At 33.4% G+C, this 144179-nt stretch overlaps 40 non-coding genes across 40 annotated transcripts; all 40 read left to right on the forward strand.

Annotated features, from left to right (window-relative positions):
* Positions 1–1279: 1279 nt before the first annotated feature.
* Positions 1280–1351, forward strand: TRNAE-UUC (transfer RNA glutamic acid (anticodon UUC)). Its single transcript has one exon. It is a non-coding gene; the product is annotated as a tRNA-Glu (tRNA).
* Positions 1352–3410: 2059 nt separating this feature from the next.
* TRNAE-UUC (transfer RNA glutamic acid (anticodon UUC)) lies at positions 3411–3482 on the forward strand. The gene has a single exon. It is a non-coding gene; the product is annotated as a tRNA-Glu (tRNA).
* A 6426-nt stretch (positions 3483–9908) lies between these two features.
* Positions 9909–9980, forward strand: TRNAE-UUC (transfer RNA glutamic acid (anticodon UUC)). The gene has a single exon. It is a non-coding gene; the product is annotated as a tRNA-Glu (tRNA).
* Positions 9981–10765: 785 nt separating this feature from the next.
* On the forward strand, positions 10766–10837 carry TRNAE-UUC (transfer RNA glutamic acid (anticodon UUC)). Its single transcript has one exon. It is a non-coding gene; the product is annotated as a tRNA-Glu (tRNA).
* A 3445-nt stretch (positions 10838–14282) lies between these two features.
* Positions 14283–14354, forward strand: TRNAE-UUC (transfer RNA glutamic acid (anticodon UUC)). The gene has a single exon. It is a non-coding gene; the product is annotated as a tRNA-Glu (tRNA).
* Positions 14355–19609: 5255 nt separating this feature from the next.
* On the forward strand, positions 19610–19681 carry TRNAE-UUC (transfer RNA glutamic acid (anticodon UUC)). Its single transcript has one exon. It is a non-coding gene; the product is annotated as a tRNA-Glu (tRNA).
* Positions 19682–21510: 1829 nt separating this feature from the next.
* TRNAE-UUC (transfer RNA glutamic acid (anticodon UUC)) lies at positions 21511–21582 on the forward strand. Its single transcript has one exon. It is a non-coding gene; the product is annotated as a tRNA-Glu (tRNA).
* Positions 21583–22460: 878 nt separating this feature from the next.
* TRNAE-UUC (transfer RNA glutamic acid (anticodon UUC)) lies at positions 22461–22532 on the forward strand. Its single transcript has one exon. It is a non-coding gene; the product is annotated as a tRNA-Glu (tRNA).
* Positions 22533–24363: 1831 nt separating this feature from the next.
* On the forward strand, positions 24364–24435 carry TRNAE-UUC (transfer RNA glutamic acid (anticodon UUC)). The gene has a single exon. It is a non-coding gene; the product is annotated as a tRNA-Glu (tRNA).
* A 1829-nt stretch (positions 24436–26264) lies between these two features.
* TRNAE-UUC (transfer RNA glutamic acid (anticodon UUC)) lies at positions 26265–26336 on the forward strand. Its single transcript has one exon. It is a non-coding gene; the product is annotated as a tRNA-Glu (tRNA).
* An 880-nt stretch (positions 26337–27216) lies between these two features.
* Positions 27217–27288, forward strand: TRNAE-UUC (transfer RNA glutamic acid (anticodon UUC)). The gene has a single exon. It is a non-coding gene; the product is annotated as a tRNA-Glu (tRNA).
* Positions 27289–28167: 879 nt separating this feature from the next.
* TRNAE-UUC (transfer RNA glutamic acid (anticodon UUC)) lies at positions 28168–28239 on the forward strand. Its single transcript has one exon. It is a non-coding gene; the product is annotated as a tRNA-Glu (tRNA).
* Positions 28240–29119: 880 nt separating this feature from the next.
* TRNAE-UUC (transfer RNA glutamic acid (anticodon UUC)) lies at positions 29120–29191 on the forward strand. The gene has a single exon. It is a non-coding gene; the product is annotated as a tRNA-Glu (tRNA).
* Positions 29192–30739: 1548 nt separating this feature from the next.
* TRNAE-UUC (transfer RNA glutamic acid (anticodon UUC)) lies at positions 30740–30811 on the forward strand. Its single transcript has one exon. It is a non-coding gene; the product is annotated as a tRNA-Glu (tRNA).
* A 986-nt stretch (positions 30812–31797) lies between these two features.
* Positions 31798–31869, forward strand: TRNAE-UUC (transfer RNA glutamic acid (anticodon UUC)). Its single transcript has one exon. It is a non-coding gene; the product is annotated as a tRNA-Glu (tRNA).
* Positions 31870–32758: 889 nt separating this feature from the next.
* Positions 32759–32830, forward strand: TRNAE-UUC (transfer RNA glutamic acid (anticodon UUC)). The gene has a single exon. It is a non-coding gene; the product is annotated as a tRNA-Glu (tRNA).
* A 512-nt stretch (positions 32831–33342) lies between these two features.
* Positions 33343–33416, forward strand: TRNAE-UUC (transfer RNA glutamic acid (anticodon UUC)). The gene has a single exon. It is a non-coding gene; the product is annotated as a tRNA-Glu (tRNA).
* A 1548-nt stretch (positions 33417–34964) lies between these two features.
* Positions 34965–35036, forward strand: TRNAE-UUC (transfer RNA glutamic acid (anticodon UUC)). The gene has a single exon. It is a non-coding gene; the product is annotated as a tRNA-Glu (tRNA).
* A 1941-nt stretch (positions 35037–36977) lies between these two features.
* On the forward strand, positions 36978–37049 carry TRNAE-UUC (transfer RNA glutamic acid (anticodon UUC)). The gene has a single exon. It is a non-coding gene; the product is annotated as a tRNA-Glu (tRNA).
* A 1339-nt stretch (positions 37050–38388) lies between these two features.
* TRNAE-UUC (transfer RNA glutamic acid (anticodon UUC)) lies at positions 38389–38460 on the forward strand. Its single transcript has one exon. It is a non-coding gene; the product is annotated as a tRNA-Glu (tRNA).
* A 1789-nt stretch (positions 38461–40249) lies between these two features.
* On the forward strand, positions 40250–40321 carry TRNAE-UUC (transfer RNA glutamic acid (anticodon UUC)). Its single transcript has one exon. It is a non-coding gene; the product is annotated as a tRNA-Glu (tRNA).
* Positions 40322–42110: 1789 nt separating this feature from the next.
* Positions 42111–42182, forward strand: TRNAE-UUC (transfer RNA glutamic acid (anticodon UUC)). Its single transcript has one exon. It is a non-coding gene; the product is annotated as a tRNA-Glu (tRNA).
* A 1788-nt stretch (positions 42183–43970) lies between these two features.
* Positions 43971–44042, forward strand: TRNAE-UUC (transfer RNA glutamic acid (anticodon UUC)). Its single transcript has one exon. It is a non-coding gene; the product is annotated as a tRNA-Glu (tRNA).
* Positions 44043–45824: 1782 nt separating this feature from the next.
* TRNAE-UUC (transfer RNA glutamic acid (anticodon UUC)) lies at positions 45825–45896 on the forward strand. The gene has a single exon. It is a non-coding gene; the product is annotated as a tRNA-Glu (tRNA).
* Positions 45897–50449: 4553 nt separating this feature from the next.
* Positions 50450–50521, forward strand: TRNAE-UUC (transfer RNA glutamic acid (anticodon UUC)). Its single transcript has one exon. It is a non-coding gene; the product is annotated as a tRNA-Glu (tRNA).
* A 4111-nt stretch (positions 50522–54632) lies between these two features.
* TRNAE-UUC (transfer RNA glutamic acid (anticodon UUC)) lies at positions 54633–54704 on the forward strand. The gene has a single exon. It is a non-coding gene; the product is annotated as a tRNA-Glu (tRNA).
* A 4105-nt stretch (positions 54705–58809) lies between these two features.
* TRNAE-UUC (transfer RNA glutamic acid (anticodon UUC)) lies at positions 58810–58881 on the forward strand. The gene has a single exon. It is a non-coding gene; the product is annotated as a tRNA-Glu (tRNA).
* A 3632-nt stretch (positions 58882–62513) lies between these two features.
* On the forward strand, positions 62514–62585 carry TRNAE-UUC (transfer RNA glutamic acid (anticodon UUC)). Its single transcript has one exon. It is a non-coding gene; the product is annotated as a tRNA-Glu (tRNA).
* Positions 62586–64370: 1785 nt separating this feature from the next.
* On the forward strand, positions 64371–64442 carry TRNAE-UUC (transfer RNA glutamic acid (anticodon UUC)). Its single transcript has one exon. It is a non-coding gene; the product is annotated as a tRNA-Glu (tRNA).
* A 1338-nt stretch (positions 64443–65780) lies between these two features.
* TRNAE-UUC (transfer RNA glutamic acid (anticodon UUC)) lies at positions 65781–65852 on the forward strand. The gene has a single exon. It is a non-coding gene; the product is annotated as a tRNA-Glu (tRNA).
* A 1786-nt stretch (positions 65853–67638) lies between these two features.
* TRNAE-UUC (transfer RNA glutamic acid (anticodon UUC)) lies at positions 67639–67710 on the forward strand. The gene has a single exon. It is a non-coding gene; the product is annotated as a tRNA-Glu (tRNA).
* Positions 67711–69497: 1787 nt separating this feature from the next.
* Positions 69498–69569, forward strand: TRNAE-UUC (transfer RNA glutamic acid (anticodon UUC)). The gene has a single exon. It is a non-coding gene; the product is annotated as a tRNA-Glu (tRNA).
* A 1785-nt stretch (positions 69570–71354) lies between these two features.
* TRNAE-UUC (transfer RNA glutamic acid (anticodon UUC)) lies at positions 71355–71426 on the forward strand. Its single transcript has one exon. It is a non-coding gene; the product is annotated as a tRNA-Glu (tRNA).
* Positions 71427–72764: 1338 nt separating this feature from the next.
* On the forward strand, positions 72765–72836 carry TRNAE-UUC (transfer RNA glutamic acid (anticodon UUC)). Its single transcript has one exon. It is a non-coding gene; the product is annotated as a tRNA-Glu (tRNA).
* Positions 72837–74495: 1659 nt separating this feature from the next.
* TRNAE-UUC (transfer RNA glutamic acid (anticodon UUC)) lies at positions 74496–74567 on the forward strand. Its single transcript has one exon. It is a non-coding gene; the product is annotated as a tRNA-Glu (tRNA).
* A 1789-nt stretch (positions 74568–76356) lies between these two features.
* On the forward strand, positions 76357–76428 carry TRNAE-UUC (transfer RNA glutamic acid (anticodon UUC)). Its single transcript has one exon. It is a non-coding gene; the product is annotated as a tRNA-Glu (tRNA).
* Positions 76429–79344: 2916 nt separating this feature from the next.
* TRNAE-UUC (transfer RNA glutamic acid (anticodon UUC)) lies at positions 79345–79416 on the forward strand. Its single transcript has one exon. It is a non-coding gene; the product is annotated as a tRNA-Glu (tRNA).
* Positions 79417–107710: 28294 nt separating this feature from the next.
* Positions 107711–107782, forward strand: TRNAE-UUC (transfer RNA glutamic acid (anticodon UUC)). Its single transcript has one exon. It is a non-coding gene; the product is annotated as a tRNA-Glu (tRNA).
* A 14563-nt stretch (positions 107783–122345) lies between these two features.
* TRNAE-UUC (transfer RNA glutamic acid (anticodon UUC)) lies at positions 122346–122417 on the forward strand. The gene has a single exon. It is a non-coding gene; the product is annotated as a tRNA-Glu (tRNA).
* Positions 122418–141685: 19268 nt separating this feature from the next.
* TRNAE-UUC (transfer RNA glutamic acid (anticodon UUC)) lies at positions 141686–141757 on the forward strand. Its single transcript has one exon. It is a non-coding gene; the product is annotated as a tRNA-Glu (tRNA).
* The last annotated feature ends 2422 nt before the right edge of the window (positions 141758–144179 follow it).

The raw sequence follows: 144179 nt of genomic DNA on the forward strand, positions 1-144179 counted from the left end.
TCAACTTAATTGTATCTCTTTTGAGGCTGTTGAGTCTATCACAAAGGCAAGAGATAATGACGCATTATAAACTAAAAGAAATACTCCAGTGTCCTCCAGCGGCTAGGAGATATAGGTTTCACCCAAAAGACCCACTTTTTTAAATATAATTTCACCATATCCATAAGTTAATTTTTGAAAGTTAATTTTATCAGCATATGCGAAAGTCATGTTAATTATATCGCTTTTCAGGTTGTGGAGTTTTTCACGAAGGTAAAAGATAATGAAGAAATCAATTTACACAAATTATTGATGTACTGTAAAGTAAAAAAAACACTCCATTGTCGTCCAGCGTTTAGGATATCTGACTTTCGCCCAGGTGACCCGGGTTCAATTCCCGACAATGGAACATTTTATATATAATACCACCATATCCGGAAGTTAACTTCAGAAAGTTAATTTTATTGGCATGTGGTATAGTCATCTTAAATGTATCGCTTTTGAGGTTGTGGAGTCTATCACAAAGGCAAAAGATAATGAAGAAATCAATTTAGATAAATCATTGATACATTGTACACTAAAAGAAATACTCCAGTGTCCTCCAACGGTTAGGATATCTAGCTTTCACCTAGGAGACTCACATTTTTTTATATAATTTTACTATATCCATAAGTTAATTTCTGAAATTCAAATTTATCAGCATGTTGAAAAGTCATGTTAACCATATCGCTTTTGAGGTTGTGGAGTCTTTCACGAATGCAAAAGATAATGAAGAAATCAATTTAGACAAATTATTGATGCATTGTAAATTAAAACTAATACTCTATTGTCGTCTAGCTGTCAGGATATCAGGCGTCACCGAAGACCTGGGTTCGATTCCCGACAATGGAACATTTTTTATATAATACCACCATATCCGAAAAGTTAAACTTTAGAAAGTTAATTTTATGGAATAGTCAACTTAATTGTATCGCTTTTGAGGTTATGGAGTCTATCACAAAGACAACAAATAATGAAGAAATCAGTTTAGAAAATTCATTGATGCATTGTAAAATAAAAGTAATACCCCAGTGTCCTCCAACGGTTAGGATATATAGCTTTCACCTAGAAGACCCACTTTTTAAAATATAATTTCACCATATCCATAGGTTAATTTCCTGAAAGTTAATTTAATCAGCATATGCGAAAGTCAAGTTAATTATATCACTTTTGAGGTTGTGGAGTCTTTCACTAAAGCAAAAGATAATGAAGAAATTAATTTAGACAAATTATTGATGCATTTTAAATTAAAAATAAATTCTCCATTGTCGTCCAGCGGTTAGGATATCTGGCTTTCACCCAGGAGACCCGGGTTCAATTCCCGACAATGGAATATTTTATATATAATACCACCATTGGCATGTGGTATACGCATCTTAAATGTATCATTTTTGAGGTTGTGGAGTCTATCACAAAGGCAAAAGATAATGAAGAAATCAATTTAAAAAAATTATTGATGCATTGTAAACTAAAAGAAATATTCCAATGTCCTCCTGCGATTAGGATATCTAGCTTTCAACCAGGAGACCCACATTTTTTATATAATTTCACCGGCATGTACAAAGTAATACTCCAATGTTCTCCTGCGGTTAGGATATCTAGCTTTCAATCAGGAGACCCACATTTTTTATATAATTTCACCGGCATGTAAGAAAGTTAACTTAATTGTATCGCTTTTGAGGTTGTGGAGTCTATCACAAAGGCAAAAGATAAATAAGAAATCAATTTAGATAAATTATTGATACATTGTAAACTAAAAGAAATACTCCAGTGTCCTCCAACGGTTAGGACATATAGCTTTCACCTAGGAGACTCACATTTTTTATATAATTTCACTATATCTATAAGTTAATTTCTAAAATTTAATTTTATCGGCATGTTGGAAAGTCAAGTTAACCATATCGCTTTTGAGGTTGTGGAGTCTTTCACGAAGGCAAAAATATAATGAAGAAATCAATTTAGAGAAATTAATAATGCATTATAAATTAAAACTAACACTTCATTGTCGTCCATCTGCAAGGATATCTGGCATCCCCGAAGACCCGGGTTCGATTCCCGACAATGGAACATTTTTTATATAATACCACCATATCCGAAAGTTAAACTTCAGAAAGTTAATTTTATGGAATAGTCAACTTAATTGTATCTCTTTTGAGGCTGTTGAGTCTATCACAAAGGCAAGAGATAATGACGCATTATAAACTAAAAGAAATACTCCAGTGTCCTCCAGCGGCTAGGAGATATAGGTTTCACCCAAAAGACCCACTTTTTTAAATATAATTTCACCATATCCATAAGTTAATTTTATCAGCATATGCGAAAGTCATGTTAATTATATCGCTTTTCAGGTTGTGGAGTTTTTCACGAAGGTAAAAGATAATGAAGAAATCAATTTACACAAATTATTGATGTACTGTAAAGTAAAAAAAACACTCCATTGTCGTCCAGCGTTTAGGATATCTGACTTTCGCCCAGGTGACCCGGGTTCAATTCCCGACAATGGAACATTTTATATATAATACCACCATATCCGGAAGTTAACTTCAGAAAGTTAATTTTATTGGCATGTGGTATAGTCATCTTAAATGTATCGCTTTTGAGGTTGTGGAGTCTATCACAAAGGCAAAAGATAATGAAGAAATCAATTTAGATAAATCATTGATACATTGTACACTAAAAGAAATACTCCAGTGTCCTCCAACGGTTAGGATATCTAGCTTTCACCTAGGAGACTCACATTTTTTTATATAATTTTACTATATCCATAAGTTAATTTCTGAAATTCAAATTTATCAGCATGTTGAAAAGTCATGTTAACCATATCGCTTTTGAGGTTGTGGAGTCTTTCACGAATGCAAAAGATAATGAAGAAATCAATTTAGACAATATTGATGCATTGTAAATTAAAACTAATACTCTATTGTCGTCTAGCTGTCAGGATATCAGGCGTCACCGAAGACCTGGGTTCGATTCCCGACAATGGAACATTTTTATATAATACCACCATATCCGAAAAGTTAAACTTTAGAAAGTTAATTTTATGGAATAGTCAACTTAATTGTATCGCTTTTGAGGTTATGGAGTCTATCACAAAGACAACAAATAATGAAGAAATCAGTTTAGAAAATTCATTGATGCATTGTAAAATAAAAGTAATACCCCAGTGTCCTCCAACGGTTAGGATATATAGCTTTCACCTAGAAGACCCACTTTTTAAAATATAATTTCACCATATCCATAGGTTAATTTCTGAAAGTTAATTTAATCAGCATATGCGAAAGTCAAGTTAATTATATCACTTTTGAGGTTGTGGAGTCTTTCACTAAAGCAAAAGATAATGAAGAAATTAATTTAGACAAATTATTGATGCATTTTAAATTAAAAATAAATTCTCCATTGTCGTCCAGCGGTTAGGATATCTGGCTTTCACCCAGGAGACCCGGGTTCAATTCCCGACAATGGAACGTTTTATATATAATACCACCATTGGCATGTGGTATACGCATCTTAAATGTATCATTTTTGAGGTTGTGGAGTCTATCACAAAGGCAAAAGATAATGAAGAAATCAATTTAAAAAAATTATTGATGCATTGTAAACTAAAAGAAATATTCCAATGTCCTCCTGCGATTAGGATATCTAGCTTTCAACCAGGAGACCCACATTTTTTATATAATTTCACCGGCATGTACAAAGTAATACTCCAATGTTCTCCTGCGGTTAGGATATCTAGCTTTCAATCAGGAGACCCACATTTTTTATATAATTTCACCGGCATGTAAGAAAGTTAACTTAATTGTATCGCTTTTGAGGTTGTGGAGTCTATCACAAAGGCAAAAGATAAAGAAGAAATCAATTTAGATAAATTATTGATACATTGTAAACTAAAAGAAATACTCCAGTGTCCTCCAACGGTTAGGACATATAGCTTTCACCTAGGAGACTCACATTTTTTATATAATTTCACTATATCTATAAGTTAATTTCTAAAATTTAATTTTATCTGCATGTTGGAAAGTCAAGTTAACCATATCGCTTTTGAGGTTGTGGAGTCTTTCACGAAGGCAAAATATAATGAAGAAATCAATTTAGAGAAATTAATAATGCATTATAAATTAAAACTAACACTTCATTGTCGTCCATCTGCAAGGATATCTGGCATCCCCGAAGACCCGGGTTCGATTCCCGACAATGGAACATTTTTTATATAATACCACCATATCCGAAAGTTAAACTTCAGAAAGTTAATTTTATGGAATAGTCAACTTAATTGTATCTCTTTTGAGGCTGTTGAGTCTATCACAAAGGCAAGAGATAATGACGCATTATAAACTAAAAGAAATACTCCAGTGTCCTCCAGCGGTTAGGATATATAGCTTTCACCCAGAAGACCCACTTTTTTAAATATAATTTCACAATATCCATAAGTTAATTTTTGAAAGATAATTTTATCAGCATATGCGTATGTCATGTTAATTATATCGCTTTTGAGGTTGTGAAGTTTTTCACGAAGGCAAAAGATAATGAAGAAATCAATTTAGACAAATTATTGATGCACTGTAAATTAAAAAAAACACTCCATTGTCGTCCAGCGTTTAGGATATCTGGCTTTCGCCCAGGTGACCCGGGTTCAATTCCCCATAATGGAACATTTTATATATAATACCACCATATCCGGAAGTTAACTTCAGAAAGTTAATTTTATTGGCATGTGGTATAGTCATCTTAAATGTATCGCTTTTGAGGTTGTGGAGTCTATCACAAAGGCAAAAGATAATGAAGAAATCAATTTAGATAAATCATTGATACATTGTAAACTAAAAGAAATACTCCAGTGTCCTCCAACGGTTAGGATATCTAGCTTTCACCCAGGAGACTCACATTTTTTTATATAATTCCGCCGGCATGTGGGAAAGTTTACTTAATTGTATCGCTTTTGAGGTTGTGGAGTCTATCACAAAGGCAAAAGATACTGAAGAAATCAATTTAAAAAAATTATTGATGCATTGTAAACTAAAAGAAATTATCCAATGTCCTCCAGCGGTTAGGATATCTAGCTTTCAAACAGGAGACCCGCATTTTTTATATAATTTCACCGGCATGTGGGAAAGTTAACTTAATTGTATTGCCTTTGAGGTTGTGGAGTCTATCACAAAGGCAAAAGATAATGAAGAAATCAATTTAGATAAATCATTGATACATTGTAAACTAAAAGATATACTCCAGTGTCCTCCAACGGTTAGGATATCTAGCTTTCACCTAGGAGACTCACATTTTTTTATATAATTTCCCTATATCCATAAGTTAATTTCTGAAATTCAAGTTTATCACCATGTTGGAAAGTCATGTTAACCATATCGCTTTTGAGGTTGTGGAGTCTTTCACGAAGGCAAATGATAATTAAGAAATCAATTTAGGCAAATTATTGATGCATTGTAAATTAAAACTAATACTCCATTGTCGTCTAGCTGTCAGGATATCAGGCGTCACCGAAGACCCGGGTTCGAGTCCCGACAATGGAATTTTTTTTATATAATACCACCATATCCGAAAGTTAAACTTCAGAAAGTTAATTTTATGGAATAGTCAACTTAATTGTATCGCTTTTGAGGCTGTGGAGTCTATCACAAAGACAAGAGATTATGAAGAAATCAATTTAGCAAATTCATTGATGCATTGTAAATTAAAAGTAATACTCCAGTGTCCTCCAACGGTTAGGATATATAGCTTTCACTTAGAAGACCCACTTTTTAAAATATAATTTCACCATATCCATAGGTTAATTTCTGAAAGTTAATTTTATCAGCATATGCGAAAGTCAAGTTAATTATATCACTTTTGAGGTTGTGGAGTCTTTCACGAAAGCAAAAGATAATGAAGAAATTAACTTAGACAAATTATTGATGCATTGTAAATTAAAAATAAATTCTCCATTGTCGTCCAGCGGTTAGGATGTTTGGCTTTCACCGGGGAGACCCGGGTTCAATTCCGGCAATGGAACATTTTATATATAATACCACCATTGGCGGTGGTATACGCATCTTGAATGTATCGCTTTTGAGGTTGTGGAGTCTATCACAAAGGCAAGAGATAATGACGCATTATAAACTAAAAGAAATACTCTAGTGTCCTCCCGCGATTAGGATATATAGCTTTCACCCAGAAGACCCACTTAATTATATCGCTTTTGAGGTTGTGGAGTGTTTCATGATGGCAAAAGATAATGAAGAAATCAATTTAGACAAATTATTGATGCACTGTAAAGTAAAAATAACACTCCATTGTCGTCCAACGTTTAGGATATCTGGCTTTCGCCCAGGTGACCCGGGTTCAATTCCCGACAATGGAACATTTTATATATAATACCACCATATCTTGAAGTTAACTTCAAAAAGTTAATTTTATTGGCATGTGGTATAGGCATCTCAAAAGTATCGCTTTTGAGGTTGTGGAGTCTATCACAAAGGCAAAAGATAATGAAGAAATCAATTTAAAATTTTTTTGATGCTTTGTAAACTAAAAGAAATACTCCAATGTCCTCTAGCGGTTAGGATATCTAGCTTTCAACCAGGAAACCCACATTTTTTGTATAATTTCACCGGCATGTGGGAAAGTTAACTTAATTGTATCGCTTTTGAGGTTGTGGAGTCTATCACAAAGGCAAAAGATAATGAAGAAATGAATTTAAAAAAATTATTGATGCATTGTAAACTAAAAGAAATACTCCAATGTCCTCTAGCGCTTAGGATATCTAGCTTTCAACCAGGAGACCCCAATTTTTTATATAATTTCACCGGCATGTGGGAAAGTTAACTTAATTGTATCGCTTTTGAGGTTGTGGAGTCTATCACAAAGGCAAAAGATAATGAAGAAATCAAGTTAGATTAATCATTGATACATTGTAAACTAAAAGAAATACTTCAATGTCCTCCAACGGTTAGGATATCTAGCTTTCACCTAGGAGACTCACATTTTTTATATAATTTCACTATATCTATCAGTTAATTTCTATAATTTAATTTTATCGGCATGTTGGAAAATCAAGTAAACCATATCTCTTTTGAGGTTGTGGAGTCTTTTACGAAGGCAAAAGATAATGAAGAAATCAATTTAGAGAAATTATTAATGCATTGTAAATTAAAATTAATACTCCATTGTGGGCCATCTGCAAGGATATCTGGCGTCCCCGAAGACCCGGGTTCGATTCCCGACAATGGAACATTTCTTATATAATACCACCATATCTGAAAGTTAAACTTCATAAAGTTAATTTTATGGAATAGTAAACTTAATTGTATCGCTTTTGAGGCTGTGGAGTCTATCACAAAGACAAGAGATAATGACGCATCATAAACTAAAAGAAACACTCCAGTGTCCTCCAGCGGTTAGGATATATAGCTTTCACCCAGAAGACCCACTTTTTTAAATATAATTTCACCATATCCATAAGTTAATTTTTGAAAGTTAATTTTATCAGCATATGCGAAAGTCATGTTAATTATATCGCTTTTGAGGTTGTGGAGTTTTTCACGAAGGCAAAAGATAATGAAGAAATCAATTTAGACAAATTATTGATGCACTGTAAAGTAAAAAAAACCCTCCATTGTCGTCCAGCATTTAGGATATCGGGCTTTCGCCCAGGTGACCCGGGTTCAATTCCCAACAATGGAACATTTTATATATAATACCACCATATCTGGAAGTTAACTTCAAAAAGTTAATTTTATTGGCATGTGGTATAGTCATCTTAAATGTATCGCTTTTGAGGTTGTGGAGTCTATCACAAAGACAAAAGATAATGAAGAAATCAATTTAAAAAAATTATTGATGCTTTGTAAACTAAAAGAAATACTCCAATGTCCTCCTGCGGGTAGGATATCTAGCTTTCACCCACGAGACCCACATTTTTTGTATAATTTCACCGGCATGTGGGAAAGTTAACTTAATTCTATCGCTTTTGAGGTTGTGGAGTCTATCACAAAGGCAAAAGATAATGAAGAAATCAATTTAAAAAAACTTATTGATGCATTGTAAACTAGAAGAAATACTCCAATGTCCACCAGCGGTTAGGATATCTAGCTTTCAACCAGGAGACCCACATTTTTTTATATAATTTCACCGGCATGTGGGAAAGTTAACTCAATTGTATCGCTTTTGAGGTTGTGCAGTCTATCACAAAGGCAAAAGATAATGAAGAAATTAATATAGATAAATCATTGATACATTGTAAACTAACAGAAATACTCCAGTGTCCTCCAACGGTTAGGATATCTAGCTTCACCTAGGAGACTCACATTTTTTTATATAATTTCACTATATCTATAAGTTAATTTCTAAAATTTAATTTTACTGGCATGTTGGAAAATCAAGTTAACAATATCGCTTTTGAGGTTGTGGAGTCTTTCACGAAGGCAAAAGATAATGAAGAAATCAATTTAGAGAAATTATTAATGCATTGTAGATTAAAACTAATACTCCATTGTCGTCCATCTGCAAGGATATCTGGCATCCCCGAAGACCCGGCAGGGTTCGATTCCCGACAATGGAACATTTTTTATATAATACCACCATATCCGAAAGTTAAACTTCAGAAAGTTAATTTTATGGAATAGTCAACTTAATTGTATCGCTTTTGAGGTTGTTGAGTTTATCACAAAGGCAAGAGATAATGATGCATTATAAACTAAAAGAAATACTCTAGTGTCTTCCAGCGGTTAGGATATATAGCTTTCACCCAGAAGACCCACTTTTTTAAATATAATTTCACCATATCCATAAGTTAATTTTTGAAAGTTAATTTTATCAGCATATGCGAAAGTCATGTTAATTATATCACTTTTGAGGTTGTGGAGTTTTTCACGAAGGAAAAAGATAATGAAGAAATAAATTTAGACAAATTATTGATGCACTGTAAAGTAAAAAAAACACTCCATTGTCGTCCGGCGTTTAGGATATCTGGCTTTCGCCCAGGTGACCCGGGTTCAATTCCCGACAATGGAACATTTTATATATAATACCACCATTTCCGGAAGTTAACTTCAAAAAGTTAATTTTACTGGCATGTGGTATAGTCATCTTAAATGTATCGCTTTTGAGGTTGTGAAGTCTATCACAAAGCCAAAAGATAATGAAGAAATCAATTTAGATAAATCATTGATACATTGTAAACTAAAAGAAATACTCCAGTGTCCTCCAACGGTTAGGATATCTAGCTTTCACCTAGGAGACTCACATTTTTTTATATAATTTCACTATATCCATAACTTAATTTCTGAAATTTAATTTTATCAGCATGTTGAAAAGTCATGTTAACCATATCGCTTTTGAGGTTGTGGAGTCTTTCACGAAGGCAAAAGATAATGAAGAAATCAATTTAGACAAATTATTGATGCATTATAAATTAAAATTAATACTCCATTGTCGTCTAGCTGTCAGGATATCAGGCGTCCCCGAATACTTGGGTTCGATTCCCGACAATGGAACATTTTTTATATAATACCACCATATCCGAAAGTTAAACTTTAGTAAGTTAATTTTATGGAATAGTCAACTTAATTGTATCGCTTTTGAAGCTGTGGAGTCTATCACAAAGACAACAGATAATGACGAAATCAATTTAGAAAATTCATTGATGCATTGTAAACACAAAGTAATACTCCAGTGTCCTCCAAAGGTTAGGATATATAGCTTTCAACTAGAAGACCCAATTTTTCAAATATCAATTTCACCATATCCATAGGTTAATTTCTGAAAGTTAATTTTATCAGCATATGCGAAAGTCAAGTTAGTTATATCGCTTTTGAGGTTGTTGAGTCTTTCACGAAAGCAAAAGATAATGAAGAAATTAATTTAGACAAATTATTGATGCATTGTAAATTAAAAATAAATTCTCCATTGTCGTCCAGCGGTTAGGATATCTGGCTTTCACCCAGGAGACCCGGGTTCAATTCCCGGCAATGGAACATTTTTTATATAATACCACCATTGGCATGTGGTATATAATTTCACCGGCATGTGGGAAAGTGAACTTAATTGTATCGCTTGTGTCCTCCAACTGTTAGGATATTTAGCTTTCACCTAGGAGACTCACATTTTTTTATATAATCTCACAATATCCATAAGTTAATTTCTGAAATTTAATTTTATCAGCATGTTGGAAAGTCATGTTAACCATATCGCTTTTGAGGTTGTGGAGTCTTTCACGAAGGCAAAAGATAATGAAGAAATCAATTTAGGCAAATTATTGATGCATTGTAAATCAAAACTAATACTCCATTGTCGTCTAGCTGTCAGGATATCAGGCGTCCCCGAAGACCTGGGTTCGATTCCCGACAATGGAACATTTTTTATATAATACCACCATATCCGAAAGTTAAACTTTAGTAAGTTAATTTTATGGAATAGTCAACTTAATTGTATCGCTTTTGAGGCTGTGGAGTCTATCACAAAGACAACAGATAATGAAGAAATCAATTTAGAAAATTCATTGATGCATTGTAAACTAAAAGTAATACTCCAGTGTCCTCCAACGGTTAGGATATATAGCTTTCAACTAGAAGACCCACTTTTTCAAATATCATTTCACCATATCCATAGGTTAATTTCTGAAACTTAATTTTATCAGCATATGCGAAAGTCAAGTTAGTTATATCGCTTTTGATGTTGTGGAGTTTTTCACGAAAGCAAAAGATAATGAAGAAATTAATTTAGACAAATTATTGATGCATTGTAAATTAAAAATGAATTCTCCATTGTCGTCTAGCGGTTAGGATATCTGGCTTTCACCCAGGAGACCCGTGTTCAATTCCCGGCAATGGAACATTTTTTATATAATACCACCATTGGCATGCGGTATATAATTTCACCGGCATGTGGGAAAGTTACTTAATTGTATCGCTTTTGAGGTTGTGAAGTCTATCACAAAGGCAAAAGATAATGAAGAAATCAATTTAAATATATCATTGATACATTGTAAACTAAAAGAAATACTCCAGTGTCCTCCAACGGTTAGGATATCTAGCTTTCACCTAGGAGACTCACATTTTTTATATAATTTCACTATATCCATAAGTTAATTTCTGAAATTTAATTTTATCAGCATGTTGGAAAGTCATGTTAACCATATCGCTTTTGAGGTTGTGGAGTCTTTCACGAAGGCAAAAGATAATGAAGAAATCAATTTAGACAAATTATAGATGCATTGTAAATTAAAACTAATACTCCATTGTCGTCTAGCTGTCAGGATATCAGGCGTCCCCGAAGACCTGGGTTTGATTCCCGACAATGGAACATTTTTTATATAATACCACCATATCCGAAAGTTAAATTTAGTAAGTTAATTTTATGGAATAGTCAACTTAATTGTATCGCTTTTGAGGCTGTGGAGTCTATCACAAAGAGAGAAGATAATGACGAAATCAATTTAGAAAATTCATTGATGCATTGTAAACTAAAAGTAATACTCCAGTGTCCTCCAAAGGTTAGGATATATAGCTTTCAACTAGAAGACCCAATTTTTCAAATATCATTTCACCATATCCATAGGGTAATTTCTGAAAGTTTATTTTATCAGCATATGCGAAAGTCAAGTTAGTTATATCGCTTTTGAGGTTGTGGAGTCTTTCACGAAATTAAAAGATAATGAAGAAATTAATTTAGACAAATTATTGATGCAATGTAAATTAAAAATTAATTCTCCATTGTCGTCCAGCGGTTAGGATATCTGGCTTTCACCCAGGAGACCCGGGTACAATTCCCGACAATGGAACATTTTTTATATAATACCACCATTGGCATGTGGTATATAATTTCACCGGCATGTGGGAAAGTTAACTTAATTGTATCGCTTGTGTCCTCCAACTGTTAGGATATCTAGCTTTCACCTAGGAGACTCACATTTTTTTATATAGTTTCACAATATCCATAAGTTAATTACTGAAATTTAATTTTATCAGCATGTTGGAAAGTCATGTTAACCATATCGCTTTTGAGGTTGTGGAGTCTTTCACGAAGGCAAAAGATAATGAAGAAATCAATTTAGACAAATTATTGATGCATTGTAAATTAAAACTAATACTCCATTGTCGTCTAGCTGTCAGGATATCAGGCGTCCCCGAAGACCTGGGTTCGATTCCCGACAATGGAACATTTTTTATATAATACCACCATATCCGAAAGTTAAATTTAGTAAGTTAATTTTATGGAATAGTCAACTTAATTGTATCGCTTTTGAGGCTGTGGAGTCTATCATAAAGACAACAGATAATGACGAAATCAATTTAGAAAATTCATTGATGCATTGTAAACTAAAAGTAATACTCCAGTGTCCTCCAAAGGTTAGGATATATAGCTTTCAACTAGAAGACCCAATTTTTCAAATATCATTTCACCATATCCATAGGTTAATTTCTGAAAGTTTATTTTATCAGCATATGCGAAAGTCAAGTTAGTTATATCGCTTTTGAGGTTGTGGAGTCTTTCACGAAATCAAAAGATAATGAAGAAATTAATTTAGACAAATTATTGATGCATTGTAAATTAAAAAATAATTCTCCATTGTCGTCCAGCGGTTAGGATATCTGGCTTTCACCCATGGAGACCCGGGTACAATTCCCGGCAGTGGAACATTTTTTATATAATACCACCATTGGCATGTGGAATATAATTTCACCGGCATGTTGGAAAGTTAACTTAATTGTATCGCTTGTGTCCTCCAACGGTTAGGATATCTAGCTTTCACCTAGGAGACTCACATTTTTTTATATAATTTCACAATATCCATAAGTTAATTTCTGAAATTTAATTTTATCAGCATGTTGGAAAGTCATGTTAACCATATCGCTTTTGAGGTTGTGGAGTCTTTCACGAAGGCAAAAGATAATGAAGAAATCAATTTAGACAAATTATTGAGGCATTGTAAATTAAAACTAATACTCCATTGTCGTCTAGTTGTCAAGATATCAGGCGTCCCCGAAGACCTGGGTTCGATTCCCGACAATGGAACATTTTTTACATAATACCACCATATCCGAAAGTTAAATTTAGTAAGTTAATTTTATGGAATAGTCAACTTAATTGTATCGCTTTTGAGGCTGTGGAGTCTATCACAAAGACAACAGATAATGACGAAATCAATTTAGAAAATTCATTGATGCATTGTAAACTAAAAGTAATACTCCAGTGTCCTCCAAAGGTTAGGATATATAGCTTTCAACTAGAAGACCCAATTTTTCAAATATCATTTCACCATATCCATAGGTTAATTTCTGAAAGTTAATTTTATCAGCATATGCCAAAGTCAAGTTAGTTATATCGCTTTTGAGGTTGTGGAGTCTTTCACGATATCAAAAGATAATGAAGAAATTAATTTAGACAAATTATTGATGCATTGTAAATTAAAAATTAATTCTCCATTGTCGTCCAGCGGTTAGGATATCTCGCTTTCACCCAGGAGACCCGGGTACAATTCCTGGCAACGAAACATTTTTTATATAATACCACCATTGGCATGTGGTATATAATTTCACCGGCATGTGGGAAAGTTAACTTAATTGTATCGCTTGTGTCCTCCAACGGTTAGGATATCTAGCTTTCACCTAGGAGACTCACATTTTTTTATATAATTTCACAATATCCATAAGTTAATTTCTGAAATTTAATTTTATCAGCATGTTGGAAAGTCATGTTAACCATATCGCTTTTGAGGTTGTGGAGTCTTTCACGAAGGCAAAAGATAATGAAGAAATCAATTTAGACAAATTATTGATGCATTGTAAATTAAAACTAATACTCCATTGTCGTCTAGCTGTCAGGATATCAGGCGTCCCCGAAGACTTGGGTTCGATTCCCGACAATGGAACATTTTTATATAATACCACCATATCCGAAAGTTAAACTTTAGTAAGTTAATTTTATGGAATAGTCAACTTAATTGTATCGCTTTTGAGGCTGTGGAGTCTATCACAAAGACAACAGATAATGAAGAAATCAATTTAGAAAATTCATTGATGCATTGTAAACTAAAAGTAATACTCCGGTGTCCTCCAACGGTTAGGATATATAGCTTTCAACTAGAAGACCCACTTTTTAAAATATCATTTCACCATATCCATAGGTTAATTTCTGAAAGTTAATTTTATCAGCATATGCGAAAGTCAAGTTAGTTATATAGCTTTAGATGTTGTGGCGTTTTTCACGAAAGCAAAAGATAATGAAGAAATTAATTTAGACAAATTATTGATGCATTGTAAATTAAAAATAAATTCTCCATTGTCGTCCAGCGGTTAGGATATCTGGCTTTCACCCAGGAGACCCGGGTTTAATTCCCGGCAATGGAACATTTTTTATATAATACCACCATTGGCATGTGGTATATAATTTCACCGTCATGTGGGAAAGTTAACCTAATTGTATCGCTTTTGAGGTTGTGGAGTCTATCACAAAGGCAAAAGATAATGAAGAAATCAATTTAGATATATCATTGATACATTGTAAACTAAAAGAAATACTCTAGTGTCCTCCAACGGTTAGGATATCTAGCTTTCACCTAGGAGACTCACATTTTTTTATATAATTTCACTATATCCATAAGTTAATTTCTGAAATATAATTTTATCAGCATGTTGGAAAGTCATGTTAACCATATCGCTTTTGAGGTTGTGGAGTCTTTCATGAAGGCAAAAGATAATGAAGAAATCAATTTAGACAAATTATTGATGCATTGTAAATTAAAACTAATACTCCATTGTCGTCTAGCTGTCAGGATATCAGGCGTCCGCGAAGACCTGAGTTCGATTACCGACAATGGAACATTTTTTATATAATACCACCATATCCGAAAGTTAAATTTAGTAAGTTAATTTTATGGAATAGTCAACTTAATTGTATCGCTTTTGAGGCTGTGGAGTCTATCACAAAGACAACAGATAATGAAGAAATCAATTTAGAAAATTCATTGATGCATTGTAAACTAAAAGTAATACTCCGGTGTCCTCCAACGGTTAGGATATATAGCTTTCAACTAGAAGACCCACTTTTTAAAATATCATTTCACCATATCCATAGGTTAATTTCTGAAAGTTAATTCTATCAGCATATGCGAAAGTCAAGTTAGTTATATCGCTTTTGATGTTGTGGCGTTTTTCACGAAAGCAAAAGATAATGAAGAAATTAATTTAGACAAATTATTGATGCATTGTAAATTAAAAATAAATTCTCCATTGTCATCCAGCGGTTAGGATATCTGACTTTCACCGAGGAGACCTGGGTTCAATTCCCAGCAATGGAACATTTTTTATATAATACCACCATTGGCATGTGGTATATAATTTCACCGTCATGTTGGACAGTTAACTTAATTGAATCGCTTTTGAGGTTGTGGAGTCTATCACAAAGGCAAAAGATAATGAAGAAATCAATTTAGATATATCATTGATACATTGTAAACTAAAAGAAATTCTCCAGTGTCCTCCAACGGTTAGGATATCTAGCTTTCACCTAGGAGACGCACATTTTTTTATGTAATTTCACTATATCCATAAGTTAATTTCTGAAATTTAATTTTATCAGCATGTTGGAAAGTCATGTTAACCATATCGCTTTTGAGATTGTGCAGTCTTTCACGAAGGCAAAAGATAATGAAGAAATCAATTTAGACAAATTATTGATGCATTGTAAATTAAAACTAATACTCCATTGTCGTCTAGCTGTCAGGATATCAGGCGTCCCCGAAGACCTGGGTTCGATTCCCGACAATGGAACATTTTTTATATAATACCACCATATCCGAAAGTTAAAATTTAGTAAGTTAATTTTATGGAATAGTCAACTTAATTGTATCGCTTTTGAGGCTGTGGAGTCTATCACAAAGACAACAGATAATGAAGAAATCAATTTAGAAAATTCATTGATGCATTGTAAACTAAAAGTAATACTCCAGTGTCCTCCAACGGTTAGGATATATAGCTTTCAACTAGAAGACCCACTTTTTAAAATATCATTTCACCATATCCATAGGTTAATTTCTGAAACTTAATTTTATCAGCATATGCGAAAGTCAAGTTAGTTATATCGCTTTTGATGTTGTGGAGTTTTTCACGAAAGCAAAAGATAATGAAGAAATTAATTTAGACAAATTATTGATGCATTGTAAATTAAAAATGAATTCTCCATTGTCGTCCAGCGGTTAGGATATCTGGCTTTCACCCATGGAGACCCGGGTACAATTCCCGGCAATGGAACATTTTTTATATAATACCACCATTGGCATGTGGTATATAATTTCACCGGCATGTTGGAAAGTTAACTTAATTGTATCGCTTGTGTCCTCCAACGGTTAGGATATCTAGCTTTCACCTAGGAGACTCACATTTTTTTATATAATTTCACAATATCCATAAGTTAATTTATGAAATTTAATTTTATCAGCATGTTGGAAAGTCATGTTAACCATATCGCTTTTGAGGTTGTGGAGTCTTTCACGAAGGCAAAAGATAATGAAGAAATCAATTTAGACAAATTATTGATGCATTGTAAATTAAAACTAATACTCCATTGTCGTCTAGCTGTCAGGATATCAGGCGTCCCCGAAGACCTGGGTTCGATTCCCGACAATGGAACATTTTTTATATAATACCACCATATCCGAAAGTTAAATTTAGTAAGTTAATTTTATGGAATAGTCAACTTAATTGTATCGCTTTTGAGGCTGTGGAGTCTATCACAAAGACAACAGATAATGACGAAATCAATTTAGAAAATTCATTGATGCATTGTAAACTAAAAGTAATACTCCAGTGTCCTCCAAAGGTTAGGATATATAGCTTTCAACTAGAAGACCCAATTTTCAAATATCATTTCACCATATCCATAGGTTAATTTCTGAAAGTTAATTTTATCAGCATATGCGAAAGTCAAGTTAGTTATATCGCTTTTGAGGTTGTGGAGTCTTTCACGAAATCAAAAGATAATGAAGAAATTAATTTAGACAAATTATTGATGCATTGTAAATTAAAATTAATTCTCCATTGTCGTCCAGCGGTTAGGATATCTCGCTTTCACCCAGGAGACCCGGGTACAATTCCTGGCAACGAAACATTTTTTATATAATACCACCATTGGCATGTGGTATATAATTTCACCGGCATGTGGGAAAGTTAACTTAATTGTATCGCTTGTGTCCTCCAACGGTTAGGATATCTAGCTTTCACCTAGGAGACTCACATTTTTTTATATAATTTCACAATATCCATAAGTTAATTTCTGAAATTTAATTTTATCAGCATGTTGGAAAGTCATGTTAACCATATCGCTTTTGAGGTTGTGGAGTCTTTCACGAAGGAAAAAGATAATGAAGAAATCAATTTAGACAAATTATTGATGCATTGTAAATTAAAACTAATACTCCATTGTCGTCTAGCTGTCAGGATATCAGGCGTCCCCGAAGACTTGGGTTCGATTCCCGACAATGGAACATTTTTTATATAATACCACCATATCCGAAAGTTAAACTTTAGTAAGTTAATTTTATGGAATAGTCAACTTAATTATATCGCTTTTGAGGCTGTGGAGTCTATCACAAAGACAACAGATAATGAAGAAATCAATTTAGAAAATTCATTGATGCATTGTAAACTAAAAGTAATACTCCGGTGTCCTCCAACGGTTAGGATATATAGCTTTCAACTAGAAGACCCACTTTTTAAAATATCATTTCACCATATCCATAGGTTAATTTCTGAAAGTTAATTTTATCAGCATATGCGAAAGTCAAGTTAGTTATATCGCTTTTGATGTTGTGGAGTTTTTCACGAAAGCAAAAGATAATGAAGAAATTAATTTAGACAAATTATTGATGCATTGTAAATTAAAAATGAATTCTCCATTGTCGTCCAGCGGTTAGGATATCTGGCTTTCACCCATGGAGACCCGGGTACAATTCCCGGCAATGGAACATTTTTTATATAATACCACCATTGGCATGTGGTATATAATTTCACCGGCATGTTGGAAAGTTAACTTAATTGTATCGCTTGTGTCCTCCAACGGTTAGGATATCTAGCTTTCACCTAGGAGACTCACATTTTTTTATATAATTTCACAATATCCATAAGTTAATTTCTGAAATTTAATTTTATCAGCATGTTGGAAAGTCATGTTAACCATATCGCTTTTGAGGTTGTGGAGTCTTTCACGAAGGCAAAAGATAATGAAGAAATCAATTTAGACAAATTATTGATGCATTGTAAATTAAAACTAATACTCCATTGTCGTCTAGCTGTCAGGATATCAGGCGTCCCCGAAGACCTGGGTTCGATTCCCGACAATGGAACATTTTTTATATAATACCACCATATCCGAAAGTTAAATTTAGTAAGTTAATTTTATGGAATAGTCAACTTAATTGTATCGCTTTTGAGGCTGTGGAGTCTATCACAAAGACAACAGATAATGACGAAATCAATTTAGAAAATTCATTGATGCATTGTAAACTAAAAGTAATACTCCAGTGTCCTCCAAAGGTTAGGATATATAGCTTTCAACTAGAAGACCCAATTTTTCAAATATCATTTCACCATATCCATAGGTTAATTTCTGAAAGTTAATTTTATCAGCATATGCGAAAGTCAAGTTAGTTATATCGCTTTTGAGGTTGTGGAGTCTTTCACGAAATCAAAAGATAATGAAGAAATTAATTTAGACAAATTATTGATGCATTGTAAATTAAAAATTAATTCTCCATTGTCGTCCAGCGGTTAGGATATCTCGCTTTCACCCAGGAGACCCGGGTACAATTCCTGGCAACGAAACATTTTTTATATAATACCACCATTGGCATGTGGTATATAATTTCACCGGCATGTGGGAAAGTTAACTTAATTGTATCGCTTGTGTCCTCCAACGGTTAGGATATCTAGCTTTCACCTACGAGACTCACATTTTTTTATATAATTTCACAATATCCATAAGTTAATTTCTGAAATTTAATTTTATCAGCATGTTGGAAAGTCATGTTAACCATATCGCTTTTGAGGTTGTGGAGTCTTTCACGAAGGCAAAAGATAATGAAGAAATCAATTTAGACAAATTATTGATGCATTGTAAATTAAAACTAATACTCCATTGTCGTCTAGCTGTCAGGATATCAGGCGTCCCCGAAGACTTGGGTTCGATTCCCGACAATGGAACATTTTTTATATAATACCACCATATCCGAAAGTTAAACTTTAGTAAGTTAATTTTATGGAATAGTCAACTTAATTGTATCGCTTTTGAGGCTGTGGAGTCTATCACAAAGACAACAGATAATGAAGAAATCAATTTAGAAAATTCATTGATGCATTGTAAACTAAAAGTAATACTCCGGTGTCCTCCAACGGTTAGGATATATAGCTTTCAACTAGAAGACCCACTTTTTAAAATATCATTTCACCATATCCATAGGTTAATTTCTGAAAGTTAATTTTATCAGCATATGCGAAAGTCAAGTTTGTTATATAGCTTTAGATGTTGTGGCGTTTTTCACGAAAGCAAAAGATAATGAAGAAATTAATTTAGACAAATTATTGATGCATTGTAAATTAAAAATAAATTCTCCATTGTCGTCCAGCGGTTAGGATATCTGGCTTTCACCCAGGAGACCCGGGTTTAATTCCCGGCAATGGAACATTTTTTATATAATACCACCATTGGCATGTGGTATATAATTTCACCGTCATGTGGGAAAGTTAACTTAATTGTATCGCTTTTGAGGTTGTGGAGTCTATCACAAAGGCAAAAGATAATGAAGAAATCAATTTAGATATATCATTGATACATTGTAAACTAAAAGAAATACTCCAGTGTCCTCCAACGGTTAGGATATCTAGCTTTCACCTAGGAGACGCACATTTTTTTATATAATTTCACTATATCCATAAGTTAATTTCTGAAATTTAATTTTATCAGCATGTTGGAAAGTCATGTTAACCATATCGCTTTTGAGGTTGTGGAGTCTTTCACGAAGGCAAAAGATAATGAAGAAATCAATTTAGGCAAATTATTGATGCATTGTAAATTAAAACTAATACTCCATTGTCGTCTAGCTGTCAGGATATCAGGCGTCCCCGAAGACCTGGGTTCGATTCCCGACAATGGAACATTTTTTATATAATACCACCATATCCGAATGTTAAACTTTAGTAAGTTAATTTTATGGAATAGTCAACTTAATTGTATCGCTTTTGAGGCTGTGGAGTCTATCACAAAGACAACAGATAATGAAGAAATCAATTTAGAAAATTCATTGATGCATTGTAAACTAAAAGTAATACTCCAGTGTCCTCCAACGGTTAGGATATATAGCTTTCAAATAGAAGACCCACTTTTTAAAATATCATTTCACCATATCCATAGGTTAATTTCTGAAACTTAATTTTATCAGCATATGCGAAAGTCAAGTTAGTTATATCGCTTTTGATGTTGTGGAGTTTTTCACGAAAGCAAAAGATAATGAAGAAATTAATTTAGGCAAATTATTGATGCATTGTAAATTAAAAATGAATTCTCCATTGTCGTCCAACGGTTAGGATATCAGGCTTTCACCCAGGAGAACCGGGTTTAATTCCCGGCAATGGAACATTTTTTATATAATACCACCATTGGCATGTGTTATATAATTTCACCGACATGTGGGAAAGTTAACTTAATTGTATCGCTTTTGAGGTTGTGAAGTCTATCACAAAGGCAAAAGATAATGAAGAAATCAATTTAGATATATCATTGATACATTGTAAACTAAAAGAAATACTCCAGTGTCCTCCAACGGTTAGGATATCTAGCTTTCACCTAGGAGACTCACATTTTTTTATATAATTTCACTATATCCATAAGTTAATTTCTGAAATATAATTTTATCAGCATGTTGGAAAGTCATGTTAACCATATCGCTTTTGAGGTTGTGGAGTCTTTCATGAAGGCAAAAGATAATGAAGAAATCAATTTAGACAAATTATTGATGCATTGTAAATTAAAACTAATACTCCATTGTCGTCTAGCTGTCAGGATATCAGGCGTCCGCGAAGACCTGAGTTCGATTACCGACAATGGAACATTTTTTATATAATACCACCATATCCGAAAGTTAAATTTAGTAAGTTAACTTTATGGAATAGTCAACTTAATTGTATCGCTTTTGAGGCTGTGGAGTCTATCACAAAGACAACAGATAATGAAGAAATCAATTTAGAAAATTCATTGATGCATTGTAAACTAAAAGTAATACTCCGGTGTCCTCAAACGGTTAGGATATATAGCTTTCAACTAGAAGACCCACTTTTTAAAATATCATTTCACCATATCCATAGGTTAATTTCTGAAAGTTAATTCTATCAGCATATGCGAAAGTCAAGTTAGTTATATCGCTTTCGATGTTGTGGCGTTTTCCAAAAAAGCAAAAGATAATGAAGAAATTAATTTAGACAAATTATTGATGCATTGTAAATTAAAAATAAATTCTCCATTGTCGTCCAGCGGTTAGGATATCTGGCTTTCACCCAGGAGACTCGGGTTCAATTCCCGGCAATGGAACATTTTTTATATAATACCACCATTGGCATGTGGTATATAATTTCACCGTCATGTGGGAAAGTTAGCTTAATTGAATCGCTTTTGAGGTTGTGGAGTCTATCACAAAGGCAAAAGATAATGAAGAAATCAATTTAGATATATCATTGATACATTGTAAACTAAAAGAAATACTCCAGTGTCCTCCAACGGTTAGGATATCTAGCTTTCACCTAGGAGACGCACATTTTTTTATATAATTTCACTATATCCATAAGTTAATTTCTGAAATTTAATTTTATCAGCATGTTGGAAAGTCATGTTAACCATATCGCTTTTGAGGTTGTGGAGTCTTTCACAAAGGCAAAAGATAATGAAGAAATCAATTTAGACAAATTATTGATGCATTGTAAATTAAAACTAATACTCCATTCTCGTCTAGCTGTCAGGATATCAGGCGTCCCCGAAGACCTGGGTTCGATTCCCGATAATGGAACATTTTTTATATAATACCACCATATCCGAAAGTTAAACTTTAGTAAGTTAATTTTATGGAATAGTCAACTTAATTGTATCGCTTTTGAGGTTGTGGAGTCTATCACAAAGACAACAGATAATGAAGAAATCAATTTAGAAAATTCATTGATGCATTGTAAACTAAAAGTAATACTCCAGTGTCCTCCAACGGTTAGGATATATAGCTTTCAACTAGAAGACCCACTTTTTAAAATATCATTTCACCATATCCATAGGTTAATTTCTGAAACTTAATTTTATCAGCATATGCGAAAGTCAAGTTAGTTATATAGCTTTGATGTTGTGGAGTTTTTCACGAAAGCAAAAGATAATGAAGAAATTAATTTAGACAAATTATTGATGCATTGTAAACTGAAAATGAATTCTCCAGTGTGGTCCAGCGGTTAGGATATCTGGCTTTCACCCAGGAGACCCGGGTTCAATTCTCGGCAATGGAACATTTTTTATATAATACCACCATTGGCATGTGGTATATAAATTTCACCGGCATGTGGGAAAGTTAACTTAATTGTATCACTTTTGAGGTTGTGGAGTCTATCACAAAGGCAAAAGATAATGAAGAAATCAATTTAGATATATCATTGATACATTGTAAACTAAAAGAAATACTCCAGTGTCCTCCAACGGTTAGGATATCTAGCTTTCACCTAGGAGACGCACATTTTTTTATATAATTTCACTATATCCATAAGTTAATTTCTGAAATTTAATTTTATCAGCATGTTGGAAAGTCATGTTAACCATATCGCTTTTGAGGTTGTGGAGTCTTTCACGAAGGCAAAAGATAATGAAGAAATCAATTTAGACAAATTATTGATGCATTGTAAATTAAAACTAATACTCCATTGTCGTCTAGGTGTCAGGATATCAGGCGTCCCCGAAGACCTGGGTTCGATTCCCGACAATGGAACATTTTTTATATAATACCACCATATCCGAAAGTTAAACTTTAGTAAGTTAATTTTATGGAATAGTCAACTTAATTGTATCGCTTTTGAGGCTGTGGAGTCTATCACAAAGACAACAGATAATGAAGAAATCAATTTAGAAAATTCATTGATGCATTGTAAACTAAAAGTAATACTCCAGTGTCCTCCAACGGTTAAGATATATAGCTTTCAACTAGAAGACCCACTTTTTAAAATATCATTTTACCATATCCATAGGTTAATTTCTGAAACTTAATTTTATCAGCATATGCGAAAGTCAAGTTAGTTATATCGCTTTTGATGTTGTGGAGTTTTTCACGAAAGCAAAAGATAATGAAGAAATTAATTTAGACAAATTATTGATGCATTGTAAATTAAAAATGAATTCTCCATTGTCGTCCAGCGGTTAGGATATCTAGCTTTCACCCAGGAGACCCGGGTTCAATTCCCAGCAATGGAACATTTTTTATATAATACCACCATTGGCATGTGGTATATAATTTCACCGTCATGTGGGAAAGTTAACTTAATTGTATCGCTTTTGAGGTTGTGGAGTCTATCACAAAGGCAAAAGATAATAAAGAAATCAATTTAGATATATCATTGATACATTGTAAACTAAAAGAAATACTCCAGTGTCCTCCAACGGTTAGGATATCTAGCTTTCACCTAGGAGACGCGCATTTTTTTATATAATTTCACTATATCCATAAGTTAATTTCTGAAATTTAATTTTATCAGCATGTTGGAAAGTCATGTTAACCATATCGCTTTTGAGGTTGTGGAGTCTTTCACGAAGGCAAAAGATAATGAAGAAATCAATTTAGACAAATTATTGATGCATTGTAAATTAAAACTAATACTCCATTGTCGTCTAGGTGTCAGGATATCAGGCGTCCCCGAAGACCTGGGTTCGATTCCCGACAATGGAACATTTTTTATATAAAACCACCATATCCGAAAGTTAAACTTTAGTAAGTTAATTTTATGGAATAGTCAACTTAATTGTATCGCTTTTGAGGCTGTGGAGTCTATCACAAAGACAACAGATAATGAAGAAATCAATTTAGAAAATTCATTGATGCATTGTAAACTAAAAGTAATACTCCAGTGTCCTCCAACGGTTAAGATATATAGCTTTCAACTAGAAGACCCACTTTTTAAAATATCATTTTACCATATCCATAGGTTAATTTCTGAAACTTAATTTTATCAACATATGCGAAAGTCAAGTTAGTTATATCGCTTTTGATGTTGTGGAGTTTTTCACGAAAGCAAAAGATAATGAAGAAATTAATTTAGACAAATTATTGATGCATTGTAAATTAAAAATGAATTCTCCATTGTCGTCCAGCGGTTAGGATATCTGGCTTTCACCCAGGAGACCCGGGTTCAATTCCCAGCAATGGAACATTTTTTATATAATACCACCATTGGCATGTGGTATATAATTTCACCGTCATGTGGGAAAGTTAACTTAATTGTATCGCTTTTGAGGTTGTGGAGTCTATCACAAAGGCAAAAGATAATAAAGAAATCAATTTAGATATATCATTGATACATTGTTAACTAAAAGAAATACTCCAGTGTCCTCCAACGGTTAGGATATCTAGCTTTCACCTAGGAGACGCGCATTTTTTTATATAATTTCACTATATCCATAAGTTAATTTCTGAAATTTAATTTTATCAGCATGTTGGAAAGTCATGTTAACCATATCGCTTTTGAGGTTGTGGAGTCTTTCACGAAGGCAAAAGATAATGAAGAAATCAATTTAGACAAATTATTGATGCATTGTAAATTAAAACTAATACTCCATTGTCGTCTAGCTGTCAGGATATCAGGCGTCCCCGAAGACCTGGGTTCGATTCCCGACAATGGAACATTTTTTATATAATACCACCATATCCGAAAGTTAAATTTAGTAAGTTAATTTTATGGAATAGTCAACTTAATTGTATCGCTTTTGAGGCTGTGGAGTCTATCACAAAGACAACAGATAATGAAGAAATCAATTTAGCAAATTCATTGATGCATTGTAAACTAAAAGTAATACTCCGGTGTCCTCCAACGGTTAGGATATATAGCTTTCAACTAGAAGACCCACTTTTTAAAATATCATTTCACCATATCCATAGGTTAATTTCTGAAAGTTAATTCTATCAGCATATGCGAAAGTCAAGTTAGTTATATCGCTTTCGATGTTGTGGCGTTTTTCAAAAAAGCAAAAGATAATGAAGAAATTAATTTAGACAAATTATTGATGCATTGTAAATTAAAAATAAATTCTCCATTGTCGTCCAGCGGTTAGGATATCTGGCTTTCACCCAGGAGACGCGGGTTCAATTCTCGACAATGGAACATTTTTTATATAATACCACCATTGGCATGTGGTATATAATTTCACCGTCATGTGGGAAAGTTAGCTTAATTGAATCGCTTTTGAGGTTGTGGAGTCTATCACAAAGGCAAAAGATAATGAAGAAATCAATTTAGATATATCATTGATACATTGTAAACTAAAAGAAATACTCCAGTGTCCTCCAACGGTTAGGATATCTAGCTTTCACCTAGGAGACGCACATTTTTTTATATAATTTCACTATATCCATAAGTTAATTTCTGAAATTTAATTTTATCAGCATGTTGGAAAGTCATGTTAACCATATCGCTTTTGAGGTTGTGGAGTCTTTCACAAAGGCAAAAGATAATGAAGAAATCAATTTAGACAAATTATTGATGCATTGTAAATTAAAACTAATACTCCATTGTCGTCTAGCTGTCAGGATATCAGGCGTCCCCGAAGACCTGGGTTCGATTCCCGATAATGGAACATTTTTTATATAATACCACCATATCCGAAAGTTAAACTTTAGTAAGTTAATTTTATGGAATAGTCAACTTAATTGTATCGCTTTTGAGGCTGTGGAGTCTATCACAAAGACAACAGATAATGAAGAAATCAATTTAGAAAATTCATTGATGCATTGTAAACTAAAAGTAATACTCCAGTGTCCTCCAACGGTTAGGATATATAGCTTTCAACTAGAAGACCCACTTTTTAAAATATCATTTCACCATATCCATAGGTTAATTTCTGAAACTTAATTTTATCAGCATATGCGAAAGTCAAGTTAGTTATATAGCTTTTGATGTTGTGGAGTTTTTCACGAAAGCAAAAGATAATGAAGAAATTAATTTAGACAAATTATTGATGCATTGTAAACTGAAAATGAATTCTCGATTGTCGTCCAGCGGTTAGGATATCTGGCTTTCACCCAGGAGACCCGGGTTCAATTCCCGGCAATGGAACATTTTTTATATAATACCACCATTGGCATGTGGTATATAAATTTCACCGGCATGTGGGAAAGTTAACTTAATTGTATCACTTTTGAGGTTGTGGAGTCTATCACAAAGGCAAAAGATAATGAAGAAATCAATTTAGATATATCATTGATACATTGTAAACTAAAAGAAATACTCTAGTGTCCTCCAACGGTTAGGATATCTAGCTTTCACCTAGGAGACGCACATTTTTTTATATAATTTCACTATATCCATAAGTTAATTTCTGAAATTTAATTTTATCAGCATGTTGGAAAGTCATGTTAACCATATCGCTTTTGAGGTTGTGGAGTCTTTCACGAAGGCAAAAGATAATGAAGAAATCAATTTAGACAAATTATTGATGCATTGTAAATTAAAACTAATACTCCATTGTCGTCTAGCTGTCAGGATATCAGGCGTCCCCGAAGACCTGGGTTCGATTCCCGACAATGGAACATTTTTTATATAATACCACCATATCCGAAAGTTAAACTTTAGTAAGTTAATTTTATGGAATAGTCAACTTAATTGTATCGCTTTTGAGGCTGTGGAGTCTATCACAAAGACAACAGATAATGAAGAAATCAATTTAGAAAATTCATTGATGCATTGTAAACTAAAAGTAATACTCCAGTGTCCTCCAACGGTTAAGATATATAGCTTTCAACTAGAAGACCCACTTTTTAAAATATCATTTCACCATATCCATAGGTTAATTTCTGAAACTTAATTTTATCAGCATATGCGAAAGTCAAGTTAGTTATATCGCTTTTGATGTTGTGGAGTTTTTCACGAAAGCAAAAGATAATGAAGAAATTAATTTAGACAAATTATTGATGCATTGTAAATTAAAAATAAATTCTCCATTGTCGTCCAGCGGTTAGGATATCTGGCTTTCACCCAGGAGACCCGGGTTCAATTCCCGACAATGGAACATTTTTTATATAATACCACCATTGGCATGTGGTATATAATTTCACCGTCATGTGGGAAAGTTAGCTTAATTGAATCGCTTTTGAGGTTGTGGAGTCTATCACAAAGGCAAAAGATAATGAAGAAATCAATTTAGATATATCATTGATACATTGTAAACTAAAAGAAATACTCCAGTGTCCTCCAACGGTTAGGATATCTAGCTTTCACCTAGGAGACGCACATTTTTTTATATAATTTCACTATATCCATAAGTTAATTTCTGAAATTTAATTTTATCAGCATGTTGGAAAGTCATGTTAACCATATCGCTTTTGAGGTTGTGGAGTCTTTCACAAAGGCAAAAGATAATGAAGAAATCAATTTAGACAAATTATTGATGCATTGTAAATTAAAACTAATACTCCATTGTCGTCTAGCTGTCAGGATATCAGGCGTCCCCGAAGACCTGGGTTCGATTCCCGATAATGGAACATTTTTTATATAATACCACCATATCCGAAAGTTAAACTTTAGTAAGTTAATTTTATGGAATAGTCAACTTAATTGTATCGCTTTTGAGGCTGTGGAGTCTATCACAAAGACAACAGATAATGAAGAAATCAATTTAGAAAATTCATTGATGCATTGTAAACTAAAAGTAATACTCCAGTGTCCTCCAACGGTTAGGATATATAGCTTTCAATTAGAAGACCCACTTTTTAAAATATCATTTCACCATATCCATAGGTTAATTTCTGAAACTTAATTTTATCAGCATATGCGAAAGTCAAGTTAGTTATATAGCTTTTGATGTTGTGGAGTTTTTCACGAAAGCAAAAGATAATGAAGAAATTAATTTAGACAAATTATTGATGCATTGTAAATTGAAAATGAATTCTCCATTGTCGTCCAGCGGTTAGGATATCTGGCTTTCACCCAGGAGACCCGGGTTCAATTCCCGGCAATGGAACATTTTTTATATAATACCACCATTGGCATGTGGTATATAAATTTCACCGGCATGTGGGAAAGTTAACTTAATTGTATCACTTTTGAGGTTGTGGAGTCTATCACAAAGGCAAAAGATAGTGAAGAAATCAATTTAGATATATCATTGATACATTGTAAACTAAAAGAAATACTCCAGTGTCCTCCAACGGTTAGGATATTTAGCTTTCACCTAGGAGACGCACATTTTTTTATATAATTTCACTATATCCATAAGTTAATTTCTGAAATTTAATTCTATCAGCATGTTGGAAAGTCATGTTAACCATATCGCTTTTGAGGTTGTGGAGTCTTTCACGAAGGCAAAAGATAATGAAGAAATCAATTTAGACAAATTATTGATGCATTGTAAATTAAAACTAATACTCCATTGTCGTCTAGCTGTCAGGATATCAGGCGTCCCCGAAGACCTGGGTTCGATTCCCGACAATGGAACATTTTTTATATAATACCACCATATCCGAAAGTTAAACTTTAGTAAGTTAATTTTATGGAATAGTCAACTTAATTGTATCGCTTTTGAGGCTGTGGAGTCTATCACAAAGACAACAGATAATGAAGAAATCAATTTTGAAAATTCATTGATGCATTGTAAACTAAAAGTAATACTCCAGTGTCCTCCAACGGTTAAGATATATAGCTTTCAACTAGAAGACCCACTTTTTAAAATATCATTTCACCATATCCATAGGTTAATTTCTGAAACTTAATTTTATCAGCATATGCGAAAGTCAAGTTAGTTATATCGCTTTTGATGTTGTGGAGTTTTTCACGAAAGCAAAAGATAATGAAGAAATTAATTTAGACAAATTATTGATGCATTGTAAATTAAAAATGAATTCTCCATTGTCGTTCAGCGGTTAGGATATCTAGCTTTCACCCAGGAGACCCGGGTTCAATTCCCGGCAATGGAACATTTTTTATATAATACCACCATTGGCATGTGGTATATAATTTCACCAGCATGTGGGAAAGTTAACTTAATTGTATCGCTTTTGAGGTTGTGAAGTCTATCGAAATCAATTTAGATATATCATTGATACATTGTAAACTAAAAGAAATACTCCAGTGTCCTCCAACGGTTAGGATATCTAGCTTTCACCTAGGAGACTCACATTTTTTTATATAATTTCACTATATCCATAAGTTAATTTCTGAAATTTAATTTTATCAGCATGTTGGAAAGTCATGTTAACCATACCGCTTTTGAGGTTGTGGAGTCTTTCACGAAGGCAAAAGATAATGAAGAAATCAATTTAGACAAATTATTGATGCATTGTAAATTAAAACTAATACTCCATTGTCGTCTAGCTGTCAGGATATCAGGCGTCCACGAAGACCTGGGTTCGATTCCCGACAATGGAACATTTTTTATATAATACCACCATATCCGAAAGTTAAATTTAGTAAGTTAATTTTATGGAATAGTCAACTTAATTGTATCGCTTTTGAGGCTGTGGAGTCTATCACAAAGAGAACAGATAATGACGCATTATAAACTAAAAGAAATACTCCAGTGTCCTCGAGCGTTTAGGGTATATAGCTTTCACCCAGAAGACCCACTTTTTTAAATATAATTTCACCATATCCATAAGTTAATTTTTGAAAGTTAATTTTATCAGCATATGCGAAAGTCATGATAATTAGATCGCTTTTGAGGTTGTGGAGTTTTTCACGAAGGCAAAAGATTATGAAGAAATCAATTTAGACAAATTATTGATGCACTGTAAAGTAAAAAAAACACTCCATTGTCCTCCAGCGTTTAGGATATCTGGCTTTCGCCAAGGTGACTCGGGTTCAATTCCTGACAATGGAACATTTTATATATAATACCACCATATTCGGAAGTTAACTTCAGAAAGTTAATTTTATTGGCATGTGATATAGTCATCTTAAATGTATCGCTTTTGAGGTTGTGGAGTCTATCACAAAGGCAAAAGATAATGAAGAAATCAATTTAGATAAATCATTGACACATTGTAAACTAAAAGAAATACTCCAGTGTCCTCCAACGGTTAGGATATCTAGGTTTCACCTAGGAGACTCAAATATTTTTATATAATTTCACTATATCCATAAGTTAATTTCTGAAATTTAATTTTATCAGCATGTTGGAAAGTCATGTTAACCATATCGCTTTTGAGGTTGTGGAGTCTTTCACGAAGGCAAAAGATAATGAAGAAATCAATTTAGAAAATTCATTGATGCAATGTAAACTAAAAGTAATACTCTAGTGTCCTCCAACGGTTAGGATATATAGCTTTCACCTAGAAGACCCACTTTTTAAAATATAATTTCACCATATCCATAGGTTAATTTTTGAAAGTTAATTTTATCAGCATATGCGAAAGTCAAGTTAGTTATATCGCTTTTGAGGTTGTGGAGTCTTTCACGAAAGCAAAAGATAATGAAGAAATTAATTTAGACAAATTATTGATGCATTGTAAATTAAAAATAAATTCTCGATTGTCGTCCAGCGGTTAGGATATCTGGCTTTCACCCAGGAGACCCGGGTTTAATTCCCGGCAATAGAACATTTTATATATAATACCACCATTGGCATGTGGTATACGCATCTTAAATGTATAGTTTTTGAGGTTGTGGAGTCCATCAAAAAGGCAAAAGATAATGAAGAAATCAACTTAAAAAAATTATGGATGCATTGTAAACTAAAAGAAATACTCCAATGTCCTCCAGCGGTTAGGATATCTAGCTTTCAACCAGGAGACCCACATTTTTTATATAATTTCACCTAGGAGACTATCACAAAGGCAAAAGATAATGAAGAAATCAATTTAGATAAATCATTGATACATTGTAAACTAACAGAAATACTCCAGTGTCCTCCAACGGTTAGGTTATTTATCTTTCACCTAGGAGACTCACGTTTTTTATATAATTTCACTATATCTATAAGTTACTTTCTAAAATTTAATTTTATCGGCATGTTGGAAAGTCAAGTTAACAATATCGCTTTTGAGGTTGTGGAATCTTTCACGAAGGCAAAATATAATGAAGAAATCAATTTAGAGAAATTATTAATGCATCGTAAATTAAAACTAATACTTCATTGTCGTCCATTTGCAAGGATATCTGGCATCCGCGAAGACCCCGTAGGGTTCGATTCCCGACAATGGAACATTTTTTATATAATACCACCATATCCGAAAGTTAAACTTCAGAAAGTTAATTTTATGGAGTAGTCAACTTAATTCTATCGCTTTTGAGGCTGTTGAGTCTATCACAAAGGCAAGAGATAATGATGCATTATAAACTAAAAGAAATACTCCAGTGTCCTCCAGCGGTTCGGATATATAGCTTTCACCCAGAACACCCACTTTTTAAAATATAATTTCACCATATCCATAAGTTAATTTTTCAAAGTTAATTTTATCAGCATATGCGAAAGTCAAGTTAGTTATATAGCTTTTGATGTTGTGGCGTTTTTCACGAAAGCAAAAGATAATGAAGAAATTAATTTAGACAAATTATTGATGCATTGTAAATTAAAAATAAATTCTCCATTGTCGTCCAGCGGTTAGGATATCTGGCTTTCACCCAGGACACCCGGGTTTAATTCCCGGCAATGGAACATTTTTTATATAATACCACCATATTCGGAAGTTAACTTCAGAAAGTTAATTTTATTGGCATGTGGTATAGTCATCTTAAATGTATCGCTTTTGAGGTTGTGGATTCTATCACAAAGTCAAAAGATAATGAAGAAATCAATTTAGATAAATCATTGACACATTGTAAACTAAAAGAAATACTGCAGTGTCCTCCAACAGTTAGGATATCTAGGTTTCACCTAGGAGACTCAATTTTTTTTATATAATTTCACTATATCCATAAGTTAATTTCTGAAATTTACTTTTATCAGCATGTTGGAAAGTCATGTTAACCATATCGCTTTTGAGGTTGTGGAGTCTTTCACGAAGGCAAAAGATAATGAAGAAATCAATTTAGACAAATTATTGATGCATTGTAAATTAAAACTAATACTCTATTGTCGTCTAGCTGTCAGTATATCAGGCGTCCTCGAAGACCTGGGTTCGATTCCCGACAATGGAACATTTTTTATATAATACCACCATATCCGAATGTTAAACTTTAGTAAGTTAATTTTATGGAATAGTAAACTTAACTGTATCGCTTTTGAGGTTGTGGAGTCTGTCCCAAAGACAACAGATAATGAAGAAATCAATTTAGAAAATTCATTGATGCATTGTAAACTAAAAGTAATACTCCAGTGTCCTCCAACGGTTAGGATATATAGCTTTCACCTAGAAGACCCACTTTTTAAAATATAATTTCACCATATCCATAGGTTAATTTCTGAAAGTTAATTTTATCAGCATATGCGAAAGTCAAGTTAGTTATATCGCTTTTGAGGTTGTGGAATCTTTCACGAAAGCAAAAGATAATGAAGAAATTAATTTAGACAAATTATTGATGCATTGTAAATTAAAAATAAATTCTCCATTGTCGTCCAGCGGTTAGGATATCTGGCTTTCACCCAGGAGACCCGGGTTCAATTCTCGGCAATGGAACATTTTATATATAATACCACCATTGGCATGTCGTATACTCATCTTAAATGTATCGTTCTTGAGGTTGTAGAGTCTATCACAAATGCAAAAGATAATGAAGAAATCAAAGGATATCTAGCTTTCAACAAGGAGACCCATATTTTTTATATAATTTCACCGGCATGTGGGAAAGTTAACTTAAATGTTTCGCTTTTGAGATTGTGGAGTCTATCACAAAGGCAAAAGATAATGAAGAAATCAATTTAGATAAATCATTGACACATTGTAAACTAAAAGAAATAATCCAGTGTCCTCCAACGGTTAGGATATCTAGCTTTCACCTAGGAGACGCACATTTTTTATATAATTTCACTATATTTATTAGTTAATTTCTGAAATTTAATTTTATCGGCATGTTGGAAAGTTAAGTTAACCATATCGCTATTGAGGTTGTGGAGTCTTTCACGAAGGCAAAAGATAATGAAGAAATTAATTTAGACAAATTATTGATGCATTGTAAATTTAAAATGAATTCTCATTTGTCGTCCAGCGGTTAGGATATCTGGCTTTCACCCAGGAGACCCGGGTTCAATTCCCGGCAATGGAACATTTTTTATATAATACCACCATTGGCATGTGGTATATAATTTCACCAGCACGTGGGAAAGTTAACTTAATTGTATCGCTTTTGAGGTTGTGAAGTCTATCGAAATCAATTTAGATATATCATTGATACATTGTAAACTAAAAGAAATACTCCAGTGTCCTCCAACGGTTAGGATATCTAGCTTTCACCTAGGAGACTCACATTTTTTTATATAATTTCACTATATCCATAAGTTAATTTCTGAAATTTAATTTTAATAGCATGTTGGAAAGTCATGTTAACCATACCGCTTTTGAGGTTGTGGAGTCTTTCACGAAGGCAAAAGATAATGAAGAAATCAATTTAGACAAATTATTGATGCATTGTAAATTAAAACTAATACTCCATTGTCGTCTAGCTGCCAGGATATCAGGCGTTCACGAAGACCTGGGTTCGATTCCCGACAATGGAACATTTTTTATATAATACCACCATATCCGAAAGTTAAATTTAGTAAGTTAATTTTATGGAATAGTCAACTTAATTGTATCGCTTTTGAGGCTGTGGAGTCTATCACAAAGAGAACAGATAATGACGCATTATAAACTAAAAGAAACACTCCAGTGTCCTCGAGCGTTTAGGATATATAGCTTTCACCCAGAAGACCCACTTTTTTAAATATAATTTCACCATATCCATAAGTTAATTTTTGAAAGTTAATTTTATCAGCATATGCGAAAGTCAGGTTAATTAGATCGCTTTTGAGGTTGTGGAGTTTTTCACGAAGGCAAAAGATAATGAAGAAATCAATTTAGACAAATTATTGATGCACTGTAAAGTAAAAAAAACACTCCATTGTCGTCCAGCGTTTAGGATATCTGGCTTTCGCCAAGGTGACTCGGGTTCAATTCCCGACAATGGAACATTTTATATATAATACCACCATATTCGGAAGTTAACTTCAGAAAGTTAATTTTATTGGCATGTGGTATAGTCATCTTCAATGTATCGCTTTTGAGGTTGTGGAGTCTATCACAAAGGCAAAAGATAATGAAGAAATCAATTTAGATAAATCATTGACACATTGTAAATTAAAAGAAATACTCCAGTGTCCTCCAACGGTTAGGATATCTAGGTTTCACCTAAGAGACTCAAATATTTTTATATAATTTCACTATATCCATAAGTTAATTTCTGAAATTTAATTTTATCAGCATGTTGGAAAGTCATGTTAACCATATCGCTTTTGAGGTTGTGGAGTCTTTCACGAAGGCAAAAGATAATGAAGAAATCAATTTAGAAAATTCATTGATGCAATGTAAACTAAAAGTAATACTCTAGTGTCCTCCAACGGTTAGGATATATAGCTTTCACCTAGAAGACCCACTTTTTAAAATATAATTTCACCATATCCATAGGTTAATTTTTGAAAGTTAATTTTATCAGCATATGCGAAAGTCAAGTTAGTTATATCGCTTTTGAGGTTGTGGAGTCTTTCACGAAATCAAAAGATAATGAAGAAATTAATTTAGACAAATTATTGATGCATTGTAAATTAAAAATAAATTCTCGATTGTCGTCCAGCGGTTAGGATATCTGGCTTTCACCCAGGAGACCCGGGTTTAATTCCCGGCAATAGAACATTTTATATATAATACCACCATTGGCATGTGGTATACGCATCTTAAATGTATAGTTTTTGAGGTTGTGGAGTCCATCACAAAGGCAAAAGATAATGAAGAAATCAACTTAAAAAAATTATTGATGCATTGTAAACTAAAAGAAATACTCCAATGTCCTCCAGCGGTTAGGATATCTAGCTTTCAAACAGGAGACCCACATTTTTTATATAATTTCACCTAGGAGACTATCACAAAGGCAAAAGATAATGAAGAAATCAATTTAGATAAATCATTGATACATTGTAAACTAAAAGAAATACTCCAGTGTCCTCCAACGGTTAGGATATCTATCTTTCACCTAGGAGACTCACGTTTTTTATATAATTTCACTATATCTATAAGTTACTTTCTAAAATTTAATTTTATCGGCATGTTGGAAAGTCAAGTTAACCATATCGCTTTTGAGGTTGTGGAGTCTTTCACGAAGGTAAAATATAATGAAGAAATCAATTTAGAGAAATTAATAATGCATTATAAATTAAAACTAACACTCAATTGTCGTCCATCTGCAAGGATATCTAGCATCCCCGAAGACCCGGGTTCGATTCCCGACAATGGAACATTTTTTATATAATACCACCATATCCGAAAGTTAAACTTCCGAAAGTTAATTTTATGGAATATACAACTTAATTGTATCGCTTTTGAGGCTGTTGAGTCTATCACAAAGGCAAGAGATAATGACGCATTATAAACTAAAAGAAATACTCCAGTGTCCTCCAGCGGTTAGGATATATAGCTTTCACCCAAAAGACCCAATTTTTAATTATAATTTCACCATATCCATAAGTTAATTTTTGAAAGTTAATTTTATCAGCATATGCGAAAGTCATGTTAATTATATCGCTTTTGAGGTTGTGGAGTTTTTCACGAAGGCAAAAGATAATGAAGAAATCAATTTAGACAAATTATTGATGCACTGTAAAGTAAAAAAAACACTCCATTGTCGTTCAGCGTTTAGGATATCTGACTTTCGCCCAGGTGACCCGGGTTCAATTCCCGACAATGGAACATTTTATATATAATACCACCATATCCGGAAGTTAACTTCAGAAAGTTAATTTTATTGGCATGTGGTATAGTCATCTTAAATGTATCACTTTTGAGGTTGTGGAGTCTATCACAAAGGCAAAAGATAATGAAGAAATCAATTTAGTTAAATCATTGATACATTGTAAACTAAAAGAAATACTCCGGTGTCCTCCAACGGTTAGGATATCTAGCTTTCACCTAGCAGACTCACATTTTTTTATATAATTTCACTATATCCCTAAGTTAATTTCTGAAATTTACTTTTATCAGCATGTTGGAAAGTCATGTTAACCATATCGCTTTTGAGGTTGTGGAGTCTTTCACGAAGGCAAAAGATAATGAAGAAATCAATTTAGACAAATTATTGATGCATTGTAAATTAAAACTAATACTCCATTGTCGTCTAGCTGTCAGTATATCAGGCGTCCTCGAAGACCTGGGTTCGATTCCCGACAATGGAACATTTTTTATATAATACCACCATATCCGAATGTTAAACTTTAGTAGGTTAAATTTATGGAATAGTCAACTTAATTGTAGCGCTTTTGAGGTTGTGGAGTCTATCACAAAGACAACAAATAATGAAGAAATCAATTTACAAAATTCATTGATGCATCGTAAACTAAAAGTAATAATCCAGTGTCCTCCAACGGTTAGGATATATAGCTTTCACCTAAAAGACCCACTTTCTAAAATATAATTTCACCATATCCATAGGTTAATTTCTGAAAGTTAATTTTATCAGCATATGCGAAAGTCAAGTTAATTATATCACTTTTGAGGTTGTGGAGTCTTTCAAGAAAGCAAAAGATATTGAAGAAATTAATTTAGACAAATTATTGATGCATTGTAAATTAAAAATAAATTCTCCATTGTCGTCCAGCGGTTAGGATATCTGGCTTTCACCCAGGAGACCCGGGTTCGATTCCCGGCAATGGAACGTTTAATATATAATACCACCATCGGCATGTGGTATATGCATCTTAAATGTATCGTTTTTGAGGTTGTGGAGTCTATCACAAAGGCAAAAGATAATGAAGAAATCATTTTAGATAAATTATTGATACATTGTAAACTAAAAGAAATACTCCAGTGTCCTCCAACGGTTAGGATATCTAGCTTTCACCTACGAGACTCACATTTTTTTTTCATAATTTCACTATATCTATAAGTTAATTTCTAAAATTTATTTTTATCGGCATGTTGGGAAGTCAAGTTAACCATATCACTTTTGAGGTTGTGGAGTCTTTCACGAATGCAAAATATAATGAAGAAATCAATTTAGAGAAATTAATAATGCATTATAAATTAAAACTAACACTCCATTGTCGTCCAACTGCAAGGATATCTGGCATCCCCGAAGACCCGGGTTCGATTCCCGACAATGGAACATTTTATATATAATACCACCATATCCGGAAGTTAACTTCAGAAAGTTAATTTTATTGGCATGTGGTATAGTCATCTTAAATGTATCACTTTTGAGGTTGTGGAGTCTATCACAAAGGCAAAAGATAATGAAGAAATCAATTTAGATAAATCATTGATACATTGTAAACTAAAAGAAATACTCTGGTGTCCTCCAACGGTTAGGATATCTAGCTTTCACCTAGCAGACTCACATTTTTTTATATAATTTCACTATATCCATAAGTTAATTTCTGAAATTTACTTTTATCAGCATGTTGGAAAGTCATGTTAACCATATCGCTTTTGAGGTTGTGGAGTCTTTCACGAAGGCAAAAGATAATGAAGAAATCAATTTAGACAAATTATTGATGCATTGTAAATTAAAACTAATACTCTATTGTCGTCTAGCTGTCAGTATATCAGGCGTCCTCGAAGACCTGGGTTCGATTCCCGACAATGGAACATTTTTTATATAATACCACCATATCCGAATGTTAAACTTTAGTAGGTTAAATTTATGGAATAGTCAACTTAATTGTATCGCTTTTGAGGTTGTGGAGTCTATCACAAAGACAACAAATAATGAAGAAATCAATTTACAAAATTCATTGATGCATCGTAAACTAAAAGTAATACTCCAGTGTCCTCCAACGGTTAGGATATATAGCTTTCACCTAGAAGACCCACTTTCTAAAATATAATTTCACCATATCCATAGGTTAATTTCTGAAAGTTAATTTTATCAGCATATGCGAAAGTCAAGTTAATTATATCACTTTTGAGGTTGTGGAGTCTTTCAAGAAAGCAAAAGATATTGAAGAAATTAATTTAGACAAATTATTGATGCATTGTAAATTAAAAATAAATTCTCCATTGTCGTCCAGCGGTTAGGATATCTGGCTTTCACCCAGGAGACCCGGGTTCGATTCCCGGCAATGGAACATTTTATATATAATACCACCATCGGCATGTGGTATATGCATCTTAAATGTATCGTTTTTGAGCTTGTGGAGTCTATCACAAAGGCAAAAGATAATGAAGAAATCATTTTAGATAAATTATTGATACATTGTAAACTAAAAGAAATACTCCAGTGTCCTCCAATGGTTAGGATATCTAGCTTTCACCTAGGAGACTCACATTTTTTTTTCATAATTCCACTATATCTATAAGTTAATTTCTAAAATTTATTTTTATCGGCATGTTGGGAAGTCAAGTTAACCATATCACTTTTGAGGTTGTGGAGTCTTTCACGAATGCAAAATATAATGAAGAAATCAATTTAGAGAAATTAATAATGCATTATAAATTAAAACTAACACTCCATTGTCGTCCAACTGCAAGGATATCTGGCATCCCCGAAGACCCGGGTTCGATTCCCGACAATGGAACATTTTTTATATAATACCACCATATCCGAAAGTTAAACTTCCGAAAGTTAATTTTATGGAATAGTCAACTTAATTGTATCGCTTTTGAGGCTGTTGAGTCTATCACAAAGGCAAGAGATAATGACGCATTATAAACTAAAAGAAATACTCCAGTGTCCTCCAGCGGTTAGGATATATAGCTTTCACCCAGAAGACCCAATTTTAATTATAATTTCACCATATCCATAAGTTAATTTTTGAAAGTTAATTTTATCAGCATATGCGAAAGTCATGTTAATTATATCGCTTTTGAGGTTGTGGAGTTTTTCACGAAGGCAAAAGATAATGAAGAAATCAATTTAGACAAATTATTGATGCACTGTAAAGTAAAAAAAACACTCCATTGTCGTTCAGCGTTTAGGATATCTGACTTTCGCCCAGGTGACCCGGGTTCAATTCCCGACAATGGAACATTTTATATATAATACCACCATATTCGGAAGTTAACTTCAGAAAGTTAATTTTATTGGCATGTGGTATAGTCATCTTAAATGTATCACTTTTGAGGTTGTGGAGTCTATCACAAAGGCAAAAGATAATGAAGAAATCAATTTAGATAAATCATTGATACATTGTAAATTAAAAGAAATACTCTGGTGTCCTCCAACGGTTAGGATATCTAGCTTTCACCTAGCAGACTCACATTTTTTTTATATAATTTCACTATATCCATAAGTTAATTTCTGAAATTTAATTTTATCAGCATGTTGGAAAGTCATGTTAACCATATCGCTTTTGAGGTTGTGGAGTCTTTCACGAAGGCAAAAGATAATGAAGAAATCAATTTAGACAAATTATTGATGCATTGTAAATTAAAACTAATACTCCATTGTCGTCTAGCTGTCAGTATATCAGGCGTCCTCGAAGACCTGGGTTCGATTCCCGACAATGGAACATTTTTTATATAATACCACCATATCCGAATGTTAAACTTTAGTAGGTTAAATTTATGGAATAGTCAACTTAATTGTATCGCTTTTGAGGTTTGGAGTCTATCACAAAGACAACAAATAATGAAGAACTCAATTTACAAAATTCATTGATGCATTGTAAACTAAAAGTAATACTCCAGTGTCCTCCAACGGTTAGGATATATAGCTTTCACCTAGAAGACCCACTTTCTAAAATATAATTTCACCATATCCATAGGTTAATTTCTGAAAGTTAATTTTATCAGCATATGCGAAAGTCAAGTTAATTATATCACTTTTGAGGTTATGGAGTCTTTCAAGAAAGCAAAAGATATTGAAGAAATTAATTTAGACAAATTATTGATGCATTGTAAATTAAAAATAAATTCTCCATTGTCGTCCAGCGGTTAGGATATCTGGCTTTCACCCAGGAGACCCGGGTTCGATTCCCGGCAATGGAACATTTATATATAATACCACCATCGGCATGTGGTATATGCATCTTAAATGTATCGTTTTTGAGGTTGTGGAGTCTATCATAAAGGCAAAAGATAATGAAGAAATCATTTTAGATAAATTATTGATACATTGTAAACTAAAAGAAATACTCCAGTGTCCTCCAACGGTTAGGATATCTAGCTTTCACCTAGGAGACTCACATTTTTTTTCATAATTTCACTATATCTATAAGTTAATTTCTAAAATTTATTTTTATCGGCATGTTGGGAAGTCAAGTTAACCATATCACTTTTGAGGTTGTGGAGTCTTTCACGAATGCAAAATATAATGAAGAAATCAATTTAGAGAAATTAATAATGCATTATAAATTAAAACTAACACTCCATTGTCGTCCAACTGCAAGGATATCTGGCATCCCCGAAGACCCGGGTTCGATTCCCGACAATGGAACATTTTTTATATAATACCACCATATCCGAAAGTTAAACTTCCGAAAGTTAATTTTATGGAATAGTCAACTTAATTGTATCGCTTTTGAGGCTGTTGAGTCTATCACAAAGGCAAGAGATAATGACGCATTATAAACTAAAAGAAATACTCCAGTGTCCTCCAGCGGTTAGGATATATAGCTTTCACCCAGAAGACCCAATTTTTAATTATAATTTCACCATATCCATAAGTTAATTTTTGAAAGTTAATTTTATCAGCATATGCGAAAGTCATGTTAATTATATCGCTTTTGAGGTTGTGGAGTTTTTCACGAAGGCAAAAGATAATGAAGAAATCAATTTAGATAAATTATTGATGCACTGTAAAGTAAAAAAAACACTCCATTGTCGTTCAGCGTTTAGGATATCTGACTTTCGCCCAGGTGACCCGGGTTCAATTCCCGACAATGGAACATTTTATATATAATACCACCATATCCGGAAGTTAACTTCAGAAAGTTAATTTTATTGGCATGTGGTATAGTCATCTTAAAATATATCACTTTTGAGGTTGTGGAGTCTATCAGAAAGGCAAAAGATAATGAAAAAATCAATTTAGGTAAATCATTGATACATTGTAAACTAAAAGAAATACTCCGGTGTCCTCCAACGGTTAGGATATCTAGCTTTCACCTAGCAGACTCACATTTTTTTATATAATTTCACTATATCCCTAAGTTAATTTCTGAAATTTAATTTTATCAGCATGTTGGAAAGTCATGTTAACCATATCGCTTTTGAGGTTGTGGAGTCTTTCACGAAGGCAAAAGATAATGAAGAAATCAATTTAGACAAATTATTGATGCATTGTAAATTAAAACTAATACTCCATTGTCGTCTAGCTGTCAGTATATCAGGCGTCCTCGAAGACCTGGGTTCGATTCCCGACAATGGAACATTTTTTATATAATACCACCATATCCGAATGTTAAACTTTAGTAGGTTAAATTTATGGAATAGTCAACTTAATTGTATCGCTTTTGAGGTTGTGGAGTCTATCACAAAGACAACAAATAATGAAGAAATCAATTTACAAAATTCATTGATGCATTGTAAACTAAAAGTAATACTCCAGTGTCCTCCAACGGTTAGGATATATAGCTTTCACCTAGAAGACCCACTTTCTAAAATATAATTTCACCATATCCATAGGTTAATTTCTGAAAGTTAATTTTATCAGCATATGCGAAAGTCAAGTTAATTATATCACTTTTGAGGTTGTGGAGTCTTTCAAGAAAGCAAAAGATATTGAAGAAATTAATTTAGACAAATTATTGATGCATTGTAAATTAAAAATAAATTCTCCATTGTCGTCCAGCGGTTAGGATATCTGGCTTTCACCCAGGAGACCCGGGTTCGATTCCCGGCAATGGAACATTTTATATATAATACCACCATCGGCATGATGTAAATGCATCTTAAATGTATCGTTTTTGAGGTTGTGGAGTCTATCACAAAGGCAAAAGATAATGAAGAAATCATTTTAGATAAATTATTGATACATTGTAAACTAAAAGAAATACTCCAGTGTCCTCCAACGGTTAGGATATCTAGCTTTCACCTAGGAGACTCACATTTTTTTTCATAATTTCACTATATCTATAAGTTAATTTCTAAAATTTATTTTTATCGGCATGTTGGGAAGTCAAGTTAACCATATCACTTTTGAGGTTGTGGAGTCTTTCACGAATGCAAAATATAATGAAGAAATCAATTTAGAGAAATTAATAATGCATTATAAATTAAAACTAACACTCCATTGTCGTCCAACTGCAAGGATATCTGGCATCCCCGAAGACCCGGGTTCGATTCCCGACAATGGAACATTTTTTATATAATACCACCATATCCGAAAGTTAAACTTCCGAAAGTTAATTTTATGGAATAGTCAACTTAATTGTATCGCTTTTGAGGCTGTTGAGTCTATCACAAAGGCAAGAGATAATGACGCATTATAAACTAAAAGAAATACTCCAGTGTCCTCCAGCGGTTAGGATATATAGCTTTCACCCAGAAGACCCAATTTTTAATTATAATTTCACCATATCCATAAGTTAATTTTGAAAGTTAATTTTATCAGCATATGCGAAAGTCATGTTAATTATATCGCTTTTGAGGTTGTGGAGTTTTTCACGAAGGCAAAAGATAATGAAGAAATCAATTTAGACAAATTATTGATGCACTGTAAAGTAAAAAAAACACTCCATTGTCGTTCAGCGTTTAGGATATCTGACTTTCGCCCAGGTGACCCGGGTTCAATTCCCGACAATGGAACATTTTATATATAATACCACCATATCCGGAAGTTAACTTCAGAAAGTTAATTTTATTGGCATGTGGTATAGTCATCTTAAATGTATCACTTTTGAGGTTGTGGAGTCTATCACAAAGGCAAAAGATAATGAAGAAATCAATTTAGATAAATCATTGATACATTGTAAACTAAAAGAAATACTCCGGTGTCCTCCAACGGTTAGGATATCTAGCTTTCACCTAGCAGACTCACATTTTTTTATATAATTTCACTATATCCATAAGTTAATTTCTGAAATTTACTTTTATCAGCATGTTGGAAAGTCATGTTAACCATATCGCTTTTGAGGTTGTGGAGTCTTTCACGAAGGCAAAAGATAATGAAGAAATCAATTTAGACAAATTATTGATGCATTGTAAATTAAAACTAATACTCCATTGTCGTCTAGCTGTCAGTATATCAGGCGTCCTCGAAGACCTGGGTTCGATTCCCGACAATGGAACATTTTTTATATAATACCACCATATCCGAATGTTAAACTTTAGTAGGTTAAATTTATGGAATAGTCAACTTAATTGTATCGCTTTTGAGGTTGTGGAGTCTATCACAAAGACAACAATTAATGAAGAAATCAATTTACAAAATTCATTGATGCATTGTAAACTAAAAGTAATACTCCAGTGTCCTCCAACGGTTAGGATATATAGCTTTCACCTAGAAGACCCACTTTCTAAAATATAATTTCACCATATCCATAGGTTAATTTCTGAAAGTTAATTTTATCAGCATATGCGAAAGTCAAGTTAATTATATCACTTTTGAGGTTGTGGAGTCTTTCAAGAAAGCAAAAGATATTGAAGAAATTAATTTAGACAAATTATTGATGCATTGTAAATTAAAAATAAATTCTCCATTGTCGTCCAGCGGTTAGGATATCTGGCTTTCACCCAGGAGACCCGGGTTCGATTCCCGGCAATGGAACATTTTATATATAATACCACCATCGGCATGTGGTATATGCATCTTAAATGTATCGTTTTTGAGCTTGTGGAGTCTATCACAAAGGCAAAAGATAATGAAGAAATCATTTTAGATAAATTATTGATACATTGTAAACTAAAAGAAATACTCCAGTGTCCTCCAATGGTTAGGATATCTAGCTTTCACCTAGGAGACTCACATTTTTTTTCATAATTTCACTATATCTATAAGTTAATTTCTAAAATTTATTTTTATCGGCATGTTGGGAAGTCAAGTTAACCATATCACTTTTGAGGTTGTGGAGTCTTTCACGAATGCAAAATATAATGAAGAAATCAATTTAGAGAAATTAATAATGCATTATAAATTAAAACTAACACTCCATTGTCGTCCAACTGCAAGGATATCTGGCATCCCCGAAGACCCGGGTTCGATTCCCGACAATGGAACATTTTTTATATAATACCACCATATCCGAAAGTTAAACTTCCGAAAGTTAATTTTATGGAATAGTCAACTTAATTGTATCGCTTTTGAGGCTGTTGAGTCTATCACAAAGGCAAGAGATAATGACGCATTATAAACTAAAAGAAATACTCCAGTGTCCTCCAGCGGTTAGGATATATAGCTTTCACCCAGAAGACCCAATTTTTAATTATAATTTCACCATATCCATAAGTTAATTTTTGAAAGTTAATTTTATCAGCATATGCGAAAGTCATGTTAATTATATCGCTTTTGAGGTTGTGTTTTTTCACGAAGGCAAAAGATAATGAAGAAATCAATTTAGACAAATTATTGATGCACTGTAAAGTAAAAAAAACACTCCATTGTCGTTCAGCGTTTAGGATATCTGACTTTCGCCCAGGTGACCCGGTTCAATTCCCGACAATGGAACATTTTATATATAATACCACCATATCCGGAAGTTAACTTCAGAAAGTTAATTTTATTGGCATGTGGTATAGTCATCTTAAATGTATCACTTTTGAGGTTGTGGAGTCTATCACAAAGGCAAAAGATAATGAAGAAATCAATTTAGATAAATCATTGATACATTGTAAACTAAAAGAAATACTCCGGTGTCCTCCAACGGTTAGGATATCTAGCTTTCACCTAGCAGACTCACATTTTTTTATATAATTTCACTATATCCATAAGTTAATTTCTGAAATTTACTTTTATCAGCATGTTGGAAAGTCATGTTAACCATATCGCTTTTGAGGTTGTGGAGTCTTTCACGAAGGCAAAAGATAATGAAGAAATCAATTTAGACAAATTATTGATGCATTGTAAATTAAAACTAATACTCCATTGTCGTCTAGCTGTCAGTATATCAGGCGTCCTCGAAGACCTGGGTTCGATTCCCGACAATGGAACATTTTTTATATAATACCACCATATCCGAATGTTAAACTTTAGTAGGTTAAATTTATGGAATAGTCAACTTAATTGTATCGCTTTTGAGGTTGTGGAGTCTATCACAAAGACAACATTAATGAAGAAATCAATTTACAAATTCATTGATGCATTGTAAACTAAAAGTAATACTCCAGTGTCCTCCAACGGTTAGGATATATAGCTTTCACCTAGAAGACCCACTTTCTAAAATAATTTCACCATATCCATAGGTTAATTTCTGAAAGTTAATTTTATCAGCATATGCGAAAGTCAAGTTAATTATATCACTTTTGAGGTTGTGGAGTCTTTCAAGAAAGCAAAAGATATTGAAGAAATTAATTTAGACAAATTATTGATGCATTGTAAATTAAAAATAAATTCTCCATTGTCGTCCAGCGGTTAGGATATCTGGCTTTCACCCAGGAGACCCGGGTTCGATTCCCGGCAATGGAACATTTTATATATAATACCACCATCGGCATGTGGTATATGCATCTTAAATGTATCGTTTTTGAGGTTGTGGAGTCTATCATAAAGGCAAAAGATAATGAAGAAATCATTTTAGATAAATTATTGATACATTGTAAACTAAAAGAAATACTCCAGTGTCCTCCAACGGTTAGGATATCTAGCTTTCACCTAGGAGACCCATTTTTTTTCATAATTTCACTATATCTATAAGTTAATTTCTAAAATTTATTTTTATCGGCATGTTGGGAAGTCAAGTTAACCATATCACTTTTGAGGTTGTGGAGTCTTTCACGAATGCAAAATATAATGAAGAAATCAATTTAGAGATATTAAATAATGCATTATAAATTAAAACTAACACTCCATTGTCGTCCAACTGCAAGGATATCTGGCATCCCCGAAGACCCGGGTTCGATTCCCGACAATGGAACATTTTTTAGATAATACCACCATATCCGAAAGTTAAACTTCCGAAAGTTAATTTTATGGAATAGTCAACTTAATTGTATCGCTTTTGAGGCTGTTGAGTCTATCACAAAGGCAAGAGATAATGACGCATTATAAACTAAAAGAAATACTCCAGTGTCCTCCAGCGGTTAGGATATACAGCTTTCACCCAGAAGACCCAATTTTTAATTATAATTTCACCATATCCATAAGTTAATTTTTGAAAGTTAATTTTATCAGCATATGCGAAAGTCATGTTAATTATATCGCTTTTGAGGTTGTGGAGTTTTTCACGAAGGCAAAAGATAATGAAGAAATCAATTTAGACAAATTATTGATGCATTGTAAATTAAAACTAATACTCCATTGTCGTCTAGCTGTCAGTATATCAGGCGTCCTCGAAGACCTGGGTTCGATTCCCGACAATGGAACATTTTTTATATAATACCACCATATCCGAATGTTAAACTTTAGTAGGTTAATTTATGGAATAGTCAACTTAATTGTATCGCTTTTGAGGTTGTGGAGTCTATCACAAAGACAACAAATAATGAAGAAATCATTTACAAAATCATTGATGCATTGTAAACTAAAAGTAATACTCCAGTGTCCTCCAACGGTTAGGATATATAGCTTTCACCTAGAAGACCCACTTTCTAAAAATAATTTCACCATATCCATAGGTTAATTTCTGAAAGTTAATTTTATCAGCATATGCGAAAGTCAAGTTAATTATATCACTTTTGAGGTTGTGGAGTCTTTCAAGAAAGCAAAAGATATTGAAGAAATTAATTTAGACAAATTATTGATGCATTGTAAATTAAAATAAATTCTCCATTGTCGTCCAGCGGTTAGGATATCTGGCTTTCACCCAGGAGACCCGGGTTCGATTCCCGCAATGGAACATTTTATATATAATACCACCATCGGCATGTGGTATATGCATCTTAAATGTATCGTTTTTGAGGTTGTGGAGTCTATCACAAAGGCAAAAGATAATGAAGAAATCATTTTAGATAATTATTGATACATTGTAAACTAAAAGAAATACTCCAGTGTCCTCCAACGGTTAGGATATCTAGCTTTCACCTAGGAGACTCACATTTTTTTTCATAATTTCACTATATCTATAAGTTAATTTCTAAAATTTATTTTTATCGGCATGTTGGGAAGTCAAGTTAACCATATCACTTTTGAGGTTGTGGAGTCTTTCACGAATGCAAAATATAATGAAGAAATCAATTTAGAGATATTAATAATGCATTATAAATTAAAACTAACACTCCATTGTCGTCCAACTGCAAGGATATCTGGCATCCCCGAAGACCCGGTTCGATTCCCGACAATGGAACATTTTTTAGATAATACCACCATATCCGAAAGTTAAACTTCCGAAAGTTAATTTTATGGAATAGTCAACTTAATTGTATCGCTTTTGAGGCTGTTGAGTCTATCACAAAGGCAAGAGATAATGACGCATTATAAACTAAAAGAAATACTCCAGTGTCCTCCAGCGGTTAGGATATACAGCTTTCACCCAGAAGACCCATTTTTAATATAATTTCACCATATCCATAAGTTAATTTTTGAAAGTTAATTTTATCAGCATATGCGAAAGTCATGTTAATTATATCGCTTTTGAGGTTGTGGAGTTTTTCACGAAGGCAAAAGATAATGAAGAAATCAATTTAGACAAATTATTGATGCACTGTAAAGTAAAAAAACACTCCATTGTCGTTCAGCGTTTAGGATATCTGACTTTCGCCCAGGTGACCCGGGTTCAGTTCCCGACAATGGAACATTTTATATATAATACCACCATATCCGGAAGTTAACTTCAGAAAGTTAATTTTATTGGCATGTGGTATAGTCATCTTAATGTATCACTTTTGAGGTTGTGGAGTCTATCACAAAGGCAAAAGATAATGAAGAAATCAATTTAGATAAATCATTGATACATTGTAAACTAAAAGAAATACTCCGGTGTCCTCCAACGGTTAGGATATCTAGCTTTCACCTAGCAGACTCACATTTTTTTTATAATTTCACTATATCCATAAGTTAATTTCTGAAATTAATTTTATCAGCATGTTGGAAAGTCATGTTAACCATATCGCTTTTGAGGTTGTGGAGTCTTTCACGAAGGCAAAAGATAATGAAGAAATCAATTTAGACAAATTATTGATGCATTGTAAATTAAAACTAATACTCCATTGTCGTCTAGCTGTCAGTATATCAGGCGTCCTCGAAGACCTGGGTTCGATTCCCGACAATGGAACATTTTTTATATAATACCACCATATCCGAATGTTAAACTTTAGTAGGTTAAATTTATGGAATAGTCAACTTAATTGTATCGCTTTTGAGGTTGTGGAGTCTATCACAAAGACAACAATTAATGAAGAAATCAATTTACAAAATTCATTGATGCATTGTAAACTAAAAGTAATACTCCAGTGTCCTCCAACGGTTAGGATATATAGCTTTCACCTAGAAGACCCACTTTCTAAAATATAATTTCACCATATCCATAGGTTAATTTCTGAAAGTTAATTTTATCAGCATATGCGAAAGTCAAGTTAATTATATCACTTTTGAGGTTGTGGAGTCTTTCAAGAAAGCAAAGATATTGAAGAAATTAATTTAGACAAATTATTGATGCATTGTAAATTAAAAATAAATTCTCCATTGTCGTCCAGCGGTTAGGATATCTGGCTTTCACCCAGGAGACCCGGTTCGATTCCCGCAATGGAACTTTTATATATAATACCACCATCGGCATGTGGTATATGCATCTTAAATGTATCGTTTTTGAGGTTGTGGAGTCTATCATAAAGGCAAAAGATAATGAAGAAATCATTTTAGATAAATTATTGATACATTGTAAACTAAAAGAAATACTCCAGTGTCCTCCAACGGTTAGGATATCTAGCTTTCACCTAGGAGACTCACATTTTTTTTCATAATTTCACTATATCTATAAGTTAATTTCTAAAATTTATTTTTATCGGCATGTTGGGAAGTCAAGTTAACCATATCACTTTTGAGGTTGTGGAGTCTTTCACGAATGCAAAATATAATGAAGAAATCAATTTAGAGATATTAATAATGCATTATAAATTAAAACTAACACTCCATTGTCGTCCAACTGCAAGGATATCTGGCATCCCCGAAGACCCGGGTTCGATTCCCGACAATGGAACATTTTTTAGATAATACCACCATATCCGAAAGTTAAACTTCAGAAAGTTAATTTTATTGGCATGTGGTATAGTCATCTTAAATGTATCACTTTTGAGGTTGTGGAGTCTATCACAAAGGCAAAAGATAATGAAGAAATCAATTTAGATAAATCATTGATACATTGTAAACTAAAAGAAATACTCCGGTGTCCTCCAACGGTTAGGATATCTAGCTTTCACCTAGCAGACTCACATTTTTTTATATAATTTCACTATATCCATAAGTTAATTTCTGAAATTTAATTTTATCAGCATGTTGGAAAGTCATGTTAACCATATCGCTTTTGAGGTTGTGGAGTCTTTCACGAAGGCAAAAGATAATGAAGAAATCAATTTAGACAAATTATTGATGCATTGTAAATTAAAACTAATACTCCATTGTCGTCTAGCTGTCAGTATATCAGGCGTCCTCGAAGACCTGGGTTCGATTCCCGACAATGGAACATTTTTATATAATACCACCATATCCGAATGTTAAACTTTAGTAGGTTAAATTTATGGAATAGTCAACTTAATTGTATCGCTTTTGAGGTTGTGGAGTCTATCACAAAGACAACAATAATGAAGAAATCAATTTACAAAATTCATTGATGCATTGTAAACTAAAAGTAATACTCCAGTGTCCTCCAACGGTTAGGATATATAGCTTTCACCTAGAAGACCCACTTTCTAAATATAATTTCACCATATCCATAGGTTAATTTCTGAAAGTTATTTTATCAGCATATGCGAAAGTCAAGTTAATTATATCACTTTTGAGGTTGTGGAGTCTTTCAAGAAAGCAAAAGATATTGAAGAAATTAATTTAGACAAATTATTGATGCATTGTAAATTAAAAATAAATTCTCCATTGTCGTCCAGCGGTTAGGATATCTGGCTTTCACCCAGGAGACCCGGTTTCGATTCCCGGCAATGGAACATTTTATATATAATACCACCATCGGCATGTGGTATATGCATCTTAAATGTATCGTTTTTGAGGTTGTGGAGTCTATCTAAGGCAAAAGATAATGAAGAAATCATTTTAGATAAATTATTGATACATTGTAAACTAAAAGAAATACTCCCTTGTCCTCCAACGGTTAGGATATCTAGCTTTCACCTAGGAGACTCACATTTTTTTTCATAATTTCACTATATCTATAAGTTAATTTCTAAATTTATTTTTATCGGCATGTTGGGAAGTCAAGTTAACCATATCACTTTTGAGGTTGTGGAGTCTTTCACGAATGCAAAATATAATGAAGAAATCAATTTAGAGAAATTAATAATGCATTATAAATTAAAACTAACACTCCATTGTCGTCCAACTGCAAGGATATCTGGCATCCCCGAAGACCCGGTTTCGATTCCCGACAATGGAACATTTTTTATATAATACCACCATATCCGAAAGTTAAACTTCCGAAAGTTAATTTTATGGAATAGTCAACTTAATTGTATCGCTTTTGAGGCTGTTGAGTCTATCACAAAGGCAAGAGATAATGACGCATTATAAACTAAAAGAAATACTCCAGTGTCCTCCAGCGGTTAGGATATATAGCTTTCACCCAGAAGACCCAATTTTAATTATAATTTCACCATATCCATAAGTTAATTTTTGAAAGTTAATTTAATCAGCATATGCGAAAGTCATGTTAATTATATCGCTTTTGAGGTTGTGGAGTTTTTCACGAAGGCAAAAGATAATGAAGAAATCAATTTAGACAAATTATTGATGCACTGTAAAGTAAAAAAAACACTCCATTGTCGTTCAGCGTTTAGGATATCTGACTTTCGCCCAGGTGACCCGGGTTCAATTCCCGACAATGGAACATTTTATATATAATACCACCATATCGGAAGTTAACTTCAGAAAGTTAATTTTATTGGCATGTGGTATAGTCATCTTAAATGTATCACTTTTGAGGTTGTGGAGTCTATCACAAAGGCAAAAGATAATGAAGAAATCAATTTAGATAAATCATTGATACATTGTAAACTAAAAGAAATACTCCGGTGTCCTCCAACGGTTAGGATATCTAGCTTTCACCTAGCAGACTCACATTTTTATATAATTTCACTATATCCATAAGTTAATTTCTGAAATTTAATTTTATCAGCATGTTGGAAAGTCATGTTAACCATATCGCTTTTGAGGTTGTGGAGTCTTTCACGAAGGCAAAAGATAATGAAGAAATCAATTTAGACAAATTATTGATGCATTGTAAATTAAAACTAATACTCCATTGTCGTCTAGCTGTCAGTATATCAGGCGTCCTCGAAGACCTGGGTTCGATTCCCGACAATGGAACATTTTTTATATAATACCACCATATCCGAATGTTAACTTTAGTAGGTTAAATTTATGGAATAGTCAACTTAATTGTATCGCTTTTGAGGTTGTGGAGTCTATCACAAAGACAACAAATAATGAAGAAATCAATTTACAAAATTCATTGATGCATTGTAAACTAAAAGTAATACTCCAGTGTCCTCCAACGGTTAGGATATATAGCTTTCACCTAGAAGACCCACTTTTAAAATATAATTTCACCATATCCATAGGTTAATTTCTGAAAGTTAATTTTATCAGCATATGCGAAAGTCAAGTTAATTATATCACTTTTGAGGTTGTGGAGTCTTTCAAGAAAGCAAAAGATATTGAAGAAATTAATTTAGACAAATTATTGATGCATTGTAAATTAAAAATAATTCTCCATTGTCGTCCAGCGGTTAGGATATCTGGCTTTCACCAGGAGACCCGGGTTCGATTCCGGCAATGGAACGTTTTATATATAATACCACCATCGGCATGTGGTATATGCATCTTAAATGTATCGTTTTTGAGGTTGTGGAGTCTATCACAAAGGCAAAAGATAATGAAGAAATCATTTTAGATAAATTATTGATACATTGTAAACTAAAAGAAATACTCCAGTGTCCTCCAACGGTTAGGATATCTAGCTTTCATCTAGGAGACTCACATTTTTTTCATAATTTCACTATATCTATAAGTTAATTTCTAAATTTATTTTTATCGGCATGTTGGGAAGTCAAGTTAACCATATCACTTTTGAGGTTGTGGAGTCTTTCACGAATGCAAAATATAATGAAGAAATCAATTTAGAGAAATTAATAATGCATTATAAATTAAAACTAACACTTCATTGTCGTCCAACTGCAAGGATATCTGGCATCCCCGAGGACCCGGGTTCAATTCCCGACAATGGAACATTTTTTATATAATACCACCATATCCGAAAGTTAAACTTCAGAAAGTTAATTTTATTGGCATGTGGTTTAGTCATCTTAAATGTATCACTTTTGAGGTTGTGGAGTCTATCACAAAGGCAAAAGATAATGAAGAAATCAATTTAGATAAATCATTGATACATTGTAAACTAAAAGAAATACTCCAGTGTCCTCCAACGGTTAGGATATCTAGCTTTCACCTAGGAGACTCACATTTTTTTTCATAATTTCACTATATCTATAAGTTAATTTCTAAAATTTATTTTTATCGGCATGTTGGGAAGTCAAGTTAACCATATCACTTTTGAGGTTGTGGAGTCTTTCACGAATGCAAAATATAATGAAGAAATCAATTTAGAGAAATTAATAATGCATTATAAATTAAAACTAACACTCCATTGTCGTCCAACTGCAAGGATATCTGGCATCCCCGAAGACCCGGGTTCGATTCCCGACAATGGAACATTTTTTATATAATACCACCATATCCGAAAGTTAAACTTCCGAAAGTTAATTTTATGGAATAGTCAACTTAATTGTATCGCTTTTGAGGCTGTTGAGTCTATCACAAAGGCAAGAGATAATGACGCATTATAAACTAAAAGAAATACTCCAGTGTCCTCCAGCGGTTAGGATATATAGCTTTCACCAGAAGACCACATTTTAATTATAATTTCACCATATCCATAAGTTAATTTTTGAAAGTTAATTTTATCAGCATATGCGAAAGTCATGTTAATTATATCGCTTTTGAGGTTGTGGAGTTTTTCACGAAGGCAAAAGATAATGAAGAAATCAATTTAGACAAATTATTGATGCACTGTAAGTAAAAAAAACACTCCATTGTCGTTCAGCGTTTAGGATATCTGACTTTCGCCCAGGTGACCCGGGTTCAATTCCCGACAATGGAACATTTTATATATAATACCACCATATCCGAAAGTTAACTTCAGAAAGTTAATTTTATTGGCATGTGGTATAGTCATCTTAAATGTATCACTTTTGAGGTTGTGGAGTCTATCACAAAGGCAAAAGATAATGAAGAAATCAATTTAGATAAATCATTGATACATTGTAAACTAAAAGAAATACTCCGGTGTGCTCCAACGGTTAGGATATCTAGCTTTCACCTAGCAGACTCACATTTTTTTATATAATTTCACTATATCCATAAGTTAATTTCTGAAATTTAATTTATCAGCATGTTGGAAAGTCATGTTAACCATATCGCTTTTGAGGTTGTGGAGTCTTTCACGAAGGCAAAAGATAATGAAGAAATCAATTTAGACAAATTATTGATGCATTGTAAATTAAAACTAATACTCCATTGTCGTCTAGCTGTCAGTATATCAGGCGTCCTCGAAGACCTGGGTTCGATTCCCGACAATGGAACATTTTTATATAATACCACCATATCCGAATGTTAAACTTTAGTAGGTTAAATTTATGGAATAGTCAACTTAATTGTATCGCTTTTGAGGTTGTGGAGTCTATCACAAAGACAACAATAATGAAGAAATCAATTTACAAAATTCATTGATGCATTGTAAACTAAAAGTAATACTCCAGTGTCCTCCAACGGTTAGGATATATAGCTTTCACCTAGAAGACCCACTTTCTAAAATATAATTTCACCATATCCATAGGTTAATTTCTGAAAGTTAATTTTATCAGCATATGCGAAAGTCAAGTTAATTATATCACTTTTGAGGTTGTGGAGTCTTTCAAGAAAGCAAAAGATATTGAAGAAATAATTTAGACAAATTATTGATGCATTGTAAATTAAAATAAATTCTCCATTGTCGTCCAGCGGTTAGGATATCTGGCTTTCACCCAGGAGACCCGGGTTCGATTCCCGGCAATGGAACGTTTTATATATAATACCACCATCGGCATGTGGTATATTCATCTTAAATGTATCGTTTTTGAGGTTGTGGAGTCTATCACAAAGGCAAAAGATAATGAAGAAATCATTTTAGATAAATTATTGATACATTGTAAACTAAAGAAATACTCCAGTGTCCTCCAACGGTTAGGATATCTAGCTTTCACCTAGGAGACTCACATTTTTTTTCATAATTTCACTATATCTATAAGTTAATTTCTAAAATTTATTTTATCGGCATGTGGGGAAGTCAAGTTAACCATATCACTTTTGAGGTTGTGGAGTCTTTCACGAATGCAAAATATAATGAAGAAATCAATTTAGAGAAATTATAATGCATTATAAATTAAAACTAACACTCCATTGTCGTCCAACTGCAAGGATATCTGGCATCCCCGAGGACCCGGGTTCAATTCCCGACAATGGAACATTTTTTATATAATACCACCATATCCGAAAGTTAAACTTCAGAAAGTTAATTTATTGGCATGTGGTTTAGTCATCTAAATGTATCACTTTTGAGGTTGTGGAGTCTATCACAAAGGCAAAAGATAATGAAGAAATCAATTTAGATAAATCATTGATACATTGTAAACTAAAAGAAATACTCCAGTGTCCTCCAACGGTTAGGATATCTAGCTTTCACCTAGGAGACTCACATTTTTTTCATAATTTCACTATATCTATAAGTTAATTTCTAAAATTTATTTTTATCGGCATGTTGGGAAGTCAAGTTAACCATATCACTTTTGAGGTTGTGGAGTCTTTCACGAATGCAAAATATAATGAAGAAATCAATTTAGAGAAATTAAAATGCATTATAAATTAAAACTAACACTCCATTGTCGTCCAACTGCAAGGATATCTGGCATCCCCGAAGACCCGGGTTCGATTCCCGACAATGGAACATTTTTTATATAATACCACCATATCCGAAAGTTAAACTTCCGAAAGTTAATTTTATGGAATAGTCAACTTAATTGTATCGCTTTTGAGGCTGTTGAGTCTATCACAAAGGCAAGAGATAATGACGCATTATAAACTAAAAGAAATACTCTAGTGTCCTCCAGCGGTTAGGATATATAGCTTTCACCCAGAAGACCCAATTTTTAATTATAATTTCACCATATCCATAAGTTAATTTTTGAAAGTTAATTTTATCAGCATATGCGAAAGTCATGTTAATTATATCGCTTTTGAGGTTGTGGAGTTTTTCACGAAGGCAAAAGATAATGAAGAAATCAATTTAGACAAATTATTGATGCATTGTAAATTAAAACTAATACTCCATTGTCGTCTAGCTGTCAGTATATCAGGCGTCCTCGAAGACCTGGGTTCGATTCCCGACAATGGAACATTTTTATATAATACCACCATATCCGAATGTTAAACTTTAGTAGGTAAATTTATGGAATAGTCAACTTAATTGTATCGCTTTTGAGGTTGTGGAGTCTATCACAAAGACAACAAATAATGAAGAAATCAATTTACAAAATTCATTGATGCATTGTAAACTAAAAGTAATACTCCAGTGTCCTCCAACGGTTAGGATATATAGCTTTCACCTAGAAGACCCACTTTCTAAAATATAATTTCACCATATCCATAGGTTAATTTCTGAAAGTTAATTTTATCAGCATATGCGAAAGTCAAGTTAATTATATCACTTTTGAGGTTGTGGAGTCTTTCAAGAAAGCAAAAGATATTGAAGAAATTAATTTAGACAAATTATTGATGCATTGTAAATTAAAATAAATTCTCCATTGTCGTCCAGCGGTTAGGATATCTGGCTTTCACCCAGGAGACCCGGGTTCGATTCCGGCAATGGAACGTTTTATATATAATACCACCATCGGCATGTGGTATATGCATCTTAAATGTATCGTTTTTGAGGTTGTGGAGTCTATCACAAAGGCAAAAGATAATGAAGAAATCATTTTAGATAAATTATTGATACATTGTAAACTAAAAGAAATACTCCAGTGTCCTCCAACGGTTAGGATATCTAGCTTTCACCTAGGAGACTCACATTTTTTTTCATAATTTCACTATATCTATAAGTTAATTTCTAAAATTTATTTTTATCGGCATGTTGGAAGTCAAGTTAACCATATCACTTTTGAGGTTGTGGAGTCTTTCACGAATGCAAAATATAATGAAGAAATCAATTTAGAGAAATTAATAATGCATTATAAATTAAAACTAACACTCCATTGTCGTCCAACTGCAAGGATATCTGGCATCCCCGAAGACCCGGATTCGATTCCCGACAATGGAACATTTTTATATAATACCACCATATCCGAAAGTTAAACTTCAGAAAGTTAATTTATTGGCATGTGGTTTAGTCATCTTAAATGTATCACTTTTGAGGTTGTGGAGTCTATCACAAAGGCAAAAGATAATGAAGAAATCATTTAGATAAATCATTGATACATTGTAAACTAAAAGAAATACTCCAGTGTCCTCCAACGGTTAGGATATCTAGCTTTCACCTAGGAGACTCACATTTTTTTCATAATTTCACTATATCTATAAGTTAATTTCTAAAATTAATTTTATCGGCATGTTGGGAAGTCAAGTTAACCATATCACTTTTGAGGTTGTGGAGTCTTTCACGAATGCAAAATATAATGAAGAAATCAATTTAGAGAAATTAATAATGCATTATAAATTAAAACTAAACTCCATTGTCGTCCAACTGCAAGGATATCTGGCATCCCCGAAGACCCGGGTTCGATTCCCGACAATGGAACATTTTTTATATAATACCACCATATCCGAAAGTTAAACTTCCGAAAGTTAATTTTATGGAATAGTCAACTTAATTGTATCGCTTTTGAGGCTGTTGAGTCTATCACAAAGGCAAGAGATAATGACGCATTATAAACTAAAAGAAATACTCCAGTGTCCTCCAGCGGTTAGGATATATAGCTTTCACCAGAAGACCCATTTTTAATTATAATTTCACCATATCCATAAGTTAATTTTTGAAAGTTAATTTTATCAGCATATGCGAAAGTCATGTTAATTATATCGCTTTTGAGGTTGTGGAGTTTTTCACGAAGGCAAAAGATAATGAAGAAATCAATTTAGACAAATTATTGATGCACTGTAAAGAAAAAAACACTCCATTGTCGTTCAGCGTTTAGGATATCTGACTTTCGCCCAGGTGACCCGGGTTCAATTCCCGACAATGGAACATTTTATATATAATACCACCATATCCGGAAGTTAACTTCAGAAAGTAATTTTATTGGCATGTGGTATAGTCATCTTAAATGTATCACTTTTGAGGTTGTGGAGTCTATCACAAAGGCAAAAGATAATGAAGAAATCAATTTAGATAAATCATTGATACATTGTAAACTAAAAGAAATACTCCGGTGTCCTCCAACGGTTAGGATATCTAGCTTTCACCTAGCAGACTCAATTTTTTTATATAATTTCACTATATCCATAAGTTAATTTCTGAAATTTAATTTTATCAGCATGTTGGAAAGTCATGTTAACCATATCGCTTTTGAGGTTGTGGAGTCTTTCACGAAGGCAAAAGATAATGAAGAAATCAATTTAGACAAATTATTGATGCATTGTAAATTAAAACTAATACTCCATTGTCGTCTAGCTGTCAGTATATCAGGCGTCCTCGAAGACCTGGGTTCGATTCCCGACAATGGAACATTTTTTATATAATACCACCATATCCGAATGTTAAACTTTAGTAGGTTAAATTTATGGAATAGTCAACTTAATTGTATCGCTTTTGAGGTTGTGGAGTCTATCACAAAGACAACAAATAATGAAGAAATCAATTTACAAAATTCATTGATGCATTGTAAACTAAAAGTAATACTCCAGTGTCCTCCAACGGTTAGGATATATAGCTTTCACCTAGAAGACCCACTTTCTAAAATATAATTTCACCATATCCATAGGTTAATTTCTGAAAGTTAATTTATCAGCATATGCGAAAGTCAAGTTAATTATATCACTTTTGAGGTTGTGGAGTCTTTCAAGAAAGCAAAAGATATGAAGAAATTAATTTAGACAAATTATTCATGCATTGTAAATTAAAAATAAATTCTCCATTGTCGTCCAGCGGTTAGGATATCTGGCTTTCACCCAGGAGACCCGGGTTCGATTCCCGGCAATGGAACGTTTTATATATAATACCACCATCGGCATGTGGTATATGCATCTTAAATGTATCGTTTTTGAGGTTGTGGAGTCTATCACAAAGGCAAAAGATAATGAAGAAATCATTTAGATAAATTATTGATACATTGTAAACTAAAAGAAATACTCCAGTGTCCTCCAACGGTTAGGATATCTAGCTTTCACCTAGGAGACTCACATTTTTTTTCATAATTTCACTATATCTATAAGTTAATTTCTAAAATTTATTTTTATCGGCATGTTGGGAAGTCAAGTTAACCATATCACTTTTGAGGTTGTGGAGTCTTTCACGAATGCAAAATATAATGAAGAAATCAATTTAGAGAAATTAATAATGCATTATAAATTAAAACTAACACTCCATTGTCGTCCAACTGCAAGGATATCTGGCATCCCCGAAGACCCGGGTTCGATTCCCGACAATGGAACATTTTTTATATAATACCACCATATCCGAAAGTTAAACTTCAGAAAGTTAATTTTATTGGCATGTGGTTTAGTCATCTTAAATGTATCACTTTTGAGGTTGTGGAGTCTATCACAAAGGCAAAAGATAATGAAGAAATCAATTTAGATAAATCATTGATACATTGTAAACTAAAAGAAATACTCCAGTGTCCTCCAACGGTTAGGATATCTAGCTTTCACCTAGGAGACTCACATTTTTTTTCATAATTTCACTATATCTATAAGTTAATTTCTAAAATTTATTTTTCGGCATGTTGGAAGTCAAGTTAACCATATCACTTTTGAGGTTGTGGAGTCTTTCACGAATGCAAAATATAATGAAGAAATCAATTTAGAGAAATTAATAATGCATTATAAATTAAAACTAACACTCCATTGTCGTCCAACTGCAAGGATATCTGGCATCCCCGAAGACCCGGGTTCGATTCCCGACAATGGAACATTTTTATATAATACCACCATATCCGAAAGTTAAACTTCCGAAAGTTAATTTTATGGAATAGTCAACTTAATTGTATCGCTTTTGAGGCTGTTGAGTCTATCACAAAGGCAAGAGATAATGACGCATTATAAACTAAAAGAAATACTCCAGTGTCCTCCAGCGGTTAGGATATACAGCTTTCACCCAGAAGACCCAATTTTTAATTATAATTTCACCATATCCATAAGTTAATTTTGAAAGTTAATTTTATCAGCATATGCGAAAGTCATGTTAATTATATCGCTTTTGAGGTTGTGGAGTTTTTCACGAAGGCAAAAGATAATGAAGAAATCAATTTAGACAAATTATTGATGCATTGTAAATTAAAACTAATACTCCATTGTCGTCTAGCTGTCAGTATATCAGGCGTCCTCGAAGACCTGGGTTCGATTCCCGACAATGGAACATTTTTTATATAATACCACCATATCCGAATGTTAAACTTTAGTAGGTTAAATTTATGGAATAGTCAACTTAATTGTATCGCTTTTGAGGTTGTGGAGTCTATCACAAAGACAACAAATAATGAAGAAATCAATTTACAAAATTCATTGATGCATTGTAAACTAAAAGTAATACTCCAGTGTCCTCCAACGGTTAGGATAAATAGCTTTCACCTAGAAGACCCACTTTCTAAAATATAATTTCACCATATCCATAGGTTAATTTCTGAAAGTTAATTTTATCAGCATATGCGAAAGTCAAGTTAATTATATCACTTTTGAGGTTGTGGAGTCTTTCAAGAAAGCAAAAGATATTGAAGAAATTAATTTAGACAAATTATTGATGCATTGTAAATTAAAAATAAATTCTCCATTGTCGTCCAGCGGTTAGGATATCTGGCTTTCACCCAGGAGACCGGGTTCGATTCCGGCAATGGAACGTTTTATATAATACCACCATCGGCATGTGGTATATGCATCTTAAATGTATCGTTTTTGAGGTTGTGGAGTCTATCACAAAGGCAAAAGATAATGAAGAAATCATTTTAGATAAATTATTGATACATTGTAAACTAAAAGAAATACTCCAGTGTCCTCCAACGGTTAGGATATCTAGCTTTCACCTAGGAGACTCACATTTTTTTTCATAATTTCACTATATCTATAAGTTAATTTCTAAAATTTATTTTTATCGGCATGTTGGGAAGTCAAGTTAACCATATCACTTTTGAGGTTGTGGAGTCTTTCACGAATGCAAAATATAATGAAGAAATCAATTTAGAGAAATTAATAATGCATTATAAATTAAAACTAACACTCCATTGTCGTCCAACTGCAAGGATATCTGGCATCCCCGAAGACCCGGGTTCGATTCCCGACAATGGAACATTTTTTATATAATACCACCATATCCGAAAGTTAAACTTCCGAAAGTTAATTTTATGGAATAGTCAACTTAATTGTATCGCTTTTGAGGCTATTGAGTCTATCACAAAGGCAAGAGATAATGACGCATTATAAACTAAAAGAAATACTCCAGTGTCCTCCAGCGGTTAGGATATATAGCTTTCACCCAGAAGATCCAATTTTTAATTATAATTTCACCATATCCATAAGTTAATTATTGAAAGTTAATTTTATCAGCATATGCGAAAGTCATGTTAATTATATCGCTTTTGAGGTTGTGGAGTTTTTCACGAAGGCAAAAGATAATGAAGAAATCAATTTAGACAAATTATTGATGCACTGTAAAGTAAAAAAAACACTCCATTGTCGTTCAGCGTTTAGGATATCTGACTTTCGCCCAGGTGACCCGGGTTCAATTCCCGACAATGGAACATTTTATATATAATACCACCATATCCGGAAGTTAACTTCAGAAAGTTAATTTTATTGGCATGTGGTATAGTCATCTTAAATGTATCACTTTTGAGGTTGTGGAGTCTATCACAAAGGCAAAAGATAATGAAGAAATCAATTTAGGTGAATCATTGATACATTGTAAACTAAAAGAAATACTCCGGTGTCCTCCAACGGTTAGGATATCTAGCTTTCACCTAGCAGACTCACATTTTTTTATATAATTTCACTATATCCATAAGTTAATTTCTGAAATTTAATTTATCAGCATGTTGGAAAGTCATGTTAACCATATCGCTTTTGAGGTTGTGGAGTCTTTCACGAAGGCAAAAGATAATGAAGAAATCAATTTAGACAAATTATTGATGCATTGTAAATTAAAACTAATACTCCATTGTCGTCTAGCTGTCAGTATATCAGGCGTCCTCGAAGACCTGGGTTCGATTCCCGACAATGGAACATTTTTTATAATACCACCATATCCGAATGTTAAACTTTAGTAGGTTAATTTATGGAATAGTCAACTTAATTGTATCGCTTTTGAGGTTGTGGAGTCTATCACAAAGACACAAATAATGAAGAAATCAATTTACAAAATTCATTGATGCATTGTAAACTAAAAGTAATACTCCAGTGTCCTCCAACGGTTAGGATATATAGCTTTCACCTAGAAGACCCACTTTCTAAAATATAATTTCACCATATCCATAGGTTAATTTCTGAAAGTTAATTTTATCAGCATATGCGAAAGTCAAGTTAATTATATCACTTTTGAGGTTGTGGAGTCTTTCAAGAAAGCAAAAGATATTGAAGAAATTAATTTAGACAAATTATTGATGCATTGTAAATTAAAATAAATTCTCCATTGTCGTCCAGCGGTTAGGATATCTGGCTTTCACCCAGGAGACCCGGGTTCGATTCCCGGCAATGGAACATTTTATATATAATACCACCATTGGCATGTGGTATATGCATCTTAAATGTATCGTTTTTGAGGTTGTGGAGTCTATCACAAAGGCAAAAGATAATGAAGAAATCATTTTAGATAAATTATTGATACATTGTAAACTAAAAGAAATACTCCAGTGTCCTCCAACGGTTAGGATATCTAGCTTTCACCTAGGAGACTCACATTTTTTTCATAATTTCACTATATCTATAAGTTAATTTCTAAAATTTATTTTTATCGGCATGTTGGGAAGTCAAGTTAACCATATCACTTTTGAGGTTGTGGAGTCTTTCACGAATGCAAAATATAATGAAGAAATCAATTTAGAGAATTAATAATGCATTATAAATTAAAACTAACACTCCATTGTCGTCCAACTGCAAGGATATCTGGCATCCCGAAGACCCGGGTTCGATTCCCGACAATGGAACACTTTTTATATAATACCACCATATCCGAAAGTTAAACTTCCGAAAGTTAATTTTATGGAATAGTCAACTTAATTGTATCGCTTTTGAGGCTGTTGAGTCTATCACAAAGGCAAGAGATAATGGACGCATTATAAACTAAAAGAAATACTCCAGTGTCCTCCAGCGGTTAGGATATATAGCTTTCACCCAGAAGACCAATTTTTAATTATAATTTCACCATATCCATAAGTTAATTTTTGAAAGTTAATTTTATCAGCATATGCAAAGTCATGTTAATTATATCGCTTTTGAGGTTGTGGAGTTTTTCACGAAGGCAAAAGATAATGAAGAAATCAATTTAGACAAATTATTGATGCACTGTAAAGCAAAAAAAAACACTCCATTGTCGTTCAGCGTTTAGGATATCTGACTTTCGCCCAGGTGACCCGGGTTCAATTCCCGACAATGGAACATTTTATATATAATACCACCATATCCGGAAGTTAACTTCAGAAAGTTAATTTTATTGGCATGTGGTATAGTCATCTTAAATGTATCACTTTTGAGGTTGTGGAGTCTATCACAAAGGCAAAAGATAATGAAGAAATCAATTTAGATAAATCATTGATACATTGTAAACTAAAAGAAATACTCCGGTGTCCTCCAACGGTTAGGATATCTAGCTTTCACCTAGCAGACTCACATTTTTTTATATAATTTCACTATATCCATAAGTTAATTTCTGAAATTTACTTTTATCAGCATGTTGGAAAGTCATGTTAACCATATCGCTTTTGAGGTTGTGGAGTCTTTCACGAAGGCAAAAGATAATGAAGAAATCAATTTAGACAAATTATTGATGCATTGTAAATTAAAACTAATACTCCATTGTCGTCTAGCTGTCAGTATATCAGGCGTCCTCGAAGACCTGGGTTCGATTCCCGACAATGGAACATTTTTATATAATACCACCATATCCGAATGTTAAACTTTAGTAGGTTAAATTTATGGAATAGTCAACTTAATTGTATCGCTTTTGAGGTTGTGGAGTCTATCACAAACGACAACAAATAATGAAGAAATCAATTTACAAAATTCATTGATGCATTGTAAACTAAAAGTAATACTCCAGTGTCCTCCAACGGTTAGGATATATAGCTTTCACCTAGAAGACCCACTTTCTAAAATATAATTTCACCATATCCATAGGTTAATTTCTGAAAGTTAATTTTATCAGCATATGCGAAAGTCAAGTTAATTATATCACTTTTGAGGTTGTGGAGTCTTTCAAGAAAGCAAAAGATATTGAAGAAATTAATTTAGACAAATTATTGATGCATTGTAAATTAAAATAAATTCTCCATTGTCGTCCAGCGGTTAGGATATCTGGCTTTCACCCAGGAGACCCGGGTTCGATTCCCGGCAATGGAATGTTTTATATATAATACGACCATCGGCATGTGGTATATGCATCTTAAATGTATCGTTTTTGAGGTTGTGGAGTCTATCACAAAGGCAAAAGATAATGAAGAAATCATTTTAGATAAATTATTGATACATTGTAAACTAAAAGAAATACTCCAGTGTCCTCCAACGGTTAGGATATCTAGCTTTCACCTAGGAGACTCACATTTTTTTCATAATTTCACTATATCTATAAGTTAATTTCTAAAATTTATTTTTATCGGCATGTTGGGAAGTCAAGTTAACCATATCACTTTTGAGGTTGTGGAGTCTTTCACGAATGCAAAATATAATGAAGAAATCAATTTAGAGAAATTAATAATGCATTATAAATTAAAACTAACACTCCATTGTCGTCCAACTGCAAGGATATCTGGCATCCCCGAAGACCCGGGTTCGATTCCCGACAATGGAACATTTTTTATATAATACCACCATATCCGAAAGTTAAACTTCAGAAAGTTAATTTTATTGGCATGTGGTATAGTCATCTTAAATGTATCACTTTTGAGGTTGTGGAGTCTATCACAAAGGCAAAAGATAATGAAGAAATCAATTTAGATAAATCATTGATACATTGTAAACTAAAAGAAATACTCCGGTGTCCTCCAACGGTTAGGATATCTAGCTTTCACCTAGCAGACTCACATTTTTTTATATAATTTCACTATATCCATAAGTTAATTTCTGAAATTTAATTTTATCAGCATGTTGGAAAGTCATGTTAACCATATCGCTTTTGAGGTTGTGGAGTCTTTCACGAAGGCAAAAGATAATGAAGAAATCAATTTAGACAAATTATTGATGCATTGTAAATTAAAACTAATACTCCATTGTCGTCTAGCTGTCAGTATATCAGGCGTCCTCGAAGACCTGGGTTCGATTCCCGACAATGGAACATTTTTTATATAATACCACCATATCCGAATGTTAAACTTTAGTAGGTTAAATTTATGGAATAGTCAACTTAATTGTATCGCTTTTGAGGTTGTGGAGTCTATCACAAAGACAACAAATAATGAAGAAATCAATTTACAAAATTCATTGATGCATTGTAAACTAAAAGTAATACTCCAGTGTCCTCCAACGGTTAGGATATATAGCTTTCACCTAGAAGACCCACTTTCTAAAATATAATTTCACCATATCCATAGGTTAATTTCTGAAAGTTAATTTTATCAGCATATGTGAAAGTCAAGTTAATTATATCACTTTTGAGGTTATGGAGTCTTTCAAGAAAGCAAAAGATATTGAAGAAATTAATTTAGACAAATTATTGATGCATTGTAAATTAAAAATAAATTCTCCATTGTCGTCCAGCGGTTAGGATATCTGGCTTTCACCCAGGAGACCCGGGTTCGATTCCCGGCAATGGAACATTTTATATATAATACCACCATCGGCATGTGGTATATGCATCTTAAATGTATCGTTTTTGAGGTTGTGGAGTCTATCATAAAGGCAAAAGATAATGAAGAAATCATTTTAGATAAATTATTGATACATTGTAAACTAAAAGAAATACTCCAGTGTCCTCCAACGGTTAGGATATCTAGCTTTCACCTAGGAGACTCACATTTTTTTTCATAATTTCACTATATCTATAAGTTAATTTCTAAAATTTATTTTTATCGGCATGTTGGGAAGTCAAGTTAACCATATCACTTTTGAGGTTGTGGAGTCTTTCACGAATGCAAAATATAATGAAGAAATCAATTTAGAGAAATTAATAATGCATTATAAATTAAAACTAACACTCCATTGTCGTCCAACTGCAAGGATATCTGGCATCCCCGAAGACCCGGTTCGATTCCCGACAATGGAACATTTTTTATATAATACCACCATATCCGAAAGTTAAACTTCCGAAAGTTAATTTTATGGAATAGTCAACTTAATTGTATCGCTTTTGAGGCTGTTGAGTCTATCACAAAGGCAAGAGATAATGACGCATTATAAACTAAAAGAAATACTCCAGTGTCCTCCAGCGGTTAGGATATATAGCTTTCACCCAGAAGACCCAATTTTAATTATAATTTCACCATATCCATAAGTTAATTTTTGAAAGTTAATTTTATCAGCATATGCGAAAGTCATGTTAATTATATCGCTTTTGAGGTTGTGGAGTTTTTCACGAAGGCAAAAGATAATGAAGAAATCAATTTAGACAAATTATTGATGCACTGTAAAGTAAAAAAAAACACTCCATTGTCGTTCAGCGTTTAGGATATCTGACTTTCGCCCAGGTGACCCGGGTTCAATTCCCGACAATGGAACATTTTATATATAATACCACCATATCCGGAAGTTAACTTCAGAAAGTTAATTTTATTGGCATGTGGTATAGTCATCTTAAATGTATCACTTTTGAGGTTGTGGAGTCTATCACAAAGGCAAAAGATAATGAAGAAATCAATTTAGATAAATCATTGATACATTGTAAACTAAAAGAAATACTCCGGTGTCCTCCAACGGTTAGGATATCTAGCTTTCACCTAGCAGACTCACATTTTTTTATATAATTTCACTATATCCATAAGTTAATTTCTGAAATTTAATTTTATCAGCATGTTGGAAAGTCATGTTAACCATATCGCTTTTGAGGTTGTGGAGTCTTTCACGAAGGCAAAAGATAATGAAGAAATCAATTTAGACAAATTATTGATGCATTGTAAATTAAAACTAATACTCCATTGTCGTCTAGCTGTCAGTATATCAGGCGTCCTCGAAGACCTGGGTTCGATTCCCGACAATGGAACATTTTTATATAATACCACCATATCCGAATGTTAAACTTTAGTAGGTTAAATTTATGGAATAGTCAACTTAATTGTATCGCTTTTGAGGTTGTGGAGTCTATCACAAAGACAACAAATAATGAAGAAATCAATTTACAAAATTCATTGATGCATTGTAAACTAAAAGTAATACTCCAGTGTCCTCCAACGGTTAGGATATATAGCTTTCACCTAGAAGACCCACTTTCTAAAATATAATTTCACCATATCCATAGGTTAATTTCTGAAAGTTAATTTTATCAGCATATGTGAAAGTCAAGTTAATTATATCACTTTTGAGGTTGTGGAGTCTTTCAAGAAAGCAAAAGATATTGAAGAAATTAATTTAGACAAATTATTGATGCATTGTAAATTAAAATAAATTCTCCATTGTCGTCCAGCGGTTAGGATATCTGGCTTTCACCCAGGAGACCCGGGTTCGATTCCCGGCAATGGAACATTTTATATATAATACCACCATCGGCATGTGGTATATGCATCTTAAATGTATCGTTTTTGAGGTTGTGGAGTCTATCATAAAGGCAAAAGATAATGAAGAAATCATTTTAGATAAATTATTGATACATTGTAAACTAAAAGAAATACTCCAATGTCCTCCAACGGTTAGGATATCTAGCTTTCACCTAGGAGACTCACATTTTTTTTCATAATTTCACTATATCTATAAGTTAATTTCTAAAATTTATTTTTATCGGCATGTTGGGAAGTCAAGTTAACCATATCACTTTTGAGGTTGTGGAGTCTTTCACGAATGCAAAATATAATGAAGAAATCAATTTAGAGAAATTAATAATGCATTATAAATTAAAACTAACACTCCATTGTCGTCCAACTACAAGGATATCTGGCATCCCCGAAGACCCGGGTTCGATTCCCGACAATGGAACATTTTTTATATAATACCACCATATCCGAAAGTTAAACTTCCGAAAGTTAATTTTATGGAATAGTCAACTTAATTGTATCGCTTTTGAGGCTGTTGAGTCTATCACAAAGGCAAGAGATAATGACGCATTATAAACTAAAAGAAATACTCCAGTGTCCTCCAGCGGTTAGGATATATAGCTTTCACCCAGAAGACCCAATTTTTAATTATAATTTCACCATATCCATAAGTTAATTTTTGAAAGTTAATTTTATCAGCATATGCGAAAGTCATGTTAATTATATCGCTTTTGAGGTTGTGGAGTTTTTCACGAAGGCAAAAGATAATGAAGAAATCAATTTAGACAAATTATTGATGCACTGTAAAGTAAAAAAAACACTCCATTGTCGTTCAGCGTTTAGGATATCTGACTTTCGCCCAGGTGACCCGGGTTCAATTCCCGACAATGGAACATTTTATATATAATACCACCATATCCGGAAGTTAACTTCAGAAAGTTAATTTATTGGCATGTGGTATAGTCATCTTAAATGTATCACTTTTGAGGTTGTGGAGTCTATCACAAAGGCAAAAGATAATGAAGAAATCAATTTAGATAAATCATTGATACATTGTAAACTAAAAGAAATACTCCGGTGTCCTCCAACGGTTAGGATATCTAGCTTTCACCTAGCAGACTCACATTTTTTATATAATTTCACTATATCCATAAGTTAATTTCTGAAATTTAATTTTATCAGCATGTTGGAAAGTCATGTTAACCATATCGCTTTTGAGGTTGTGGAGTCTTTCACGAAGGCAAAAGATAATGAAGAAATCAATTTAGACAAATTATTGATGCATTGTAAATTAAAACTAATACTCCATTGTCGTCTAGCTGTCAGTATATCAGGCGTCCTCGAAGACCTGGGTTCGATTCCCGACAATGGAACATTTTTTATATAATACCACCATATCCGAATGTTAAACTTTAGTAGGTTAAATTTATGGAATAGTCAACTTAATTGTATCGCTTTTGAGGTTGTGGAGTCTATCACAAAGACAACAAATAATGAAGAAATCAATTTACAAAATTCATTGATGCATTGTAAACTAAAAGTAATACTCCAGTGTCCTCCAACGGTTAGGATATATAGCTTTCACCTAGAAGACCCACTTTCTAAAATATAATTTCACCATATCCATAGGTTAATTTCTGAAAGTTAATTTTATCAGCATATGCGAAAGTCAAGTTAATTATATCACTTTTGAGGTTGTGGAGTCTTTCAAGAAAGCAAAAGATATTGAAGAAATTAATTTAGACAAATTATTGATGCATTGTAAATTAAAAATAAATTCTCCATTGTCGTCCAGCGGTTAGGATATCTGGCTTTCACCCAGGAGACCCGGGTTCGATTCCCGGCAATGGAACGTTTTATATATAATACCACCATCGGCATGTGGTATATGCATCTTAAATGTATCGTTTTTGAGGTTGTGGAGTCTATCACAAAGGCAAAAGATAATGAAGAAATCATTTTAGATAAATTATTGATACATTGTAAACTAAAAGAAATACTCCAGTGTCCTCCAACGGTTAGGATATCTAGCTTTCACCTAGGAGACTCACATTTTTTTCATAATTTCACTATATCTATAAGTTAATTTCTAAAATTTATTTTTATCGGCATGTTGGGAAGTCAAGTTAACCATATCACTTTTGAGGTTGTGGAGTCTTTCACGAATGCAAAATATAATGAAGAAATCAATTTAGAGAAATTAATAATGCATTATAAATTAAAACTAACACTCCATTGTCATCCAACTGCAAGGATATCTGGCATCCCCGAAGACCCGGGTTCGATTCCCGACAATGGAACATTTTTTATATAATACCACCATATCCGAAAGTTAAACTTCCGAAAATTAATTTTATGGAATAGTCAACTTAATTGTATCGCTTTTGAGGCTGTTGAGTCTATCACAAAGGCAAGAGATAATGACGCATTATAAACTAAAAGAAATACTCCTGTGTCCTCCAGCGGTTAGGATATATAGCTTTCACCCAGAAGACCCAATTTTTACTATAATTTCACCATATCCATAAGTTAATTTTTGAAAGTTAATTTTATCAGCATATGCGAAAGTCATGTTAATTATATCGCTTTTGAGGTTGTGGAGTTTTTCACGAAGGCAAAAGATAATGAAGAAATCAATTTAGACAAATTATTGATGCACTGTAAAGTAAAAAAAACACTCCATTGTCGTTCAGCGTTTAGGATATCTGACTTTCGCCCAGGTGACCCGGGTTCAATTCCCGACAATGGAACATTTTATATATAATACCACCATATCCGGAAGTTACTTCAGAAAGTTAATTTTATTGGCATGTGGTATAGTCATCTTAAATGTATCACTTTTGAGGTTGTGGAGTCTATCACAAAGGCAAAAGATAATGAAGAAATCAATTTAGATAAATCATTGATACATTGTAAACTAAAAGAAATACTCCGGTGTCCTCCAACGGTTAGGATATCTAGCTTTCACCTAGCAGACTCACATTTTTTATATAATTTCACTATATCCATAAGTTAATTTCTGAAATTTAATTTTATCAGCATGTTGGAAAGTCATGTTAACCATATCGCTTTTGAGGTTGTGGAGTCTTTCACGAAGGCAAAAGATAATGAAGAAATCAATTTAGACAAATTATTGATGCATTGTAAATTAAAACTAATACTCCATTGTCGTCTAGCTGTCAGTATATCAGGCGTCCTCGAAGACCTGGGTTCGATTCCCGACAATGGAACATTTTTTATATAATACCACCATATCCGAATGTTAAACTTTAGTAGGTTAAATTTATGGAATAGTCAACTTAATTGTATCGCTTTTGAGGTTGTGGAGTCTATCACAAAGACAACAAATAATGAAGAAATCAATTTACAAAATTCATTGATGCATTGTAAACTAAAAGTAATACTCCAGTGTCCTCCAACGGTTAGGATATATAGCTTTCACCTAGAAGACCCACTTTCTAAAATATAATTTCACCATATCCATAGGTTAATTTCTGAAAGTTAATTTTATCAGCATATGCGAAAGTCAAGTTAATTATATCACTTTTGAGGTTGTGGAGTCTTTCAAGAAAGCAAAAGATATTGAAGAAATTAATTTAGACAAATTATTGATGCATTGTAAATTAAAAATAAATTCTCCATTGTCGTCCAGCGGTTAGGATATCTGGCTTTCACCCAGGAGACCCGGGTTCGATTCCCGGCAATGGAACGTTTTATATATAATACCACCATCGGCATGTGGTATATGCATCTTAAATGTATCGTTTTTGAGGTTTTGGAGTCTATCACAAAGGCAAAAGATAATGAAGAAATCATTTTAGATAAATTATTGATACATTGTAAACTAAAAGAAATACTCCAGTGTCCTCCAACGGTTAGGATATCTAGCTTTCACCTAGGAGACTCACATTTTTTTCATAATTTCACTATATCTATAAGTTAATTTCTAAAATTTATTTTTATCGGCATGTTGGGAAGTCAAGTTAACCATATCACTTTTGAGGTTGTGGAGTCTTTCACGAATGCAAAATATAATGAAGAAATCAATTTAGAGAAATTAATAATGCATTATAAATTAAAACTAACACTCCATTGTCGTCCAACTGCAAGGATATCTGGCATCCCCGAAGACCCGGGTTCGATTCCCGACAATGGAACATTTTTTATATAATACCACCATATCCGAAAGTTAAACTTCAGAAAGTTAATTTTATTGGCATGTGGTATAGTCATCTTAAATGTATCACTTTTGAGGTTGTGGAGTCTATCACAAAGGCAAAAGATAATGAAGAAATCAATTTAGATAAATCATTGATACATTGTAAACTAAAAGAAATACTCCGGTGTGCTCCAACGGTTAGGATATCTAGCTTTCACCTAGCAGACTCACATTTTTTTATATAATTTCGCTATATCCATAAGTTAATTTCTAAAATTTAATTTTATCAGCATGTTGGAAAGTCATGTTAACCATATCGCTTTTGTGGTTGTGGAGTCTTTCACGAAGGCAAAAGATAATGAAGAAATCAATTTAGACAAATTATTGATGCATTGTAAATTAAAACTAATACTCCATTGTCGTCTAGCTATCAGTATATCAGGCGTCCTCGAAGACCTGGGTTCGATTCCCGACAATGGAACATTTTTTATATAATACCACCATATCCGAATGTTAAACTTTAGTAGGTTAAATTTATGGAATAGTCAACTTAATTGTATCGCTTTTGAGGTTGTGGAGTCTATCACAAAGACAACAAATAATGAAGAAATCAATTTACAAAATTCATTGATGCATTGTAAACTAAGAGTAATACTCCAGTGTCCTACAACGGTTAGGATATATAGCTTTCACCTAGAAGACCCACTTTCTAAAATATAATTTCACCATATCCATAGGTTAATTTCTGAAAGTTAATTTTATCAGCATATGCGAAAGTCAAGTTAATTATATCACTTTTGAGGTTATGGAGTCTTTCAAGAAAGCAAAAGATATTGAAGAAATTAATTTAGACAAATTATTGATGCATTGTAAATTAAAAATAAATTCTCCATTGTCGTCCAGCGGTTAGGATATCTGGCTTTCACCCAGGAGACCCGGGTTCGATTCCTGGCAATGGAACGTTTAAAAGAAATACTCCAGTGTCCTCCAACGGTTAGGATATCTAGCTTTCACCTAGGAGACTCACATTTTTTTTCATAATTTCACTATATCTATAAGTTAATTTCTAAAATTTATTTTTATCGGCATGTTGGGAAGTCAAGTTAACCATATCACTTTTGAGGTTGTGGAGTCTTTCACGAATGCAAAATATAATGAAGAAATCAATTTAGAGAAATTAATAATGCATTATAAATTAAAACTAACACTCCATTGTCGTCCAACTGCAAGGATATCTGGCATCCCCGAAGACCCGGGTTCGATTCCCGACAATGGAACATTTTTTATATAATACCACCATATCCGAAAGTTAAACTTCCGAAAGTTAATTTTATGGAATAGTCAACTTAATTGTATCGCTTTTGAGGCTGTTGAGTCTATCACAAAGGCAAGAGATAATGACGCATTATAAACTAAAAGAAATACTCCAGTGTCCTCCAGCGGTTAGGATATATAGCTTTCACCCAGAAGACCCAATTTTTAACTATAATTTAACCATATCCATAAGTTAATTTTTGAAAGTTAATTTTATCAGCATATGCGAAAGTCATGTTAATTATATCGCTTTTGAGGTTGTGGAGTTTTTCACGAAGGCAAAAGATAATGAAGAAATCAATTTAGACAAATTATTGATGCACTGTAAAGTAAAAAACACACTCCATTGTCGTTCAGCGTTTAGGATATCTGACTTTCGCCCAGGTGACCCGGGTTCAATTCCCGACAATGGAACATTTTATATATAATACCACCATATCCGGAAGTTATTTTCAGAAAGTTAATTTTATTGGCATGTGGTATAGTCATCTTAAATGTATCACTTTTGAGGTTGTGGAGTCTATCACAAAGGCAAAAGATAATGAAGAAATCAATTTAGATAAATCATTGATACATTGTAAACTAAAAGAAATACTCCGGTGTCCTCCAACGGTTAGGATATCTAGCTTTCACCTAGCAGACTCACATTTTTTTTTATATAATTTCACTATATCCATAAGTTAATTTCTGAAATTTAATTTTATCAGCATGTTGGAAAGTCATGTTAACCATATCGCTTTTGAGGTTGTGGAGTCTTTCACGAAGGCAAAAGATAATGAAGAAATCAATTTAGACAAATTATTGATGCATTGTAAATTAAAACTAATACTCCATTGTCGTCTAGCTGTCAGTATATCAGGCGTCCTCGAAGACCTGGGTTCGATTCCCGACAATGGAACATTTTTTATATAATACCACCATATCCGAATGTTAAACTTTAGTAGGTTAAATTTATGGAATAGTCAACTTAATTGTATCGCTTTTGAGGTTGTGGAGTCTATCACAAAGACAACAAATAATGAAGAAATCAATTTACAAAATTCATTGATGCATTGTAAACTAAAAGTAATACTCCAGTGTCCTCCAACGGTTAGGATATATAGCTTTCACCTAGAAGACCCACTTTCTAAAATATAATTTCACCATATCCATAGGTTAATTTCTGAAAGTTAATTTTATCAGCATATGCGAAAGTCAAGTTAATTATATCACTTTTGAGGTTGTGGAGTCTTTCAAGAAAGCAAAAGATATTGAAGAAATTAATTTAGACAAATTATTGATGCATTGTAAATTAAAAATAAATTCTCCATTGTCGTCCAGCGGTTAGGATATCTGGCTTTCACCCAGGAGACCCGGGTTCGATTCCCGGCAATGGAACGTTTTATATATAATACCACCATCGGCATGTGGTATATGCATCTTAAATGTATCGTTTTTGAGGTTGTGGAGTCTATCACAAAGGCAAAAGATAATGAAGAAATCATTTTAGATAAATTATTGATACATTGTAAACTAAAAGAAATACTCCAGTGTCCTCCAACGGTTAGGATATCTAGCTTTCACCTAGGAGACTCACATTTTTTTTCATAATTTCACTATATCTATAAGTTAATTTCTAAAATTTATTTTTATCGGCATGTTGGGAAGTCAAGTTAACCATATCACTTTTGAGGTTGTGGAGTCTTTCACGAATGCAAAATATAATGAAGAAATCAATTTAGAGAAATTAATAATGCATTATAAATTAAAACTAACACTCCATTGTCGTCCAACTGCAAGGATATCTGGCATCCCCGAAGACTCGGGTTCGATTCCCGACAATGGAACATTTTTTATATAATACCACCATATCCGAAAGTTAAACTTCCGAAAGTTAATTTTATGGAATAGTCACCTTAATTGTATCGCTTTTGAGGCTGTTGAGTCTATCACAAAGGCAAGAGATAATGACGCATTATAAACTAAAAGAAATACTCCAGTGTCCTCCAGCGGTTAGGATATATAGCTTTCACCCAGAAGACCCAATTTTTAACTATAATTTCACCATATCCATAAGTTAATTTTTGAAAGTTAATTTTATCAGCATATGCGAAAGTCATGTTAATTATATCGCTTTTGAGGTTGTGGAGTTTTTCACGAAGGCAAAAGATAATGAAGAAATCAATTTAGACAAATTATTGATGCATTGTAAAGTAAAAAAAACACTCCATTGTCGTTCAGCGTTTAGGATATCTGACTTTCGCCCAGGTGACCCGGGTTCAATTCCCGACAATGGAACATTTTATATATAATACCACCATATCCGGAAGTTAACTTCAGAAAGTTAATTTTATTGGCATGTGGTATAGTCATCTTAAATGTATCACTTTTGAGGTTGTGGAGTCTATCACAAAGGCAAAAGATAATGAAGAAATCAATTTAGATAAATCATTGATACATTGTAAACTAAAAGAAATACTCCGGTGTCCTCCAACGGTTAGGATATCTAGCTTCCACCTAGCAGACTCACATTTTTTTATATAATTTCACTATATCCATAAGTTAATTTCTGAAATTTAATTTTATCAGCATGTTGGAAAGTCATGTTAACCATATCGCTTTTGAGGTTGTGGAGTCTTTCACGAAGGCAAAAGATAATGAAGAAATCAATTTAGACAAATTATTGATGCATTGTAAATTAAAACTAATACTCCATTGTCGTCTAGCTGTCAGGATATCAGGCGTCCTCGAAGACTTGAGTTCGATTCCCGACAATGGAACATTTTTTATATAATACCACCATATCCGAAAGTTAAACTTTAGTAAGTTAATTTGATGGAATAGTCAACTTAATTGTATCCCTTTTGAGGTTGTGGAGTCTATCACAAAGACAACAAGTAATGAAGAAATCAATTTAGAAAATTCATTGATGCATTGTAAACTAAAAGTAATACTCCAGTGTCCTCCAACGGTTAGGATATATAGCTTTCACCTAGAAGACCCACTTTTTAAAATATAATTTCACCATATCCATGGGTTAATTTCTGAAAGTTAATTTTATCAGCATATGTGAAAGTCAAGTTAATTAGATCACTTTTGAGGTTGTGGAGTCTTTCACGAAAGCAAAAGATAATGAAGAAATCAATTTAGACAAATTATTGATGCATTGTAAATTAAAAATAAATTCTCCATTGTCGTCCAGCGGTTAGGATATCTGGCTTTCACCCAGGAGACCAGGGTTCAATTCTCGGCAATGGAACGTTTTATATATAATACCACCATCGGCATGTGGTATACGCATCTTAAATGTATCGTTTTTGAGTTTGTGGAGTCTATCACAAAGGCAAAAGATAATGAAGAAATCAATTTAAAAAAATTAATGATGCATTTTAAACTAAAAGAAATACTCCAATGTCCTCCAGCGGTTAGGATATCTAGCTTTCAACCAGGAGACCCACATTTTTTATATAATTTCACCGGCATGTGGGAAAGTTAACTTAATTGTATCGCTTTTGAGGTTGTGGAGTCTATCACAAAGGCAAAAGATAATGAAGAAATCATTTTAGATAAATTATTGATACATTGTAAACTAAAAGAAATACTCTAGTGTCCTCCAACGGTTAGGATATCTAGCTTTCACCTAGGAGACTCACATTTTTTATATAATTTCACTATATCTATAAGTTAATTTCTAAAATTTATTTTTATCGGCATGTTGGAAAGTCAAGTTAACCATATCACTTTTGAGGTTGTGGAGTCTTTCACGAAGGCAAAATATAATGAAGAAATCAATTTAGAGAAATTAATAATGCATTATAAATTAAAACTAACACTCCATTGTCGTCCAACTGCAAGGATATCTGGCATCCCCGAAGACCCGGGTTCGATTCCCGACAATAGAACATTTTTTATATAATACCACCATATCCGAAAGTTAAACTTCCGAAAGTTAATTTTATGGAATAGTCAACTTAATTGTATCGCTTTTGAGGCTGTTGAGTCTATCACAAAGGCAAGAGATAATGACGCATTATAAACTAAAAGAAATACTCCAGTGTCCTCCAGCGGTTAGGATATATAACTTTCACCCAGAAGACCCAATTTTTAATTATAATTTCACCATATCCATAAGTTAATTTTTGAAAGTTAATTTTATCAGCATATGCGAAAGTCATGTTAATTATATCGCTTTTGAGGTTGTGGAGTTTTTCACGAAGGCAAAAGATAATGAAGAAATCAATTTAGACAAATTATTGATGCACTGTAAAGTAAAAAAACACTCCATTGTCGTCCAGCGTTTAGGATATCTGACTTTCGCCCAGGTGACCCGGTTTCAATTCCCGACAATGGAACATTTTATATATAATACCACCATATCCGGAAGTTAACTTCAGAAAGTTAATTTTATTGGCATGTGGTATAGTCATCTTAAATGTATCACTTTTGAGGTTGTGGAGTCTATCACAAAGGCAAAAGATAATGAAGAAATCAATTTAGATAAATCATTGATACATTGTAAACTAAAAGAAATACTCCGGTGTCCTCCAACGGTTAGGATATCTAGCTTTCACCTAGCAGACTCACATTTTTTTTATATAATTTCACTATATCCATAAGTTAATTTCTGAAATTTAATTTTATCAGCATGTTGGGAAGTCAAGTTAACCATATCACTTTTGAGGTTGTGGAGTCTTTCACGAATGCAAAATATAATGAAGAAATCAATTTAGAGAAATTAATAATGCATTATAAATTAAAACTAACACTCCATTGTCGTCCAACTGCAAGGATATCTGGCATCCCCGAAGACTAGGGTTCGATTCCCGACAATGGAACATTTTTTATATAATACCACCATATCCGAAAGTTAAACTTCCGAAAGTTAATTTTATGGAATAGTCACCTTAATTGTATCGCTTTTGAGGCTGTTGAGTCTATCACAAAGGCAAGAGATAATGACGCATTATAAACTAAAAGAAATACTCCAGTGTCCTCCAGCGGTTAGGATATATAGCTTTCACCCAGAAGACCCAATTTTTAACTATAATTTCACCATATCCATAAGTTAATTTTTGAAAGTTAATTTTATCAGCATATGCGAAAGTCATGTTAATTATATCTCTTTTGAGGTTATGGAGTTTTTCACGAAGGCAAAAGATAATGAAGAAATCAATTTAGACAAATTATTGATGCAGTGTAAAGTAAAAAAAACACTCCATTGTCGTTCAGCGTTTAGGATATCTGACTTTCGCCCAGGTGACCCGGGTTCAATTCCCGACAATGGAACATTTTATATATAATACCACCATATCCGGAAGTTAACTTCAGAAAGTTAATTTTATTGGCATGTGGTATAGTCATCTTAAATGTATCACTTTTGAGGTTGTGGAGTCTATCACAAAGGCAAAAGATAATGAAGAAATCAATTTAGATAAATCATTGATACATTGTAAACTAAAAGAAATACTCCGGTGTCCTCCAACGGTTAGGATATCTAGCTTTCACCTAGCAGACTCACATTTTTTTATATAATTTCACTATATCCATAAGTTAATTTCTGAAATTTAATTTTATCAGCATGTTGGAAAGTCATGTTAACCATATCGCTTTTGAGGTTGTGGAGTCTTTCACGAAGGCAAAAGATAATGAAGAAATCAATTTAGACAAATTATTGATGCATTGTAAATTAAAACTAATACTCCATTGTCGTCTAGCTGTCAGGATATCAGGCGTCCTCGAAGACTTGAGTTCGATTCCCGACAATGGAACATTTTTTATATAATACCACCATATCCGAAAGTTAAACTTTAGTAAGTTAATTTTATGGAATAGTCAACTTAATTGTATCCCTTTTGAGGTTGTGGAGTCTATCACAAAGACAACAAGTAATGAAGAAATCAATTTAGAAAATTCATTGATGCATTGTAAACTAAAAGTAATACTCCAGTGTCCTCCAACGGTTAGGATATATAGCTTTCACCTAGAAGACCCACTTTTTAAAATATAATTTCACCATATCCATGGGTTAATTTCTGAAAGTTAATTTTATCAGCATATGTGAAAGTCAAGTTAATTATATCACTTTTGAGGTTGTGGAGTCTTTCACGAAAGCAAAAGAAAATGAAGAAATCAATTTAGACAAATTATTGATGCATTGTAAATTAAAAATAAATTCTCCATTGTCGTCCAGCGGTTAGGATATCTGGCTTTCACCCAGGAGACCAGGGTTCAATTCTCGGCAATGGAACGTTTTATATATAATACCACCATCGGCATGTGGTATACGCATCTTAAATGTATCGTTTTGAGTTTGTGGAGTCTATCACAAAGGCAAAAGATAATGAAGAAATCAATTTAAAAAATTAATGATGCATTTAAACTAAAAGAAATACTCCAATGTCCTCCAGCGGTTAGGATATCTAGCTTTCAACCAGGAGACCCACATTTTTTATATAATTTCACCGGCATGTGGGAAAGTTAACTTAATTGTATCGCTTTTGAGGTTGTGGAGTCTATCACAAAGGCAAAAGATAATGAAGAAATCATTTTAGATAAATTATTGATACATTGTAAACTAAAAGAAATACTCTAGTGTCCTCCAACGGTTAGGATATCTAGCTTTCACCTAGGAGACTCACATTTTTTATATAATTTCACTATATCTATAAGTTAATTTCTAAAATTTATTTTTATCGGCATGTTGGAAAGTCAAGTTAACCATATCACTTTTGAGGTTGTGGAGTCTTTCACGAAGGCAAAATATAATGAAGAAATCAATTTAGAGAAATTAATAATGCATTATAAATTAAAACTAACACTCCATTGTCGTCCAACTGCAAGGATATCTGGCATCCCCGAAGACCCGGGTTCGATTCCCGACAATGGAACATTTTTTATATAATACCACCATATCCAAAAGTTAAACTTCCGAAAGTTAATTTTATGGAATAGTCAACTTAATTGTATCGCTTTTGAGGCTGTTGAGTCTATCACAAAGGCAAGAGATAATGACGCATTATAAACTAAAAGAAATACTCCAGTGTCCTCCAGTGGTTAGGATATATAACTTTCACCCAGAAGACCCAATTTTTAATTATAATTTCACCATATCCATAAGTTAATTTTTGAAAGTTAATTTTATCAGCATATGCGAAAGTCATGTTAATTATATCGCTTTTGAGGTTGTGGAGTTTTTCACGAAGGCAAAAGATAATGAAGAAATCAATTTAGACAAATTATTGATGCACTGTAAAGTAAAAAAACACTCCATTGTCGTCCAGCGTTTAGGATATCTGACTTTCGCCCAGGTGACCCGGGTTCAATTCCTGACAATGGAACATTTTATATATAATACCACCATATCCGGAAGTTAACTTCAGAAAGTTAATTTTATTGGCATGTGGTATAGTCATCTTAAATGTATCACTTTTGAGGTTGTGGAGTCTATCACAAAGGCAAAAGATAATGGAGAAATCATTTTAGATAAATCATTGATACATTGTAAACTAAAAGAAATACTCCAGTGTCCTCCAACGGTTAGGATATCTAGCTTTCACCTAGCAGACTCACATTTTTTTATATAATTTCACTATATCCATAAGTTAATTTCTGAAATTTAATCTTATCAGCATGTTGGAAAGTCATGTTAACCATATCGCTTTTGAGGTTGTGGAGTCTTTCACGAAGGCAAAAGATAATGAAGAAATCAATTTAGACAAATTATTGATGCATTATAAATTAAAACTAATACTCCATTGTCGTCTAGCTGTCAGGATATCAGGCGTCCTCGAAGACCTGGGTTTGATTCCTGACAATGGAACATTTTTTATATAATACCACCATATCCGAAAGATAAACTTTAGTAAGTTAATTTTATGGATTAGTCAACTTAATTGTATCGCTTTTGAGGTTGTGGAGTCTATCACAAAGAGAACAAGTAATGAAGAAATCAATTTAGAAAATTCATTGATGCATTGTAAACTAAAAGTAATACTCCAGTGTCCTCCAACGGTTAGGATATATAGCTTTCACCTAGAAGACCCACTTTTTTTATATAATTTCACCGGCATGTGGGAAAGTTAACTTAATTGTATCGCTTTTGAGGTTGTGGAGTCTATCACAAAGGCAAAAGATAATGAAGAAATCAATTTAGATAAATCATTGATACATTGTAAACTAAAAGAAATACTCCAGTGTCCTCCAACGGTTAGGATATCTAGCTTTCACCTAGGAGACTCACATTTTTTATATAATTTCACTATATCTCTAAGTTAACTTCTAAAATTTAATTTTATCGGCATGTTGGAAAGTCAAGTTAACCATATCGCTTTTGAGGTTGTGGAGTCTTTCACGAAGGCAAAATATAATAAAGAAATCAATTTAGAGAAATTAATAATGCATTATAAATTAAAACTAATACTCCATTGTCGTCCATCTGCAAGGATATCTGGCATCCCCGAAGACTCGGGTTCGATTCCCGACAATGGAACATTTTTTATATAATACCACCATATCCGAAAGTTAAACTTCAGAAAGTTAATTTTATGGAATAGTCAACTTAATTGTATCGCTTTTGAGGCTGTTGAGTCTATCACAAAGGCAAGAGATAATGACGCATTATAAACTAAAAGAAATACTCCAGTGTCCTCCAGCGGTTAGGATATATAGCTTTCACCCAAAAGACCCACTTTTTTAAATATAATTTCACCATATCCATAAGTTAATTTTTTAAAGTTAATTTTATCAGCATATGCGAAAGTCATGTTAATTATATCGCTTTTGAGGTTGTGGAGTTTTTCACGAAGGTAAAAGATAATGAAGAAATCAATTTAGATAAATTATTGATGCACTGTAAAGTAAAAAAAACACTCCATTGTCGTCCAGCGTTTAGGATATCTGACTTTCGCCCAGGTGACCCGGGTTCAATTCCCGACAATGGAACATTTTATATATAATACCACCATATCCCGAAGTTAACTTCAGAAAGTTAATTTTATTGGCATGTGGTATAGTCATCTTAAATGTATCGCTTTTGAGGTTGTGGTGTCTATCACGAAGGCAAAAGATAATGAAGAAATCAATTTAGATAAATCATTGATACATTGTAAACTAAAACAAATACTCCAGTGTCCTCCAACGGTTAGGATATCTAGCTTTCACCTAGGAGACTCGCATTTTTTATATAATTTCACTATATCTTTACGTTAATTTCTAAAATTTAATTTTATCGGCATGTTGGAAAGTCAAGTTAACCATATCGCTTTTAAGGTTGTGGAGTCTTTCACGAAGGCAAAATATAATGAAGAAATCAATTTAGAGAAATTAATAATGCATTATAAATTAAAACTAATACTCCATTGTCGTCCATTTTTAAGGATATCTGGCATCCCCGAAGACCCGGGTTCGATTCCTGACAATAAAACATTTTTTATATAATACCACCATATCCGAAAGTTAAACTTCATAAAGTTAATTTTATGGAATAGTCAACTTAATTGTATCGCTTTTGAGGCTGTTGAGTCTATCACAAAGGCAAGAGATAATGACGCATTATAAACAAAAAGAAATACTCCAGTGTCCTCCAGCGGTTAGGATATATAGCTTTCCCCAAAAGACCCACTTTTTTAAATATAATTTCACCATATCCATAAGTTAATTTTTGAAAGTTAATTTTATCAGCATATGCGAAAGTCATGTTAATTATATCACTTTTGAGGTTATGGGGTTTTTCACGAAGGTAAAAGCTAATGAAGAAATCAATTTAGACAAATTATTGATGCACTGTAAAGTAAAAAAAAAACACTCCATTGTCGTCCAGCGTTTAGGATTTCTGACTTTCGCCCATGTGACCCGGGTTTAATTTCCGACAATGGAGCATTTTATATATAATACCACCATATCCGAAAGTTAACTTCAGAAAGTTGATTTTATTGGCATGTGGTATAGTCATCTTAATTGTATCGCTTTTGAGGTTGTGGAGTCTATCACAAAGGCAAAAGATAATGAAGAAATCAATTTAGATAAATCATTGATACATTGTAAACTAAAAGAAATACTCGAGTGTCCTCCAACGGTTAGGATATCTAGCTTTCACCTAGGAGACTCACATTTTTTATATAATTTCACTATATCCACAAGTTAATTTTTGAAATTCAAATTTCTCATCATGTTGGAAAGTCATGTTAACCATATCGCTTTTGAGGTTGTGGAGTCTTTCACGAAGGCAAAAGATAATGAAGAAATCATTTTAGACAAATTATTGATGCATTGTAAATTAAAACTAATACTCCATTGTCGTCTAGCTGTCAGGATATCAGGCGTCACCAAAGACCTGGGTTCGATTCCCGACTATGGAACATTTTTTATATAATACCACCATATCCGAAAGTTAAACTTTAGTAAGTTAATTTTATGGAATAGTCAACTTAATTGTATCGCTTTTGAGGTTATGGAGTCTATCACAAAGAAAACAAATAATGAAGAAATCAATTTAGAAAATTCATTGATGCATTGTAAACTAAAAGTAATACTCCAGTGTCCTCCAACGGTTAGGATATATAGCTTTCACCTAGAAGACCCACTTTTTAAAATATAATTTCACCATATCCATAGGTTAATTTCTGAAAGTTAATTTTATCAGCATATGCGAAAGTCAAGTTAATTATATCACTTTTGAGGTTGTGGAGTCTTTCATGAAAGCAAAAGATAATGAAGAAATTAATTTAGACAAATTATTGATGCATTGTAAATTAAAAATAAATTCTCCATTATCGTCCAGCGGTTAGGATATCTGGCTTTCACCCAGGAGAGTCGGATTCAACTCCCGACAATGGAACGTTTTATATATAATACCACCATCGGCATCTGGTATACGCATCTTAAATGTATCGTTTTTGAAGTTGTGGAGTCTATCACAAAGGCAAAAGATAATGAAGAAATCAATTTAAAAAAATTATTGATGCATTGTAAACTAAAAGAAATATTCCAATGTCCTCCTGCGGTTAGGATATCTAGCTTTCAATCAGGAGACCCACATTTTTTATATAATTTCACCGGCATGTAAGAAAGTTAACTTAATTGTATCGCTTTTGAGGTTGTGGAGTCTATCACAAAGGCAAAAGATAATGAAGAAATCAATTTAGATAAATTATTGATACATTGTAAACTAAAAGAAATACTCCAGTGTCCTCCAACGGTTAGGATATATAGCTTTCACCTAGGAGACTCACATTTTTTATATAATTTCACTATATCTATAAGTTAATTTCTAAAATTTAATTTTATCGGCATGTTGGAAAGTCAAGTTAACCATATCGCTTTTGAGGTTGTGGAGTCTTTCACGAAGGCAAAAGATAATGAAGAAATCATTTTAGACAAATTATTGATGCATTGTAAATTAAAACTAATACTCCATTGTCGTCTAGCTGTCAGGATATCAGGCGTCACCAAAGACCTGGGTTCGATTCCCGACTATGGAACATTTTTTATATAATACCACCATATCCGAAAGTTAAACTTTAGTAAGTTAATTTTATGGAATAGTCAACTTAATTGTATCGCTTTTGAGGTTATGGAGTCTATCACAAAGACAACAAATAATGAAGAAATCAATTTAGAAAATTCATTGATTCATTGTAAACTAAGAGTAGTACTCCAGTGTCCTCCAACGGTTAGGATATATAGCTTTCACCTAGAAGACCCACTTTTTAAAATATAATTTCACCATATCCATAGGTTAATTTCTGAAAGTTAATTTTATCAGCATATGCGAAAGTCAAGTTAATTATATCACTTTTGAGGTTGTGGAGTCTTTCACGAAAGCAAAAGATAATGAAGAAATTAATTTAGACAAATTATTGATGCATTGTAAATTAAAAATAAATTCTCCATTATCGTCCAGCAGTTAGGATATCTGGCTTTCACCCAGGAGAGCCGGGTTCAATTCCCGACAATGGAACGTTTTATATATAATACCACCATCGGCATCTGGTATACGCATCTTAAATGTATCTTTTTTGAGGTTGTGGAGTCTATCACAAACGCAAAAGATAATGAAGAAATCAATTTAAAAAAATTACTGATGCATTGTAAACTAAAAGAAATACTCCAATGTCCTCCAGCGGTTAGGATATCTAGCTTTCAACCAGGAGACAAACATTTTTTATATAATTTCACCGGCATGTGGGAAAGTCAACTTAATTGTATCGCTTTTGAGGTTGTGGAGTCTATCACAAAGGCAAAAGATAATGAAGAAATCAATTTAGATAAATCATTGATACATTGTAAACTAAAAGAAATACTCCAGTGTCCTCCAACGGTTAGGATATCTAGCTTTCACCTAGGAGACTCACATTTTTTATATAATTTCACTATATCTATAAGTTAATTTCTAAAAGTTAATTTTATCGGCATGTTGGAAAGTCAAGTTAACCATATCGCTTTTGAGGTTGTATAGTCTTTCACGATGGCAAAATATAATGAAGAAATCAATTTAGAGAAATTAATAATGCATTATAAATTAAAACTAATACTCAATTGTCGTCCATCTGCAAGGATATCTGGTATCCCGGAAGACCCGGGTTTGATTCCCGACAATGGAACATTTTTTATATAATACCACCATATCCGAAAGTTATACTTCAGAAAGTTAATTTTAAGGAATAGTCAACTTAATTGTATCGCTTTTGAGGCTGTTGAGTCTATCACAAAGGCAACAGATAATGAAGAAATCAATTTAGAAAATTCATTGATGCACTGTAAACTAAAAGTAATACTCTAGTGTCCTCCAACGATTAGGATATATAGCTTTCCCCTAGAAGACCCACTTTTTAAAATATAATTTCCCCATATCCATAGGTTAATTTCTGAAAGTTAATTTTATCAGCATATGCGAAAGTCAAGTTAATTATATCACTTTTGAGGTTGTGGAGTCTTTCACGAAAGAAAAAGATAATGAAGAAATTAATTTAGACAAATTATTGATGCATTGTAAATTAAAAATAAATTCTCCATTGTCGTCTAGCGGTTAGGATATCTGGCTTTCACCCAGGAGACCCGGGTTCACTTCCCGACAATGGACCGTTTTATATATTATACCACCATTGGCATGTGGTATACGCACCTTAAATGTATCGTTTTTGAGGTTGTGGAGTCTATCACAAAGGCAAAAGATAATGAAGAAATCAATTTAAAAAAAATTATTGATGCATTGTAAACTAAAAGAAATACTCCAATGTCCTCCAGCGGTTAGGATATCTAGCTTTCAACCAGCAGACCCATATTTTTTATATAATTTCACCGGCATGTGGGAAAGTTTACTTAATTGTATCGCTTTTGAGGTTGTGGAGTCTATCACAAAGGCAAAAGATAATGAAGAGATCAATTTAGATAAATCATTGATACATTGTAAACTAAAAGAAATACTCCAGTGTCCTCCAACGGTTAGGATATCTAGCTTTCACCTAGGAGAATCACATTTTTTATATAATTTCACTATATCTCTAAGTTAACTTCTAAAATTTAATTTTATCGGCATGTTGGAAAGTCAAGTTAACCATATCGCTTTTGAGGTTGTGGAGTCTTTCACGAAGGCAAAATATAATAAAGAAATCAATTAGAGAAATTAATCATGCATTATAAATTAAAACTAATACTCCATTGTCGTCCATCTGCAAGGATATCTGGCATCCCCGAAGACTCGGGTTCGATTCCCGACAATGAAACATTTTTTATATAATACCACCATATCCGAAAGTTAAACTTCAGAAAGTTAATTTTATGGAATAGTCAACTTAATTGTATCGCTTTTGAGGCTGTTGAGTCTATCACAAAGGCAAGAGATAATGACGCATTATAAAAAAAAGAAATACTCCAGTGTCCTCCAGCGGTTAGGATATATAGCTTTCACCCAAAAGACCCACTTTTTAAATATAATTTCACCATATCCATAAGTTAATTTTTGAAAGTTAATTTTATCAGCATATGCGAAAGTCATGTTAATTATATCGCTTTTGAGGTTGTGGAGTTTTTCACGAAGGTAAAAGATAATGAAGAAATCAATTTAGATAAATTATTGATGCACTGTAAAGTAAAAAAAACACTCCATTGTCGTCCAGCGTTTAGGATATTTGACTTTCGCCCAGGTGACCCGGGTTCAATTCCCGACAATGGAACATTTTATATATAATACCACCATATTCGGAAGTTAACTTCAGAAAGTTAATTTTATTGGCATGTGGTATAGTCATCTTAAATGTATCGCTTTTGAGGTTGTGGAGTCTATCACAAAGGCAAAAGATAATGAAGAAATCAATTTAGATAAATCATTGATACATTGTAAACTAAAACAAATACTCCAGTGTCCTCCAACGGTTAAGATATCTAGCTTTCACCTAGGAGACTCGCATTTTTTATATAATTTCACTATATCTTTAAGTTAATTTCTAAAATTTAATTTTATCGGCATGTTGGAAAGTCAAGTTAACCATATCGCTTTTAAAGTTGTGGAGTCTTTCACGAATGCAAAATATAATGAAGAAATCAATTTAGAGAAATTAATAATGCATTATAAATTAAAACTAATACTCCATTGTCGTCCATTTGCAAGGATATCTGGCATCCCCGAAGACCCGGGTTCGATTCCTGACAATGGAACATTTTTTATATAATACCACCATATCCGAAAGTTAAACTTCATAAAGTTAATTTTATGGAATAGTCAACTTAATTGTATCGCTTTTGAGGCTGTTGAGTCTATCACAAAGGCAAGAGATAATGACGCATTATAAACTAAAAGAAATACTCCAGTGTCCTTCAGCGGTTAGGATATATAGCTTTCACCCAAAAGACCCACTTTTTTAAATATAATTTCGCCATATCCATAAGTTAATTTTTGAAAGTTAATTTTATCAGCATATGCGAAAGTCATGTTAATTATATCGCTTTTGAGGTTATGGAGTTTTTCACGAAGGTTAAAGCTAATGAAGAAATCAATTTAGACAAATTATTGATGCACTGTAAAGTAAAAAAAAAACACTCCATTGGCGTCCAGCGTTTAGGATATCTGACTTTCGCCCATGTGACCCGGGTTTAATTTCCGACAATCGAGCATTTTATATATAATACCACCATATCCGGAAGTTAACTTCAGAAAGTTGATTTTATTGGCATGTGGTATAGTCATCTTAACTGTATCGCTTTTGAGGTTGTGGAGTCTATCACAAAGGCAAAAGATAATGAAGAAATCAATTTAGATAAATCATTGATACATTGTAAACTAAAAGAAATACTCGAGTGTCCTCCAACGGTTAGGATATCTAGCTTTCACCTAGGAGACTCACATTTCTTATATAATTTCACTATATCCACAAGTTAATTTCTGAAATTCAAATTTCTCAGCATGTTGGAAAGTCATGTTAACCATATCGCTTTTGAGGTTGTGGAGTCTTTCACGAAGGCAAAAGATAATGAAGAAATCATTTTAGACAAATTATTGATGCATTGTAAATTAAAACTAATACTCCATTGTCGTCTAGCTGTCAGGATATCAGGCGTCATGAAAGACCTGGGTTCGATTCCCGACTATGGAACATTTTTTATATAATACCACCATATCCGAAAGTTAAACTTTAGTAAGTTAATTTTATGGAATAGTCAACTTAATTGTATCGCTTTTGAGGTTATGGATTCTATCACAAAGACAACAAATAATGAAGAAATCAATTTAGAAAATTCATTGATGCATTGTAAACTAAAAGTAATACTCCAGTGTCCTCCAACGGTTAGGATATATAGCTTTCACCTAGAAGACCCACTTTTTAAAATATAATTTCACCATATCCATAGGTTAATTTTTGAAAGTTAATTTTATCAGCATATGCGAAAGTCAAGTTAATTATATCACTTTTGAGGTTGTGGAGTCTTTCATGAAAGCAAAAGATAATGAAGAAATTAATTTAGACAAATTATTGATGCATTGTAAATTAAAAATAAATTCTCCATTATCGTCCAGCGGTTAGGATATCTGGCTTTCACCCAGGAGAGCCGGGTTCAATTCCCGACAATGGAACGTTTTATATATAATACCACCATCGGCATCTGGTATACGCATCTTAAATGTATCGTTTTTGAAGTTGTGGAGTCTATCACAAAGGCAAAAGATAATGAAGAAATCAATTTAAAAAAATTATTGATGCATTGTAAACTAAAAGAAATATTCCAATGTCCTCCTGCGGTTAGGATATCTAGCTTTCAATCAGGAGATCCACATTTTTTATATAATTTCACCGGCATGTAAGAAAGTTAACTTAATTGTATCGCTTTTGAGGTTGTGGAGTCTATCACAAAGGCAAAAGATAATGAAGAAATCAATTTAGAAAATTATTGATACATTGTAAACTAAAAGAAATACTCCAGTGTCCTCCAACGGTTAGGATATATAGCTTTCACCTAGGAAACTCACATTTTTTATATGATTTCACTATATCTATAAGTTAATTTCTAAAATTTAATTTTATCGGCATGTTGGAAAGTCAAGTTAACCATATCGCTTTTGAGGTTGTGGAGTCTTTCACGAAGGCAAAAGATAATGAAGAAATCATTTTAGACAAATTATTGATGCATTGTAAATTAAAACTAATACTCCATTGTCGTCTAGCTGTCAGGATATCAGGTGTCACCAAAGACCTGGGTTCGATTCCCGACTATGGAACATTTTTTATATAATACCACCATATCCGAAAGTTAGACTTTAGTAAGTTAATTTTATGGAATAGTCAACTTAATTGTATCGCTTTTGAGGTTATGGAGTCTATCACAAAGACAACAAATAATGAAGAAATCAATTTAGAAAATTCATTGATGCATTTTAAACTAAGAGTAATACTCCAGTGTCCTACAACGGTTATGATATATAGCTTTCACCTAGAAGACCCACTTTTTAAAATATAATTTCACCATATCCATAGGTTAATTTCTGAAAGTTAATTTTATCAGCATATGTGAAAGTCAAGTTAATTATATCACTTTTGAGGTTGTGGAGTCTTTCACGAAAGCAAAAGATAATGAAGAAATTAATTTAGACAAATTATTGATGCATTGTAAATTAAAAATAAATTCTCCATTATCGTCCAGCGGTTAGGATATCTGGCTTTCACCCAGGAGAGCCGGGTTCAATTCCCGACAATGGAACGTTTTATATATAATACCACCATCGTCATCTGGTATACGCATCTTAAATGTATCTTTTTTGAGGTTGTGGAGTCTATCACAAACGCAAAAGATAATGAAGAAATCAATTTAAAAAAATTATTGATGCATTGTAAACTAAAAGAAATACTCCAATGTCCTCCAGCGGTTAGGATATCTAGCTTTCAACCAGGAGACAAACATTTTTTATATAATTTCACCGGCATGTGGGAAAGTCAACTTAATTGTATCGCTTTTGAGGTTGTGGAGTCTATCACAAAGGCAAAAGATAATGAAGAAATCAATTTAGATAAATCATTGATACATTGTAAACTAAAAGAAATACTCCAGTGTCCTCCAACGGTTAGGATATCTAGCTTTCACCTAGGAGACTCACATTTTTTATATAATTTCACTATATCTATAAGTTAATTTCTAAAAGTTAATTTTATCGGCATGTTGGAAAGTCAAGTTAACCATATCGCTTTTGAGGTTGTATAGTCTTTCACGATGGCAAAATATAATGAAGAAATCAATTTAGAGAAATTAATAATGCATTATAAATTAAAACTAATACTCAATTGTCGTCCATCTGCAAGGATATCTGGTATCCCCGAAGACCGGGTTTGATTCCCGACAATGGAACATTTTTATATAATACCACCATATCCGAAAGTTATACTTCAGAAAGTTAATTTTAAGGAATAGTCAACTTAATTGTATCGCTTTTGAGGCTGTTGAGTCTATCACAAAGGCAACAGATAATGAAGAAATCAATTTAGAAAATTCATTGATGCACTGTAAACTAAAAGTAATACTCTAGTGTCCTCCAACGATTAGGATATATAGCTTTCCCCTAGAAGACCCACTTTTAAAATATAATTTCCCCATATCCATAGGTTAATTTCTGAAAGTTAATTTTATCAGCATATGCGAAAGTCAAGTTAATTATATCACTTTTGAGGTTGTGGAGTCTTTCACGAAAGAAAAAGATAATGAAGAAATTAATTTAGACAAATTATTGATGCATTGTAAATTAAAAATAAATTCTCCATTGTCCTCTAGCGGTTAGGATATCTGGCTTTCACCCAGGAGACCCGGGTTCACTTCCCGACAATGGACCGTTTTATATATTATACCACCATTGGCATGTGGTATACGCATCTTAAATGTATCGTTTTTGAGGTTGTGGAGTCTATCACAAAGGCAAAAGATAATGAAGAAATCAATTTAAAAAAAATTATTGATGCATTGTAAACTAAAAGAAATACTCCAATGTCCTCCAGCGGTTAGGATATCTAGCTTTCAACCAGCAGACCCACATTTTTTATATAATTTCACCGGCATGTGGGAAAGTTTACTTAATTGTATCGCTTTTGAGGTTGTGGAGTCTATCACAAAGGCAAAAGATAATGAAGAGATCAATTTAGATAAATCATTGATACATTGTAAACTAAAAGAAATACTCCAGTGTCCTCCAACGGTTAGGATATCTAGCTTTCACCTAGGAGAATCACATTTTTTATATAATTTCACTATATCTCTAAGTTAACTTCTAAAATTTAATTTTATCGGCATGTTGGAAAGTCAAGTTAACCATATCGCTTTTGAGGTTGTGGAGTCTTTCACGAAGGCAAAATATAATAAAGAAATCAATTAAGAGAAATTAATCATGCATTATAAATTAAAACTAATACTCCATTGTCGTCCATCTGCAAGGATATCTGGCATCCCCGAAGACTCGGGTTCGATTCCCGACAATGAAACATTTTTTATATAATACCACCATATCCGAAAGTTAAACTTCAGAAAGTTAATTTTATGGAATAGTCAACTTAATTGTATCGCTTTTGAGGCTGTTGAGTCTATCACAAAGGCAAGAGATAATGACGCATTATAAACAAAAAGAAATACTCCAGTGTCCTCCAGCGGTTAGGATATATAGCTTTCACCCAAAAGACCCACTTTTTTAAATATAATTTCACCATATCCATAAGTTAATTTTTGAAAGTTAATTTTATCAGCATATGCGAAAGTCATGTTAATTATATCGCTTTTGAGGTTGTGGAGTTTTTCACGAAGGTAAAAGATAATGAAGAAATCAATTTAGATAAATTATTGATGCACTGTAAAGTAAAAAAAACACTCCATTGTCGTCCAGCGTTTAGGATATTTGACTTTCGCCCAGGTGACCCGGGTTCAATTCCCGACAATGGAACATTTTATATATAATACCACCATATTCGGAAGTTAACTTCAGAAAGTTAATTTTATTGGCATGTGGTATAGTCATCTTAAATGTATCGCTTTTGAGGTTGTGGAGTCTATCACAAAGGCAAAAGATAATGAAGAAATCAATTTAGATAAATCATTGATACATTGTAAACTAAAACAAATACTCCAGTGTCCTCCAACGGTTAAGATATCTAGCTTTCACCTAGGAGACTCGCATTTTTTATATAATTTCACTATATCTTTAAGTTAATTTCTAAAATTTAATTTTATCGGCATGTTGGAAAGTCAAGTTAACCATATCGCTTTTAAGGTTGTGGAGTCTTTCACGAAGGCAAAATATAATGAAGAAATCAATTTAGAGAAATTAATAATGCATTATAAATTAAAACTAATACTCCATTGTCGTCCATTTGCAAGGATATCTGGCATCCCCGAAGACCCGGGTTCGATTCCTGACAATGGAACATTTTTTATATAATACCACCATATCCGAAAGTTAAACTTCATAAAGTTAATTTTATGGAATAGTCAACTTAATTGTATCGCTTTTGAGGCTGTTGAGTCTATCACAAAGGCAAGAGATAATGACGCATTATAAACTAAAAGAAATACTCCAGTGTCCTCCAGCGGTTAGGATATATAGCTTTCCCCAAAAGACCCACTTTTTTAAATATAATTTCACCATATCCATAAGTTAATTTTTGAAAGTTAATTTTATCAGCATATGCGAAAGTCATGTTAATTATATCGCTTTTGAGGTTATGGAGTTTTTCACGAAGGTTAAAGCTAATGAAGAAATCAATTTAGACAAATTATTGATGCACTGTAAAGTAAAAAAAAAACACTCCATTGGCGTCCAGCGTTTAGGATATCTGACTTTCGCCCATGTGACCCGGGTTTAATTTCCGACAATGGAGCATTTTATATATAATACCACCATATCCGGAAGTTAACTTCAGAAAGTTGATTTTATTGGCATGTGGTATAGTCATCTTAACTGTATCGCTTTTGAGGTTGTGGAGTCTATCACAAAGGCAAAAGATAATGAAGAAATCAATTTAGATAAATCATTGATACATTGTAAACTAAAAGAAATACTCGAGTGTCCTCCAACGGTTAGGATATCTAGCTTTCACCTAGGAGACACACATTTCTTATATAATTTCACTATATCCACAAGTTAATTTCTGAAATTCAAATTTCTCAGCATGTTGGAAAGTCATGTTAACCATATCGCTTTTGAGGTTGTGGAGTCTTTCACGAAGGCAAAAGATAATGAAGAAATCATTTTAGACAAATTATTGATGCATTGTAAATTAAAACTAATACTCCATTGTCGTCTAGCTGTCTGGATATCAGGCGTCATGAAAGACCTGGGTTCGATTCCCGACTATGGAACATTTTTTATATAATACCACCATATCCGAAAGTTAAACTTTAGTAAGTTAATTTTATGGAATAGTCAACTTAATTGTATCGCTTTTGAGGTTATGGAGTCTATCACAAAGACAACAAATAATGAAGAAATCAATTTAGAAAATTCATTGATGCATTGTAAACTAAAAGTAATACTCCAGTGTCCTCCAACGGTTAGGATATATAGCTTTCACCTAGAAGACCCACTTTTTAAAATATAATTTCACCATATCCATAGGTTAATTTTTGAAAGTTAATTTTATCAGCATATGCGAAAGTCAAGTTAATTATATCACTTTTGAGGTTGTGGAGTCTTTCATGAAAGCAAAAGATAATGAAGAAATTAATTTAGACAAATTATTGATGCATTGTAAATTAAAATAAATTCTCCATTATCGTCCAGCGGTTAGGATATCTGGCTTTCACCCAGGAGAGCCGGGTTCAATTCCCGACAATGGAACGTTTTATATATAATACCACCATCGGCATCTGGTATACGCATCTTAAATGTATCGTTTTTGAAGTTATGGAGTCAATCACAAAGGCAAAAGATAATGAAGAAATCAATTTAAAAAAATTATTGATGCATTGTAAACTAAAAGAAATATTCCAATGTCCTCCTGCGGTTAGGATATCTAGCTTTCAATCAGGAGACCCACATTTTTTATATAATTTCACCGGCATGTAAGAAAGTTAACTTAATTGTATCGCTTTTGAGGTTGTGGAGTCTATCACAAAGGCAAAAGATAATGAAGAAATCAATTTAGAAAATTATTGATACATTGTAAACTAAAAGAAATACTCCAGTGTCCTCCAACGGTTAGGATATATAGCTTTCACCTAGGAAACTCACATTTTTTATATGATTTCACTATATCCATAAGTTAATTTCTAAAATTTAATTTTATCGGCATGTTGGAAAGTCAAGTTAACCATATCGCTTTTGAGGTTGTGGAGTCTTTCACGAAGGCAAAAGATAATGAAGAAATCATTTTAGACAAATTATTGATGCATTGTAAATTAAAACTAATACTCCATTGTCGTCTAGCTGTCAGGATATCAGGTGTCACCAAAGACCTGGGTTCGATTCCCGACTATGGAACATTTTTTATACAATACCACCATATCCGAAAGTTAGACTTTAGTAAGTTAATTTTATGGAATAGTCAACTTAATTGTATCGCTTTTGAGGTTATGGAGTCTATCACAAAGACAACAAATAATGAAGAAATCAATTTAGAAAATTCATTGATGCATTTTAAACTAAGAGTAATACTCCAGTGTCCTACAACGGTTAGGATATATAGCTTTCACCTAGAAGACCCACTTTTTAAAATATAATTTCACCATATCCATAGGTTAATTTCTGAAAGTTAATTTTATCAGCATATGTGAAAGTCAAGTTAATTATATCACTTTTGAGGTTGTGGAGTCTTTCACGAAAGCAAAAGATAATGAAGAAATTAATTTAGACAAATTATTGATGCATTGTAAATTAAAAATAAATTCTCCATTATCGTCCAGCGGTTAGGATATCTGGCTTTCACCCAGGACAGCCGGGTTCAATTCCTGACAATGGAACGTTTTATATATAATACCACCATCGGCATCTGGTATACGCATCTTAAATGTATCTTTTTTGAGGTTGTGGAGTCTATCACAAATGCAAAAGATAATGAAGAAATCAATTTAAAAAAATTATTGATGCATTGTAAACTAAAAGAAATACTCCAATGTCCTCCAGCGGTTAGGATATCTAGCTTTCAACCAGGAGACAAACATTTTTTATATAATTTCACCGGCATGTGGGAAAGTCAACTTAATTGTATCGCTTTTGAGGTTGTGGAGTCTATCACAAAGGCAAAAGATAATGAAGAAATCAATTTAGATAAATCATTGATACATTGTAAACTAAAAGAAATACTCCAGTGTCCTCCAACGGTTAGGATATCTAGCTTTCACCTAGGAGACTCACATTTTTTATATAATTTCACTATATCTATAAGTTAATTTCTAAAAGTTAATTTTATCGGCATGTTGGAAAGTCAAGTTAACCATATCGCTTTTGAGGTTGTATAGTCTTTCACGATGGCAAAATATAATGAAGAAATCAATTTAGAGAAATTAATAATGCATTATAAATTAAAACTAATACTCAATTGTCGTCCATCTGCAAGGATATCTGGTATCCCCGAAGACCCGGGTTGATTCCCGACAATGGAACATTTTTTATATAATACCACCATATCCGAAAGTTATACTTCAGAAAGTTAATTTTAAGGAATAGTCAACTTAATTGTATCGCTTTTGAGGCTGTTGAGTCTATCACAAAGGCAACAGATAATGAAGAAATCAATTTAGAAAATTCATTGATGCACTGTAAACTAAAAGTAATACTCTAGTGTCCTCCAACGATTAGGATATATAGCTTTCCCCTAGAAGACCCACTTTTAAAATATAATTTCCCCATATCCATAGGTTAATTTCTGAAAGTTAATTTTATCAGCATATGCGAAAGTCAAGTTAATTATATCACTTTTGAGGTTGTGGAGTCTTTCACGAAAGAAAAAGATAATGAAGAAATTAATTTAGACAAATTATTGATGCATTGTAAATTAAAAATAAATTCTCCATTGTCCTCTAGCGGTTAGGATATCTGGCTTTCACCCAGGAGACCCGGGTTCACTTCCCGACAATGGACCGTTTTATATATTATACCACCATTGGCATGTGGTATACGCATCTTAAATGTATCGTTTTTGAGGTTGTGGAGTCTATCACAAAGGCAAAAGATAATGAAGAAATCAATTTAAAAAAAATTATTGATGCATTGTAAACTAAAAGAAATACTCCAATGTCCTCCAGCGGTTAGGATATCTAGCTTTCAACCAGCAGACCCACATTTTTTATATAATTTCACCGGCATGTGGGAAAGTTTACTTAATTGTATCGCTTTTGAGGTTGTGGAGTCTATCACAAAGGCAAAAGATAATGAAGAGATCAATTTAGATAAATCATTGATACATTGTAAACTAAAAGAAATACTCCAGTGTCCTCCAACGGTTAGGATATCTAGCTTTCACCTAGGAGACTCACATTTTTTATATAATTTCACTATATCTATAAGTTAATTTCTAAAAGTTAATTTTATCGGCATGTTGGAAAGTCAAGTTAACCATATCGCTTTTGAGGTTGTATAGTCTTTCACGATGGCAAAATATAATGAAGAAATCAATTTAGAGAAATTAATAATGCATTATAAATTAAAACTAATACTCAATTGTCGTCCATCTGCAAGGATATCTGGTATCCCCGAAGACCCGGGTTTGATTCCCGACAATGGAACATTTTTTATATAATACCACCATATCCGAAAGTTATACTTCAGAAAGTTAATTTAAGGAATAGTCAACTTAATTGTATCGCTTTTGAGGCTGTTGAGTCTATCACAAAGGCAACAGATAATGAAGAAATCAATTTAGAAAATTCATTGATGCACTGTAAACTAAAAGTAATACTCTAGTGTCCTCCAACGATTAGGATATATAGCTTTCCCCTAGAAGACCCACTTTTTAAAATATAATTTCCCCATATCCATAGGTTAATTTCTGAAAGTTAATTTTATCAGCATATGCGAAAGTCAAGTTAATTATATCACTTTTGAGGTTGTGGAGTCTTTCACGAAAGAAAAAGATAATGAAGAAATTAATTTAGACAAATTATTGATGCATTGTAAATTAAAAATAAATTCTCCATTGTCCTCTAGCGGTTAGGATATCTGGCTTTCACCCAGGAGACCCGGGTTCACTTCCCGACAATGGACCGTTTTATATATTATACCACCATTGGCATGTGGTATACGCATCTTAAATGTATCGTTTTTGAGGTTGTGGAGTCTATCACAAAGGCAAAAGATAATGAAGAAATCAATTAAAAAAAATTATTGATGCATTGTAAACTAAAAGAAATACTCCAATGTCCTCCAGCGGTTAGGATATCTAGCTTTCAACCAGCAGACCCACATTTTTTATATAATTTCACCGGCATGTGGGAAAGTTTACTTAATTGTATCGCTTTTGAGGTTGTGGAGTCTATCACAAAGGCAAAAGATAATGAAGAGATCAATTTAGATAAATCATTGATACATTGTAAACTAAAAGAAATACTCCAGTGTCCTCCAACGGTTAGGATATCTAGCTTTCACCTAGGAGAATCACATTTTTTATATAATTTCACTATATCTCTAAGTTAACTTCTAAAATTTAATTTTATCGGCATGTTGGAAAGTCAAGTTAACCATATCGCTTTTGAGGTTGTGGAGTCTTTCACGAAGGCAAAATATAATAAAGAAATCAATTAAGAGAAATTAATCATGCATTATAAATTAAAACTAATACTCCATTGTCGTCCATCTGCAAGGATATCTGGCATCCCCGAAGACTCGGGTTCGATTCCCGACAATGAAACATTTTTTATAATACCACCATATCCGAAAGTTAAACTTCAGAAAGTTAATTTTATGGAATAGTCAACTTAATTGTATCGCTTTTGAGGCTGTTGAGTCTATCACAAAGGCAAGAGATAATGACGCATTATAAACAAAAAGAAATACTCCAGTGTCCTCCAGCGGTTAGGATATATAGCTTTCACCAAAAGACCCACTTTTTTAAATATAATTTCACCATATCCATAAGTTAATTTTTGAAAGTTAATTTTATCAGCATATGCGAAAGTCATGTTAATTATATCGCTTTTGAGGTTGTGGAGTTTTTCACGAAGGTAAAAGATAATGAAGAAATCAATTTAGATAAATTATTGATGCACTGTAAAGTAAAAAAAACACTCCATTGTCGTCCAGCGTTTAGGATATTTGACTTTCGCCCAGGTGACCCGGGTTCAATTCCCGACAAATGAACATTTTATATATAATACCACCATATTCGGAAGTTAACTTCAGAAAGTTAATTTTATTGGCATGTGGTATAGTCATCTTAAATGTATCGCTTTTGAGGTTGTGGAGTCTATCACAAAGGCAAAAGATAATGAAGAAATCAATTTAGATAAATCATTGATACATTGTAAACTAAAACAAATACTCCAGTGTCCTCCAACGGTTAAGATATCTAGCTTTCACCTAGGAGACTCGCATTTTTTATATAATTTCACTATATCTTTAAGTTAATTTCTAAAATTTAATTTTATCGGCATGTTGGAAAGTCAAGTTAACCATATCGCTTTTAAGGTTGTGGAGTCTTTCACGAAGGCAAAATATAATGAAGAAATCAATTTAGAGAAATTAATAATGCATTATAAATTAAAACTAATACTCCATTGTTGTCCATTTGCAAGGATATCTGGCATCCCCGAAGACCCGGGTTCGATTCCTGACAATGGAACATTTTTTATATAATACCACCATATCCGAAAGTTAAACTTCATAAAGTTAATTTTATGGAATAGTCAACTTAATTGTATCGCTTTTGAGGCTGTTGAGTCTATCACAAAGGCAAGAGATAATGACGCATTATAAACTAAAAGAAATACTCCAGTGTCCTCCAGCGGTTAGGATATATAGCTTTCACCCAAAAGACCCACTTTTTTAAATATAATTTCACCATATCCATAAGTTAATTTTTGAAAGTTAATTTATCAGCATATGCGAAAGTCATGTTAATTATATCGCTTTTGAGGTTATGGAGTTTTTCACGAAGGTTAAAGCTAATGAAGAAATCAATTTAGACAAATTATTGATGCACTGTAAAGTAAAAAAAAACACTCCATTGGCGTCCAGCGTTTAGGATATCTGACTTTCGCCCATGTGACCCGGGTTTAATTTCCGACAATGGAGCATTTTATATATAATACCACCATATCGGAAGTTAACTTCAGAAAGTTGATTTTATTGGCATGTGGTATAGTCATCTTAACTGTATCGCTTTTGAGGTTGTGGAGTCTATCACAAAGGCAAAAGATAATGAAGAAATCAATTTAGATAAATCATTGATACATTGTAAACTAAAAGAAATACTCGAGTGTCCTCCAACGGTTAGGATATCTAGCTTTCACCTAGGAGACTCACATTTCTTATATAATTTCACTATATCCACAAGTTAATTTCTGAAATTCAAATTTCTCAGCATGTTGGAAAGTCATGTTAACCATATCGCTTTTGAGGTTGTGGAGTGTTTCACGAAGGCAAAAGATAATGAAGAAATCATTTTAGACAAATTATTGATGCATTGTAAATTAAAACTAATACTCCATTGTCGTCTAGCTGTCAGGATATCAGGCGTCATGAAAGACCTGGGTTCGATTCCCGACTATGGAACATTTTTTATATAATACCACCATATCCGAAAGTTAAACTTTAGTAAGTTAATTTTATGGAATAGTCAACTTAATTGTATCGCTTTTGAGGTTATGGAGTCTATCACAAAGACAACAAATAATGAAGAAATCAATTTAGAAAATTCATTGATGCATTGTAAACTAAAAGTAATACTCCAGTGTCCTCCAACGGTTAGGATATATAGCTTTCACCTAGAAGACCCACTTTTTAAAATATAATTTCACCATATCCATAGGTTAATTTTTGAAAGTTAATTTTATCAGCATATGCGAAAGTCAAGTTAATTATATCACTTTTGAGGTTGTGGAGTCTTTCATGAAAGCAAAAGATAATGAAGAAATTAATTTAGACAAATTATTGATGCATTGTAAATTAAAAATAAATTCTCCATTATCGTCCAGCGGTTAGGATATCTGGCTTTCACCCAGGAGAGCCGGGTTCAATTCCCGACAATGGAACGTTTTATATATAATACCACCATCGGCATCTGGTATACGCATCTTAAATGTATCGTTTTTGAAGTTGTGGAGTCTATCACAAAGGCAAAAGATAATGAAGAAATCAATTTAAAAAAATTATTGATGCATTGTAAACTAAAAGAAATACTCCAATGTCCTCCTGCGGTTAGGATATCTAGCTTTCAATCAGGAGACCCACATTTTTTATATAATTTCACCGGCATGTAAGAAAGTTAACTTAATTGTATCGCTTTTGAGGTTGTGGAGTCTATCACAAAGGCAAAAGATAATGAAGAAATCAATTTAGAAAATTATTGATACATTGTAAACTAAAAGAAATACTCCAGTGTCCTCCAACGGTTAGGATATATAGCTTTCACCTAGGAAACTCACATTTTTTATATGATTTCACTATATCTATAAGTTAATTTCTAAAATTTAATTTTATCGGCATGTTGGAAAGTCAAGTTAACCATATCGCTTTTGAGGTTGTGGAGTCTTTCACGAAGGCAAAAGATAATGAAGAAATCATTTTAGACAAATTATTGATGCATTGTAAATTAAAACTAATACTCCATTGTCGTCTAGCTGTCAGGATATCAGGTGTCACCAAAGACCTGGGTTCGATTCCCGACTATGGAACATTTTTTATATAATACCACCATATCCGAAAGTTAGACTTTAGTAAGTTAATTTTATGGAATAGTCAACTTAATTGTATCGCTTTTGAGGTTATGGAGTCTATCACAAAGACAACAAATAATGAAGAAATCAATTTAGAAAATTCATTGATGCATTTTAAACTAAGAGTAATACTCCAGTGTCCTACAACGGTTAGGATATATAGCTTTCACCTAGAAGACCCACTTTTTAAAATATAATTTCACCATATCCATAGGTTAATTTCTGAAAGTTAATTTTATCAGCATATGTGAAAGTCAAGTTAATTATATCACTTTTGAGGTTGTGGAGTCTTTCACGAAAGCAAAAGATAATGAAGAAATTAATTTAGACAAATTATTGATGCATTGTAAATTAAAAATAAATTCTCCATTATCGTCCAGCGGTTAGGATATCTGGCTTTCACCCAGGAGAGCCGGGTTCAATTCCTGACAATGGAACGTTTTATATATAATACCACCATCGGCATCTGGTATACGCATCTTAAATGTATCTTTTTTGAGGTTGTGGAGTCTATCACAAACGCAAAAGATAATGAAGAAATCAATTTAAAAAAATTATTGATGCATTGTAAACTAAAAGAAATACTCCAATGTCCTCCAGCGGTTAGGATATCTAGCTTTCAACCAGGAGACAAACATTTTTTATATAATTTCACCGGCATGTGGGAAAGTCAACTTAATTGTATCGCTTTTGAGGTTGTGGAGTCTATCACAAAGGCAAAAGATAATGAAGAAATCAATTTAGATAAATCATTGATACATTGTAAACTAAAAGAAATACTCCAGTGTCCTCCAACGGTTAGGATATCTAGCTTTCACCTAGGAGACTCACATTTTTATATAATTTCACTATATCTATAAGTTAATTTCTAAAAGTTAATTTTATCGGCATGTTGGAAAGTCAAGTTAACCATATCGCTTTTGAGGTTGTATAGTCTTTCACGATGGCAAAATATAATGAAGAAATCAATTTAGAGAAATTAATAATGCATTATAAATTAAAACTAATACTCAATTGTCATCCATCTGCAAGGATATCTGGTATCCCCGAAGACCCGGGTTTGATTCCCGACAATGGAACATTTTTTATATAATACCACCATATCCGAAAGTTAAACTTCAGAAAGTTAATTTTAAGGAATAGTCAACTTAATTGTATCGCTTTTGAGGCTGTTGAGTCTATCACAAAGGCAACAGATAATGAAGAAATCAATTTAGAAAATTCATTGATGCGCTGTAAACTAAAAGTAATACTCTAGTGTCCTCCAACGGTTAGGATATATAGCTTTCCCCTAGAAGACCCACTTTTTAAAATATAATTTCCCCATATCCATAGGTTAATTTCTGAAAGTTAATTTTATCAGCATATGCGAAAGTCAAGTTAATTATATCACTTTTGAGGTTGTGGAGTCTTTCGCGAAAGAAAAAGATAATGAAGAAATTAATTTAGACAAATTATTGATGCATTGTAAATTAAAAATAAATTCTCCATTGTCGTCTAGCGGTTAGGATATCTGGCTTTCACCCAGGAGACCCGGGTTCACTTCCCAACAATGGACCGTTTTATATATAATACCACCATCGGCATCTGGTATACGCATCTTAAATGTATCTTTTTTGAGGTTGTGGAGTCTATCACAAACGCAAAAGATAATGAAGAAATCAATTTAAAAAAATTATTGATGCATTGTAAACTAAAAGAAATACTCCAATGTCCTCCAGCGGTTAGGATATCTAGCTTTCAACCAGGAGACAAACATTTTTTATATAATTTCACCGGCATGTGGGAAAGTCAACTTAATTGTATCGCTTTTGAGGTTGTGGAGTCTATCACAAAGGCAAAAGATAATGAAGAAATCAATTTAGATAAATCATTGATACATTGTAAACTAAAAGAAATACTCCAGTGTCCTCCAACGGTTAGGATATCTAGCTTTCACCTAGGAGACTCACATTTTTTATATAATTTCACTATATCTATAAGTTAATTTCTAAAAGTTAATTTTATCGGCATGTTGGAAAGTCAAGTTAACCATATCGCTTTTGAGGTTGTATAGTCTTTCACGATGGCAAAATATAATGAAGAAATCAATTTAGAGAAATTAATAATGCATTATAAATTAAAACTAATACTCAATTGTCGTCCATCTGCAAGGATATCTGGTATCCCCGAAGACCCGGGTTTGATTCCCGACAATGGAACATTTTTTATATAATACCACCATATCCGAAAGTTAAACTTCAGAAAGTTAATTTTAAGGAATAGTCAACTTAATTGTATCGCTTTTGAGGCTGTTGAGTCTATCACAAAGGCAACAGATAATGAAGAAATCAATTTAGAAAATTCATTGATGCATTGTAAACTAAAAGTAATACTCTAGTGTCCTCCAACGGTTAGGATACATAGCTTTCCCCTAGAAGACCCACTTTTTAAAATATAATTTCCCCATATCCATAGGTTAATTTCTGAAAGTTAATTTTATCAGCATATGCGAAAGTCAAGTTAATTATATCACTTTTAAGGTTGTGGAGTCTTTCACGAAAGAAAAAGATAATGAAGAAATTAATTTAGACAAATTATTGATGCATTGTAAATTAAAAATAAATTCTCCATTGTCGTCTAGCGGTTAGGATATCTGGCTTTCACCCAGGAGACCCGGGTTCACTTCCCGACAATGGACCGTTTTATATATTATACCACCATTGGCATGTGGTATACACATCTTAAATGTATCGTTTTTGAGGTTGTGGAGTCTATCACAAAGGCAAAAGATAATGAAGAAATCAATTTAAAAAAAATTATTGATGCATTGTAAACTAAAAGAAATACTCCAATGTCCTCCAGCGGTTAGGATATCTAGCTTTCAACCAGCAGACCCACATTTTTTATATAATTTCACCGGCATGTGGGAAAGTTTACTTAATTGTATCGCTTTTGAGGTTGTGGAGTCTATCACAAAGGCAAAAGATAATGAAGAGATCAATTTAGATAAATCATTGATACATTGTAAACTAAAAGAAATACTCCAGTGTCCTCCAACGGTTAGGATATCTAGCTTTCACCTAGGAGACTCACATTTTTTATATAATTTCACTATATCTATAAGTTAATTTCTAAAATTTATATTTATCGGCATGTTGGAAAGTCAAGTTAACCATATCGCTTTTGAGGTTGTGGTGTCTTTCACGAAGGCAAAAGATAATGAAGAAATCAATTTAGAGAAATTATTAATGCATTGTAAATTAAAACTAATACTCCATTGTCGTCTAGCTGTCAGGATATCAGGCGTCCCTGAAGACCTGGGTTCGATTCCCGACAATGGAACATTTTTTATATAATACCACCATATCCGAAAGTTAAACTTTAGTAAGTTAATTTTATGGAATAGACAACTTAATTGAATCTCTTTTGAGGTTGTCGAGTCTATCACAAAGACAAAGATATTGAAGAAATCAATTTAGAAAATTCATTGATGCATTGTAAACTAAAAGTAATACTCCAGTGTCCTCCAACGGTTAGGATATATAGCTTTCCCCTAGAAGACCCACTTTTTAAAATATAATTTCCCCATATCCATAGGTTAATTTCTGAAAGTTAATTTTATCAGCATATGCGAAAGTCAAGTTAATTATATCACTTTTGAGGTTGTGGAGTCTTTCACGAAAGAAAAAGATAATGAAGAAATTAATTTAGACAAATTATTGATGCATTGTAAATTAAAAATAAATTCTCCATTGTCGTCTAGCGGTTAGGATATCTGGCTTTCACCCAGGAGACCCGGGTTCACTTCCCGACAATGGACCGTTTTATATATTATACCACCATTGGCATGTGGTATACGCATCTTAAATGTATCGTTTTTGAGGTTGTGGAGTCTATCACAAAGGCAAAAGATAATGAAGAAATCAATTTAAAAAAAATTATTGATGCATTGTAAACTAAAAGAAATACTCCAATGTCCTCCAGCGGTTAGGATATCTAGCTTTCAACCAGCAGACCCACATTTTTTATATAATTTCACCGGCATGTGGGAAAGTTTACTTAATTGTATCGCTTTTGAGGTTGCGGAGTCTATCACAAAGGCAAAAGATAATGAAGAGATCAATTTAGATAAATCATTGATACATTGTAAACTAAAAGAAATACTCCAGTGTCCTCCAACGGTTAGGATATCTAGCTTTCACCTAGGAGACTCACATTTTTTATATAATTTCACTATATCTATAAGTTAATTTCTAAAATTTATATTTATCGGCATGTTGGAAAGTCAAGTTAACCATATCGCTTTTGAGGTTGTGGTGTCTTTCACGAAGGCAAAAGATAATGAAGAAATCAATTTAGAGAAATTATTAATGCATTGTAAATTAAAACTAATACTCCATTGTCGTCTAGCTGTCAGGATATCAGGCGTCCCTGAAGACCTGGGTTCGATTCCCGACAATGGAACATTTTTTATATAATACCACCATATCCGAAAGTTAAACTTTAGTAAGTTAATTTTATGGAATAGACAACTTAATTGTATCTCTTTTGAGGTTGTCGAGTCTATCACAAAGACAAAGATATTGAAGAAATCAATTTAGAAAATTCATTGATGCATTGTAAACTAAAAGTAATACTCCAGTGTCCTCCAACGGTTAGGATATATAGCTTTCACCTAGAAGACCCACTTTTTAAAATATAATTTCACCATATCCATAGGTTAATTTCTGAAAGTTAATTTTATCAGCATATGCGAAAGTCAAGTTAATTATATCACTTTTGAGGTTGTGGAGTCTTTCACGAAAGCAAAAGATAATGAAGAAATTAATGTTGGAGAATTGCCATCCAAGGCGCAGTGGAATTTAAAAATTTCTCCATTTAGTGATCCTTACGAATGGGCATGATCAGTGATAGAATCGTTACCTCTTGTGGCGATTCAAACCTTTGGTGCAGATCTCTGATAATGATCAAAACCTTTGATACAGATCCACGGGGCGATCACGAACGTTGAACGATGACAACGTCTCTACTCAGTCCACACGAACAGATTCCTTCAATCGCAGTGCTAGCTGTTTGTGAATGATGGCTTTGAGTGAGAGAGAGATACGAAATTCCAACTCTTCAGTTGTGTTGTATTCCCATACAAAGCTTTTACACAAGAGCTCTATTTATAGAACCACTTGTGTGGGCTTCAAGCCAAAAAGCCCACTTAAGTGCATTTTGGCCTATATCTCATAATATGCCAAAATCACTTAAGTACTTGGTACCTTACCATATTTCGTATTCTACTTAAGTACACCGTACCTTACGATGTTCCTTAATTATTCTATCTCTCATCAATCCGTCCTTTGTGTGTGACCCTATAGGTTTTCGCGACGTTGACAATTATATTAAATCACGCATTTAACATAATAAACAGTGAGCGGTATCTAGCAACACATCACTGCTACCCAAGTCACGAAAATGTCATGTGATCTGACAAAACCTTCTGTGATAATAATTATGTGTATAATTACCCCTTTGCCCTTATGTCTATATTGAACACAAGGTATAGACCGTGTCACCCCTGTCCAGTTCAATATTGGGCCCATAGACATTTATCCTGTTACGCAGGATTGGCAAATTCCATCTAGGACACTCATGTCCCTCAGCATGCTTCGTGGAGTACCCATCAACTGTCTTTATGGTTATCCAGTTACGGACAATGTTGGATCAGCAATAAAGCACTCGACTCTACATCTAGGATCCATAGTGGTTTCAGGTCGAAGAGTGGTATACACTATTATCACCATGAGAATAACTTATGACACTTTGCATAACTTTCTATATAGTATTCTCATAGCGGGTCAATCTGGTATAAATATTACTCCTAATATTCATACCTATGTTTAAGACTTGATAACTCTTTATCCATGATCCATGAGATGTGATCATCAGTCTACAAACATAATAGTCTTAATGCTTTAATGTTATCCCACTTCACATTAAAGCTCGACTACGGATACTTTAAGAACAGTGCCCTTATGTTTAATGTGTTCTCATGATTAAGTCACACTTAATACATCAAACGGACTATCTATTCTAGGGACTTTATTAATCAACCATAATAAAGAAAATGCCTTTTATTATTAATAAATAATTCGATACAAGTACCAAAATTATTGGCCTCTAGGGCTTACACCAACAATTAATTTAGACAAATTATTGATGCATTGTAAATTAAAAATAAATTCTCCATTGTCGTCCAGCGGTTAGGATATTTGGCTTTCACCCAAGAGACCTGGGTTCAATTCCCCGCAATGGAACGTTTTATATATAATACCACCATTGGCATGTGGTATACGCATCTTAAATGTATGGTTTTTGAGTTTGTGGAGTCTATCACAAAGGAAAAAGATAATGAAGAAATCAATTTAAAAAAATTATTGATGCATTGTAAACTAAAAGAAATACTCCAATGTCCTCCAGCGGTTAGGATATCTAGCTTTCAACCAGGAGACCCACATTTTTTATATAATTTCACCGGCATGTGGGAAAGTTAACTTAATTGTATCGCTTTTGAGGTTGTGGAGTCTATCAGAAAGGCAAAAGATAATGAAGAAATCAATTTAGATAAATCAATGATACATTGTAAACTAAAAGAAATACTCCAGTGTCCTCCAACGGTTAGGATATCTAGCTTTCACCTAGGAGACTCACATTTTTTATATAAATTCAAGTTAACCATATCGCTTTTGAGGTTGTGGAGTTTTTCACGATGGCAAAATATAATGAAGAAATCAATTTAGAAAAAATAATAATGCATTAATAATTAAAACTAATACTCCATTGTCGTCCATCTGCAAGGATATCTGGCATCCCCGAAGACCCGGGTTCGATTCCCGACAATGGAACATTTTTTATATAATACCACCATATCCGAAAGTTAAACTTCAGAAAGTTAATTTTATGGAATAGTCGACTTAATTGTATCGCTTTTGAGGCTGTTGAGTCTATCACAAAGGCAAGAGATAATGACACATTATAAACTAAAAGAAATACTCCAGTGTCCTCCAGCGGTTAGGATATATAGCTTTCACCCAAAAGACCCACTTTTTTAAATATAATTTCACCATATCTATAAGTAAATTTTTAAGAGTTAATTTTATCAGCATATGCGAAAGTCATGTTAATTATATCGCTTTTGAGGTTGTGGAGTTTTTCAAGAAGGCAAAAGATAATGAAGAAATCAATTTAGACAAATTATTGATGCACTGTAAAGTAAAAAACACTCCATTGTGGTCCAGCGTTTAGGATATATGACTTTCGCCCAGGTGACCCGGGTTCAATTCCCGACAATGGAACATTTTATACATAATACCTACATATCCGGAAGTTAACTTCAGAAAGTTAATTTTATTGGCATGTGGTATAGTCATCTTAAATGTATTGCTTTTGAGGTTGTGGAGTCTATCACAAAGGCAAAAGATAATGAAGAAATCAATTTAGATAAATCATTGATACATTGTAAACTAAAAGAAATACTCGAGTGTCCTCCAACGGTTAGGATATCTAGCTTTCACCTAGGAGACTCACATTTTTTTATATAATTTCACTATATCCATAAGTTAATTTCTGAAATTCAAATTTATCAGCATGTTGGAAAGTCATGTTAACCATATCGCTTTTAAAACTAATACTCCATTGCCGTCTAGCTGTCAGGATATCAGGCGTCACCGAAGACCTGGGTTCGATTCCCGACAATGGAACATTTTTTATATAATACCACCATATCCGAAAGTTAAACTTTAGTAAGTTAATTTTATGGAATAGTCATTTTAATTATATCGCTTTTGAGGTTATGGAGTCTATCACAAAGACAACAAATAATGAAGAAATCAATTTAGAAAATTCATTGATGCATTGTAAACTAAAAGAAATATTCTAGTGTCCTCCAGCGGTTAGGATATATAGCTTTCACCCAGAAGACCCACTTTTTTAAATATAATTTCACCATATCCATAAGTTAATTTTTGAAAGTTAATTTTATCAACATATGTGAAAGTCATGTTAATTATATCGCTTTTGAGGTTGTGGAGTTTTTCACGAAGGGAAAAGAGAATCAAGAAATCAATTTAGACAAATTATTGATGCATTGTAAAGTAAAAAAAACACTCCATTGTCGTCCAGCGTTCAGGATATCTGACTTTCGCCCAGGTGACCCGGGTTCAATTCCCGACAATGGAACATTTTATATATCTCATGCGCTCTTTGGGTTTTTTCCCCATCTGAGTAGGATTCGCTTTCCCGTTGCGGAGTCGAACGTCCATCCCGTAAGTTGATTTGCTTTTTCAAGCCCTCCTTTCGGATGATGAGTGTTTTGGCATATATACCAATTCACGCTTTGGTCGGTCACCTATTATATACCCAGTAACCGGTATCCCTGGTGTTCCTTCCTTTCTGCTCCCTATTATGACCTTGGTCCCCTATGGAGTCAGATTTTCCTGAGTTGATGTACCTTTTTCAGGTCTTTCTCAGATGTTTGGTTGATTGATATCTCTCACCCTTATACCGGTCTTAGATATTCATTCTTCATGAGCTTGTTGTTCTTTCACCCAGTAACCGGTGTTTAGATCACATGTCTCTTTGAGTTTGTTACCCAGTAATCGGTAACACCTCATCTTGCAGATTTTTCTCCAGGAGAGTCTCTTTGTTAGACATTCCCCAGTGGAGTTTCCGTTGTGATTTTGCCCTTTTGTTGTATTGGTGTTTTCTCCAATATATGCAGTGTTCCCCGGCAGGGAGATTCTGTGTGAATCTTTTTCCCCAGTCCGAGGCCGGATTTTCATCCGAAGTATCCTTCGTGGATAGTTTTGGGTCAGCTTGGGTCTTTCCAATGGATGTGTCTTCCTTTGGAACTCTTTTCTCCCCAGTGAGGTCTCTAGTCCAGTCGTGTCTTTCTCACGCTGTGTCTAGTTCTTGTTTCCCCTAATTTAGAGTCGTGTCCTGCTCACGCATTCTTTTTCTTTTTCTTATCCCCATGAGAGTCCTGTTAGAGTCTCTGTTCCTGGTGAGTGTATTACTCTGATGGATCGTCTTTTCTTCTTTGTGGACCCGTATTCCCCATAGAGGTTGTTTCTTTTACATGCATACATTTGCATCATGAGGTCTCTTAGGGACCAAAATTTGTCTCATTACTGTTATTTAAGCCCATTCTACCGCGTCGAGATGAAGACTTTAACCTTCACTTCTCCGACTAGAATGACCTTAAATAGGGGCATCTGTAAGACCCCAATTTTGTCCCTAAGATCCCTCATGGCATCATATCATATCATTGCATTGCCTCAAGGATCATTGTGCACCTTGCTTCCTTCCCTGTAGGTGGGTCATCTTTTTGAGAGTGGTTCTTGATCACCAAGCATTCCTTGCATTTGTATATCATTGTTTTCCTTTTTATCACTAACCAAAAGTACAAAAATATGTCATCTAACCTTTGTCTTGCAGATGAAGCATTAATAGGTCAAGGCAATCAAAGGCATTCATTGAGAAATAGATGGTGGTCATTCTTGAGATTTGGACCCCACAATCATTCACAAGAGTTCATATGAGCTATGATGTCATTTTGAAGCAAAATCCCAAGTGGTAAAGGCTTGAATCTCATCAGAACATTTTCAAGTCATCTGAAGACCTAGAAAGTCAACTACAAAGTCAACTATGGATTTGGAGGTGGGAAGTGATTAGAAATACTTCATTCATGTTCAAACAAGTCTCATTTGACATTTCAAACACTCACATTGAAGAATTTGAAGTCAGGTCAAGAATTTCCAAAAATAGCAAGTGACCTATAATTTGAACTTTCCAAAAATGGAAAGGTTTTGGACCAACTTCAACTCAATATTACATCATCAAGAAAGTTTAAAATGAAATTTTGTTGAACATGAAAGTTGTAGATCTTTCTCTCCCATTTCCAAAATGTCCAAGATCATGAATTTCTAATGTGTGGTTGAGGAGATATGCTCAAATCATGGCAAAGTATGCATGGGACTTCAAATGAGCATAACTTTTCAACCAAGACTCCAAAATGAGTGGTTCTTTTTGCTATATTCTCCTCATGACTTGTATTTTCTTAACATCTCATTACATGGCTTGAATTCCATTAGCATTATCATGTGCTCATTCATGAAGATTTTCAAAAGAAATTTCACAAAACTATTTTGGATGATCATGTGCATACAAAACCAATTCCAAGGGGTGCATGAACTCATTTTAAGTGATTTTGGGCCTTGTTCTGGCACTGTTCACGCATGCATGAAGTGCATGAGGTGAAAAACCATTTTTGTACATACACCTCATAAGTTGCTAATCTCCATTAGCTTTGGCTTAAACAGGTTTTAAACATGATTAGCACAGCATATATAAGGTTAAACATAACTGCATTTGCCATTAACTACACTTTTCAGATCTAGATTCAAAATTCTCCAAATTTTTCTCTCAAAAATATTTTGCAAATTCTTCATACAAGAGCATTCTCTATTGATTGATTCATGCTCAGGATGTGTTTTTGAGAAGATTTGAACGTGGAATTGGAAGGAACCGTGCCATATTGAACCAGATTCAAAGCTTGAAGCATCCATGGTGATTTCAAAATCTGCTGGATTCACGTGCAGTTGAGCTTCAAATTCATCATCAATCACTTCAATAAGCATTGTGGAGGAACTTTGAGCCATTGCTGAGCTTTGTAGAGCACGATTCCAGTTTCTGCACTTCAAGAGGTCACAATTCGAATCTCTTATTTTTGAAATCCATTGCTATGTTGTTGTAGATCTGGTTGTCCTAATGAATCTGAGCTTTGAATCGTGTAATTTGGTGACCTATTGATCGAGTTAGGGTTGATTAAAGTTTCATGCATGAATCTTAGTTTGTTCGATTTGATCTTAATACGTGAAATTATGCTTAGCTTTTCATTGATTCATGATCTCCATTGAACGCACTACATGTTGATGTGCTTAATTTTGATTTCTGGAGAAATATTTCTGGACGTGCATGAACATGTACACTGTTCATCTTCATGAAGATGAAGATCATCGTTTCCAGGTTTTGCTACGAAACTGCCACGATTTTGCTACGAAATTCAGGATTTGCTACGAATTTTGGAGCGCTAGGGTTTTACAGTCAAAACGGTACCGTTTTGGTTGAGGCGCACGTTTTCAAAAGTGGACATGGTTCGAGCCCGTCTGAGCGCATTATTTCAAATTGCCTTACATTTTCTTGTTTTCCCTCCACATTTCACATGCTATGTCCATTTCCATTTTTAATTTTTTCTTCAACTTCATAACATCATATAAAATAGAAAAATGCATCAATTTCACTCCAATGTTTTGCACAATACTCCTTATCCTGTCTAGTTTTTTATGATCATGATTTCCAAAGTTGTGCCTGGCTGGAAAAATAATTTGTGCTAGGATGATTGGATACATATGCATGTGTGACCTTGCCTTACTTATCTCATTGTGAAATGCTTGTTTCTTATCCAATGAACTTGAAATTTTGCATGATGAATCTAGACACATTGCTTGACATTTTGGTTTTGGTTTGGTATTTTTCCTATGCTCCATTTCTGTTTTATACTTGTGCTAACTTGGTGTGACAATTTGTGTCACACCTTTGAATGATCAACTTGTGCAACTTGATTTCTATACCAAATGATCTCTGATTCTCCTGATATTTTGTATGTTGATCATGTTAGATGTCTTGAATGTGCATGAATTTTTCCAGATTTATTTGAATCATTTCTGTTTTGATTTGAATTTTTCATTCATGTTGATCACATATGAGCTTTGAAATTGCCTTGAACTTATTTTGATCATGAAATGCTTTTGGTGATTGATTTTGATGTGAGCCTTTTTAGGACTTGTCAATAAGTGTTTGAAGTTTCTTCATGTTAAATTTCAGCCCCTGTTTTAAATTTGTTCTCCATCTTTGACCCTAGGATTTGACCTAGTGGTTTGTTGCTTATATTTGAGTTTTGATTTCAGGTTAAAGCATCCAAGTTCTCTAGTTGATGATGCTTCATCATATGATTGTTGATGTTTGCTCTTGATTACTAACATTATGTGTTTTGTAGGTTGATGCTAACTCATTTAAATTTTCCTTATGGCTTACACATTTTGTACATTGAGATCATCTGTTGCTTATTAACTGTTGTCTGTTTGTCTGAGTATTGTACTGATCTGTTTAGTTGTTTCCACAGGTACCTAAGTTGCTTTAAATTCATTTGAACTTTGCTTTTGCTTGGTTGCTTAACCACTTAGGTATAATCTCTAATCTTCATGTAGTCTGGAAGACCTACTATTATTGGTAGGCACCTGTCTGAAGTCCTCCTTAAGAAGCAATGCTTGTGATTGTTTAATTTTTGTGCCAAGCAGGTAAAGTCCTCTTATGAGGCAATTGGCAGATAAAAGAGATGTGTAATCCATCTCCTGCTACTCCGTGTGTCATTCACCTTGCTCACACCATGTGTTGATGCATGGTGAATAATAACCCAAGATCTTATAGAGTCCATTTGTGGAGAAGATTTCCAACTTTCTGAACTCCCACACTTTCCATTGATCAAAGCTCTCCCTGACCAGGGATAAGAGCTATGAGGCACACCCCTCATCTCCTTTTCATCTGCTTCACCCTAACTCTCAATGTTAGGGTTAAGAGCTCAAAATACCCCATTCCAGTTGGCTGTAAAGCTTATCCTTGCTTGAGCCCAATTGATTGTGTATAGTGTGTGCTAATTGACTTGTTTGTTTGATTACTTGATTCATCTGTGCATATTTGCTTGTGTGTGCCTTGGTGCATGTATCATCATTACTTGTATATCATTTCATAAACATTGTTCATCATTTTGTAACATTTTGTTTTGTCCATGGAGGAGGCATGCATAAGTCCATTGCTTGGCAGTTGTTTCCTATGATATGGTAGGAGACTAGTACAAGTCCATTGATTGGCATCTGGTATCCATGTTTTCTCTTTGTTTTTAGGAGACTAGTATAAGTCTATTTATTGGCATCTGGTATCCATGTTTTCTCTTTGCTTTAGGAGATTGGTATAAGTCCATTGATTGGCATCTGGTATCCATTTTTATTTTAGGAGATTGGTATAAGTCCATTGATTGGCATCCGGTATCCATTTTGTTTTGTGAGATTGGTATAAGTCCATTGATTGGTATCTGGTATCCATTTACTTTATCCATCTTGTTATTTGCTTATTGTATTGTTGCCTATTCCAAAGGAATCACTTGAATCATCTACATATGATCTCAAGAGATGAACATCTAAGAAGTTTTACTTCCTCACCCTCCCACCTTTTGTTTCTTTAAACCTCCATGTACATGTTAATCCAAAACAAGAAAATTATGGTGCAAACATTTTCATTTCTTTTTCAAATTAGAAACCTGGTGTCGCATTACACGAAAAACAACCGGCGGGCTAAAACAAAACAACACAGAGCCGCCACCGTGCGTTATTTATCCCAAAAGAGGGAAAGGAAACGCTCGAAGTAAACCTGGGAAAGACATGGTCTCGCGACCAAAGAGAATGGGATCGGGAGTCGGTTATGCGAAGGGAAGGTATTAGCACCCCTACGCATCCGTCGTACTCGACGGGATCCACGCTCTAAAAGATAGAACAAGGTTGCTAAAACAAACATCACACACACACACTGAAGACAACACAGGTGGGAGAAGAGGGGAGAGGGCTCGCTAGGATATCGCATCCTATGCCTACGTATCTCATCTGGAATGAGAATCAGAGCTACCGTAGTTTGGCTCACGCATGCCAAACAAAACAAAACACACACAAGGCAAACATGGAACCCGAACGCCAATAGCTGGACTTACATCAGCTTCCGAACCAAACAAACCCACACTGGAAACCAGATGCCACTTGATGGACTTATACCGGACTCCAAGCACACAACAATAGGATACGGAATGCCAATCGCTGGGCTTACATCCGTCTCCTGCACACACAAGAAGGGATAACAAACAACAAGTTACTAAGGAGTCGGGAACTCGAGCCTAGCAACTATCAATCAAACACACACAAAAAGAAAAAGGGTGCCCGGAGAGATCTCGTGCGACCTCCTGCCTACGTACCTCATCTGGTATGAGGATCAGGGCAACGTAGTTCCCCTTAACAGGGGAGAAACTTTCTCCTAACCAGAGACTGGGAAATGACTAACTAGAAGGGAGACTGACTCGAGCCTAATAGTTATCATGTATTCCACAATGGTCCTAGGTTGAGTTTTCTATCTACTTGCACAGGCTGCAAGCTAATCCTAAACAGGCAAAGCAAAGCATGCAAGCATAATCAAAACAAAGCAAACATTCACAACTAGCACACACTATATACAGACAAAGTGGGCTCACACAAGGGTTAGGCTGCAAAAGCAAGCCAACTGTATCAGGTGATGTTAGCTCTTAACCCTAACATTGAGAGTTAGGGTGAAGCAGATGAAATGGGAGTGAGGGGTGTGCCACACAGCTCTTATCCCTGGCCTGGGAGAGCTTCAGACAAAGGAAGTGTGGGTTCAGAAAGTGGGAACCCTTCTACACTTATGACACTGACTCAATTGTACAACTGTACAAGGATCTTGGGTTAATATCCACAATGCATCAACACAGTGGTGTGAGCAGAGGGATGACTCAACTGAATAGAAGGAGATGGATTGCACATCTCTTGTATCTGCCAATTGCCTTAACAAAGGTCTTTTCCTGCTTGGGGACAAAGATAAACAATCACAATCATTGCCTCTTAAGGAGGACTTCAGACAGGTGCCTGGCCAAGTAACAGGCCAGGTCTTCCAGACTACATGGAGAAAAGGAATTCTACCTCAATTGGTTAAGCAACCAAGCAACAGCACAAGCAAGTTCAAAATGAACTATAACAACTAATGTACCTGAAATCAATCTAACATAATCAGTACACAGCTCAAACAGTCAAACAGACAATTATAAGTCAATAGTTAACTGTACACAAGCAATGCATCAAGCAAAGCACAAGCCAAGGCTCAACACAAATGACTTAGAAGCCACCTACAAAACAAACTTAATGTTAATCAACATCAATCAAACAAGCAACTCAAGCCAAGTGAATTAATTCCTCCATGCCATATGCTTTTTGTCCTGAAAACACAACTCAAACATGAGAAGCAAACCCCTAGGACAAGGCCTAGGGTCAAAGGAGGAGAAATATTTCAAAACAGAACATGAAAATTGGCACAAATCAAGTTCAATCAAATTAGAACAATGTCCAAGTGGTCTCACATTCATATCATCAATCAATTTCATTTCACAAAGCATCTAAGGCAAAGTGTGCAATTTGAAAGCTCATTGGGCCAAACAGAATGAATCAATCCAAACCAACTCAAAAATAATTCAATAAATCTCCAGAAAAATCATGGCTAAACAGCACTCATCATAGGATTATCACACCAAATTTCAGGCCATTTGGACAAGTGGAAGCAAGTCAATGAAAATCCCTAAGTCAAGGCATGTTCAAACAAGCTCAAACAAGGCACAAATTCATACATCAACTTCAAGCAAGCACAAAACAGAATTGGCACAAGATAAATGCATCAAACCAAATCCATGGCAAACTTTAAAGTGTCTAGAATCACTCCACAAAATTTCAAGTCCATCCAATACATATCAAGAATTTCACAAATCATTTAAAATCATGACTCCCAAAAAATCCACAAATGGTCAAACAGAAAGGAAATTCTCAAACAAATTGGAAATGCATCCAAAAAAACCACAAATTCATGATCAAACATAACATCCAGAAGAGTCACATGCAAAAATTCACATCATTTCAAGTTCATATGGCATGGTAATGAAATTCCACAAATTGGACAAGAAATAGTGTGACACAAATTGTCACACCTACATTCAACAGCTCATATCTCACAAACCAGGAATGATAAAATCACAAACTCAAAGCCAAAATGTTCATTGAGATGTCTATTTTACACATGCAAAATTTCAAGAGTTTTGGATTAAGCATCATCATTTCACAACAAGAATAGCAAGCAATGTGCAAGCAAACACATGTTCACATAAACCCTAGGAAATTTTTAAATCCACACGTGCACAAATCCTGGAAAAATCACCATAAAATACTAGAGATCACAAGGAACATGGCACAAAAAATCTCATCTCAATTGGATTAATGGTTTAGGAGTTATGAATTTTTAAGTGTGGAGAGAAATTAAAAAATGATGAATGGAGTGGACATGAACATGTGATGTATAGTTGAAATAAATGCAATAAGGCAAAATGAAATTGCCTTTGGCCAGAATCGAAGGGAGGGAGATTTCAAAAATGAACGTGCGCTACTGTATGGGCCTGGACACGTGGTCCACTACATGGCCAGATAACACCAAAAGCATGCAAAGTAGCGCTTAACTGGATCAAACGCATCTGGAAACGAAAATTCAAACATGTTCATCCGTGTTCATCCCAAACCCTAGCTCAAGAACTTTTTCTCACCAAAATCAACAAAATGCATATCATTGGAACCGTCTTCTAATGTACATCAACAATATGGCATTAATTTAGCCTAACTCTTCCTAATTTAAAAGATTCGAAGAAAAACATTTGTGCACATGAATCTTCTAATCCACATAACTTCCTTGTTTCTCAACCAATTTCAATGAAACAAAGCGCAGATTTACCTCCTAAGAAAGATCTACAAGAAGCATGCATTAATTTCATGAATTGTGTTGCTCGAAAACTAACCTTCAAGAATTTGCAAAAGTGAAATCGCGTGTTTCAGGCCATGGAAATGCAAAACAGAAGTTCTATAACACTTGGATAGTTGAATGGAGCAAGGCTTTGATGTTGATTGTACACGATTTAGCTCAAATCTCCATTTGCCATTGTTGAACACACTTGTAACAGTCCTTGAATTGGCACGAAAATGATGAGGTCTTCCTTCAATAAGCTTCCATTATGCTCATGGATGAGGGATTGATGAAGATCAATGCAAGGTTTTTGGAGAATTTTGGAGAAAAGTTGAGAGAAGAAGTTGAAGAATTTTGGGATTTCTAGATCTAGATCTCAATTCTGTTATGATTAGCAATGAAACAGTTGTGGTTTAGTTTATATATGTGATGTTAAGCATGTTGCTAATCATGATTAGTGTAACTGCAAAGGTTTAAGTGAAAACCAAGTTTTATTACCAATTTGCAATCCACCCTCATGTGCATGAAAAACCAAAGTAACAGTGCAATGTTCACTTGGGGCAAGCTTAAAAACCCGTTTTAAGGCAAAGGCAATTGGTTTGAAATGAAAATAATGCACATTTTTCAAATTCACATTTTCCCACCAAAATTCAAATTAAGTTCAAGTGAAAAATGCACTTTTTTTTGTGATGAGTTTTAATGAAATGTGATGCATGAATTGGATAGAAGAGATCAAAAGAAACTTGCTCCAAAAAGTCTCACTCCATTTGGCCTTTTGGATCAAAAGTTATGCACTTTTGAAATTCAACTTTTCTTGACCAAGATTTGACCAGAACTTGCCAACCACAAATGATAAATTCATGTTCTTGGACTTTTTGGAAAGGTGAGAGCAAGATCTACAACTTTCATGTTGGAAAAAATTTCATTTGAAGCATTTTTGGACATGTAATTTTGAGGAAAAAACCTTTCCATTTTTGGCAATTTTGAATTACAAGTCACTTTCTATTTTTGGAAAGTTTTCATCTGACTTTATTTTCTTCATTGTTGATGTTTGAAATGTCAAATGAAACTTGTTTGGACATGAATGAAGTATTTCTAACCCTCTCCCACCTCCAAATCCATCAGTTGACCTTTGATTGACTTTTGTTGACTGATAGATGAATTTCAGCTTGGCTGTTGAACTTGAGCCTCAATCTCCTGACGACATGGCTCCAAAAATGAAACCCTAGCTTCCATAAGCTCATTAAAACCATAGAATGATCTCTCATCTCAATGAAGACCTCATCTCCTTGACAAGCCTTGATTGGCACAATACAGATGATTAGGGTTGACCAGAGGTCAAAACCCTAATCTCAAGGAACTGATCATGAATAAGGAATCCTCTGGTGATGATAAGACCATGATGATGATGATGTACCATTTCAACCAAGATAATGATCCACCTCCTTGAGGAACCAAGAAACCCTAATTTGAATCACAAACCCTCAGATGGCTAGTGATCAATTCAATGAGACCCTTAACTTGAATCTTTCAACCTCTTTATCTTCTGATCAAGACCTAGGAGGATGACTTGCTCAATGTAGCCATATGATATGCAAATATGCAATGAATAATGTCCTAAAAAATGAAATGCAGTATGCTAAGCTAGTCCCAAGAGAGGAGGGCAAATTTTGAGGTGTTACACCTGGGCCTTAGGTCTTTGATTTTTCAAACTTCATTTTCATAATACTTCTTTTGAATTGAATTCTAATCATACTTTGACCATCTTTTGTGAATAAATTCTAATTGATTAAATTCACTCATTCAATTGTTTTGTGGCTCAAATCCACTTTCTTGATAAGTTTTCATACATTAGCCATAGGTTTGATTTATCCTAGTTGGTTGATGTTAATCTCACCTTTTGTCCTTAGTGATTGAATTGTAAGACTTCCTTGCTTATTATAGGGTTAACCCCTCACTAGCAAGTTGAAGCTTTTCTCACATGGTGGACTTGTTGTTTGTATAAGGTTGAGTTTTCTCCCGTGGATAACGAAAGACCTTAGGGCTTTTGTTTTAAAAATGAATCCACCCATACTTTTGGAAATCTTTTAGCCGAACTACGGCGTTTTGATCCTTACCTTCCATGTAAAGGTACGTCGGCAACGGGTTCATCCGTTCAAACACAAAAATAATAACTTGTATATTCTTTCTCTCATCCCTTCAATCATGTTTGCACAATAAATATTTCATAAACAAATAACATTTCATACAACAAGTTGTGAGAAGGGCTCCCTAGGAGTACCTAGGACGTTTTGGGTGCCTAACACCTTCCCATTGCGTAATCAACCCCTTACCCAGATCTCTGACCTTTCATTAGTTTTCTATGTGTAAAACTTCTTAGGCTTTTGTTCGCTTTTTAGCCATTCCTTTGGATAAATAAAAGTGCGAAGGCGACTCGATTCCTTGTATGCTTTGCTTTTGATTTAGTCAATAAATCATAAAGTGACGAATACACCGCTACAGAGTCTATCACAAAGGCAAAAGATAATGAAGAAATCAATTTAGATAAATCATTGATACATTGTAAACTAAAAGAAATACTCCAGTGTCCTCCAACGGTTAGGATATCTAGCTTTCACCTAGGAGACTCACATTTTTTATATAATTTCACTATATCTATAAGTTAATTTCTAAAATTTAATTTTATCGGCATGTTGGAAAGTCAAGTTAACCATATCGCTTTTGAGGTTGTGGAGTCTTTCACGAAGGCAAAAGATAATGAAGAAATCAATTTAGAGAAATTATTAATGCATTGTAAATTAAAACTAATACTCCATTGTCGTCTAGCTGTCAGGATATTAGGCGTCCCCGAAGACCTGGGTTCGATTCCCGACAATGGAACATTTTTTATATAATACCACCATATCCGAAAGTTAAACTTTAGTAAGTTAATTTTATGGAATAGTCAACTTAATTGTATCGCTTTTGAGGTTGTCGAGTCTATCACAAAGACAACAGATAATGAAGAAATCAATTTAGAAAATTCATTGATGCATTGTAAACTAAAAGTAATACTCTAGTGTCCTCCAACGGTTAGGATATATAGCTTTCACCTAGAAAACCCACTTTTTAAAATATAATTTCACCATATCCATAGGTTAATTTCTGAAAGTTAGTTTTATCGGCATATGCGAAAGTCAAGTTAATTATATCACTTTTGAGGTTGTGGAGTCTTTCACGAAAGCAAAAGATAATGAAGAAATTAATTTAGACAAATTATTGATGCATTGTAAATTAAAAATAAATTCTCCGTTGTCGTCCAGCGGTTAGGATATCTGGCTTTCACCCAGGAGACCCGGGTTCAATTCCGGCAATGGAACGTTTTATATTTAATACAACCATTGGCATGTGGTATACGCATCTTAATCAATTTAGATAAATCATTGATACATTGTAAACTAAAAGAAAGACTCCATTGTCCTCCAACAGTTAGGATATCTAGGTTTCACCTAGGAGACTCACATTTTTTTATATAATTTCACTATATCCATAAGTTAATTTCTGAAATTTAATTTTATCAGCATGTTGGAAAGTCATGTTAACCATATCGCTTTTGAGGTTGTGGAGTCTTTCACGAAGGCAAAAGATCATGAAGAAATCAATTTAGTCAAATGATTGATGCATTGTAAATTAAAACTAATACTCCATTGTCGTTCAGCTGTCATGATATCAGGCGTCCCTGCAGAACTGAGTTCAATTCCCGACAATGGAACATTTTTTATATAATACCACCATATCCGAAAGTTAAACTTTAGTAAGTTAATTTTATGGAATAGTCAACTTAATTGTATCGCTTTTGAGGTTGTCGAGTCTATCACAAAGACAACAGATAATGAAGAAATCAATTTAGAAAATTCATTGATGCATTGTAAACTAAAAGTAATACTCTAGTGTCCTCCAACGGTTAGGATATATAGCTTTCACCTAGAAAACCCACTTTTAAAAATATAATTTCACCATATCCATAGGTTAATTTCTGAAAGTTAGTTCTATCGGCATATGTGAAAGTCAAGTTAATTATATCACTTTTGAGGTTGTGGAGTCTTTCACGAAAGCAAAAGATAATGAAAAAATTAATTTAGACAAATTATTGATGCATTGTAAATTAAAAATAAATTCTCCATTGTCGTCCAGCGGTTAGGATATCTGGCTTTCACCCAGGATACCCGGGTTCAATTCCCGGGAATGGAACGTTTTATATATAATACAACCATTGGCATGTGGTATACGCATCTTAAATGTATCGTTTTTGAGGTTTTGTGGAGTCTATCACAAAGACAAAAGATAATGAAGAAATCAATTTAGATAAATCATTGATACATTGTAAACTAAAAGAAATACTCCAGTGTCCTCCAACGGTTAGGATATCTAGCTTTCACCTAGGAGACTCACATTTTTTATATAATTTCACTATATCTATAAGTTAATATCTAAAATTAAATTTTTCGGCATGTTGGAAAGTCAAGTTAACCATATCGCTTTTGAGGTTGTGGAGTCTTTCACGAAGGCAAAAGATAAGGAAGAAATCAGTTTAGAGAAATTATTAATGCATTGTAAATTAAAACTAATACTATATTGTCGTCTAGCTGTCAGGATATCAGGCGTCCCCGAAGACCTGGGTTCGATTCCCGACAACGGAACATTTTTTATATAATACCACCATATCCGAAAGTTAAACTTTAGTAAGTTAATTTTATGGAATAGTCAACTTAATTGTATCGCTTTTGAGGTTGTCGAGTCTATCACAAAGACAACAGATAATGAAGAAATCAATTTAGAAAATTCATTGATGCATTGTAAACTAAAAGTAATACTCTAGTGTCCTCCAACGGTTAGGATATATAGCTTTCACCTAGAAAACCCACTTTTTAAAATATAATTTCACCATATCCATAGGTTAATTTCTGAAAGTTAGTTTTATCGGCATATGCGAAAGTCAAGTTAATTATATCACTTTTGAGGTTGTGGAGTCTTTCACGAAAGCAAAAGATAATGAAGAAATTAATTTAGACAAATTATTGATGCATTGTAAATTAAAAATAAATTCTCCGTTGTCGTCCAGCGGTTAGGATATCTGGCTTTCACCCAGGAGACCCGGGTTCAATTCCGGCAATGGAACGTTTTATATTTAATACAACCATTGGCATGTGGTATACGCATCTTAATCAATTTAGATAAATCATTGATACATTGTAAACTAAAAGAAATACTCCAGTGTCCTCCAACGGTTAGGATATCTAGCTTTCACCTAGGAGACTCACATTTTTTATATAATTTCACTATATCTATAAGTTAATTTCTAAAATTAAATTTTTCGGCATGTTGGAAAGTCAAGTTAACCATATCGCTTTTGAGGTTGTGGAGTCTTTCACGAAGGCAAAAGATAAGGAAGAAATCAGTTTAGAGAAATTATTAATGCATTGTAAATTAAAACTAATACTATATTGTCGTCTAGCTGTCAGGATATCAGGCGTCCCCGAAGACCTGGGTTTGATTCCCGACAACGGAACATTTTTTATATAATACCACCATATCCGAAAGTTAAACTTTAGTAAGTTAATTTTATGGAATAGTCAACTTAATTGTTTCGCTTTTGAGGATATCTATTTAGATAAATCATTGATACATTGTAAACTAAAAGAAATACTCCAGTGTCCTCCAACGGTTAGGATATCTAGCTTTCACCTAGGAGACTCACATTTTTTATATAATTTCACTATATCTATAAGTTAATTTCTAAAATTAAATTTTTCGGCATGTTGGAAAGTCAAGTTAACCATATCGCTTTTGAGGTTGTGGAGTCTTTCACGAAGGCAAAAGATAAGGAAGAAATCAGTTTAGAGAAATTATTAATGCATTGTAAATTAAAACTAATACTATATTGTCGTCTAGCTGTCAGGATATCAGGCGTCCCCGAAGACCTGGGTTTGATTCCCGACAACGGAACATTTTTTATATAATACCACCATATCCGAAAGTTAAACTTTAGTAAGTTAATTTTATGGAATAGTCAACTTAATTGTTTCGCTTTTGAGGTTGTCGAGTCTATCACAAAGACAACAGATAAGGAAGAAATCAATTTAGAAAATTCATAGATGCATTGTAAACTAAAAGTAATACTCTAGTGTCCTCCAACGGTTAGGATATATAGCTTTCACCTAGAAAACCCATTTTTAAAATATAATTTCACCATATCCATAGGTTAATTTCTGAAAGTTAGTTTTATCGGGATATGCGAAAGTCAAGTTAATTATATCACTTTTGAGGTTGTGGAGTCTTTCACGAAAGCAAAAGATAATGAAGAAATTAATTTAGACAAATTATTGAACCTTCTATGAACCTCTTTAACCAGGTGCAAACAACCAATGGACGCCATGGTTCATAGAGAAGAAGCATGAATTGAAAATATGAAAAGTTGCAATTTTTCTACAAAAATTCCCAGTAGTAACCGGTTACCCAAATTGTATTAACCGGTTACATTAATTGTAACGTTAAGAAAATTTCAAATTTTAAACTGTGTAACCGGTTACCATGAAAGTGTTAACCGGTTACATGCTAACAAAATCTGCCTAGAAATTGAATTTTGTTTCGGGTTAACCGGTTACCCCAAAAGTGTTAACCGGTTACCACTATTGAAAAAAGGAAAAATTGAGAACTTTTAAAAGATGTAACCATTTTGAAATAAATTCTAAGTGTCCATATCATATTATGCATGCAACAATCAATTGAACACTTTATATATATACATTAACTAAGATTAAACTCCAATACCTTTGTGATCAATTTCTCGAGCGACTTTGAGCTATGTATGATTGAAACTTTGTGTGAATTTGCTCTATTGAAGTCTTGATCCATTCTTTGATGATTAACCCTGTACGTGCATCGTTGTCTTCATCAAAATACTCGAGAAGCCATATTTTCACATTCTCCCCCTTTTTGATGATGACAACCCGATTCAAAAGGCGATTCTTGAAAGAGTCATCGGACTTGATGTTCTAACACGTTTGCTCCCCCTATGATAATGCTCCCCCTAAATTCTTGATTTATTTGGAGACTTTGAAATTTTGAGTTCCTGCAAGTTTGTTAGATACATACAATATATGCTAGAGAATCTCTTCTCCCCCTTTGTCATTATCGAAAAGGATGGGACAAGACAAAATAACAGTTTGGAGATCATGCATATAAAAAGCATACAAAACATAATATAATAAAGAGCCATAATATTTAAAAGATATGAATTAAAAAAATGAAATTTATTTTTCAAAAAAAAAAATAGAACAACAGCGAGGTAACCGGTTACAGGAAATGTGGTAAGCGGTTACGTTAAACAAAAAGTAACACAGAAGTCAGAAACGCTACTGGTTAACCGGTTAACAGAAATGTGGTAATCTGTTGCCTGATAGAAAAAATGCCCCAGAATTCAAATTTGCTACTGGTTAACCGATTAACAAGGATGTGGTATCTGGTTACTTATTGAAAATTTTGTAAAAAAGTAGCAATTAAGAGTTCAAAACACCATTTTTTCTATTCTTTGGTAAGATAATAATGTTTTTGCGTACCTTTACCCTAGTTCAACATAAGAAAGGTTATGACGAGTTTATATGTCACCTTCATCCAATATTCCAAGCTCTCTTCGAATTTTGTAAAAAGGTTCCTTTGCGAGAGGCTTGGTGAAAATGTCGGCCAGTTGGTTATGAGTATCCACAAATGTAACTTCAACATCCCCTTTGAGCACGTGGTCACGAAGGAAGTGATGGCGGATGTCGATATGCTTCGTTCTTGAGTGCATGATTGGATTTTTCGTAATGTTGATGGCACTTGTGTTGTCACATCTTAGCGGAATACATCCGAGATCTATTCCGAAATCTCGAAGTTGTTGCTTTAGCCAGAGTATCTGAGCACAAGAGTTGCCTGCTACTATATATTCTGCTTTGGCTGTACTCAGAGCAACACACGCTTGTTTCTTGCATGCCCATGAAACTAGTGCATTTCCGAGAATGTGACATGTTCCACTCGTGCTTTTCCTATCTGTTTTTACATCCTGCATAATCCGCGTCAGAGTAACCAATTAAATTGCACATACTACCTTTAGGATACCATAAGCCAACATTTGTCGTTCCCTTGAGATACTTCATGATTCGTTTGACGGCGATGAGATGTGATTCCTTTGGATTAGCTTGAAAACGAGCACAGAGACATACACTAAACATTATGTCAGGACGGCTTGCCGTCAAATACAACAAGGAACCAATCATACCTCGATATTTGGTGATATCAATTGAAGTACCGGATTCGTCTTGATCAACATAAGTTCTGGATCCCATAGGGGTAGACATTTGCTTGCAACTATCCATGTCGAATCTTTTCAAGAGTTCTTTGCAATACTTGGATTGATTTATGAAGATACCATCGTCTAGTTGCTTGATTTGTAAGCCGAGAAAATAATTCATTTTACCCATCATGGACATCTCGAATTCTCCTTGCATCATTGAGGAGAATTCTTCACACATATCTTTGTTTGTTGATCCGAATATGATATCATCAACGTATACTTGTACCAACAATGTGTTGTTCTTGATTCTTTTGATGAAAAGTGTTTTTTCAACCTTGCCTTTTTCAAAACCTTTTTCACAAAGAAAGTTGCTAAGTCGATCATACCAAGCCCTAGGCGCTTGTTTCAATCCATAAAGAGCCTTTCTTAGCTTGAAAACATGTAAGAGATTCTTGAAATCTTCAAAGCTCGGGGGTTGCTTTACGTAAACTTCTTCGTTGATGTAGCCATTAAGGAATGCGCTTTTGACATCCATTTGAAAAAGCTGGAAAGTTTAGTGAGCAAGCATAAGCAAGTAAAAGGCGTATAGCTTCTAACCTTGCTACCGGAGCGAATGTTTCTTCGAAATCAATTCCTTCTTCTTGGTTGTAGCCTTGTGCGACCAGCCTTGCTTTGTTACGAACAATGATGCCATTTTCGTCAAGTTTGTTTTTGAAGACCCATCGAGTTCCAATGATGTGTTTATTGCTAGGTCTCGGAACAAGTTCCCAAACTTGATTTCTTTCAAATTGATTGAGTTCTTCTTGCATAGCAATGATCCATTGGTCGTCTCATAAGGCTTCATCAACTTTGGAAGGTTCAATTTGAGAGACAAAAGCCATGTTTAAGCAAGCATCCTTTAAATTCAATCTTGTTGAGACTCCTTGACTAATGTCACCAATAATCTTGTCGATTGGATGGTCTCTATGAGTTCTCCATTCTTTAGGTAGATCATTGATGTTTGCGTCTTGTGGATCTTGTTCTTCATGGTGTTCCGGTTGATTTTCATTACCGGATGTGAAATCTATCTCTTGAGGAATATCTACTAAATCATCATCATTATCAACAATAATATCCTCCTTGGAGGGGTTAGTTTCATCAAATGATACATGCATAGATTCCTCAATAGTTAAAGTTCTTTTGTTATAAATCCTATAAGCTTTGCTAGAGAGAGAATAACCAAGAAATATACCTTTGGCGGATTTTTCATCGAACTTACCGAGATTATCTTTGTCATTATTGAGGACAAAGCATTTGCATCTGAAGATATGAAAGTAGGCTATGTTTGGTTTTCTTCCCTTGAAAAGTTCATAAGGAGTTTTCTTCAAGATAGGTCTAATATTGACTCGATTACTTACAAAGCATGCCGTGCTTACCGTATCTGCCCAAAAGTATTTTGGAAGATTGGAGTCGCTAAGCATTGTTCTTGCAAGCTCAATGAGAGACCTATTCTTTCTCTCCACCACTCCATTTTGTTGAGGAGTCCTTGGTGCCGAGAAGTTGTGAGAGATTCCATTTTCATCGCAAAATTCTTCAAAGGAAGCATTTTGGAATTCTCCACCATGGTCGCTTCTTATGGAGGCAATGGTTAGTGACTTCTCATTTTGGATTTGATTTGCATACTTCTTAAATGCTTTGAATGCGTCAGTTTTCTGCACTAAAAAGAGATTCTAAGTGTATCTAGAGAAATCATCAACAATGACTAAGGCATAAATATTACCTCCGAAGCTCCTTGTTCTTGATGGACCGAATAAGTCCATGTGCAGCAGTTGTAATGGCCTTGAAGTGGTCACTACATTTTTGGATTTGAAAGTTGATTTATGTTGTTTCCCCTTTTGGCACGCATCATAAAGTCTATCTTTGATAAACTTCATCTTGGGCAAACCAATGACGAGGTCATGCTTGATCAACTTATTCAAATGATCCATATGAATATGTGCGAATCTTTTGTGCCAAAGCCATGAATCGTTGTTGTTTGCCATGAGACACTTTACCTTCAAAGACAAGTCATTAAGGGAAATCATAAAAATATTGTTAAGGCGTTTACCTTTTAGTTTAACCTCATGTGTGACTTCGTCTTCTATCAAGCACCCATCTTTAGTGAACTTGATCTTGAAGCCCTTGTCACATAGTTGGCTAATACTAAGAAGATTGTGCTTTAGTCCTTCGACATAAAGAACATCTTCAATGGATGTGAAAGGTGGTGCACCAACAATGCCTTTGCCAAGAATCTTTCCTTTGTTGTTATCTCCATATGTAACAAAACCCTTGGCTTTAAGCTTTAGATTTGAAAATTTGTTGATGTCTCCCGTCATATGCTTGGAACACTCACTATCGAGATACCATAAGTTTGATGTGGATTCCAAGCAAGCCTACAAAACAGATTAAGTTTTGTTAGGTACCCAAGTTGCTTTGGGTCCTTCATAATTAGTGCCTTTCTTTACCCATACGTAATGCCCATTAGCAACACTAAAGTTTCTAATATAGCAAGCATTAGGTGTATGGCCTTTATTACCACAATAAAAGCATGTTGGTTCAAAATTACTTCTATACCTAGAAGGATAAGACTTCTTCTTAACAAGGTTTTTCTTTTTAGGATAATGATGAACTATTTTAGGTTTGTTCACTTTCTCTTGGATTGGTTGGTCACTTGCCTTAACAAAGATTGTCTTGTTTGAGCTTGGTTTTGAAAACTTTAAGTAACCAAGCCCACTTTTATCATTTGAATATCTTTGTTGGCTAAGTACACCCTCCAATCCAATTTGTCCTTTTTCGTATCTTTCAAGAACTCTTTTTAGTTGGACAATTTGAAAAGAAAGTGACTCACATTTATTGCATACAAAATTTTGTTTTTGATCACTAATCATCTTTTCTTTTTCAACTTCAACACCTTTTTCCATTTTCTCAATTTTCTCTTCCAAAACTAAGATTTGTTTCTTTTGAGATGATATAGTTTTATACAAAATTTTGCATTCATTTAATAATTCATCTATGTCACCTTGCACATCATTATCAAAAAGCAAAAAATCGTTGTCATTCTTTCGTTATCTTCCCATGCGACATAAGCCTTTTTGTACTTGTTCTCCTTCTTGCTTTTGAATCCACTTTTCTTAGGTAGTTGAGGACAATCTGGTTTTATGTGGCCTTGCTTACTACATTCATAACATGTTACCTCTTGCATTGAAGTGGAAGCTTCTCTTTTCTTGAAGTGTTTCTTTCTTTTCGCATAGAATGAAGGTTTGTCATTCTTACCGAAAAATTTGCCCAGCCTTTTAACAAGTAACAAGAAGTTTTCATCCTCCTCCGGATTGTCTTATTTCTCAACATCTTTAGAGTCAACTTTCAGAGCGATGCTTTTGGACTTCTTATCTTGATTCTCATGTTTTTCAAGTCTTCCAAGTTCCGTCTCATATTCTTGAAGTTTTCCAAACAATGTAGCGGAAGTCATTGTGGATAGACTTTTCTTTTCTGATATTGCCGTCACTTTTGGTTGCCATTCCCTGGTTAAAGATCTAAGCACTTTAAGATTCAATTCATCATTACTTAAAGTCTTACCTAGAGCTTTTAGATGAGTTGTCAAGTGCATAAATCTTTTCTGCAAGTCAAGGATGGATTCTCCGGGATGCATTCTGAACAACTCGTATTCTTGACTCAAGGTATTTAATCTTGATCTTTTCACTTCGGCACTTCCTTCATGAGTTTCTACCAAGGTATCCCATATTTGTTTTGCCGTTGTGCATGCCGAAATGCGAAAGAATTCATCCATGCTGAGTGCACTTTGAAGAAGATTTATTGCCTTTTTATCATAGAGGACCTTCTTCTTATCATCATCATCCCATGAAGTTTTAGGCTTTGATGAACCAACGCCGTTAACAACCGTTGTAGGAACAAAAGGACCATTTTGGACATCATCCCATATTTCTTCTCCTTATGCTTCTAAATGAGCCTTCATCCGAATTTTCCAGAAATCAAAGTATTCACCACAGAATGGTGGAGGCTTCTTATTGCTACCACCATCTCTGAAGACTAGATTATTATTTGCGGAAGCCATTTTGGATCGTCTAGGAACAGGTTACCTATAACCTGCTCTGATACCAATTGTAAGTCTGAAATTAGTCTAACAGGGGGGGGGGGTGAATTAGAAACCTTGAAATTTTCTTGTTGTAAGGCTTATTTTTTTGGTTTATAATGGTGTTTAGGAAAGTGGTGAAGTGCAGAAAAATAATGACACGGAGATTTATCCTGGTTCCCTTCACAATCCGAAGGTACATCCAGTCCCCTTTCCAACAAGAAAGAGATTTCCACTATTTGTTTGGACTTGTACAATGACCAACAAAGACCACCAAGAACAAACTCTTGGATTTCCAACAAAGTCCACTTATGAGAACAATCCTCTCAAAGTGACTCTCTTGTTTCTAAACAACAAGGAAACCTTCTTAGTGATAAGAGAACAATCCTCTCCTATGCACCTCTTACTATCAAACAAGTAAGGATAAAACACTCACTATCTTAATTCCACTAATGCTGGAAAAATTAAGATGTGAAGAACAACAAGTGTATAATTTAAATGGAAGTTTGAATAGTCTGGAAATATCTGCACATCAATCAAAGGATTGATCTTCTCCTTTTGGAATAATCAATCTTACAATGTTTATAGAAGTGTTCAAATGATGCATATGAATTTTGGACACTTATCTTTGAAAATAGTAAACAAAGAAAGATTGTGAAAATTAATTTTTAAGGAGGTAATTTGCAATCTGAAAAATTTTAGTTTAAATATCCTTCTATGAACCTCTTTAACCAGATGCAAACAACCAATGGATGCCATGGTTCATAGAGAAGAAGCATGAATTGAAAATATGAAAAGCTGCAATTTTTCTACAAAAATTCCCAGTAGTAACCGGTTACCCAAATTGTGTTAACCGGTTACATTAATTGTAACGTTAAGAAAAATTCAAATTTTAAACTGTGTAACCGGTTACCATGAAAGTGTTAGCCGAGTACATGCTAACAAGATCTGCCCAGAAATTGAATTTTGTTTCGGGTTAATCGGTTACCCCAAAAATGTTAACCGGTTACCACTATTGAAAAAAGGAAAAATTGAGAACTTTTAAAAGCTGTAACCATTTTGAAATAAATTCTAAGTGTCCATATCATATTATGCATGCAACAATCAATTGAACACTTTATATATAAACATTAACTAAGATTAAATTCCAATACCTTTGTGATCAATTTCTCGAGCGACTTTGAGCTATGTATGATTGAAACTTTGTGTGAATTTGCTCTATTAAAGTCTTGATCCATTCTTTGATGATTGACCCTGTACCTGCATCGTTGTCTTCATCAAATAACTCGAGAAGCCATGTCTTCACAGAAGACCCACTTTTTTAAATATAATTTCACCATATCCATAAGTTAATTTTATCAGCATATGCGAAAGTCAAGTTAATTATATCGCTTTTGAGGTTGTGGAGTCTTTCACGAAAGCAAACGATAATGAAGAAATTAATTTAGACAAATTATTGATGCATTGTAAACTAAAAATAAATACGCCATTGTTGTCCAGCGGTTAGGATATCTGGCTTTCACCAAGGAGACCCGGGTTCAATTCCCGACAATGGAAAATTTTATATATAATACCACCATTGGCATGTGGTATACTCATCTTAAATGTATCATTTTTGAGGTTGTGGAGTCTATCACAAAGGCAAAAGATAATGAAGAAATCAATTTTAAAAAATTATTGATGCATTGTACACTAAAAGAAATACTCCAATGTCCTCCAGCGACTAGGATATCTAGCTTTCAACCAGGAGACCCACATTTTTTATATAATTTCACCGGCATGTGGGAAAGTTAACTTAATTGTATCGCTTTTGAGGTTGTGGAGTCTATCACAAAGGCAAAAGATAATGAAGAAATCAATTTAGATAAATCATTGATACGTTGTAAACTAAAAGAAATACTCCAGTGTCCTCCAATGGTTAGGATATCTATCTTTCACCTAGGAGACTCACATTTTTTATATAATTTCACTATATCTATAAGTTAGCTTCTGAAATTTAATTTTATCGGAATGTTGGAAAGTCAAATTAACCATATCGCTTTTGAGGTTGTGGAATCTTTCATGAAGGCAAAAGATAATGAAGAAATCAATTTAGAGAAATTATTAATGCATTATAAATTAAAACTAATACTCCATTGTCGTCCATCTGCAAGGATATCTGGCATCCTCGAAGACCTAGGTTTGATTCCCGTCAATGGAACATTTTTTATATAATACCACCATATCCGAAAGTTAAACTTCAGAAAGTTAATTTTATGGAATAGTCAACTTAATTGTATCACTTTTGAGGCTGTGGAGTGTACCACAAAGGAAAGAGATAATGACGCATTATAAACTAAAAGAAATACTCCAATGTCCTCCAGCGGTTAGGAACTATAGCTTTCACCCAGAAGACCCACTTTTTAAAATATAATTTCACCATATCCATAAGTTAATTTTTGAAAGTTAATTTTATCAGCATATGCGAAAGTCATGTTAGTTATATCGCTTTTGAGGTTGTGGAGTTTTTCACGAAGACAAAAGATAATGAAGAAATCAATTTAGACAAATTATTGATGCACTGTAAAGTAAAAAAACACTCCATTGTCGTCCCGTGTTTAGGATATCTGGCTTTTGCCCAGGAGACCCGGGTTCAATTCCCGAAAATGGAACATTTTATATATAATACCACCATATTCGAAAGTTAACCTCAGAAAGTTAATTTTATTGGCATGTGGTATAATCATCTTTAATGTATCGCTTTTGAGGTTGTGGAGTCTATCACAAAGGCAAAAGATAATGAAGAAATCAATTTAGATAAATCATTGATACATTGTAAACTAAAAGAAAGACTCCATTGTCCTCCAACGGTTAGGATATCTAGGTTTCACCTAGGAGACTCACATTTTTTTATATAATTTCACTATATCCATAAGTTAATTTCTGAAATTTAATTTTATCAGCATGTTGGAAAGTCATGTTAACCATATCGCTTTTGAGGTTGTGGAGTCTTTCACGAAGGCAAAAGATCATGAAGAAATCAATTTAGTCAAATGATTGATGCATTGTAAATTAAAACTAATACTCCATTGTCGTTCAGCTGTCATGATATCAGGCGTCCCTGCAGAACTGAGTTCAATTCCCGACAATGGAACATTTTTTATATAATACCACCATATCCGAAAGTTAAACTTTAGTAAGTTAATTTTATGGAATAGTCAACTTAACTATATCGCAATTGAGGTTATGGAGTCTATCACAAAGACAACAAATAACGAAAAATCAATTTAGAAAATTCTTTGATGCATTGTAAAATAAGAGAAATACTCCAGTGTCCTCTAGCAGTTAGGATATATAACTTTCACCTAGAAGACCCACTTTTTTAAATATAATTTCACCATACCCATAAGTTAATTTCTGAAAGTTAATTTTATCAGCATATGCGAAAGTCAAGTTAATTATATCGCTTTTGAGGTTGTGGAGTCTTTCACGAAAGCAAAAGATAATGAAGAAATTAATTTAGACAAATTTTTGATGCATTGTAAATTAAAAATAAATACTCCATTGTCGTCCAGCAGTTAGGATGTCTCGCTTTCACCCAGGAGACTCGGGTTCAATTCCAAATAATGGAACATTTTATATATAATACCAGCATTGATGCATTGTAAACTAACAGAAATACTCCAATGTCCCACAGTGGTTAAGATAGACAGATTTCACCCAGAAGACCCACTTATTTTAATATAATTTCACCATATCCATAAGTTAATTTCTGAAAGTTAATTTTATATAGTTATGTGAAAATCAAGTTAATTATTTCTCTTTTGAGGTTATGGAGTTTTTCACGAAGGCAAAAGATAATGAAGAAATCAATTTAGACCAATTATTGATGCATTGTAAACTAAAAGAAATACTCCAATGTCCTCCAGCGGTTAGGATATCTAGCTTTCAACCAGGAGACCCACTTTTTTTATACAATTTCACCGGCATGTGGGAAAGTCAACTTAATTGTATCGCTTTTGAGGTTGTGGAGTCTATCACAAAGGCAAAAGATAATGAACTAATCAATTTTGAAAAATTATTCATGCGTTGTAAACTAACAGAAATACTCCAATGTCCCCCAGTGGCTAAGATAGACAACTTTCACCCAGAAGACCCACTTATTTTAATATAATTTCACCATATCCATAAGTTAATTTCTGAAAGTTAATTTTATATACATATGTGAAAATCAAGTTAATTATTTCGCTTTTGAGGTTATGGAGTTTTTCACGAAGGCAAAAGATAATGAAGAACTCAATTTAGACCAATTATTGATGCATTGTAAACTAAAAGAAATACTCCAATGTCCTCCAGCGGTTAGGATATCTAGCTTTCAACCAGGAGACCCACTTTTTTTATACAATTTCACCGGCATGTGGGAAAGTCAACTTAATTGTATCGCTTTTGAGGTTGTGGAGTCTATCACAAAGGCAAAAGATAATGAACAAATCAATTTAGAAAAATTATTCATGCGTTGTAAACTAAAAGTAATACTCTAGTGTCCTCCAGCAGTTATGATATATAACTTTCACCAAGACCCACTTATTTTAATATAATTTCACCATATCCATAAGTTAATTTCTGAAAGTTTATTTTATATGCATATGCGAAAATCAAGTTAATTATATTTCTTTGGAGGTTGTGGAGTCTTTCACGAAGGCAAAAGATAATGAAGAAATCAATTTAGACAAATAATTGATGCATTGTAAATTAAAAAAAATACTCCATTGTCGTCCAGCGGTTAGGATATCTGGCTTTCACCCAGGAGAAAGTTAATTTTATTGGCATGTGGTATAGTCAACTTAATTGTATCACTTTTGAGGTTGTGAAGTCTATCAGAAAGGGAAAAGATAATGAAGAAATCAATCTAGAAAAATTATTGATGCATTGTAAACTAAAAGAAATACTCCAATGTCCTCCAGCGGTTAGGATATCTAGCTTTCAACCAGGAGACCCACATTTTTTATATAATTTCACCGGCACGTGGGAAAGTCAAGTTAATTGTATCGCTTTTGAGGTTATGGAGTCTATCACAAAGGCAAAATATAATGAAGAAATCAATTTAGAAAAATTATTGATGCGTCATAAACTAAAAGTAATACTCCAGTGTCCCCCAATGGTTAAGATAGACAACTTTCACCCAGAAGACCCACTTATTTTAATATAATTTCACCATATCCATAAGTTAATTTCTGAAAGTTAATTTTATATAGTTATGTGAAAATCAAGTTAATTATTTCGCTTTTGAGGTTATGGAGTTTTTCACGAAGGCAAAAGATAATGAAGAAATCAATTTAGACCAAATATTGATGCATTGTAAACTAAAAGAAATACTCCAATGTCCTCCAGCGGTTAGGATATCTAGCTTTCAACCAGGAGACCCACTTTTTTTATACAATTTCACCGGCATGTGGGAAAGTCAACTTAATTGTATCGCTTTTGAGGTTGTGGAGTCTATCACAAAGGCAAAAGATAATGTACAAATCAATTTAGAAAAATTATTCATGCGTTGTAAACTAACAGAAATACTCCAATGTCCCCCAGTGGCTAAGATAGACAACTTTCACCCAGAAGACCCGCTTATTTTAATATAATTTCACCATATCCATAAGTTAATTTCTGAAAGTTAATTTTATATACATATGTGAAAATCAAGTTAATTATTTCGCTTTTGAGGTTATGGAGTTTTTCACGAAGGCAAAAGATAATGAAGAACTCAATTTAGACCAATTATTGATGCATTGTAAACTAAAAGAAATACTCCAATGTCCTCCAGCGGTTAGGATATCTAGCTTTCAACCAGGAGACCCACTTTTTTTATACAATTTCACCGGCATGTGGGAAAGTCAACTTAATTGTATCGCTTTTGAGGTTGTGGAGTCTATCACAAAGGCAAAAGATAATGAACAAATCAATTTAGAAAAATTATTCATGCGTTGTAAACTAAAAGTAATACTCTAGTGTCCTCCAGCAGTTATGATATATAACTTTCACCAAGAAGACCCACTTATTTAAATATAATTTCACCATATCCATAAGTTAATTTCTGAAAGTTTATTTTATATGCATATGCGAAAATCAAGTTAATTATATTTCTTTGGAGGTTGTGGAGTCTTTCACGAAGGCAAAAGATAATGAAGAAATCAATTTAGACAAATAATTAATGCATTGTAAATTAAAAAAAATACTCCATTGTCGTCCAGCGGTTAGGATATCTGGCTTTCACCCAGGAGAAACTTAATTTTATTGGCATGTGGTATAGTCAACTTAATTGTATCGCTTTTGAGGCTGTGAAGTCTATCAGAAAGGGAAAAGATAATGAAGAAATCAATTTAGAAAAATTATTGATGCATTGTAAACTAAAAGAAATACTCCAATGTCCTCCAGCGGTTAGGATATCTAGCTTTCAACCAGGAGACCCACATTTTTAATATAATTTCACCGGCACGTGGGAAAGTCAAGTTAATTGTATCGCTTTTGAGGTTATGGAGTCTATCACAAAGGCAAAATATAATGAATAAATCAATTTATAAAAATTATTGATGCGTCATAAACTTAAAGTAATACTCCAGTGTCCCCCAATGGTTAAGATAGACAACTTTTACCCAGAAGACCCACTTATTTTAATATAATTTCACCATATCCATAAGTTAATTTCTGAAAGTTAGTTTTATATACATATGTGAAAATCAAGTTAATTATTTCACTTTTGAGGTTGTGTAGTTTTTCACGAAGGCAAAAGATAATGAAGAAATCAATTTAGACCAATTATTGATGCACTGTAAAGTAAAAAAAAACACTCCATTGTCGTCCATCGTTTAGGATATCTGGCTTTCACCCAGGAGACCCGGGTTCAGTTCCCGACAATGGAAAATTTTATATATAATACCACCATATCCGAAAGTTAACTTCAAAAAGTTAATTTTATTGGCATGTGATATAGTTAACTTAATTGTATCGCTTTTGAGGTTGTGGAGTCTATCACAAAGGCAAAAGATAACGAAGAAATCAATTTAGATAAATCATTGATACATTGTAAACTAAAAGAAATACTCCAGTGTCCTCCAACGGTTAGGATACCTAGCTTTCACCTAGGAGACTCACATTTTTAATGTAACTTCACTATATCCATAAGTTAATTTATGAAATTTAATGTTATCGGCATGTCGGAAAGTCAAGTTAACCATATCGCTTTTGAGGTTGTGGAGTCTTTCACGAAGGCATAAGATAATGAAGAAATCAATTTAGACAAATTATTGATGCATTGTAAATTAAAACTAATACTCCATTGTCGTCCAGCGGTTAGGATATCTGGCTTTCATCCAGGAGAAAGTTAAGTTTATTGGCATGTGGTATAGTCAACTTAATTGTATCACTTTTGAGGTTGTGAAGTCTATCACAAAGGCAAAAGATAATGAAGAAATCAATTTAGAAAAATTATTGATGCATTGTAAACTAAAAGATATACTCCAATGTCCTCCAGCGGTTAGGATGTCTAGCTTTCAACCAGGAGACCCACATTTTTAATATAGTTTCACCGGCATGTGGAAAAGTCAAGTTACTTGTATCACTTTTGAGGTTATGAAGTCTATCACAAAGGCAAAAGATAATGAAGAAATCAATTTAGAAAAATTATTGATGCGTTGTAAACTAAAAGTAATACTCCAGTGTCCCCCAGCGGTTAGGATATATAGCCTTCACCCAGAAGACCCACTTATTTTAATATAATTTCACCATATCCATTAGTTATATGAAATTTAATTTTACAAGCATATGTGAAAATCAAGTTAATTATATCGCTTTTGAGGATGTGGAGTCTTTCACGAAGGCAAAAGATAATGAAGAAATCAATTTAGACAAATTATTGATACATTATAAATTAAAAAAAACACTCCATTGTCGTCCAGCGGTTAGGGTATCTGGATTTCACCCAGGAGACCCGGGTTTAATTCCCGGCACTAGAACATTTTATATATAATATCACCATATCCGAAAGTTAACTTCAAAAAGCTATTTTTATTGGCATGTGGTATAGTTAACTTAACTGTATCGCTTTTGAGGTTGTGGAGTCAATCACAAAGGCAAAAGATAATGAAGAAATCAATTTAGATAAATCATTGATACATTGTAAACTAAAATAAATACTCCAGTGTCCTCCAACGGTTAGGATAGCTAGCTTTCACCAAGGAGACTCACATTTTTTATATAATTTCACTATATCCATAAATTAATTTCTGAAATTTAATGTTATCGGCATGTTGGAAAGTCAAGTTAACCATATCGCTTTATAGGTTGTGGAGTCTTCAACGAAGTCAAAAGATAATGAAGAAATCAATTTAGACAAATTATTGATGCATTGTAAATTATAACTAATACTCCATTGTCGTCCAGCTGTTAGGATATCTGGCATCCCCGAAGAACCGAGTTCGATTACCAGCAATGAAACATTTTTTATACAATACCACCATATCCGAAAGTTAAACTTCAGAAAGTTAATTTTATGGAATAGTCAACTTAACTGTATCGCTTTTGAGGCTGTGGAGTCTATCACAAAGACAAAAGATAATAAAGAAATCAATTTAGAAAATTTATTGATGCATTGTAAACTAAATTAAATACTCAGTGTCCTCCAGCAGTTAGGATATATAGCTTTCAACCAGAAGACCCATTTTTTTAAATATATTTTTACCATATCCATAAGTTAATTTCTGAAAGTTAATTTTATCACCATATGCGAAAGTCAAGTTAATTATATCGCATTTGAGGTTGTGGAGTCTTTCACAAAGGCAAAAGATAATTGAGAAATTAATTTAGACAAATTATTGATGCATTGTAAATTAAAAATAAATACTCCATTGTTGTCCAGCGGTTAGGATATCTGGTTTTCACCCAGAAGACTCGGGTTCAATTCCCTGCAATGGAACATTTTATATATATAATACCACCATCGGCATGTGGTATAGTCATCTTAAATGTATCGTTTTTGACTATGTGGAGTCTATCCAGCGGTAAGGATATCTAGCTTTCAACTAGGAGACCCAAATTTTTTATAAAAAATTCTCCGACATGTGGGAAAGTCAACTTAATTGTATTGCTTTTGAGGTTGTGGAGTCTATCAATAAGGCAAAAGATAATGAAAAAAATAATATAGAAAAATTATTGATGCGTTGTAAACTAAAAGTAATACTCTAGTGTCCTCCAGCAGTTAGGATATATAGCTTTCACCCAGAAGACCCACTTATTTTAATCTAATTTCATCATATCCATAAGTTAATTTGTGAAAGTTAGATTTATATGCATATGCGAAAATCAAGTTAATTATATCGCTTTTGAGGTTGTGGAGTCTTTCACGAAGGCAAAAGATAATGAAGAAACCAATTTAGACAAATTATTGATGCATTGTAAATTAAAAAAAAATACTCCATTGTCGTCAAGCGGTGAGGATATCTGGCTTTCACCTAAGAGACCTGGGTTCAATTCCCGACAATGGAACATTTTATATATAATACCAGCATATCCGAAAGTTAACTTTTTCAGAAAGTTAATTTTATTGGCATGTAGTATAGTCAACTTAATTAAATCGCTTTTGAGGTTGTGAAGTCTATCTCAAATGCAAAAGATAATGAAGAAATCGATTTAGATAAATTATTGATGCATTGTAAACTAAAAGAAATACTCTAATGTCCTCCAGGGGTTAGGATATCTAGCTCTCAACCAGGAGACCCACATTTTTTATATAATTTCACCGGCATGTGGGAAAGTCAAGTTAAATGTACCGCTTTTGAGGTTATAGAGTTTATCACAAAGACAAAATATAATGAAGAAATCAATTTAGAAAAATTATTGATGCGTTGTAAACTAAAAGTAATACTACAGTGTCCCCCGGCGGTTAGGATATATAGCTTTCACCTAGAAGACCCACTTATTTTAATATAATTTCACCATATCCATAAGTAAATTTCTGAAAGTCAATTTTAGATGCATATGTGAAAATCAAGTTAATTATATCACTTTTGAGGTTGTAGAGTCTTTCACGAAGGCAATAGATAATGAAGAAATCAATTTAGACAAATTATTGATGCAATATAAATTAGAAAAAAATATTACATTGTCGTCCAGCGGTTAAGGTATTTGGCTTTCACCCAGAAGACGCGGGTTAAATTCCCAGCATTGGAACATTTTATATATAATACTACCATATCCGAAACTTAACTTCAGAAAGTTAATTTTATTGGCATGTGATATAGTCAACTTAACTATATCGCTTTTGAGGTTGTGGAGTCTATCACAAAGGCAATAGATAATGAAGAAATCAATTTAGATAAATCATTGATACATTGTAAACTAAAAGAAATACTCCAGTGTCCTCCAACGGTTAGGATATCTATCTTTCACCTAGGAGACTCACATTTTTTATATAATTTCACTATATCCATAAGTTAATTTCTGAAATTTAATGTTATCGGCATGTTGGAAAGTCAAGTTAACCATCTCGCTTTTGAAGTTGTGGAGTCTTTCACTAAGGAAAAAGATAATGAAGAAATTAATTTTAACAAATTATTAATGCATTGTAAATTAAAACTAATACTCCATTGTCGTCCAGCTGTTAGGATATTTGGCGTTCCCGAAGACCCGAGTTTGATTCCCGATAATGGAACATTTTTTACATAATACCACCATATCCGAAAGTTAAACTTCAGAAAGTTAATTTTATTGAATAGTCAACTTAACTGTATCGCTTTTGAGGCTGCGGAGTCTATCACAAAGACAAAAGAAGAAATCAATTTAGAAAATTTATTGATGCATTGTAAACTAAAAGAAATACTTCAGTGTCCTCCATCGGTTAGGATATATAGCTTTTACCGAAAAGACCCACTTTTTTAAATATAATTTCACCATATCCATAAGTTAATTTCCGAAAGTTAATTTTATCAGCATATGCGAAAGACAAGTTAATTATATCCAATTTTGAGGTTGTGGAGTCTTTCACAAATGCAAAAGATAATTAAGAAGATAATTTAGACAAATTATTGATGCATTGTAAATTAAAAATAAGACTCCAATGTTGTCCAGCGGTTAGGATATTTGGCTTTCACCCAGAAGACCCGAGTTCAATTCTCGGCAATGGAACATTTTATATATATAATACCACCATCGGCATGTGGTATAGTCATTTTAAATGTATCCATTTTGAGGTTGTGGAGTCTATCACAAAGGAAAAAGATAATGAAGAAATCAATTTAAAACAATTATTGATGCATTGTAAACTAAAAGAAATACTTCAATGTCCTCCAGCGGTTAGATATCTAGCTTTCAACCTGGAGACCCATATTTTTTATATAATTTTACCCGCATGTGGGAAAGTCAACTTAATTGTATAGCTTTTGAGGTTGTGGAGTCTATCACAAAGATAATGAAGAAATCAATTTAGAAAAATTATTGATGCATTGTAAACAAAAAGTAATACTCTAGTGTCCTTCAGCAGTTAGGATGTATAGCTTTCACCCAGAAGACGCACTTATTTTAATATAATTTCACCATATCCATAAGTTAATTTCTGAAAGTTGATTTTATTGGCATGTGGTATAGTCAACTTAATTGTATCACTTTTGAGGTTGTGAAGTCTATTACAAAGGCAAAAGATAATGAAGAAATCAATTTGGAAAAATTATTGATGCATTGTAAACTAAAAGAAATACTCCAATGTCCACCAGCGGTTAGGATATCTAGCTTTCAACCAGGAGACCCACATTTTTTATATAATTTCACCGGCATGTGGGAAAGTCAAGTTAATTATATTGCTTTTGAGGTTATGGAGTCTATCACAAAGGAAAAAGATAATGAAGAAATCAATTTAGAAAAATTATTGATGGGTTGTAAACTAAAAGTAATACTCCACTGTCCCCCAACAGTTAGGATATATAACTTTAACCCAGAAGACCCACTTATTTTAATATAATGAAGATATCAATTTAGAAAAATTATTGATGGGTTGTAAACTAAAAGTAATACTCCAGTGTCCCCCAGCAGTTAGGATATATAGCTTTAACCCAGAAGACCCACTTATTTTAATATAATTTCACCATATCCATAAGTTAATTTTTGAAAGTTAATTTTATATGCATATGCGAAAGTCACGTTAATTATATCGCTTTTGAGGTTGTGGAGTCTTTCACGAAGGCAAAAGATAATGAAGAAATTAAATTAGACAAAATATTGATGTATTGTAAATTAAAAATAAATACTCTGTTGTCGTCCAGCGGTTAGGATATCGAGCTTTTTACCCACTTATTTTATATATAATACCACCATTGGCATGTGGTATAGTCATTTTAAATGTATCATTTTTTAGGATGCGGAGTCTATCACAAAGGCAAAAGATAATGAAGAAATCAATTTAAAATGCATTGTAAACTAAAAGAAATACTCCAATGTCCTCCAGCGGTTAGGATATCTAGCTTTCAACCAGGAGACCCAAATTTTTATATAATTTCACCGGCATGTGGGAAAGTCGTGTTAACTTTATCGCTTTTGAGGTTATGGAGTCTATCACAAAGGCAAAAGATAATGAAAAAACCAATTTAGAAAAAATATTGATGCGTTGTAAACTAAAAGTAATACTCCAGTGTCCTCCAGCAGTTAGGATATATAGCTTTCATCCAGAAGACCCATTTATCTTAATATCAAGTTAATTTTATATGCATATGCGAAAATTTTATATGCATATGCGAAAATCAAGTTAATTATATCGATTTTGAGGTTGTGGAGTCTTTCACGAAGGCAAAAGATTATGAAGAAACCAATTTAGACAAATTATTGATGCATTGTAAATTATAAAAAATACCACCATATCCGAAGGTTAACTTTTTCAGAAAGTTAATTTTATTGGCATGTGGTATAGTAAACTTAAATGTATCACTTTTGAGGTTATGGAGTCTATCACAAAGGCAAAAGATAATGAAGAAATCAATTTAGATAAATCATTGATACATTATAAACTAAAAGAAATACTCCAGTGTCCTCCAACGGTTAGGATATCTAGCTTTCACCTAAGAGACTCACAATTTTTTATATAATTTCACTATATCCATAAGTTAATTTCTGAAATTTAATGTTATCGGCATGTTGGAAAGTCAAGTTAACCATATCGCTTTATTGGCCGTGGAGTCTTTCACGAAGTCAAAAGATAATGAAGAAATCAATTTAGACAAATTATTGTTGCATTATAAATTAAACCTAATACTCCATTGTCGTCTAGTTGTTAGAATATCTGGCGTCCCAAAGACCCGAGTTCGATTCCTGACAATGGAACATTTTTTATATAAAACCACCATATCCAAAAGTTAAACTTCAGAAAGTTAATTTTATGGAATAGTCAATTTAACTGTATCGCTTTTGAGGTGGTGGAGTCTATCCCAAAGACAAAAGATAATGAAGAAATCAATTTAGAAAATTTATTTATGCATTGTAAACTAAAAGAAATACTCTAGTGTCCTCCAGCGGTTAGGATATATAGCTTTCATCCATAAGCCCCACTTTTTAAATATAATTT

The sequence above is a fragment of the Lathyrus oleraceus genome, chromosome 7 (assembly GCF_024323335.1).
Source record: "Lathyrus oleraceus cultivar Zhongwan6 chromosome 7, CAAS_Psat_ZW6_1.0, whole genome shotgun sequence".
Classification (NCBI taxonomy): Eukaryota; Viridiplantae; Streptophyta; class Magnoliopsida; order Fabales; family Fabaceae; genus Lathyrus; species Lathyrus oleraceus.